Here is a 144,179-nt window from a genome sequence, read left to right on the forward strand (position 1 = left end):
AGAATGGCAGGATACATTTTTGTAGCAAAATACAAAAATGCAGTTTTAACAATACATATTCAGAGATGAGTTATAGTTGACTGTCACAGGATTTTCAGTTAGGCAGGTACATTTCTTGTCATTCTTGAAAACTCCCCCTCATGCCTACATGCCTAGAGCAGCTCTGCTAAGATGGCTTGACATAAATGAGACTGTGAATACAGAATTCCAAGGTGTTTACTTGGAGAGGGACAGCTGGAGAGAAAGGGACTGACAGACTAATGTATCATTTAGAGAGAGCAATCAAAAAAAAAAAAAAAAAAAGAAAGCTTATGATTAAAACACTCAGAATTCATCCTCCAAAACATCTTTGCTGCAAGAGAAAGAATAAGTGGAATAACTCATTTTTTCCAACTGAAGTTGGATTCTGTTTTTCAATACTTGGGAAAATAATATGCCTTGAGAAACAGTGGTAAGCTTGAGCTCAATTTCATATACGTTGAATGACACACCTTAGAAGCATCATTAGTGCACACAGCAGACACAATTTTGTTATTTTGGTAATTATTTAAACAGTGTTTTAAAACTCAAGCAAAAGAAATTTTAATGTGCTTTATAAAAGAGGGAAAAATAATATTTTCTTAGAATATATTCATAGTTTAAAAAGTAATAAATTAGGGGCAGCTGGATGGCTCAGTGGGTTAGAGTGCAAGCTCTCAACAATAGGGTTGCTGGTTGGATACCCACATGGGCCAGTGAGCTGCGCCCTCCACAACTAGATTGAAGACAATGAGCTGTCGCTAAGCTGCCAGAGGGGCGGCTGGATGGCTCAGTCCATGGGGTGTTAGCATTAAATTAGACAGCCACATAAATCACATGTTATCTGTTTAATAAATTATAGTTATTATTACTAATGGGGAATGGTCAACAATTTCAAATGGTGCTAAATTTAAATAAGATAAAGAGTGTAAAATAATCTACAATTGGGTTTCCTAATTAGGAAGTTATTGGTGAACATCTTCCAATGAGTAGGAGCAGCATATGCTGAGAAATGAATGGGGGGTAAGAAGTGAAGAAGAGGAGGCTAGTCCTTTCAGAAAGCTTGAAGTGAATGGCAGAGAGGTGATTCAATTCAACAATTATGAGAGCTCCTTATTAGATTGAGAAGACCTGAATATTTTTGTATTCTAAGGGGAGAAAATGGGTGAAGAAGACCAAAGATAATGAAGAAGGGATGGTTTAGAAGAGGATTCACAGCAAGAGAGACAGAAAGGAAAGCCCCTGAAGACACAGAATAGTTAATACACGAAGGAAATGGAGCGGAGGAAAATGTAAAGTCCATGTTGGTCTACTTCTAATTAGAGCAGGTCTGATGTGGAAGGAGTTGGAGGAGAAGGGAAAGGTGGATGTACATTTCACATCCCAGAAAGTCCGACACCCACCCCGCAAAAAAAAAAAAGAAAAAAAAAGTCCACAGCAGATTCTTTTAGTCTAAATGGACCACGAATAGACAATTCCAAAGTACAGCAGGAACTTCCAAACCTTTATCTTAATGGGGAAGGAGAGGAGGGGCCTAGAGAAGAAGAGATGTCAAAGTAGAGTCTTGGGAACATAAGCATTGGATCACAAAGGCTTGAACAACTGCCAAAATCAAGGACAAATTCTATGGTACTTAAGCGTGGGTTAACTTGCATTTTAGACACAGATTTAAGAGAACCAAAACAATTGTAAACCCCACCCCAAGCCCTGACAATCTCAGTCTCCTGATTGGTCAGTGCCGTGCAAATGCTCTGGATTAACATGCTAATTTTATCATTGACTGGCACGTTAAAGAATCCATCTGTGCCCGGTGATTGGCTGACCTGTCTAGGCTCTGGCCAATCCTGAAAGGGGCGGGCAGGTTAAGCGTCAGGTTTCTCCGAGCTGCCTTCCTTGGATGTACTTACTGGCCGTTCACTAAGCGGCTCCTTTTCTCCCTTGTCTCCGGTCCTAACCGTATCTGATGGAGCTTTCTTACCAGGCCCTCAAAGTCACGCATCAGGCGCGGGAAGCGGTAAGGAAAGCATATTCAAAAAAAGATCTGTACCCGGAACTCCTCTCCCCTTCTTGCTGCAGGCCGATTTGTGTGTCTTCGGTTGCTATGGCGACAGAGTCCGCCGCCCGAGTGGCGCACGCGTGCTGAGGGCCCGTAGGACCCACTGGTAAAGTCCGGGGGCTGGGCTTGAGGTTGTGATGCTGATAGGATGGGTCTGGGGCAGAGGCGGGTTTGATAAAAGGAACTGCAGAGTCGGTTTGTGACCGAGGAAATGGGATGTCGAGAGGTATTACGTATTAGACAGGCTAGTCTTGATAGGTCAGTGGGTTTGGGAGTGGTCAAAATAAAGATTACTGAAAGGCAGGACCTGGGAGTTGGGATACTGGGTTCGGGTTCTGATCCGCCACTAGAAGGTCCCCATTTGAAAGTAAGGTAATTGGACTGTAGTCTTTTTCACACGAAGATTACATGAATTTTACAAGACGTACAGTGGTTTCCTGTTGTCTGTATCGTATTGCCAGCAATACCTTCCACAATGAACATGAATTGAGGACATGCTGTATGCCAGGCACCGAGGAAATAAAAACAATTTGGGGGGGAGGGGGTAGGATAAATAAAATTAAAGAGAAAAAACACTGCTATCTGGCCCCACCTCCAGAAATTCTGATTTACTCGTTTGGGATGGCTCCTGTGCATCAATATTTTTTGAAAACTCAACAGGCGGTTATAATGTGCAGCCAAGGTTATGAACCACTGCTCTAGTGTCTCCCACCTTAAAAACAAAACAAAACAAAACAAAAAAACTAATTATACAAAAAAATATAACTCTGTTTGGCCTCCTATCTTCCCCCCTCCCCCCCAAACAACTTTATTTCTCTTTATTTCTCTCCAACGTTGGGAAAGGGCTGCCCACACTTTCTGTTGCTACTTCCTCATCTTTGGATTGTGCTTAAGTCCATTCCAATCTGAGCTTGAACCACCTGCATCGGAACATTCTGGGTTGGCTTTTAATAAAGCAGATTCCTGGACCTCGGCAACACTTACTGAATCAGAAACACTGTAGGATGGGGTCTTGAAAATTGCACTGTAAACACACAATGAAAGTTTGAAAATCACGGCCCTAAATGGTCTCATACATTTTCATGACTGCCAATGCCATCTCTATGTCGACAACCTCCCAAAGTGACTCTAGACTGGACTTCATCACTGAGCCCCAAATCCATGTGGTGTCCTAGAAGACAGAAGACAGAAAGGACAATGAATCAACAAATTACTCAACACATTTCGTGGGGTGTCTCATGTATCTGCATGATAATTTGTTCAATACCTTTTAACCTTCCTCTCTACAACTTGTACCTTTCTTTCCCCGTCTTCCTCCACCATATACCTAATTGCTCAAATCAGAATTCTGGGAATCATCCTTAACTGATTCTTCTTCCTAGACATTCCCTTTGTCCTCTACGTAAAAAGCCGTCAGCAAATCTTATTGATTCTACTTCTATAATGGGTCTTTAGTCATCCATATCTCCACAGCCACGATCCTGATCCAAGCCACCATAGTCTCTTACTGGAACCACTTTAACAGTTTCTTAATTATTCCCCCCTCTTGGTTTTTGCCTCTGTCCAGCCCATTCTTCATCCAGTGATCCAAATGATCTTAAAATGATGTCATTGCTTGGCTGGGGTCCTTTTACTGGTTTCCATTACATTTGGGATAAAACCCCCAAACCTTGCCATGACCCACAGAGCACTGCAATGATGTGGCCCAACTTCCGCATGCAGCCTCTTCCTCACCACTTTCTGCTTTGCCTCCCATTGCTCCAGGCACATTCTCTCTGATCTGACATATCTCTGAACTCCACACACTGTACCATACAAGGTAGAACTTAATTGTGACTAATTTATATTATCATCTGTTTTCTGCCTGTAACATAGCCTCTCAAACAGAATTTACGTAATTTGAAGGCAGAGACCCGGTTTTACTTCTTGTTTTATTCCCTAGATGGTGCTGATAGCAATATCTAGGCATGCTCATTGATGGCTTCATCTCTTGGGATCTAAGTGCAAGGAACTGCGCTGATTACGGGTCTGGAGAAGGAAATAAGGTGGAGGTGGGTGTGGCGATCTGGTGAACGGGACAGAAAGAGAAGTGCTTGTGCACAGGAGTTTTGATCGTCTATGTTATCTACTATATTAGGATTTCCAGAATACTTCCTTTTTATTTGGTTGATGTTTATTGTTGTTTCAAATTATTTATATGTGTGTTTTTTCAATTTTAATTTTAATTTTTAACAAAGTAATATCACCACGTAGTTAAAATTGTAATAGTTCTACAAAGTTAAAAAAAAAAGTCTCCTGCTTCATTTCATCCTGCCCTCAAGTTTTGCTCCCCAGAGCAACCATTCTCACCTTTTTTAGAAGCTTCTTCAGAACAACAAGTTTACACTTCTGAATTCTGACTTTTCATTCTCATGTGCTCACTTTTATTGGTAGATGAGCATTTGGCTTTCTTCTACCTACCTCACTTTTCCCCCTTCTTCTACCATCAGCCCTGTAGTTCCCTTCCTACATTCTCCCAAGATCGTTCTATCACAATTTTTTGCTCTATTGAATAAATGTTCAGTAGTTATATTAATCAGACCATGTAAATATTATTCAGAGATGAGCCATATGGTACACTATGATTATATTTTATTATTTTTATTTAACTTCTGGGGCAGGACTCAATCATATCTTAACTAATGCCTTATTCTTTGGCTTCATTTTCTATATATTTGATACCACTTCCTCCCTACCTAAAGTTTCTCACAGAACTCTAAAACTCCTCTATATGGTGAAGCTCACCAGACATTTCTCAGTTCAATTTTTTTTTTCCTTAGTGACATCCTTTCTGGACCTCCTGAATGCTCCTGCTCTGTGGACTGGTTGCTCTCTGGGCTTGCCATGCATTTTTTTTGCCCTAGGAAACCCCTTCCCCTCTTCCATGTGTCAGAAACCCTGTTTTCTGGATCCCATATCTGCCTCTTTCTTGCCCTATAGCCCCATTTTAATGAAACACATCAACCAATAGCTACCTGAGAAAAAGTACAAGGGAGGTAAAGTTTTCAAAACAAGGTTTGTGTGAAACTCTCTATTCTCTTCTCAAAGGTGATACCTTGGCTGGGGTTAATAGTCTAGGTTGGAACTGATTTCATCTCAATTGAGAAGGTATTGCTCCATTATCTTTTAATTTCTAGTAATGTGGCTGTGATGAGTCTGATGCTATTTTTCTTTTTCCCTAAAAGCTTTTAGAGTCTTCTAATATCCCTGGGTTCTGAATTTTCATGAAGATACTGCTTGTTGAGAATCCTTTCTCATTCACAGTGCTGGTAGGCAGTTAGGGACCGTTTAGACCAGGGAATTTGTGCTCTTAATTATGTAAAATATTATTTTTTTCTTTCTTTAAATATTCTTGCATTATTTCTTCAGATAATTTTCTCCCTTCTTTTTCTTTCTCTCTCTCTCTCTCTCTCTCTCTCTCTCTCTCTCTCTCTCTTCTTTCTTCTTTCCCTCCCTTCCTTCCTTCCTCTCTCTCTCTCTCTCTCTCTCTCTCTCTCTCTCTCTCTCTCTCGTTTTTGCTATTTTTTTCCACTTTTTTCCTCTGGAAGTCCTATTCATTGAATGTTTGACTTCCAAACGGAGCCTCTAATTATGTTGTTTCCTATTTTATTTTACATTGCTTAATCTTCTTGTTTTTCTTATCAAGAGATCGTCTCAACTTTTTATCCCATTGTATTGCATTTTTAATTTCTGCTATCATATTTTTATTTCCAGGTACTTTCTTTTTGTCTCAGGGATCTGTTTTTCATGCGGGAGGTTTTCCTCTAAAGTCTGGTGAATCTTGGCTGAGGTGAGACACCTAAAAGCTAATTAGATTCTGTGTGTTTTAGAAGAAACTTTTCTAATAAAGATGGATTTCTCTGTAGGATGATCAGGTAATCAGGGGCCTTTTCATCGGAGTATCCCTAAAGGTCAGAATCTGTAGGTCCTTGCTCCGAGGTCTTCAATTTCTCCGAGGAGAAATCCCCGATGCCCCCCTATTGGGAATGAGGGCAAAATAAGCATGGTTGCCACCATTGTTGGAGTTAAACAGGGAAAGAGTTGTGTGTGGGGTGGGAGGCTTGTCCTCACTGTTCAGTTTAGAGATTATAATAATACTTAATTACTCCTTCCTTAATAACTTAAGGAAGTGAGTAAGTAATAATTGAGTACTTAATTACTATTTCTTTCAGCCAGGCCCGGTGTCCTAAAGTCCGAAGTTTCTCTAGTGAGTTTCTTCTGAGAGTAATGTCCAGTCTTTTGCCAAGGGAGGGGAGGGGTTGTCACCTGATTGGAGTGGGGGAGGGGATCTGTTATACCGTGTTCAGCCAGTAGCTCACTCCTTACATCAGCCCTTAGAGGTTTCTGGTGACTTAGGAGTACCTCGTTCTCAGTGTCTGTAACATTCTAGGGCTCTGTCATACACGTCTGCTTCTTTTTGACTACTTTCTCTACAGGTGTTGGTTTTCTTTGATTTTGGTTGTCTTTGCTTTTGGCTTTCTTTGCTTTTTTTAGGTCAGTTGGCATTTATCCATTTGCTTTCCTTCTGTCGATTTTATTGTCATATCTGTTGTCACCTCTTCTTCTAGAGTCTTTGTCCTTGATGAATCATAGCATTTTTATTCCTTTACCATCATTTTCATGTGGTTTCATGGGAGAGAATAGAAATAAATAGTCTTTAGAACACTTTTTATTTTACAAATATTTATTTCAGAGAAGTGAATATTAAAAAAACCCACTAATATGTGATTCATAGCTAAAAGATAAGTTAATTTTCTGTGGGTTTCAAGTTAGGCATTTATCATACACCTATTTATATATTCAAATTTAGTTTTAAATATGGTTACTTGTTTGGATACGATAGGGGCTAGTGGCTGAGGATAAAAATGGGAGTTAGACATTTTTTAATTCATATCCTGGTTTTTACTTAACACTGAGATAAATATACATTTATTCATCAACTCGTGCCTACTATATCTAAAACATTGTACTTTTGTTTTGAGATATTCACAAATGGGAGCACTGACAGTGTTGGTTTCCTTAGGAAATGCCTCTTCGTTTGGTTTTCATGATACTACGGTCTCCTAGTGTTCTACTTCCCTTTTTGGCTTCCTTGATGAGCTTCTCTCTCTCTCCCTCGAACGGCTGTTCTTTAGGATCTGAATTTGCCTTTCTTGGTCAGCCTGCTTCCTAAACTTGATAAAGTGCCCCTCCTTGATGCCCTGAGTAGAGATCACCATAACACCTTCATCCTGGGAAATTAGAATGGATTTTTTTCCTTGTTTGTTCCTTCTCCCAACCCCAGTAGACTAGAGGCTCCTTGAGGGCAAGGACCATAGCAATTTCCTTTTTTGACAAGTAAACTGATCATGCTTTTTCAGTGCTTCTCAGTCTTTAATGTGCACAGTAAACACCAGGATGTTTTGAACATTCAGATTCTGACCCAGTCGTCCTGCGGTGGGGTGGGCATCACAAGCTCCCGTGTAATACTGAAGCTACTGCTCAGCTTTGGGTAGCAAAGACCTGGGAATGGAGAATTTTCTCCTATTCCATCTTGAATGTAGTGGTTCATTAAAATAAGATGATATGCAATCTGTAAACCTCTGCCTCGTTCTTTTTTCCAACTTGCATGTAAGATCCTGTGGAATGTGCTAAGTGCAAGGAAGCTGTAAGGAGGAATTGCTTCTGTGTTTTTAATTTGACCACACAATTAAAACAAACAGTAATTGGTCTCAATGCTTAAGAATGGTTTTGGGAAGGCCATCATTGATCGACACGTTCATGGATACACACCAAATTGTCCTGAAACTAAGTTTGACTTATTCTCATGCGTCTTTATATGTACTTTTCAAAAAGTTGTGGCTTTGCCTGTGTGAGACTTTTATATTAAAAATATCTATTGTAAGCATTAGCTAATTAATGAGGTGGTTGACTAGGTTTTTCAACGAGTGTTGTTAAATGCCTTAGGTTTTATTAATTGCATGGGCCCCTGAAAAAAATAAAACAGAGTGATTGAAAATTTAATTACATCAATGTTTTTCTTCAAAGAACTAAGGCTTATTAAACTTTAAATGTTCAAACATTTAAGCATCTATTGAAATACCAACAGCTATAAACAATGTGCAGTTCTAAATACTAATTAAACAAATGCTAAATCACCATAAAGCTAAGTTGAATTCTAAGTAACTCTTCTGTTTCTAAGTGCCCTGCTCTTACATAAGGAAGATTAACCACTTCGCTACTGACCACGGCTGCATCTTGTAAAATGCTGTGGCTGCGGTGGAACCACATTCTTCCTGTACCTGGACCAAGACTGATCAGACCACCTGGAACACTTTGCAAATGTCACATTGCTACCCTTGGACACTAGTTCTTTTTTTTAACCACTAACTGCGAATATGAGAGTATACAGATATGAATTTGTATATTTGATGTTTTAGGTTAAAAATATCATTTTGTTCTTTTGTAAAAATAATAGTTATTAGGTTTTATTTTTAAACACAAAGAGTATATATTTCACCACCCTGATAAATCTTGTTAACATTAAAAAAAAGGATATAGCCTTCTGCTTTCGAATGTGATGGAGTAGCTGGTGCCAGACAAGCCTTCCTACTGTATGCAGCTAGACAACTGAACTAAATATATGAGCCATGTCTTTACAGACATTGGACAATGTGGTCATGAGACAAGGCCTTCTGCCTGGAAGCAGTTACTGGGTTCTGGCACACGAGGGAGTAGCTAAGCAGAGCACAGCAAATGACAGAGAGAGTAGAGTTTGGGGAGACTAGGGTTAGAATTATGAGGGAAAAAGACCAGAGAGGAGGGAACTATGCAAACAAATTGCTCCATTATTTTGAGTTTTTGACTAAATGCTAAGCTGTGCATATATAGAGTGAAAATGTATGAAACTTATGGAAAGACCAATTACCAGGACACTATAAGCTAAACAACTACAGGTGCTATATAATTTGAATTCCAAACAACCTCAGTAGAAAAATCTTGTGGAACAGCATTTAGAGATTCCGGGAAGGCTATGCATGAAGAGTAAGCTAAACTAGCCCTGAAATAAAGGCTACTTTAGATATTTCTTCCCTAACAAAAACAAGCCTTGATAGGATTAGAGCTACCTACAAATAACTAAACTATCTGCCAAAATAAAACTCAGCACACTTAAAAAAAGACAATAAAATCCAGACTTTTACAAAGACTAGCATCCAATGAAAAATCATGAGTGGTCATAAGAAGGAAAATGACAAAACCAGCTCAAAAAATTAGTCAACAGATTCAAGTTCATTGCAATCAAACTATTGATACTTTAAAATTTTCTTGTTGGTGTCAGTTTAGTATATTGTGTTCTCTTGGAATCTGTCCGTCTCATCTAAAATTTTAAATTTATTGGCGTAATTGTTCATAATATCTTGTTATTTTTATATAAATATATACAGGAACTGTAACCATCTTCCCTTTTTATTCTTGACATTGGTTATTTGTGACCTCTCTTTTTTTTAATTAAAAAAAACATTTTTATAATTGGGTAATATTGGGGAACAGTGTGTTTCTCCAGAGCCCATCAGCTCCAAGTCGTTGTCCTTCAATCTAGTTGTGGAGGGCGCAGTTCGGCTCCAAGATCAGTCGCTGTTTTCAATCTTTAGTCGCTGTTTTCAATCTTTAGTCGCAGGGGGTACAGCCCACCATCCCATGCGGGAATTGAACTGGCAACCTTGTTGTTAAGAGCTCGCACTCTAATCAACTGAGCCATCCGGACACCCCTCCGGAAGCTCAGCGGCAGTTCGTTGTCTTCAATCTAGTTATGGAAGGTGCAGCTCACTGGCCCATGTGGGAATCGAACTGGCAACCCTGTTGTTGAGAGCTCTCGCTCTAACCAAGTGAGCCATCGACCACCGTGACTTCTCTTTTTTTCATCTGTCTTGGCAACAGTTTATCAATTTTGTTACTCTTTTCAAAGAACCAACTTTTGTTTTGTTGATCCTGTCTATTATAAGTTTGATAACTGTTTCACTTTTACATCCTTAAAATTATTATTTCCTTTTTTCTACTTTCTTTGGGTTTATTTTATTATACTTTTTCTAATTTCTTAAGATGGTTGCTTAACTCATATTTACTTTTCTTCTAACAGATATATTTAAGGATTTAAATTTCCCTCTAATCACTATTTTGCCTGCTTCCCATGTTTCAATATGCAACATTTTAATTTTTTGAATTTTCATTCAATTCCAAATATTTTGTCATTTCTATTAGGATTTTTCTCTGACTCATAAGTATTTAGAAGTGTATTACTTGCATATGGGAAGTCTATTGATACCTTTTTGACATTGTTCTCTAGTTTAATTGCATTGTATTCATACAACAATAGTCTAAGTAATTTCAGTCATTTGACATTTGTTGAGAATTGTTTTATGGCTCAATGCATGGTTAAGTTTATTAATTGTGTTGTTCAAATCTTTTATATGCCAGATTTTTTTCTTGTTCTATCAATTACTGAGGAAGGCATATAAGAATCTCTTACTCTGTATTTTTTGCATATTTCTCCTTTTGATTTTGTCAATTTTTGCTTTATTTATTTTGATTTCATGTTATTGTACATAGAAATTTAGGATTATGTTCAATTAATTTGTGTGTTTGATGGGAGATACAGGTTAAGCTTCTTTTTCTTTTGTTTTTTGGTAATCTAGCTGTAGTAGCACCTTTTCAAAAAATTTGAATTACATAGGCCACTTTGTAAAAAATCAAATTGCCACATATTTGTAGGCCTATTTCTGAATTCTCTGTTCTGTTCTACTGAGAACATGCAGTACTTATGTCCTACTCCATGCCAATATCAAACCATCGTAACTATTGTGGCTTTATGTTAAGCCTTGAAAACTGATAGAGTAAATCCTGACTTAGCCCTTTTTCAGTGCTGTCTTGGTTATTCTAAATTTCCACATAAATTTTAGAATCAGATTTTCAGTTTATAGAGAAAGGCCTGCTGAGCTTTTGATGAGATTGCATTGAATCTATAGATCAATTTGCAGAATTAGCATCATAACAATATTGATTTTCCCAATCCATAAACATTGTATCTTCTTTAATTTCTCTTAGCTGTATTTTGTCATTCTTCAACATAGAGGTTGTATTTAGCTTGCTACGGCTGCCATAACAAAATACCACAGACTGGGTGGCTAAACAATAGAAATTTATTTTCTCACAGTTCTGGAAACTAGAAGTCCAAGATCAAGGTGTCAGCAGGTTTCGTTTCTCTTGGGGTCTCTTTCCTTGGTTTGCAAATGGCCACCTTCTTGCTTTGTCATCTGTCAAATGGTCTTTCCTGTGTTGGAGACCACTCCTCATGTCTCTTTGTGTGTCAAATTTCCTCTTCTTATAAGGACATCAGTCAGATTGGATTAGAGCCCACCCTAACAGCCTCATTTTAACTTAGTCACCTCTTAAAGGTCCTATCTCCAAATATCGTCATATTTTGAAGTATTCAGGGTTAGGGCTTCAATGCATGAATTTGGGAAGGGGGACACAATTCAACCCACAAAGAAGTCTTAAACATTTTCTGTTATATTTGTTCCTATTGAATTTTTATATGCTATTGTAAATGGTATTGGTTTAAATAGTTTTTCTAAAGTCTGTATCTTAGTTCCAATATCTTGAGTCACATGTGGATCTGTTTCAATTGTCATTATTCCTGATGTTTCTTATTTATGTTGTTCTTATCTTAGACTGTGCAGGGTGGTGTAGTTGACAATTTGTTTTTAGAAATAATTTGAGATGAAGGATGACGTTATCTTCTTGTAGAGGTGATTTAGGTTTGTTTCTGCTTTATGCCAGCGAGGGGTTGAAGTGTGGGATAGGGGATGCTGGCAATCCAGAAACATCTCAATCCAACTTCAGAAACAGATTTTTCTGGGCCACATAGAGAATGGGAAACTGAGCTTGGCAACTTCACTTCTCTTCTGCTTTTATTCCTAGGACTGAGCCCTTCACAGGTTTTACCAGGGTCTCCTACCTTGCTGGGTCCTGGACTCCAATTTTTGCTTCTGTAGCACCTTGAGATTGTCAAACACACTACTCAGCATCTTAGCTTCTTAGAGGCAGGCACATGTCCTTGGGAGAAAGTGACTTCAAATGCCATGGTCACATGTGTGCATTAATAACTACACACACACACACACACACACACACACACACACAAGCATACATGGAGGATAAAATCCTATAATTGAAATTGCTATATCAAAGAGTTTGTATATTTGACATATGTGCATACACAACTGAACCATAGTACATATGTACATAGTACATGGTACATATATATCCTTCCAGATCCTTTTCTATGTGTGTATACACACACACATGCACACACACTCTCCAGGCAAGGAGGCAGTGGCTATAGCACATGGACTCACAGGGGCAAACCTTGGAAACTCCAGGAGTCAGTTGTTTTAACATTTTTATTTTATTTTATCGAGCAGTCTATATTTCCACCCTTGTTCTGGGTTATAAAGATATCCCAAGTCTTGGAATTTATTAGGTCTAGAAATTCCTGACAGTTACGACTGTCAATATTTTCAGTAGTGTGCATTGACAGTTCTTATAACACATGATTAGTTACAGAATCATAAATCAAGTTTAAAAAAACGATAGGTAACAAAACACAATACGGGCAATCAGCACACCCCACATTCCCACCACCCGATACACTAAGGATGAACCTTCGCGTCTTCCTTCCCATCCTTTTCTATGCATGTGCACACACACTCCAGACAGGGAGGCCGTCGAAGGTTCACAGGTACGACACTTGAGAAGTACAGGTGTCAGAGTCCAAACGTTTCCACGAAACCCAAGATTCAAGTTTCCTGTGGAAGTGCCATTCCCTCACCCCCACGGTCCTTGTATTCCTCCTCCCAAATTTCATCTCCAAAGGCAGGCACTCCATTCATCGTCGGAAGGATCTGTCCTTGAAATCTTTAATGGTCTTGGCCATCATTGGAGCAATCGGCTTTGCAGGCGTCCCGCTGCTGCTGACCACCCCGCTGCTGCTGACCACCCCGCTGCTGGTGCGTGGGCAGGCATTCGCCAGCTTCGCAGGGGTGGGGTGAAAGCCGTGGCCACCGGCACCACTGGAGCGAGCGCGGCTGCTTGCTGTGGGGGAGGGGCCTGGCTTGATCTTGACTTTTTCCTGGAGAGCTGCTCCTCCTCTTTCAAAGTTGAAAACGATCATCTTTGTCTGTCGGCCTTTGGGCCTACTGGCCTGTGCGGATCGGATCTTCAGTGTCAGTGCTCGCAGCCGCTGCTGTCGGGCATCCTGAAGCCGCAGGTACATCTCCCGCCAGGACTCAAGCTCTTCTGGCTTTTCTTCCTTAAAGTACCGGTGACAATGCAGTTTCCATAATGGATCGGTTTCTTTAACTAGCACACAATTGTATTTCTCTAGGCGATATAGCTGATCAGGCGTACAACTCTCCAAAATGGGTTGGAGAACAGAATACGGGACGCCTCCCACTCGGAAGAGTGAATTGAGGTTGTTTCTGAGGACCAGGATACACTGCTGGCGCAAGGTCATCGTTTTGCGGAGACAGGCCCACTTGGAACCAGAGGACACGTGCATCTTAGCGTTCATTCTGGGCGTGGCAAACCCAGCTTCTTCCTCGTCTGCTCTTTGCTTCAGCTGCGAGGAGGACATCAATGCAAAGGCAGGAAGTGGACGGTATCCCGGCTGGACCCTGGGCAGCCAGGGGTCTGGCAACACGGCTGACGCATCAGCGGGGACCTTTTTCCGCTTGGCCCCATCCGCTCCAGACAGCTGCGGCTTCTCTGACTTGTTTGCATTCACCTTAGGTAATTCCTGCACCGCGTCCAAGTTTTCACTCGCGCTCTTAGAATCCTTTTTCCTAAGTCCTTTTCCTTCAAGTGCAGTGGATGAAATCTTCACACTCTTTTTCTTTGTCTTCCGGAGAGGCTGGTCGTAGGTGAGATATGCCTCAAAAGGCATGGTGGGCGGCTCGAATCCCTCCTCCATCTCTGCCTCCTCCACGTCAGGGAGGGAGCCCGCCGGCTTCCTATCCCGATGCGAAGTTCTGACTTTCCCTTCTTGGGTCTGGAAGTTGTCGGCAACTTTCTCTTGGACTTCCGGCAGCAGGGCCCCTGCCCCCTTTCCAGCGTCTAAGCTGTCTAGGCGCTGTTGCTTGTCTTTGTCCGATTGGGTTTTCTCTGAGTGGTTGTTCTTTCGCTTTTGGGGGAGCTTGTCTGAGGCCACCTCCGAGGGAGGCGACAACTGGAAGCCGGGGCCCTCTCCCTCCTTCTCCTTGACACTACGAGAGGACAGTTTGCCCCCAGCGCCCTCCCAGGAGAGAGGTCTTGGGCTTTGCTCTCTGGAGAAGGCCTGGGGTGATCTCTGGCTGATCAAAGCAGAGGATTTCTCACGCCCCTTGGCACCCACCGGGCGTTTGTCCTTGTGGGAAGGTGGGCGCTCCTCGCTTTGACTCACGGCCCCTCTCCCCTGGGTTGTCCCCAGGCGTCGTTTGTCACTGGGTCCCCGTCGGTCCCGAGAGGCATTGGCTTGGCCTTCTCCAGGCCTCTGGCATGTCATGTGGGCGTTGGCCGGGCGTCTGTGATGGTCACCGCGCATCTGATGAGGACCCGTGGATGATGGAGGGGACCAGCCGTCGCCTGAAGATTCCCACTTTGAAGAGTCAGCTGGCGAAACTCGATGGCTGGTCCTTCCCTCTCTCCTTTCATGACGGTGGGGCCTCTCGAGCTCTGAGGATTCTCTGTGTTTCTTCTGTCTGCGCTCAGAGCTGTGCGATGGACGGCTGACCGCTTCTTTGCAGGGTGCTGGCTGGTCTCCTCCATCTCCTTCTCCTTCCGAAGAGAATCCCTGGGGCACTTTGAGGACTCGCTCTCCTCCGAGTCCCTTCTGTCAGCGTCAGTGTTTCCTTCCACAGGAACCAACTTCTTGCAATGGGCCACCGAGTCCCTGGCAAGACTTCCAATGTGCTCGCGTTTGAGCAGGCGACTGTCTCACCGACCACGGTCTCCACCAGAATGGCTACTGAGAATGGCCAGGTGGAGTCTCTTTAAATCTTCCCCAGCTTCTAAGGGTGGGGCTTGGGGCCCGCCCTAGCCCCGCCCCCCGCCCTGCCTGCCGCCCCCCCTTCCCCCTTCCCCCCCCCCCACCCTGGGCTGTGCTGGGGTCATGGCGCCCTCCGTGCATCTCTTTAGAGAACCAGGCACCACTGGCCCCTTGAGGGCCTGCCCCAGCTTCCTGGATGGGCGGGAGCCGGCCCACGCTGTCCATTATGTTATCCCTACTTTTCGGATGAGGAGACAGGAGTAGGGCGATCAAATTAATTTGCATATTTGGATCACATCAGTGAAACAGAGGACGATAGAATTTGAACTTAAGAAGTTTCGGTCCAGTGTGAGCATATCCTCCGAAGAGGGTGAGGAGTGGAGGCCTGGAGAGAGAAAAGGATTTTTCTGCAGTTCAACAGCTTAGTCCTGTGAGGGCGGGTAAGAGTCGCTGCATGGGGTTTGCCTGCAGAGCAGCGTCCCACGTAGGCGTTCAATCAACTCTTGTGGAACGAATGACTGAATGGCCGTTTGCTCTGACCCCCTAAACCTCAGCGGGAGGGCCTGACTCAGGTCAGCCTGAGACACTCCAAGTGTCCTCGAGGGCACCTACCCTCACCCCAGCAGGGTTTAGCCTCCTTATTAGTATGATCGCTGCCCCAAAGAAGAACTTCATAGACTTAACTGACAACGTCAGCACTGATTCATCACGTTGATTAAATCAAATCTGATTAGATCGTAGCCAGATCTCCAGGAATGTACCCGGACTGGCCCCTGATCCAGTCAGGAAAGCCCAGTGCTTGTTCTTCCTTGATTTTTTTTTTTTTTATGTGTAAATTTTTTGATCTCTTAAACAATTCTATAGGTATATACCTTGTGAGTTTTTGTTCAACTTTTGCCTCACATTTTTCCAGTTGTCTTAACATATTTATTGAATGGTCTATATGTCGACCATCATTCTGGGTTTTAAAGTTATCCTGAGTCTTAGAATTTATAAAATCTGAGAATTCCTGACAGTTATCATTGTTTTCAATATTCTCAGTAGTATCAATTGGCGGTTCTAATATTGTACGATTACTCACAGAGTCATAAAACAATTTTAAGGACATGTAACAAACCCAATAAATTTTAAAAACCCACCAGATTCCCACCACGCAGATACACTAAGGTGTCAACCAGCGTGAGCCTTAGTGTATATCCACATATCCTTCCAGATCCTATTCTGTGTGTGGATATACATAACATGCACACACACTTGCATTTTTTATCCAAATGAAATCATACCGTAAACACTGTTCTTTAACCAACTAGTTCTCTAACCTGGTTCCAATCCAGGATCATGCATTATGTCTGGTTTTTGTATCCCTTAAGTTTCTTTGAATTAGCACAGTTTTTTTCAGCCCCTACCATCTCTATTTTTATTTTGTTTTTATTTTTAACGACACTGACTTTCCCAAGAACTCATGACAGTTGTTCTGTAGAACCTCTTCCTTTCTTGACTCGACTGACTGCTTCCTCGAGGTTTCATCTGTTGCCCATCCCTGGTGAACTGAAAGTTGGTTCTGAAGGCTTGATGGATTTCAGTTAATCCCTTTAGGTGGTACTGAGGACTTCACATTGCACACAGCTGGAGTCTGTGATAGTATTGCCTTACTGTGACGCAGTCTGATCTCTCTATCGTGCAGCTCTGCTGCAACTAGAAAGTAGCCTGTGTGAGCACAAGTTTTATGGAAAGAACGTAAATATAGTTCCATAATCCAGTTCAGTGTTGAATAATGGCACGGCATGGAAAGTCCCCTGTGTTTCAGTGGACTTTATGGTTCTCTGACATGTCAATTTCTATAACCAGTTCACACTGAGGATGAACAACAAATGCCCCTCTTCGAGGAACACTGTTCCTGAGCATAGTTGACCAGATGTGACTTTGTATTAAATACAATGAATGACTTCCTGGATTTCTAGACAGTCCTTTTGGTAATTCTTGTGCTTTTTCAAGTTATGCAGCATTGGAAACTTAGGAAGTTTCCTAGTATAAACAGGAGGTAATCAGGAAACAAACAAAAAACAAATTAGAACTTATGGGTATATATATTCAAGCTTTTAAGTGAATATTAGATGCAGGGACTGTAAAATAGAACTATAATAAAAACATTTGAAAGAAGAAATGTGTCCTTTTTAACTGTTTGCTTCTGAGATGGAAAGCTTAATGCAAAATTTGGATCTTATTACAGAAATTGAAACGAGCTCATGCAAATTAATCTCCATTGCACCCGTAAAAAAGAAATTAAAAGCACTAATGTTGCATGTGGTGTATATACAGTAACATTTCCTAAATATCTTCTGGGTCTAAAACTAGGAATGATATTCAATGCTTCCTTTTCCTCAGGCTACAGTATCAACGGATTCAATTTTGAATCTGATAATGGAGGCATTTTTGTTGCACAATAGCCCACAAAGGAAATGAAGGAAGGAGAAAACAGACAGATTATTGAAGCAGAGACAAATGAGACACTTTGGTTAGATGTTCACTTCTGGGCCTCCTTTCTTTGGTAGACAGAAGTTAATTGAGCATCTAATTGTGTCCATTTTAAGGGCACACCATCTTTTACAGTTTAAATTGACCATTTATGTCACAGTACTTTGTGTAAAAAATAAGTGTCAATCAATCAATCAATCAATCAATCAATCAATCAATCGACCATTTGTTGGTGGCTCATTCTTAGGATTTTTTAATCAGAAGATAATTTTCTATGCTAATTTGAATGGCAAGAGTAGAAAGATGTTATAGAGCTGGGAAACTTTACACTTTTAATTAACAAATTTATGAGACCACATTCTATATTTCAAGTAACAGCACATCTTCAATATTTAACTGTAGGCATTTGAATAGTGTTTGTTACCTTGTCTGTCTTTTATTACTAAATTCTGAATTTCTATCAAACTTGTCTCAAAGAAAAAGTCGCATTATTTCAAGGCCTAGAGACCCCAAGTAAAAGTTGTTTCCCAATCTTCATAGTAAGAACGCCATTTTTGAAGCAGCCTCATTACCAAACAGAATTCTAAATCACTGAGCCAAAGGGGGTCCCTCAGTACTCATCATCTGCCATAGATATCAGGACTATTTGCCAAACTTTGTGATTCCAGCCGAAAAACCCTGGAAGATTCTTGACTGGAGTTGGGACAGCTACCATTTTCCAGGAATGTAATCAAAATCCTGCACAAGCCTCTCTGATAGGTTATTTATACCCTTTGAAGAATATGGTCAACATTGCTCAGATTGGCTTAGGATTCAGAGATCCCTCCATCCCAAGAAGTCTATAGAATTCTGCCTTTCTATCCTGATCTTCCGTGAGTTCACTAGGTCAGTGGTTCACTGTTTAAACAACTCTCTAAGAATTCTAGAAGGAGATGATTCTGACAAGTGTGTTAGCTCAAGTTTTGTTAGGGCTGCAGTGAAATCTAAGGCTCTCCCTTTGGGTAGTGGACAACAAGACTCCTAGCTTTCTCTGCCTCTGTGTATACGTGAAGGCAGGAGGTGGGCTCAGGGGAACGTGGGGGTGGGAAGTGTGGTACAGAGGAGGAGGTGCCTTTGGGTGACTTTTGTATGGCTTCTCTCCCTCCTAGTGAATGAGAACACCTGAAGCCAGCATCAGTGCCAGGACCATTTCCCTGACCCCCACCCGTACCTGCTGAGCCTGGGGCAGGGAACCCCAATGGTAGAGTGGCTCGTCTGCCATGGTGATGATGTAATTCCTTGGCCTAGAAATTTTCTGGTCTGTCAACAGTAGAACCCAAGCCGATGTGTTTGTTTGCTTTTCACTTGCCATAGTATTAAATTCAGAAAATTAAGACGTATATGGATTAAAACTTAAATTGCTGTGCTCCCAGCCCTTTGCTCTACCCAGAGGCAACTATATACTTAGGTTTTTATTCCTTTCTTTTTCTATGAGTGAAAGAGAGTGAATGTGTATTTCTGCGATTTTTTACTTTACAGTATGTCTTAGAATTAGGTAGATCAGCATATGCTCATATGGAAAGATATTTAAGACATTATTAAGTGGGAGGGGGGAGAGGGAGGAAGATGCCCATAAGCATATACACAATGATTCCATTTTTAAAAATTTTTTAAAGTTTGTGCACACGAGGTCTGACAATTACGTTCATGAACTTGCCCCCGTGCGCTTACACTGGCAGCGCTGTACACACAGCTCAGTAGGGTCTCATAACCTCGGTATATCAGTGTCTCACAGCTGTGTTTGTGTCAACATGTGGCGGTGTCTTGCGAGTGGCATTCATTATTGTTGTGGCGTGTTTTTGTGTGCTGTCACGAGAATGTGTGAGCGTGAATTAGAGCACCGAACAAACATGAAATTTCTTGTTAAACTTGGCAAAAGTGGAAGTGAAATCAGGGACATGTTAGTCCAAGTTAATGGGGATAATGCCATGAAGAAAACAGCAGTGTACAAATGGATTAAACATTTTCCTGAGGGGAGAGAACGCATCACCGATGAAGAGAGGCCAGGGCAGCCAGTAACGAGCAGAACTGACGAAAACATTGCAAAAGTTCATCGAATCATGGGTCAAAATCGTCGGCTGACTGTGGGAAGCATAGCAGACCAAGTAAACATTGATAGAGAAACAGTTAGGAAAATCTTAACTGAAAATCTTGGCATGAGAAAGGGACGTTCAAAAATGGTCCCGAAGGAGCTCACCAATGAACAAAGGAGAGTCAAAGTTTGCCAAGACCTTTTGGAGCGGCAAGATGATGTTTTGGGCCGTGTTATCACTGGTGATGAAACATGGATTTACCAATATGACTCTGAAACAAAGCGTCAAAGTGCACAATGGAAGTTAGTCAATTCTCCATGACCAAAAATGTTCCGTCAGTCCAAAGCAAGAGTCAAAATGATGTCGCTAACCTTTTTTGAAATAGGAGGGATTAATTATGAATTTGTACCAACTGGACAAACAGTTACAGGTTTACTATTTGGAAGTGCTGAAAAGGCTGCATGAAAAAGTTAGACGACCTGAACTTTTTGCCAACAATTCATGACTCTTGCATCACAACAATGCACCAGCTCCCAGGGCACTGTCTTTGAGGGAGTTTTTAGCTAGTAAACAAATAACTGTATTGGAACACCCTCCATACTCACTTGATCTGGCCCCCAATGACTTCTTTCTTTACCCAAAGATAAAGGAAATATTGAAAGGAAGACATTTTGATGACATTCAGGACATCAAGGGTAATACGACGACAGCTCTGATGGCCATGCCAGAAAGAGTTCCAAAATTGCTTTGAAGGGTGGACTAGGTGCTGGCATCGGTGCATAGCTTCCCAAGGGGAGTACTTCCAAGGTGACTATAGTGATATTCAGCAATGAGGTATGTAGCACTTTTTCTAGGATGAGTTCGCAAACGTAATTGTCAGACCTCATATATACATTGATATAGTCATAAACCCCTTTCAGAACTACTACATGAGATATTAATTAATAATTAATGGTGGACAGAGTGAAGAGAGAAAATTTTCTTTAAAAATGTTTGTATTAATTGAAGTTTTCTTTGTCAAATCTAAGCGCTACTTTTAATTTAAACTTTTTCTGAGTGACACAGTGTTTGGAAGTAGGTGGAGAGAAAACATGATGTCTTCAAAATCTTTCCTCGTCACTATATCTAGACCCACCTCATTCTTTTTATTGTTGCATAATATTCCACAGTAAGGCTGCACCATGATTTATTTAAGCACTAATGGACATTTGGGCTATTTCTAATATTTTTGGAAATACAAATAATGCTATATCAAACATCCTTGAACATTAATCATTGTGCATACATGGAGTATTTCTATAACACGGTATATAATTGGTCTCCTATAGTGGAATTGCTGGGTCAACAGGTATATGTGTTTTATCATTTTGATAGATTTTTGTCAATTTGTTTTTGATAAAAGGGTTGTACTAGTTTACACTGAAGCTTTAATGAAAGACTCTTGCATGCATTGAAAAATGAGCTCGGACAATTTGTTCTGTGGATGAGTGTCTGAGCTGATGGGCTTAATTAATGTCACTATCATTTTTCCCCAAACTCATTTATGTTCTGTGTATACATTATACAATTCATGTTCTGAAAAAAAATTGTTTTTGAGGTTAGACCAGATATTTTCAGGTCTTTGAAATAAGGTACCTTAATGGCTCAGCTCACTATCTTTAGTAGGTATCAACCACCCTTATTTCATACGCTTACCATCAACCCTACATTGATACTTTTGAGTTCTTTTAGTAAGTGACCCAACTTTAAAAGAGAACAATTGACCCATTCTGGACAATGTTAGGAATAAAGGAAAACATTGCAAATAGTTTTGTTTATTCTTTTCTTGCAACTTTAGAGGAGGGTTATTTAGAGTAGGATCATTTAACAAACCCACTTTTTTTGCAGTTATTTTTGTTCATATTATACATATTGTTACTGATTTTTAGCTCAGTGTTTAGCTCATTCAATGCTGCCTGATTAAAAAACCTTTATTTCGCTTCATTTTGCTGTTATGATATTAAAAATAAACAAAAACAAAAACTGGTAACCACAGTTATTTGGCAAATTTCATACAAACTCTTTGCAGGCTTTTGAGCAAATGTCTTTACCTTTCTAGATGTCAGGTTCCTGAGACTCAATGATCTCCAGGTACCTGCTAGTCTCCTAAAATTGTGAATCAAAACCCCAAGCATGAGTTTGAGAATTTGTACATTTAAAAACATATCCCATCAATCTTATTACTGATTGCTTATTATGCAGTTATATTTTTATTTTGCAAACTTGATTTGGACTGAATTTTGTAATGATTGTCATCTTTATTATGCAAATAATAATTTGGAACTACCTAAATTTCATGACTTGCTTCCCGTCCTAATACACTAGATGGCACTATAGGCGAGGCAAATCAAATGACCAAAAAAAAAAAAAAAAAAAGGGAGAGACTGACTACCAATGCTAGTTTTGGTAAATTAGAAAGGCTTCATCCTTCACCAACAGTTGTTGCGTCAACATCTTCAGAAAGATGAATGAAAACTGCCAGTGGTGGAGACCTTAATATTAGGATTTTGTACAGTGGCTTTCCAATTTTTGTGTTGTGATCAATTGAAGACAGCTTCGATTGAGATCCAGGACACCTACTCATACATACAGGCAAACACAACGAAAGTTTCACAAAGCAACAGTAAGCCTTCTGACCTGTTCTGTGTTCTGTGATAATTCATTTGCATTAGACTATGCTGCTTGTAACCCATTATGTTGATTTCATGACCTGTAGTTTGAAAAAAAAATTATCTATTGACCCTATCGACAAATATCAGTCTCTACTTAGCACTTGGCACTATGCCAGGTACTATGGGCGACAAAGAAATATTTAATGATACTTCTGTTTTCTGGAAAAGAGAATTAGTTACCTTGAGAGACATTAGAGAGCAACCTTATATGACACAGGGAATTTATGGCCACAAACTGAAAAACAGTGGAAGCAGATAACTTATGGAAAGTTTTTTGGAATAGCTGGATCATATCCAAACCTTTCCTTTGATATGAACTTTTGTTGGGGAAATTACATACTGTGGAACAAAAGTAGTCACATAAAATAAATGCACATTCCATTCATATAAAGTTTAAAAATGTGAATGCTAAACAATGTTTTTTAAGGACGTATACATATCTGCTAAAACCATAAAAAAGGGAACGATTAACATAAAAGTCGGGATGGCAGGTATCTCTGGTGGGAGGGAGGGTGAAGCATCTGTAAGGAGCCTTGAGAGGGGGTCTCTAAGATACCAAAAGTGCTCTGGGGCCAAACTAGAGTGAGTTTTATTATTATTATTATTACTATTAAAAATAAATGGATGTTTCCTGCACTCTTCTGTATGAATTATATATTTCATAATAACAAATAAAAATAGCAAAGGAGATTACTGTAATTACCTTCTTGATTCTTTATCTCGTCTTGGTAATTTGCTTTTTGGTTTGTTAAACCTCCCTGACTAAAGGGGTCTTTGCAAAGACAGAGCTAGAAATGTACCCACTGTCAATTTTTTAGAATAGCCTATTATACACTTTTTTTTTTTTTTAAAGATTTTATTGGGGAAGGGGAACAGGACTTTATTGGGGAACAATGGTCAAATTGTTGTCCTTTCAATCTTAGTTGTGGAGGGTTCTGTTTGGCTTCAAGTTGTTGTTCTTTCAGTCTTAGTTGTGGAGGGCGCAGCTCAGCTCCAGGTCCAGTTGCTGTTGCTAGTTGCAGGGGGCACAGCCCACCATCCCTTGCGGGAGTCGAACCGGCAACCTTGTGGTTGAGAGGACGCGCTCCAACCAACTGAGCCATCCGGGAGCTCAGCTCAAGGTGCCATGTTCAATTTTAGTTGCAGGGGGCAGAGCCCATCATCCCTTGCGGGACTCGAGGAATTGAACTGGCAGCCTTGTGGTTGAGAGCCCCGCGCTCCAACCAACAACTGAGCCATCCGGGAGGCAGCTCAGCTCAAGGTGCCGTGTTCAATCTTAGTTGCAGGGGGCAGAGCCCACCATCCCTTGCGGGACTCGAGGAATTGAACTGGCAACCTTGTGGTTGAGAGCCCACTGGCCCATGTGGGAATCGAACCGGCAGCCTTCGGAGTTAGGAGCACGGAGCTCTAACCGCCTGAGCCACCGGGCCGGCCCCCTATTATACACTTTTAAAGCTCTTCTAATGTTATCTGATCTGTCCTTGAGGATGAATTTGGATTTTTAGAAATAGTCACATCTGCTAATAAAGCCTATTTTGTAAGAAGACTGAAAGAATGTGACCAAAATATTTCATTTTTTTCTTCTGCCTTGATGTATTGTCCCAGTTCTCTACAGTGGCCACATACTATTTTTTGTAAATGTGGCCTGTGGTCATTTATCTACATTGAAGACAATTTAAATAGAAGAGTTTCAGAAATGTGTTGAGCAATGGAATGGAAAGCATGATGTGCTGAGTTGACTGTTCTGATAGGTGACTCTATTTAAATATATTAGGCCTGATAAATTTGTTTAAAAATCAATTACTACTTTAAAAAATAGACATAATTTTTTAGAGCAGTTTTACGTTCACAACAAAATTGAGCAGAAAACACAGAGAATTCCCCTATGCTCCCCGCCCCCATACATGCACAAGCTTCCTGTACCAGATGAACCTACACTGACACATCATTGTCACCCAAAGTCCATAGTTTACATTAGAGTTCACGCTTGGTGTTGTGTATTCTGTAAGTTTTGACAAACGTATAATGATGTGTATCCATCATTATAGTATCATATAGAATAGTATCACCTAAAATCCTCTGTGCTTTGCCTCCCTCCATCTCTCCTAACCCCTGGCCACCACTGATCTTTTTACTGGCTTCATAGTTTTGCCTTTTCCAGAATGTCATAGTTGGAATCAAATAGTATGTAGCCTTTTCAGATTGGCTTCCTTTATTTAGTGATATGCATCTAAGTTGCCTCCACGTCGTTTCATAGCTTGCTAGCTCATTTCTTTTTAGCACTGATTAATCGTCCATTGTGTGGATGGACCAGTTTTATCCATTCACCCACAGAAGGAGATCTTGGTTGCTTTTGGCAACTGTGAATAAAGGTGCTATGAACATCGGTGTGCTGGTTTTTCTGTAGACATACAAATTCTTTTGGATTAGTACCATGGGGTGTGATTGCTGGATCGTGTGATAAGAGGATGTTTAGTTTTGTAATACACCTCCAAACTGTGTCCCAACGTGGCTGCACCATTTTGCATTCCCACCAGCAATGAATGCTCCACATCTTCGCCAGCATTGGGTGTTGTTAGTGTTTTGGATTCTCACCATTCCAATGGGTGTACAGTGGGATCTTGTTGTTTTAATTTGCATTTCCCTGATGACAAATGTGATGTTGAGCTTCTTTTCAGGTATTTATTTGCCATCTGTATATCGTCTTCTGTGAGGTGTCTGTTCATGTCCTTTGCCCATTTTTAATTGGGTTGGTTGTTTTCTTATTGTTGAGTTTTAAGAACTCTCTGGATAACAGTCCTTTTTCAGATGTTTTTTCTTCTCCCAGCCTAAGTCATCACTTTTTATGCTTATATATTTTATTAGTTCAAGAATTATTTTAATTTTCCTTTAATCTCCGTTGCTTTTGGACTTCTGAGAATGCTGATTTTATTTATTTTAGACTAAATTTAAAGCAAAACATTTAACTAGCAGGAAAAAAATGTGTGTAAAGCTGTGTGATAAATAAAATGGAAGTTCATTTTTTAAAAAAAACAATAACCCTCATTAGGGAAACCACCTCAGGGATGATGTAGATGCCTGATCACTGCACTGTACACCTGAAGCTGAAGCTGAACAACAATGAATGTCAACTACAAGTTTATATATATATATGTATGTGTGTGTGTGTGTGTGTGAATTTACAAGAAGCGGAGTACAGCATTAGTAATAGAGACAGTGGAAATGTAATGGCTCTGTGCGATGTCAGAGGGGTAGTGGATGGGGGAGGGGAGTTCACACAGTGTGAGGGATATAAATGATAAATGTCTAAGTATTACTTTGTCTTGTGCACCTGAAACTAATTAAAAAAAAACTAAAAAAAAACAAACAATAACCACCTTTTGAATGGCAGAAAACAAAATAAATTTTGGTTGAATAAATGGTACTTACTACGCTCCTTTACAAGCTCTTTAAAACACAAATTACTTTATTTGCTATGTTTTCTAGCAATCTGAATAAAGTTTTATCACTTAAGCAACAACACTTTATTTGAATCATTTTGGATGGATTTCTTTATAAAATAGGTTCATATTTTACCCACCCACTTAAACAGCAAATATTGAACATAACTGAACCTGTTCATTATGACTTCGAATTATAAGGGAATAGTGCATTCAAAAAACAAGAACAAGATGTTGTGGAAAAGGAATGATCAGGGGGCAGCTGGATGGCTCGGTTGGTTGGAGCGCGAGCTCTGAATGGCAGAGTTGCCGGTTTCATGCCCACATGGGCCAGTGTGCTGCACGCTCCATGGTTGGATTGAGAACAATGAGCTGCCGCTGAGCTTCCAGAAGGGCGGCCAGATGGCTCAGTTGGTTGGAACGCGAGCTCTCAACAACAAGGTTGCCTGGTTCAGTTCCTGCATGTGATGGTGGGCTGCGCCCCCTGCACCTAAAAGTTGAGGGTGGCGACTGGACTTGGAGCTGAGCTGTACCCTCCACAACTAGATTGAAGGACAATGACTTGGAGCTGATGGGCCCTGGAGAAACACACTGTTCCCCAACATTCCCCAGTAAAATAAAATAAAATAAAAAAATCTTAAGAATAAATCTTTAAAAAAAAAAAGGAATAATCAGAGAATAAGAAGAAACTCTTGAAAATTAAAAATGTTATTGTCTAAATAAATTCTGTAGAATGGTTCTAAGACAAGGCCAAAATATTGCCCAGGAAAATAGAAAAAAGAAACAAATGGAATACTATAGGAAAAAAAGAATCTTAAAAATATCAATCTGGAATATCCTCCATTCAATTATTACAAATTCTTAAGAATAAACCAGAGAAAAAGGGAGAATTTATTAAGAAATAATCCAAGAAATAATCCCAGAATGGAAGCATGGGAACGTCCATCTTGACAATGGCCAGCACAGGGAATGGAAAAAGACTTGCACCAAGGAAGTTGTGAAATTTCAGAACACCAGGGTTAAAAACAAGATCCTAAAAGCTTCCTGGGAAGAAAAGACATATTGCAGGCGAAGGATTGGGACTAAGAATGGCAATGTTATGCCCTTTCAAACTATCAAGTTGAAAGTAGAATAAAGACACTTTCAGGCATGCAAATTCTCAACCACATTTATCTCCAAGTACTTTTACTCAAGAGGATGTGTGTGCTACTAAACCAAACACGTGACCAGGGAAGGAGAAGATTCCATTTTCTAGGGGATGGAATGGAGGGAAGTTTCAAAGGGAAATCCCGGATGAGCGCCCACAGCTGCCTAAGGGTCAGCAATCTGGAGTGGAGTGGGAGGGGGCGGGAGGAGCACAAATGAGATGTTATCTGATGTATCTGAGGATGTGGAAAGTGATGTGAGGGGCCTTTAGAGGTGAGTTGGCGTTTGAAAATTAGCAATAGGTACATAGAAAAATAACCAGCTTTTTAAAATGAGGCAATTATTCATCCACAAAAAAAAATGTACAGAAATGGAAACGTAACCATAGTACTTTTTGACTCAGCGGAGGACGTTATTTACATGGTTATGATAATCTGATCACCGAATACTGATGTGCCTATAAGGAGAGAGGAGGGTGAGAAGCGTCTGAAACAGCTTCACCCTCCTCTACCCTAACAGAAAGTGAATAGTTAATGTCTCATGTTCATGTATCATGAAACAGTGTTGGATTTAGAAACATGGAGGTAAATATCGGAACAAACAGCAAATGTAATTAAGGTTGTTGCCTCTAGGGAGTGAGGGGTGGGGTGGGGTAGTGGAGTGGAAGACTATTGTTTTTCTTTAAAAATTTCCAGTATGATATTTTCAGCCTTAAAAAGGACCATTTTTTGACACATACTACAACATGGATGAACCCTGATGACATTATGCTGTCACAAAAGGACAAATACTATGAGTATTTGAGTCTACTTATGTGAGGTAGCTAGACTCATAGGCAAATCCACAGAGACAAAAAGTGGAAGGGTGGTTGCCAGGGGCTGGGGAAATGCGGTTGGGAGTTATTGTTTAATGAATACAGAGTTTTAGTTGTGGAAGACAAAAAAGTCCTGAAGATGGATGTAGTGATGGTTGCAAAGAATTTGAATGTATTTAACGCTCCCTAAACTGTACACGTAAAAATGGTTAAAATGGCAAATTTTATGTTATGTATATTTTACTATTATTCAATAAAAAAGCAACATAAAAAAATTATCGTATTATTTGATTTTTAAATAATTGTAGGCATGTTTTAATTTTATTACATTAATTTTTAGAAAGCTTTGGAATGCATGCCTGAAGAATTTTTATATGTGTCACAAGTGTGATGTCTGCGCATAGATTTTTATGACATAATTTGGGCCACTCAGGGGCCCTTTTTGCTTTTATCCAGTTCTCACCTGTGTTCTCCTTAGATAAAGATATTAAGTAAGTTATTTTCAAATAAAGATTATTGAAAGTAAGTATTTTATGAATACATTTTAGGGGACTTTGAAATACCAGATAACTAAATGTAACACATTAACACTGTGAATAAATGTACAAATCATCCAGTTTGAATAAGTTCATTATTATGCAGGAATTTCCCTTTTACGGCCTCTGCTACTCTATTCTAAACGCTTGGCTGTGTCGTCACCCCTGAGTGGTTTATTGGCACTCATCTTTGCATTTGTGCAAGGACTGGGTGGTACTGAGTGAACTTAAGATGTAACAGCAGGTGAGCACCTGTGACGTCAGAGCTGATGTCTGGCTCATGAGTTTATTTTTATCATCACTTTCCTTAACCTGGTCCAAATAGGAGTGTATATTTGTTTCTTCATGGTTATAAGCAATAAAAAGCCAATTAGTTTGGCAGTAAGAAGTTAACTAGTAAAGTGTAATCCTAATTTAAATCATGGTTTAAAAACCTTGAGTTTCCAATGGAGAAGGCAGCTCTAAGAAGAAAACAACAGTGGAAAACAACTTTATATATCCTGAGAGATGTCAAACTGCCTTCCAACCTTTTAAATCACGCTTCTTGGTTTTGACAGGTTACCTTTACCTTCAAGGTTGTATTGCTATAAAAAGAGTGTTATATCTCATTGTTGTCTCATCTAAATCTTCCTTTTTGTTCACAGTGCGAGATGAGGACAGAAGCACGAAGAAAAAATCTCCTTATTTTGATTTTGCATTATTTAACACAAGAAGGGTATGTTACATGACAAATCTTTACAGAAGTGATTCCTCTCTTTCTCTGACCTCTACTTTTCCAGATATGCCCTTTTGAAAACAATTAATAGACTTTATTTTTTAGAGCAGTTTTATATTTACAGAAAAATTGAGCAGAAAGTACAGAGTATTCCTATATGCCGGCAATCACCCCGCTCAGCCTAGCCTCCCCTAAAATTAAACATCCTACATTTGTGAAAATTGTTGAACTAATATTGGTATGTCGTTATTAGCTAAAGTCCACAGTTTATATCAGGGTTCAGTCTTGTGTTGTCCAGTCCTGGGAGTTTTGACAAATGCATGTCACATATCTGTCACTGTAGCATCACACACAATAGGGTCACTGCCCTAAAAACCCCTGGTGCTGTACCTGTCCTTGCCCTGCCCCCACCAACCTAGATACACAATTTTACGGCCCCGTATAGCTAGATATTTTTCACATTATGCACGCGAAAGCTTTAGTAACAAAGCTACCCAGTTCATGGGATACCCTCCTTTTCCCGTTCAGGTTTGAAGATAGCATAGGCCTTTCAAATGAGGTTCCCAAAGTCCCACAGCTGGCTGTATACAGAGATAATGTTTTTCATCCTCAATTTTTCTCCTTTCAAAATAAAGGTATTGCATTTTCCTGGACAACCTATGCTCAATTCTCTTTTCTGTGCAATGCTTATTCTGTAACTGGCAGGTGAGGAAATGTGGCATGTAAGGAAAGAGTTTACTATTAACAAAGCATGCATTTCCCCCTTTCTGCCACGAGATGGCCCCTTGCCTCTCAAATCAATGAAAATTCTACATAAGAGTTGATAGTTTCCCTGAGACCTGCTGGGAAAGGGTCTTATGGGTGGATTATCAAGATGAAAAGTGAACTGTAGCATAGGTATTTTTAAGGACATATCATTGTCAGAAAAATAGACCTGCCTGTAACAAAATCTTACGAATTCCGTAAAGAGGATTACTGTGGACTAGAATAAACAATCAGAGAAAGCTTTGTAGGGAAGGCACTGTGAGCCGGTCTTGAAAGATGTATAGAACACGGATAGACAGATGTGATGGCTGAGGATATTCTAGGCAGGGGCACAGAGAGAGAAGGGGCCTGGCATAATTGGAACAATTAGGGAAACAGACCAGAGTTCGAATGCGTGAGGGAGAATTGGTGAGATCAGGCAGTGGAGGGTCATGGACGCGGTTCTTACAGCACAGCCATGCAGCTCCTTGAGCCTGAGTGCCCATTAAGCGGCTCCCCACCTCTCCTGCTGCGTCGTGCTCCTTACTGTTCAGTCCTCTTCCTGAAGTCCTGCCTGTCACTCTGTTGGCTAAGAACGTCTGGAGGCTTGTCCTGCCAACCCTATTAAGTTCAGACCTCATTCAAGTTCAAACAGTGTAACAGGAATACACGGAAGCAGTTTTGTTCCCCTGACCAATTAATTTAGGAAATATGGGACCTGCCATCATCTATTATAAGTTTTTTTAAGTCAAAATTCTATGATCCTGGAAAGAGTTCACCATAATGCGATATCAGTGAAAACTACAAGCAACCCATAGTGTATGTTCCCATCTTCCACTTTTGTCTTGCTTCACAAGTGCACATATGTAAGTATATGTGTATTTAGTGATTAAAAATGTTTGGAAAGAAGAGAAAATGTTAACAGTCATTATCTCTGAGAGGTGTAATTTTCTTATGACTATATTTTCTAGTTTTTTTCTTCAATTGGCTTGTGTCATTTCATGCTAAACAAAAGTTATTAATAAAAAATGGATTTAGTTTTTCTCTCAGGAAAATGGGGATTAAAACATAGTGTAGGAGCCTGGTAGCCATCAATAAGTATAGAAGCTGACTGACTATAGTCAATTGACATTTGCAAGTACTTTAAAATTAGCAAGATCATTGGAAATAATCACGGCAAACTCCTTTAAGAAAGTTCAGTCTTCCAACTGGCCTGAATCTGAGGTAGAGAAGAGAGCATACTAAAAAGAGAAAATTTTCTCCTTCTACCTTTCCAGATTTGAGCCAAATGGAAAGAGTTCCTGCAGCAGGAACTCTTTATCTGAGCTCCTGGGATGAGCCCCTGAAATTGTATGCTAATTTGTGCCTATTTACACATATGGACATTTTCTAGGAGAGAGTCCTTGCTTTTAAAAAAGAAGTACAGAACTTAGAATTAAGAGCTGGAAAATCTTCCTACATTCAAAGGATTGGGAGGCAAGGCCCTTGTTTTTATTGCTAAAACCACTTAAGTCAGATAGTTTTACAAATGAGCAAGTTAAAAATGACAGTGAAAAATCTATGAAGAAGATGCTATTTACATACAGAAGTAATGTAATATGTGACAGGTGAAAAAATTACCAGAAATAATACACCCAATTAGATGACGTCTTTTTTATTTTTTTATTTTTTATTGGGGAACAGTGTGTTTTTCCAGGGCCCCTCAGCTCCAAGTCAAGTTGTTGTTCTTTCAATCTAGTTGTGGAGGGCACAGCTCACTGTCCCATGTGGGAATCGAACTAGCAACCTTGTTGTTAAGAGCTCACACTCTAACCATGTGAGCCATCTGGCCACCCCAGATGACATCTTCTTACACTAAATTTCCTCAATGATATTGACTAAAATATTGCAATTTCCTTCAGAGCTCCTGACATATTCTTTTGAATTGCCTCAATGAGGGTAAATCTTGCCTGTTGGAGCTGAACTTAGGTTTTATCAACTGCCAAATGTTACCTAAAATGAATACTGGTAAATAAAAAAGTAATCATGTTGGGCAAATACCTATTTTTGGCTAACAATGAGACATTTTCTTTGATGACTTATTTGACTTTTAAGCACTTCCAAAAATGCTTTGAACACTGATGACATCATTAGAATGAGTATGTAGCTTCCAGAGGCAATCGCTTTGAAAGATAGTATTTGTCTATATTTAACGTATATGAGGCTCTATACTTTCTAGGAAGATCGCATATATTCTGGTTTTCAGTGTACTATTTGATAAAAGCTTATTCGTTGTATTGAGTCTCTTGGAGTTTTCATACCTGTTTGCTTTTATTCCTTTTTCCCAGAGTTAATTTTTTTTTTTCTTCTGTGAAATGGCCAGATACATCGATGCAGCCCATGCTTTGGAGCAAGAAACTCAACTGGGGTTACGACGCTTTGAAGTTTGTGACAACGTTGATCTTGAAACTATTTTGATGGAATATGAGAGCTATTATTTTATAAAATTTCAGAAATACCCCAAAATTGTCAAAAAGGCATCAGACACAGGTACATAGCTATTTTCTAGAAATAAAACTTTATCTCATCTTTAAGATGAGTGTTTCTTCCTCATTATATTCCCAGATTGATGGTACCCCTTACGCTGTACTGAAAGAATAGGCCAGAAAGATCATGTAGCTTCTCTTAGATCCAAGGCAGACAATTTAAACATGATTCTCTGGACATGGGCGTCCTTTTAGTCATGTTGGCATTTGTTTGAGGAATGTCTGTTTTAGGACAACGAAAGACAAACCCCAGTGTATCCCAGGTACTTTTTAGAAGACCTGCATTACTTTCATTGCTTTAGAGATGGAAAGAGCTGTTAGAAGAGGATAAATGACAGAAGACTCTTTCTTGTTAGGAAGACCTATTATCTATCTTGAAAATAACATGAAAATGAGTATTGGTGAAGCTAATAGCTCATGTATAGATAATGAAATGCTTTTGAAAGCCATCAATCCAGATAATGATCAATATAATGCAAAGACCCAGGATAGGTTAGCAGTCAAGGAGGCTGGCTGGAGGAAAGCTCTGAAGCGAGGGCCCTATGTTTTGTAGTAACATTGACTTAGAACTCTGTAAGTGGGGGAAGTAATTATAAACCAAGGGAGATCATTGTCCTGTTTATAAGGCACTTGTTAAGCCACAGGCTTTAACATTTCATGTGGGGACCAGGAAACCAAGAGGAACGTCAACTAAAAATAGCCAGGGCCGAATCTCAGAGCTGAAAGGGGTCCGAGAGAGGGGTGTTTCATCTGAGCTCCCTTCCAATGCAAGGTTCAGAGCTGAGGGTCCTTGGCTGGTTGTCGGATCTGGGTCTTGGCAGAGAAAGCACTGACTCCTACCTGCTGGGCCACCAGGACTATTATTGATGTGATCTGATGTCCAGATTGCTAGCGCCAATCTAGCATGGAATCACATTCTTCTGGGATATTGGATACAACGTCTTTATTTGAAGGTAAACTGGCAGAGTACAACCGGTATAAGTTCCCTGCCAGACTCATACACTCATAGTTTCTCACAGACCACAGCAAAATGGTGTCAAGTGCATGAAAACCTAATAAAGCTAGCCCATATTGGAGTTGCCACTAGGTACATGGTCTTCCACAGGTTTAATGTCTGAAGCCTTTGGGGTCTTTCTCTACATGGAAATGTTTGGGAAGCCTGGGGTTCTTCATTTTCGCTGGTAATCTCACTTCTCTCTAGATGAGAGTTTAGAATCTTTGGATTCCAAAAGGCTGTAGCACAAATTTTAAGAACAATGTAAAAGGATAAACATACCTGAACAATCACTTTCTCTTAAAAATTATACTCTTTCTTTTTCCTCCCATTATCTGTCTTACCACAGCAGAAAATAATTTACCACCAAGAAGTGGAGGGAAGACCAGAAGGTAAAGTGAATGGTAATTCATCTTGATCAACTCAACTCTAGGAGTTTGTGGGACCCTTTCCAGAAGATTCTCCAGTGTGGCTCCATGACTATCTACCAGCAATACCAAACTGTGGTTATGGAACCTTGGTGGGCCCAGCCATGCATTCCCCTCTTGTTACAGATATCTAAAATGTGAGCCAATGTCTGTCAGTTTTTCTGGTTTTACTGCAGATAATGGCACCCATGGGTGATCTATCTTTCTAGGCTACATGGTATGAAAAGTATGGCCCTCAGAGATTAAAAGACCCAGGTTCAATTCCAGGCTCTGCTACTTACAAGCTTGGAGCAAATTTCGGACACATAGTGAGTTCCCAGCCCATAGTGAGCACCCAAGGAATATTTTCCCTCTTTGAATCATACCTCAGTTTCTCTGTGCACTCCCCGATCCCATGTCCTGACCTGCCTGAAGATAATCAGGTTTTTCTTTTCTCCTTTTCTCACACTCATCTTATATTCCTTTCTCTAGCTTCTCAAATCCAAATCTCATGTGGGACTCATAGCATCTGATTGGAGCCCGGCTGTCCCTTGGCCATTCTGGGCAGACACAGGCCCTCCACTCTTGCCTCAGTGTCCTCCCATTCCTCTCTTCCCACTCCTGGCCCATACCCCTATTGTCAGAGTCTGTTCAGAAACGGCCAGGAGAACAAGGGCGCAGCTCCCCAGCATGGCATAGCTTTGGGGAATCAAGGCCTGTATATTCTTACTATTATAATAAAGCCCAAGTCTCAGGGGAAGGTTGAAGGAGGGCTCCAGCAGGGGCCACACAAACATTGAGTCATTGAACACAATTTCTTCAAGTCTTAGAATGCACTTGAAAAGAGGAAAACTTAGATTGTGATCATAAGCAACTCATTAGGCCCTCGGGAGGTGTGAGTTCCACGTGCCCCACTACGTTCCCTGCACTTGTGACTCCAGTCCTTTGTCTGCAGCCTAAGAAGGAAAGGACAGACACCTCACAGGGCTGTTTGGCTCACATTGCTTATAAAATGGCCATAGAGCCCATGAATGCTTCATGCTAATACTAACAATAATACTCTGCCTGAGGATATCTTTGCTTTGCGCTCTTCTTTAGGAACAGATTTATTGTTTTGACCAAAGTGTTATTCATTTATTTATAGCTTCCATAAAGCTAGTCAGACTCTGGTAATGAATAACTGCTTGCGAATAGAAACAGTGAAGAGCATTGTAAGAGGCCACCTTCTAATGCATTTGGATTCTGATGATTTTTCAGCCACACATTCATGCTTGGAATTTCCTCAGCATTCCTTACCTGGCAGAACATTCTGTGAGCGAATGTTGGTGGAGTGCTTTGCTTCCCTCAGACAGAGCTTGACAGCTTAGGGTTTCTTCAGTTCCTCTCTGAGTAGATGTTTGGACCCGGCAAGCACAAAGGATGGGCAGCAAATGGCAGCAGTCAGGAAGCATAACTAGGAAAGTAATGAATGGTGTTTGTTTACAATTTTATATTCAAAGACAGATACTGAAATGAGAGGTTGGGTCATGAGACTGGCTATTAGCAGATGAAAGTGCCTTTTCTACTTCTTTGCGTCTCACACCAGAGAGCAAGCTCCCAGTTTAGAGATCTGCAACTGACCCAAAGGAGGAAAGGTTCTTTAATGTGATGGATGACAGAATTAGGATGCCTAAAGATCTCGACAATTTGGGAAATGTGCCCAAAGTAACAAGATGAAACTTAATGAAATAAGGTTTCAGCTCTATCCAAAAGTTCACAACAAACAGCTTCCCTGATTACAAAGTCAGAGACCTAGAAATCAGAGGGAAATGCAGATGCAGTAGTGAGTCAACACGTGCCGTGATTCCTAATGTGGCCATGGGTCCCATCAATAGAAACAGTGTCCAGAAAGTAGGAGGCGACTCTATTCTGGTCAGAAGACAGTGAAGAAAGAAAAGGTGGCCAGGACACGTCAGACTCTTGGAGCCAGATAATCTGAGCAATGACTGGAGCGACTGGGGATATGAGCTTGAAACACAGAAGACGGGGTGGGGATGATCCCAGAACAGCACAATAGCAGTCTTCACTCTCCAAAGAGGGACTGGACCTTCTCTTCAGAATTACACGGGGCACCCCTAGGACTGGTAACTCAAGTGAGAGGGGGGTGAATTTGGTTTCGTATTAGGATGAATTTTACAATCGTTAGAGCCAATTAGAAATGAATTGCATTGATTTGCACATTTGGTGTACTTGTCTTTGGTCCTGTTGAAGCAAATCTGTGAGTCAGTTCCCTCCACTGAGGAGCTGAAATAGACTCCCAGTTAGTTCCCTGACAGTCCCGCAAGGATGTTGAGGCAGATATAGCTATACATCTATCTATCTATCTATCTATCTATCTATCTATCTATCTATCTATCTATCTATCTATCTATCTCCATTTAAATCAATGCTGTTCAAAAGGGTCCACACTTGTAAAATGCAAGGTATTCATTTCACGGCTATTTCATTGTTGTGCCAGCAAAAGGCCTGAGGGACAGATAGTCTTCTTTCGAATTTACTGATGAAAAACAGATGCCCTGAGAAACTGGCAGTTGTCCACCTCTCATGACATTCATCCCAATGGGCCCAACGCTGGGGTCACCATGTGTGGACGTTGGTGTATTGTTGGTGCGGTGGGTGCTGGCCAAATAGCTACGCATTTATACTAGACATGAACACCTTTTTCTTCCCACAAAGAAATTGAGTTGAAATGGCAGTTCTCTGAGACCCCTTAGAACATGGGGAGAAAAGCTTCTAAAAATACCCCCTGCAAATGTATCTCACATGTAAGGACAAGAGAACAGAGAGAAGCAAACAGCTGAGGTGGGCATTTGTGTTCCGCCCCCAAACATGTCCTGCCTCTCTCTGGATTTCATCCCCTATCTAAAAATATTCCAATACTGAATTTTATGTCTAATTATGAGAATGCAAGGAACAAATTTATTTTACCTTTGTATTGATGTGTAATATACAAGGTCGATCAATTAAGTTCATGAACTCATCCTAGAAAAAGTGCTACACACCTCATTGCTGAATATCACTACAGTCACCTTCAAAGCACTCCGCTTAGAAAGCTATGCGCCAACACCCGCGCCTAGTGCACCCTTCAAAGCAATTTTGCAACTCTTTTTCTGGAATGGCCATCAGAGCTGTCGTTGTATTCCCCTTTATGTCCTAAATGTCATCACAATGTCTTCCTTTCAATATTTCCCTTATCTTTGGGTAAAGAAAGACGTCATTGGGGCCAGATCAGGTGAGTAGGGAGGATGTTCCAATACAGTTATTTGTTTACTGGCTAAAAACTCCCTCACAGACAGTGCCGTGTGAGCTGGTGCATTGTCATGATGCAAGAGCCATGAAATGTTGGTGAAAAGTTCAGGTCATTTTCATCTAACTTTTTCGTGCAGCCTTTTCAGCACTTCCAAATAGTAAACCTGGTTAACTGTTTGTCCAGTTGGTACAAATTCATAATGAATAATCCCTCTGATATCAAAAAAGGTTAGCAACATCACTGCACCAAGTTCACGAACTTAATTGTCACACCTCGTACATACAGTCAAATGCGTATTTACTCATAATTCCCCCCCTTGCCCACCATCAGGCTCCCTTCTTAGTCAGATCCCCCATCTCCTCCAGAGTTAGCCACTATTCTGACTTCCAGCCCTTTCAATTTGTTTTGCCTGAAGTACATAATATTTGATGCAAATTTGTTTTACAAATATGAATGATCTGTGACAACAGATGAGGTAAGCTTGCTTTTCTTTCATAAGCCCTTTTTGACGTTTCTTGTACACAGCACAATGGGAAGTTTGTTTAAGTAGGCAGGGTACACCCAACACACTGGATTAAAACTATGGAAAAAATCCCTAGACGTCCTAAGGCTCATTAATTTGAACAGAGGACTCCTTCCTTCCCCTTTCCCCCAACCCCATACCTTTCCCCTGGTCGGACTGCTGCTCTTTAAAAAAGGTGGGAAGAAACAATGGAAGGATGGTTGTAAAGCAATGTGTTCTTGGGAAAAATAAAGCGATTTGCAGAAGGGCTGAAGCCAAGGGGTGTGAAGGGAAAATGCAGAGCGTGAGTTGGGGCCTGCAGGTGGAGGTGGGCTCTCTAGCCGGGTCTTGGAGGAACCCAAGGGTAGACGGGATGGAGGATGGTGAGGATAGAAGGGCTCTATTCTGGAGCACCCGCCTGCCTGTCAAGCACTCTCGTGCTCCACGAGTTGTTTCGTTACCTCAAACTAAGTGGTTAGAATAATTTCCTTCAAAAGTCTTTGTTTCCTCCCCTAGGGTGATGAGCCACAGTTATCAAAACCTTCCCAAGATCAGTCATCAGAGGCCACAGTCCAAAACCACGGCGGGGAAACCAGGGGAAGCCAAACACCTCCACAAGGAGCATCCCAAACAGGTCAGACAGCTTTGCTTCACGTGGGTAAAATCGCAAGTGGCTGAGAAACAGCCCCAAGAAAACAGTCACATTTACTTATTTTATTTTTGAGGACCTATGTTTTTTAAATTGCTGTGCGATTTTGTTAAACTATAGATTTTCTTCCAGTTCACTGGATTAAAAAACACAGGCAAATCCTTAGTCTCGCTAACATTTCTTAATTGGAGCAGCAGGGCTCCTTCCTCCCGCAGCCTTTCCCCTGATCTGAGCGCTGGGCTACGGGCATCGACAGGTGAGCCCTAGGCCCAGTCAGAGCAGGAGGCCCTGGTTGCTGCAGAGTCAATCCTCCCGTTTGAGGCAACTACAGGCAGCAGGTCTTCCTGTCCTGAAGCACATCCCTGGGTTCCTAAATGAAGGCCCGGGATAGTGTCAGGTGTGGCTGGGCCTCAGTCTCCCGTGGGGTTTCTCCAAAGTGCGTGCAGTCCGTCCCCTCCCCAGACCTCCACACTGGACTTTCTGGGGGAGGAGATGGGCAGCAGAAGAGAGAGTCCAGGAGGCAGGTGCAACCGACAGCTCCTGACTCAGGAGATCTGTGCGTCACACCTCCTGGTTTAGGATAAAACATACCAGGCTTCACAGAAAAGAGAATCAAGAGAAAGTGTGGAAAAGAATGGAAAGAATTAACATGAAAGATGTCTGGCGGGATAGAAAAAAAAATCAGGAAACTCAGTTGGTCAAAAGGCATCTCTCACCGTCAAGGAGGTTGGATGGTCTGGCCATTGCAGTCTGACCCGGGTGGAAGGGAGGTGTTGATGCAGCAGGATAAATCCCACAGCAGCTGCTTGACTCTGCTGCCTTTCCAAATTCAGCCACCCTGGCGCCAAACACCTCTGGTCACAAGAGGAAAGGCAAGCCAGGGAGACCGGATGGGTTGAGGCACAACTATTTCCTCCACTGGAAAAGCTGCTTCAAGCCCATGGCTTCCAGGGCCAGCCCCTTCCACATGGCACAGGCAGTGGTTAATTCTTCTTGTTGGAACTGCATAGAAGTGGCCGGATTACACTTGGGGTTTCCCATTTACAGAACTGACCTCCAGCCTTTGATGTGGGATGATGGAATAGACAGTTGCAACCAGCATCTCTTAAGTCGCTTTCCACAGCTGACTCCTCGGCTTCCTCTTTTTCCAGGAGGTCGTCGATAACACCAGCCTGGACAGCGCTGACTATGGCTTAAGCATCTCAGGAATCAACAAAGGCAGCAGAGAAGAAAGTGTCCGTCCACATAGAGTAGGTGGAACTCATGAACCTAATCCTGAAAGGGGAAAATCCTTTCTCTTTTTAAAAACGAAAATGGAAAAATGTTATTTTTGTCAAACAGGGGAAGTTCCCACTGGCGATCAAAGGCTGGCTGTGAGGTGAAGAGCTGCTTGAATACGGATTAGGACCCTGGCGCTCTGTTCTGAATCTTCTTTCTGTATGAATGGCCTTGCTGCTGCCCCATCTCTAAGGAGCTCTTTCCTCATTTGTAAATTGAGGGGTTTGGAGGAGATGGCTCCTAATGTTCTTTTCCTTAAACATCTGTGATTCAAATGATAGGCATGACTGTTCTGCATTATTTAAGGAGTTGTGGCCTCATACTTATTCTTTCCCCCCTCTTAGTGGTCGTTGATTAGTGGTGTCACCCTTCTCCTTGGAATTATGGCTCCAGCTTGAACGTAATTTCCTGTAAAGCATGAAACCTCAGTTGATAGAGAGTTGATCTTGTCCTTGGTAGATATTTCTACCCCTTTCATAATGAACCTCATGCCCTGATTCGTAAATAAGTTTCTTAAACAGAAAAGACCCGGATTGGGTGGATATGGGTAAAAAAGAGAGTTAAACCCTTCCTTGGACATGAAAACCAGCATCAACACCAACATGTTTCTCTTGAAACGTCAGGGTTATATTTCTGTAAAAGTCGTCTTTCTTTGATCAAGTTCTCAAACTCCAGAACTGCTGCCTGTCCTCCAGCCAGCTCTTCTCAGCCAGACAGAACTCTGGATTGTGTGTGTTTGGAAGGGAAGCTAGAAACATCTCCTTGGAAATCAAGGGAGCTGTCTCATTGTCCTGAACTGGCTCGTTTTGAGGGCCTCCATTATATGAAAAATTGCGGGAGATGATACCATTCAAATCAGTGCCTCCCTTGGAGAAATATTTCCCTGTTCATCTTCCCTGCTTTCGTCATGGTTTCAGTCACTTTTGTGCCTGAAATTCTGTGGCATTAGTTTCTCTCATGAACATGAATGTCTCAAGTTCATATGAATGGATGTTTCTGATCAGGTCACAAGGAAGGGACTATTTAACCCAGCACCCAATCTTTGAAAGAGTCTGGTTATAAATTCTTTTTCTAGCAGAAATGTCCTCAGGGTAAAACGTAGATGGTTTTCTCCCTAGCCTTTAAAAGGTTCCTAAATTGAACGAGGGTGTATGGCCAGGGGCTGATCTCCAAAATGTGTCTTCAGGATCCCCACCTTCAGGATCCCCAAGCCCCACGGGCAAGTTGTTTAATCTCTCCAAGCCTCTTTTGTCTCATCTATAAACCGGAAATAATCAAGGCAGTCTTTGTGACATCGAGTCCACTGTCTTCCCTTAATGCTGGCATTTTAAAATAAACCTGCTTTTCTTTCCACCAAAATAATTAATTAATTAATTAATTTAAAAATGGAAGTAATCATAGGGCTGCTTTAATGGAGGGTCTTAGTATTGTACCAGCACATAATAAACACTCACTAATGCTGGCTACAGTTATTGTTATTTTTTTGCATGCATCCTTATCTTTCCCTTCTGTTTATTGGGGAGGCAAGGTGGCATTGGAAGGACGATGGGGGAAAGCTATCTAGGTGTGAATCCTGGCCTGACATCACTTGTGGGCTGTGTGGACCTGGACCGATCACATAACTCCTCTGGCTTTACTTCTACATCTGTGAAGCCAGGACACCACTCCTGACTAGCGGAAGGGGCATAAGAATTGGAAAGAATCCTTACAAGCTACCTTGCACACCTGTTTCATGCCAGGCACTCTACTGAGTGGTGAAAATCCACGAGAGTCAGTGAATAGGGACTACCATTCCTCCTGTGGCAATGAGTTCTTCCTGCGTGTGGAATGTGTCAAGGGGAAGAGACAATACAGCTGAACTAGACAGGTAACGAAGCAGATGGTATGTGTCAGTTCTTGAAAAATGCTTGTGAATTTTTATTTGAACCGACTTCACGCTGAAGAATTTGACAACTTCTTTCTGGAGCGCCTCAACTTGAGGAAATGACCTTATTCATTATTAGTGCAGGTTCTTTTTAAAGCTTCCCTTTATGTTTGCTCTACACACCAAGGTACATAAATGTGTCTTGGTTTAATGAAGCTGAGCTCTGAAGGAGAGCCTTCCCTCACGTTTTCATGGTGTAAATAACTATTACTCCCTTCCAGGGCCCAATCATCGACTTCCGAGGGCTGCTTACAGATGCTATCAAAGGAGCCACCAGCGAACTTGGCTTGAACAGCTTCGACTGTAACCCAGACCCCTCAGTAAGTGGCTAAGATGTGACATTCATCTTGCGAACTGCCAAAGTCCAGAGGAATTTTAGAAACGTAATTTTGAGTCCAGGGAAAGCTTGAGATGAGGTCGAAGGTCATAGCCACTGCTATGGTTTATGTCACCGAGATCTGTGCCCTGTTTTTCTTCCTAAGTTACGAAGCAATATTATATAACGTGAGGCTTTCTGTTCCCATCATCAGGAACGACTGCTGAAACCTTTGAGTGCACTTATTGGCATGAACAGTGAGATGCGAGAACTGGCAGCCGTGGTGAGCCGGGTAAGATCTGATGTTGAATTCACAAATTTACGGAGGCGGATTGGGGCTGCTGAAGCATTGCGGGCTGCTTCTTTTATTAATAACAATAAATGTGATCATTTATTTATAACGGGCCCCCACTTGCAAAGGCACTCATATTGTGTAGAGGCATAATAATGCATGATAAATAAATTATAGAATCATAACATTACAATATAAAAAGCCCACCATCTCACTATAGAGGCCAAGAGAACCAAAAGAGAAAAAGACTTAGAAAGAAAAGGACAGGTGAAAGGTTTTAGAGCAGAGCCAAGAGTTAAGGAAAGAAAGCCTCTTAGAGAAGGAAAGAGCACGTCTGCCTCTTGTTTAAATAGTCAAAGCATAGCAATAGAGATGTGGGGAGTCTGATGATTTCATAAGTGGAAATTTCCATGCAAAACAAGATGAGCAGGAAAACGCTTCCCATCCAGACTACTGATTTTTAAAGATTGCCCCCTAGAATCTAAAGGCAGGGGAGTCTTTTGGCTAACGACATAGGCTCTGGAATCCTTTGACCTGGATTTGATGCTTACATCCTCCTCTTTGTAGCTGTGTGACTTTGGGCAAGCTCCTTGGGAATAGGAGAGATGCCTGAGTATAGGAGACTTTTCCAATTTCCAGGGATCTCTTATTTCCTGAAGGACTGAAACTGAGGCAGACTCAGGCAGATATTTAAAATGATGCAAAAAAAAAGTGCTCACTTCGGCAGCACATATACTAAAACGGGAACGATACAGAGATTAGCATGGCCCCTGTGCAAGGAGGACATGCAAATTCGTGAGGCAAGTGTTCCACAATAAAAAAAAGATGCCAAAAAAATGCGCAGTGACTGAGGTAGCTCAGGGTTCCCCAGCTGTCTCTGTTCAGTGCAGTAGTTGTTCACTGCATGTCTATTATGTGTCAGGTGGGTTCTGGGGGCAGGAAACACTAAGGTGAACGAATCGACCCAGCCATTGCCCACGAGGGTCTCATCCCACAGATGAGGTGCACTTTGAGAGCAGGAAAGAGAGGTGTTTTGTGTCACAGAGTGGGGAAAGTGCTAGGGAAGAAGATACATAGGAAATAGATACATGAAAAAGAGTAGAAGACTGAGACTGGGGGGCATTGTGGGCTAAGGTACATATCTGTGAAATTGTATCGCTTGTGCAGTGTTTCTAGTCAGCCATGTAGAACGCAAGGAGTGCTAGAAAACAGAGTGAGAAAGGGAGGCCAGCGTGAGGGTGCTGTGAACAGGATCCAGGGCAGGGAACCTGTCTGTAAGAGGTGGGGAATCTTTCACCGGTGTCCATCGAGAATGGGATAATCAAATGTGCTTTTATTTCTTTATTTAAAAATTTTTTTTTCAAATGTACTTTTAGATAGTTTGTTTTAATGACACCATAGTGGATGGCTATCAAAGAAATGGAGGTAGGGAGACCCGCTGTGAAGTGATTGCCAGTGAGAGGATGATGGATTGAGCCAGGCTATGGTAACTGGGATGTGAAAGAGAGCAGAGAAAACTACTTATGACCACAGAAAGCTATAGTCTCATTACTGTTTTTGCAAGAGAATAACATGATTAGTGATGACAGAGTTGTCGAGTGGAAGTGGCCTGGAATGGTTCCATCCGGAATCCTTTCTGCAGTACCATGGAAGGTAGTCATCCGGCCTCTGCTTGAATGCTTACAGTGACGGGGAGCTCACCACCTCATGAGGCAGCCTTATTGAGTGCTGACTGAAGTCTTTTGACTGCTATCAAGAGAAACTTCCTATTGGGAAATTAGACACTACCATGTGGAACTCAATGTCAGCTTTAGAAGAGGGCAAGAAATACTGCTATTATCTGTGGATGTTCTGAATTCCAAGGTAGATGAACACCCACTGTGTGTGAAGCATTTCCAAAGAAAGGGGGGTAATAAGTACATGAATGGCTGGTGGGCATGCAGATCCAGGCTTTAAAGAGATGGTGGGTTCTCCCAAGATCTTGGCAGGCTGAGTCCTTTCTCTGTCATCCCATCCAGGACTGGATCAATGCATATTAGGCACGACCAAAATCACTGGTGTACATAGTGTCTCTTGTAAAAGTCGTCACCTGTGGTGAAGTGAACTGGAAGGATGAAGGACAGGAGTGGGAGCATAACATTTCCCCAGCGCTGTTAAAATATATTTTTATATTTTTGAACTCATGCATGCATTACTTATTTAAAAATTAAATAACTATAAAAATAGACTCCAGATTGTTCTGTAGTCATCAGAATGATTTTGCAAAAGAGGTGGGGTTTTTGTTTCATTTGTTGATGTAACACTCTAGATATTCTAGATATTCAGTTGGCCCAAAACAGCTCCTACTGAGAAAAGCCCCTGAGTGACTGTTCTGAGGCGTCTGGTGAAATTGAAGTTTGGAAACTGTAAATGAGTTATCAGCAAAAGCTATCTTAATTGATTGGCCTAGACGGTTGCTACAGGGCTCTACTATGAGAGGGGAAAACTCACTTTTGCTTGGTTGTTGGCTTCCTTGAATTTTGTAGAAGCAATTGCTCTTGATGGAAGTAGGGAGCGATCACTAGGGAAAAAGAGAAATTGGTTTTAGAGGAGCATTATCTCTTTTATGTAACAAATTAAGAAAGTGTTTGTGAGATCAAGGAGCAAGACAGAGGCCGGCCAGGCACCGACTACGAAGTATGTTTCACAGTAAAAGCTAATGTAATTTGAAGGCATATGCTGTAGCTTCTTTAATTACGGTTGTAAATCAGCCTGGTTTGCTATTGACTGAAGACAGGTATAGTCCATCGTCAGGATCTTCTCCCCCCCCCCCTAAAAATATCATGTTATATTATCAATATCTTCTTCAGGGAGAATCACTGACTATTCTAACGACATTCCTTTGGTGAACCAACCCGAAATTACAACGTGCATATATACATATATCTAACATGAAAAATTTTTATCACCAGCACTTTATGTCCTAGTGTAAGTCAAGTATTCTGCAGCTTCTGTGTTTATTACAGCTGTGGAGGAAAACATTAGTTTTAACAAAATGATCAAATGTGCATTGCAGGACATTTATCTCCATAATCCAAACATAAAGTGGAATGACATTATTGGACTCGATACAGCCAAGCAGTTAGTCAAAGAAGCTGTTGTGTATCCTATAAGGGTAAGGATGGGAAGCCTCATGGGGGTTATTTCTGTTCATTATCCATTGGACAAGCTGTATGTCATACGCCGGTGCATCAGGGAGAGAAGCCCAGGAAAATTTTCTGCCCACAAGTTAACTTTTTGCCCGTGTTGCAATACTTCCTCAGTACTGGAGTACGTACCAAGGCCCAGTCCATTCTAGGCAGTTTGAAATCATGTTACAGGTAGGTTCAAGGCAGGTGTCTGCTCTCAGTGGTAATTTAAGATCAAAGACTCTGTAGGATATATGATTTGTCAGTTCCTATAGATTGATGCAAATTAGCCTGTCTCTGTAAAAATATAGTCTCAATAGCTCCTGTAGGAGATGGCCACTCACTTCGTTTTCATATATACCATCCCCCCAAAAAAACATCCATCATCTAGGGCTTTGCTTTTGGCTGGTTGTAAAGACTAGACAGCCCCTTCCAGGGCACTGGCTAGTAAGGCCAGCATGTTGCACTCATCGCTGACTCCTGACAAGTCTTTGTGCAAAGTGGCTCCCTAAACTGGAAGAAAAACAGAAAAATAAGACTCTCTCCGTGGTCGGTTTACAAATGTGGTGATGAGAAGGTCAGTGTATCACATAGCTTTTGCTGTATAACAGAACACCCCACAAATGTAGTGGCTTTGAAACAACCAAGATTTATTTGTTGGCAATTCCGTGGGCAGGCAGTTAGGGTTGGGCTCGGCGGGGCCGGCTCATCTCTTTTTTTATATGATATTGGCCGGCCTCATTCACACGTCTGGGGCATCAGCCAGGGTCGCTGTAAAAGATGGAGAGGCTGGGAAAGTTGGGAGAAGCAGGACAGCTGAGGCCTCTCTCCACGTGCCCCTCATCCTCCAGCAGGTAAGCCCAGTCTCGTTCACATAGGGGTAGAGAGTTCCCAGACAGAAGCAAGAAAGGGCAGGTCCCCATCTGTGAGCATCTCCCACATCTTTCCTTAGATTCCTCATATTTGCTAGTCTGATATTTTCAAGCCTTTTCTTCTATTTGCTAATGTCCCATTGGCCAAAATCACAAGGCCAAGTTCAGATTCAAGTGGTGGAGAAATACACTCTGCCTCGTGGTGGAAGGAGCTGCAAATAATTTGTGGTCGTTTTCTGTAATCTCCTGAAGTCAGGATAACAAATTTATTTTTATTGAATAACCTATTTAATTTTACCACCGAGCCCAGGCAGCCCCTGATTTTTGGATGCTTGTATTCTAATGAGACAAAATGAATAACTTTAGATTTTGTTTTCCCCTTATTGTTTCCTGTGTTCAGACATGGGAATAAGAAATATATTAATTGTGTACTCAGAATGAGTAGAAGTTTACTCACCATTTCTTCTGAGTGGCTCGATAGTCTAAGACGTCTGGAAAGGATAGAACATCTCACGGCAACTCTCTGGATGTGTTATCTCCATGGTCGTATAAGCTCTATATGGGGTGACATAGAAGTTTTGTCATTAGCGTCAGCGAGAAACTAATAGCTAGATACAGTTTTATCTTCCCTCTGGCTGTTCTCTACCAATCCCACCCACCCTCCAGACTGCTTGAGTTTGAACTAAAGGGAGAGATTCACTGAGGTTCATGCATATCCCATTTGGAGCCAGTGTCTCATGACGCATTCAGCATTCAACGTTCCCACCCTCTGGGACGTTCCCAGGCTTCACTAAAGCTTTGTGCTTGATTTGCTAGTTCTAGTGTTTCTCTTCAAGTTTGCACCTGTTTTACAACCTTCAATAGATTGCCACATGCCCTGCATCTAGAACTCGGGGAGTGGGGGAGGTGGAAATGAGGTTATGCATGTAAGAAATAACTATTGCGATAGAGAGAAAAGCACCTACCTATGCCTTTCTTTTCCTTAAAAAAAGTTGCTCTTTTCAAAAGCCATACAAATTAAGCTGTGCATTCCTATCAAGTGTGAGAGTCAAGTCGGGATCAAGACGATACCTATAGACGCAGCCAGGCTTAACAACAGGGAGACCTGCCTCTTTGGTTGTGCTGTGTTGCACTCCAGCTTCACTAGCTTACCTGTGCTGAGGGTGAGTGACATACTGACACCAACGCTCATCACTGTTCCTTGTTCCCATAGTACCCACAGCTGTTTACCGGAATTCTTTCCCCCTGGAAAGGACTACTGCTCTACGGCCCTCCAGGTAAACTACCCCTTCTGGTTTGGTCTTGGTGTTAAGTGTGTTTGCAGAGGATGAGTTGCCTCATCTGTTCTCACTTCGGGACTGGGGTAAACGAGAGCTGAGGAACCGCCTCCTGTTTTGCTTGGGAAACTGCTTTCTGTAAGCAGAGAAATGAAGTTCAAGTGCAGCTCATGCTTAATCCACGTGTGTCTCTAGGTACAGGAAAGACCTTACTGGCCAAAGCTGTGGCCACGGAATGCAAAACAACCTTCTTTAACATTTCTGCGTCTACCATTGTCAGCAAGTGGAGAGGGGATTCAGAAAAGCTTGTTCGGGTAGGAATTCTTTTTCTCTTCTTCTCGTGTATAATTGACATACAATATCCTAATTAGTTTCAGGTGTACGTCAGAGGGATTCGATATTTATATACCTGATGAAATGATCCCATGAAAAGTCTAGTTACAATTTGTCACCATACAAAGTTATTACACTATTATTGACTATATTCCCTACACTGTACATTACATCCCCATGACTCATTTATTTTATAACTGGAAGTTTATACCTCTTAATCCCCTTTCCTTATTTTGCCCGCCCTCCATCCCCTCTCTGCTCTGGTAATCACCAATTTGTTTCATAGATACAGGAATTCTTGATTCTGGTGTTTTTAGAATAAGTGCCAGTGATACAAAATGATGTTACCATTTATTTGTTTTCAGGTGATTTATATGTTAGAATTTACCCTGGATCTTGATTACCAAAACCCTGGGAGATGGACTGACTACTATATGTGGATATTAATTATGCCCCCATCAGCAAAACGTGATCTCCCTTCCTTTGGGAATTTGACCAACAGCCCTTTTGTGATTCATGCAACTTAGGAATGAAAGCTGGAAAAAAAATTGTCTCTGAAGTGGCCTATTTTGTCCTTCACTCGAGAAGCATTTATTATTAAGTATGTGCCGTATATTCAGTTAACATTTATTGAGAGGCTACTACTGTATGCTAGTCGCTGTACTACCCAGGTACTCATGGGAAGAAGCAAGAAACTTAATTATTCTTTCAGATGCCCTGAGCAATTTTCCTCCACAATGCCCATAGCCTGCAGGGTGTTTTTCGTTCCTTAAGAGATTGTTTCCATCTTTATAATATCTCATTCGTAGTCTATGTCACATTTTATATTATAAATTTTTACCTTTTGAGAACAACTGTTAATGATTTATGCCTCAACGTTAAGGTGGATCCTTCTCAGAAATCCTGTTAAACTACTGCACTCTGTGGAATGACTGATAGGTAATCACTCCTAAGAGAATATAAATATTATATATTTTATGAAAAGAAATTACTCTAAAGTATCATTCTTAAATTACATTCTCTTAGATGATTCATTTTCAAAGTATTGTGGCTTAATTGGAAGGCAGAATAGAATATTTTTAAAGGATTTATTTACCTAAAATAACCTTATTTATTACTTTGGTATTGTTCTTAAGTTGTTTCAAATGCATATGTTTTTATAAATTCTTATCACCCCTTTAAGAGTGTAATTTGTGGAAATCATATGTTGACAACCTACATTTCTTTGTTCTTCATCTTGAGTCTAACTCAGTACCAGATCCAAAGATGGGAACTGAATTTAACTGCTCCTAAATTTGTGGGTTCCAGCTGAAACTAAAATCATTATCAGCCTGAAGACTTTACATTTTTAATATTCCATTTCTGTGTGCTGAGAAACAAGACTCTTACCAAATGCCCCAAGAATCAGTTTAGATTCATCCTCTGTCATGAAAAAGGGTGGGTAGAACTATGAGCACAATACACTACAAGGCGTTCAAGGGAAGATTACATGATATTCCCTGGACAGAACTTCCCTGGACAGAATACACTCAGATATTTTGTGATTATTCTTAACAAAGATGTACACTAAAAAGATTTTCTTGTTTAATGCTGAATAGCCAGAAAAGTCATTTAACCTGAACTCTCCCTTCTGTGTGAGCATTGTATTTAACTGAAGTTTTCCTTTGCTTCAGTATTATCTTGTTAGAATTCTAAGAGGAAATGATTCCTCTCTCAATTTCTCCCCTTATTTTACAATATATTTAAAAAGTAACTAGTCTTAAAAAAAAATAGTACAAAAGGGTACATAGACCCCTGAGCCTTCTTCCCAGACGCAACAAACTACGACAGCTGCTGTGCGGTCTTGTGGAACATTCTATACCTTAACATCAACAACTCTTTGAATACAAGTAGGAACACGTTTTTCTGTACCTTGCATTTTTTTCTTTTACTTAACACTATAACTTGGATACTGTTTCACACTGCTATAGCTAGAGCATGTTCTTTTATATGTCTCAATGGTATTTCATTGCATGGGTGTGTCCCAAAACACATTTTAATCAGTGTTTGCTTGATGGACATTTAGGTTGTTGCCAGTCTCTTGCTTTTATGAACAAAGCTACCATGAACAGTCTTACTACACACACACGACTTTGCATATACAATCATGTAGGGCAATTTCTTTGAGTCGAATTGCTGGGCCAGAGGGAATGAATGACTGCCAACAGGGTTATGCCAGCTTACACTCCCATCAGTGGTGAGTGTGTCTGCTTCCCTACACGCTGGGCAACACTGCGTAGGACCCAAATTTTAAAATCTTTGCCAAACTGACAGTGAAAGTAATATTTTGGTGTTCAAATATGCATTTCTTTCATTCTGAATGAATTTGAGCATCTTTTTATAGGTTTAGAAGAATTTGTATTTCTTCTGTGAAATGCATTTTTATTTTGGATATTTAAAAAAATAATTCAAGAGGGATACAGATAACCTCTGCTAACCTTGAAGGATCTTGTCTTCTATCCTTTCAGAAACTACTTTATTTTCTGAGCTCTTGTAAAGGTCTTCACCTGCAAAATCTTGGTCAATGCTGTTAAGCTCCTTACCGTGAAGCTTTCAAGTAAAGAAAGCCCTTCAGGACCTTCCCCTAAATCAAAGAAGCTTTCCTACCATTTGCTTCCCTTTCTATTCCAATTAAGAGTTATTTATAGGGAACCCTTGGGTTCTGTTCCTCCCTCCCCTCCTAATGTTCGTGCCTCTTAGGAGTTGATGCTATTGAATAGTTGAGTGGTCTCTTTAGTAAATGCACACACCTGTTCGTGCTTACATCTTTCAACACCCCCCCCCCCGACCCCCAATTATGTGATTTAACTTCCTCCAAGTACTTTTGAAAATTTTAGACTGATGCTTGCAGAGCACTTACCCAGGATTATATCATCTGGCAGTGGAAAGAGCAGTGGTGTGGTCAATATGGAGACATAGACTACACATGTGTTTCTCCTTCCAACTGGATGTTTGGTCTTGTCTTGCCCTTTGGTCTCTCTGCACCTTAAGGAGCTCCTTAAAAAATGTGTATGAATCTAATAAGGAGTCCTAATAGTCTATTTTTCATTGGGTAGGTTGCCGCTGTTGTAATCATCCTTAATATCGTGTGTGTGTGTGTGTGTGTGTGTGTGTGTGTGTGTGTGTGTGTGTGACAGAGACAAGGAAGGCAAGTACTTGCTTCTAATGAGGTAGTCTCTATTCTATCTAAAAGGCATTTGTGATGAGTGTCCCAGAATTGACACTGTTCTCTCAGTTCATTAGCCTGGGCCAATCGTCTTGGCTGAACTAAACAAGATTCCGTAAAGGGAAATACTTGAGCATGAGCTTGGATGTACCACAAAGTGAGTCGTGGTAAAGGCAAGGAATTTCCCATTTGGTGACAGGGAGAGCTATGAGGGACAACCTGCGACTACGCAAGAAAACCACAATTTGGCTTTTTCTGAGCCATTCCCCCCTTATTTGTTCTGTGATGCTTTGCTAGCGCTATGTGACATGGAGAATAAATCCCCGCTGCCTATTAAAGAACCTCTATTCTTTTCTAAATCTCAGCTGCTTTCTCCAATCAACCAGTGAAGAATTTGTATATGGTGCTCAAGAGATCAGTTTCAGGGTTAAAAAAAAAAAAGGTTTAGTTTTTTATACTCTTTTCATCACCGCCACATCTCCCTTTAGAGCTCTTTATTTTGTTTTTAATATGTCTGTTCTTTGGATGCTTGCTTTCCTGTTCTTGTTTAGTCCATAACATTTTATTCTGGAATGGAACATTTTATTCAATCGGGAATTGCCTTCAAGTACCTGAGCCAAACAGCAGTGTTGGGGTGCTTTGGGGACCCCGAGGAGTAATCTGGGGATCAGAAAGGGGCAAAATTCTTTGGTATTGTTATCCATGACTTGGACTCGATCCTTTTCCTGTCAGTCTTCCTTCTGAGAATAGCCATCTCACTGTCCCTAAAGGGCTAGGGAAAATCATCAAAGGATGTTACACATTCCAAGGTTCTTGCGTCCCTATGGAACACGTTATTGACTGGGGGTCGCAGGGGTTAGCTAACGGACTGGAAATTCGGGAGCTGAGTTTTATCTTAAGCTCTCCCATTTATGGTTAGTAACTCTGGGCTAACCACTTCCTCTCTCTGTCTCTAATTTTATTAAGTGATAAATGGAAATAATTGGACCATCGGACCCCATGGGGTGTGCTAGGGAGAAATAATTGTAATGATTATGAAGTTATTAGTGAAATAGCAGAGTGTAGCATAAAATGCTTTATAGCGACTCTAAGCTTTTAATCTCTGGAAGCATCTCAGAACTTTAAATACATGAATTTGAACCTGTGGCTGCTTCTCTCCCACCCAGGTGCTATTTGAGCTTGCTCGTTATCACGCCCCCTCCACCATCTTCCTGGACGAGCTGGAATCGGTGATGAGTCAGAGAGGCACGGCTCCTGGGTAACAGCTAGAGTTGATCTTTTTTTTTTTTTTTTTGGTCATCACTTCTCCCCTCTTGTAAGTGTGTTTGATGGTCGGAAGCCTATCGACATTTACCAGCAGAATGAGCCTATTAATAAGCCCACAAATTTTCTGCAGACACACGGAAAGGTCTTTAAATTAGATCCTGTTAACTGAATAGCCAATTTAAGTAGTTTTTATCACCGGAGGAAATGTCATCCTCCCTTCCCCCCTTCCCCACAGAGTGGTTTTCGGGCCTGAAGATCACGCAGCCCCCCGAGTCCCAGGCTGCCATAACCGTCCTGCTGGCTCAAAATAGCCGCCTGTGACTGCCTCCTCTGGAGCCAGGGGGGCTGCCTGTGGGGAACGGGGCTGCAAAGGGCCAAGTCCCAAGAGGGACAGTCCTTGACAAGGTGTGCAAGGCCAGGGAAGCCACCACTTCTCTGTGACATCAGGTTGTGGCTCGGCGTGTCCGATTTTAAATACGTCACATGTGTCACCTCTAAAGAGGAAGTGTTTGCTAATGTCCTCAGCAGGGAAGACTGTCCACTTCTAGTTCACATCTCAGACTGTAATGAGCCTTCGGGGTGTGTGGGGCGCGGGGGGGGGGGGGGGGGGGAGGGTGGTTAAGAATGTCTTTCTGTCTTCATTAGGGGTATTTTTCTCTGAACCTTTTTACTAAACTTGGCTCCTCTGGCTTGAAAAAAACCCCAGCTCTCTGGGAATTCTCAACACGGTGCATTTATTCCTGGCCTCTAAGGATCTATCATCAATGTAGAACTAATAGCAATAAAAAGCAAATAATTAGCTTGTTGGAAGTATAACTGGAATATAATTTATGAAATTTTACTTATTGAAAACCATTTTCCCAGTGGGGAGAAACCACCCTTAATGTCCATGGGATATTAAGACTCCTGTTGTCCACGGATTGAAACAGGAAGATTCCATGGCATAACGGGTGCTGTCAGCCCCAGGGACCTGACTGGAGCAGGGAACTGCACAGGCCCCTCTGCTGGGCATTCCTCATACAAAGCCCTGGATGCCTGGCCTGTCTTCCCCTGTGACCTGTGCACTCGCTCTTCCATTCCCTTTGTCCATCTCCATCCCCAGATTCCCCACAGCTCTCTGACTGAGCTCATTGGAAAACTTCCTCCCCTACCCTGCAGTGTGCTCCAGGTTTGGCGTTGAATCTCAGTTTCCTTGTCTGGACTTTAATTCTAAAACTAGAATTTTCAGGAAATTGGTCAGGGAATTGGGGCAGGTGTTCAGAAGACTTCTTGGCTCATATTATGTTAAAAGAATAATAATTAGGGGTAAATGCTGAATAAATACATACCTATACCGAGAGACTGCTCTCTCAGGAAAAGGCAGTTAGATAGTAAGGGGCACAGTCCCTAACACCCACAGCCCTGGTTGGGTTGCCAGCGCACACATATGGAGAGGAGGCGCTGCCTATTGTGTTGTCCCAGGCATTTTTTGTTTTGTTTTGTCCTTTGACTTCCATCTATACAAGTGAAGAGGAAGGGGAGGTGTGGGATGTGGCGTTTAGACCAGTTTGCATTGTGCAGGTCCTGTACTGAGCTCTCTCTTGGTGGGAGGGTCTTTGGCAGTGGGGGGGGGGGGCTTAGAGGATGAACGTGCACAGGAGACTGCCTCCCACCTGCTGTGCAAGGAAAGCATAGTTCCCACGTCCTTATCTTGCCTTATGAGGAGAGTGAAACAGATTTAGTCTAGTAATTCATCTCTCTTTTTGGACAGTTTGTATCCATAAATTATATTAACAGAAATACTGCCTGTGAAACTTCTTTCGTGCCTGCTCCATAAATGAAAAGAACTATTCTCAACTATGCCACTTTTTTTTAAAAAAAGGTAAATAATACTGCAGGTAGCCACAGCGGGTTGCATTTAATCTACCAGTGGCACTGTCTACCCTTCAGTTATTTTCTAGTTCACCGCCAACCTTCGGTTTTCTTTTCAATATCATCGTTATATTCACTGACTTCCTCTTTCTTCCTCTGTATGGGAAAGTCGTACCCAGTGGCTTGTTTCCTCCAACTCTAGTACGAGTGGCTCCTGAGAATGAGGCAAGGAAGGGGTCAGCCGCCAGAAAGGGACCCTTTCCACAGTCAGTGAGTCATGACGGTGAGAGACGCTCTGTTCGTAGAAGCGGAGCTCTGCCCCGGGGAGAACCTCACCTGCCTGTCCTTCTCAGGGGGGAGCACGAAGGAAGCCTTAGGATGAAGACAGAGCTGCTGGTGCAGATGGACGGGCTGGCTCGCTCCGAAGATCTCGTGTTTGTCTTAGCAGCTTCTAACCTGCCCTGGTAAGAGACGTAGAGAGCACATTTGGAATACATTTTCACTGAATATACATGAAGATATTACAGGGGCCACTTGGGGCAAAGCCTCGGTGTTCAGTTCTAGCCCTGGAAGGATTAATCTGAAGCTTTCCTGTTCAAGTCCTGAAACCCTGCTCTCTGTACCGTGCAAGCATCTGCCTTCATAGAAGGAACGTAAGCCAGGGCTACCACTGACCGTATTGAAAATGGACATTTTGAGTCGAAAGACAATTTATTTGCTATATTTAAACAGGACTTGGGCAGAGAACTATAAAATCCTGAAATCTCCAGGACTCAAGGAATATTCCAGAAATAGTATGTTTGGATTTTAACAGTATTCAACATTTGGTAAGTTAGGAAGAAAATATTTTCTTTAATGTTGTGTAGTAAATAGGAAGCTAAATAATCTCTAATTGAAAATATAATCTATTCTCAGAGTCTTTTATTCAAACTGTATCCCGGAGTAGTTGAAGAACAATTCTAGAAGTGGAATTGGGAAATAAGAGGTGTTGACTAGGGAAAAGCAGTATCTACTTGGAGCGTATACTTACAAAATCACTAGAATCCCTTTATAGTTCCAAGAATATCTGCATGTACATTATTTCTTTTGAGGTACAGGTGAGACAGGAGACAGATAAGGAAATGCTGCTTTCCCCTTGGCAGAGAGGACCAAGGTCAAGGAAGGTCAACTCACCCAAAGTCAGCAGCAAATTTGCAGCAGAGCTCAGACGGGTGACACCCTTACCTCAACACCCCCCATTCATTTCTGTTTCCACATTTCAAAATGAGACAAGAAACTCATCTGTAGCACATGCTGATCAGCTGAGCTCCCAAAGCAGAAGTCACTGAAAAGAGATCATGAGATGTACGCGTAGTCTGTTATTTTAAATATATTCAAACTTAAACCTGGTTCCACCTTCCCGCCAGTTTATAAGATGCTCTCTAATGTGCTAAGGTGATCAGCATTTTGAAGATACAAGTTATTTATAGACAAATTAAAGTGGGGTCCAAACAGAGACATGTCATGTAACTGTGGTTGTGGAATCCTTTCAACAAAGCATTTCTGTTCCTTCATCCATTTGAAACGGGGTTGATCATAGGACTTTACTTATGTCCCAGGAGAGCGTGTGGGGAAACAGTGAAGCTTTGCGCATGGTGCTGGGAAGGTCTATACGCCCAGGGAGACCTACACATTTTCTGGAGGAATAGAGAACCCTCTGCGCCCAGTGACAGCTAGGACTTTGTTTAGGAAGATACGGTGCTGCCACAATTTCCCTAAGGTAACCAGTTATTGGTAAGCCCCAAATAAAATGGTTCAGAGAGAAAAAACAAACAAACAAAAAACCAGAAGCTAGCAAACAAAAAATTAAATCAAGGAAGCTTAGAAGGGCTTTCCTGAAAGAATTCTTCTCAACATGTCAAATGGCAAATACGCACGTGCTTTTGAGCTTGGATTCTTTCATATGACAGATTGCTTTGTTACAATGCAACCTGGAACCAATATGTTCTAACCTATACATCCTTGAGCATTGCCGGGATTTGAAAAATTCCAAACAAACACTAAAAAAGAGATAAAAGCACAATATCCCCACCATTTCACAGGTTTAATAATTAACCATCTTGCCCAGTTGATCTCATCCATTCCTGCTTCTCCCCCTTTTTGCTGAACATCTTAAATTATATCCCAGATTATTGTTATTTCTCACATATATGCTTCAGCGTACATCGTTTAAAAACAAGGACATTTTCTTGCATCACCACAATGCCATTATCACCCCCCCCCCCAACAACATTAATACTAATTCCTTAACATCATCTAATACTCAGTTGACATTCAGATTTCCCATATTGTTTCAAAAATGACTTTTCACAATGGATTTACTGCACTGGTATCCAAGCAAGGCTTGCATTCTGTAACTGCTTGTTCTCTTGAGTCTCTTTTAATCTAGAACAGACAAAGCCCCTTCTCTTTTCTCCCCACTAGCCACTGATGTGATTGTCCTGTGGTGTGTCCAGATTTTCTGGATTTGGTCATTGTCTCCTCATGGTAGTACTCAGCTTGTTTCTCTTACCCCGACAAATACTAAATGTTAGATGATTGACTAGATTCAGTATCAATATAATTTTCTGGCAAACATACTTCATAGGCGATGCTGCGTATATCACACTGCATTGCATTCAGAGGTAGGTAATGTTCCCTTGTCCAGCTTTGGGTGGAGCCAGGAGGGATCAGTGTGTTCAGGAGTACAGGTCCCATCACTGGTTTCAGTATCCATTGATGACCTTTGCCTGAAGCTCTTATTTCACTAGGGTGTGATGCTATCATTCCTTCTTGCTGATAGTTGGAATTATTCTCTATAATTGAACTTTCTCTCATCCAGTAGGGTTATTTGGTTACCCTGAAATGTAGCTTACACTAGATAATCAGGCTTCTTTCTCTCTGATTTTTAGAGTCATGATTTGGTACCCTAGCAACTTCCAGTGGTAACCAATAAGCCAGGCTCACGCTCTCTCTCTCTCTCTCTCTCTCTCTCTCTCTGTCTCTCTCTCTCTGTCTCTCTCTCTGTCTCTCTCTCTGTCTCTCTCTCTCTCTCTCTCTCTCTGATCTATTAATGACTTGTCAGGAATAACCTCATTAGTTTCTTTTTTTAACTTTTGTTGAGATATAACTCATATACCATACAATTCACTCATTTAAAGTGTATAATTCAAATATAGTTTTAACTATATTTATAGAATTGTACAACCATCACCACAATCAATTTTAGAACATTTTTTTTTACCTTCAAAAGAAATTTTATACCCATTTGCAATCACCCCCCACCCTCAGCACTAGGCAACCAGCAATCTATTTTCTGTTTATGTAGATTTGCCTATTCTCCTAAATGGAATTATTATGGTAACTCTATGTTTAATCATTAAAGGAACTGCCAAACTGTTTTCCAAAGTGCTGCACCATTTTACATTCCTACTAGCAATGGATGAAGGTTCCAATTTCTCCACATTCTCATTAACTCTTGTTATTATCTTTTTGATTATCGCCACCCTAGTGCGTGAGAAGTGGCATCTCAGTTTTGATTTGCCTTTTCTTGATGACTAATGATATTGAGCATCTTTTCATGTACTTATTGGTCAGTTGCATGTCTTCTTTGGATAAATGTCTTTTCAAATCCTTTGTCCATTTTCAAATGTGTCTTTTCACTATTGAGTGATAGATTTGTCTTACATATTCTTACACACACACTCACACACACACACACACACACACACACACACACACACACACTCCAGTCCTCTATCAGATACATAATTTGTAGATATTTTCTCCCATTCTGTGGCCATTAATCAGGCCGGCCTGCCTTCCTCCTTCCCTCCCGCCCTCTTTTTTCTCCCCTCCCTTCCTCTCTTCCTTCCTTCCTTTCTGAACTTTTTTGTTCCGCTTTCTTTCTTTTTGCCCTTGCTAAATGCTAAATTCCTATGTCTGTCGTTCCTAGGCTTGGAGCCTTTTAAAAGACCCTGTAATTGATTATTCTACAGCAATGCTGTCCAATAGAAATATAATGTGAGGCACACATATACTTGAGAAGTTTCTAGTAGCCACATTAAAAAATATAAAAAGAAACATAAAATTAATTTTAATAACATATATTTAACCCAATATATCCAAAACATTACCATTTCAATATGTAATCAATATAAAAATATTGCAGTATTTTACTTTATTTTTTCACACTACATCTTTGAAATCCAGTGTATAATTTACACTTATGGCACATCTCAACCGTACATGTGGTTGACAGGTACCATATTGGACAGTGCAGCCTGAGACATATTTGTCTAAACCCATGTTGCTGCGACAGAGATTGATAGCTGCCTTCCAATATTCACTTCATCCAAGAAAGAATTTTAGGTTCTATTTCTTAGTCAATCTGCTGTTAGGTGTGGCCAAGATCAAGCTTCTTTGTTATTTGCACAAGACGACCCACGTTTCATTTGTACATTCTGTTCCAGACTTGGAATCGGCTATTGATTCAGAGCCCTGTGGTTCATTTCCCTTTAATGGGAAATGACCTGTAGAGAATCACAGTCTCACCAGTAGGGATGCACCTTGCTACCAGATTGCCATTACTTTTTTGCCTTTTGATTGGGCAGAGCTAGGAAATTGTTGTAACAAGAGGCAAACAATGAGTTTGTACCAGTATTTCCCACTCAAATGTAAGAGTACAAGGTTTTTAGTTCTTGGATTTTATATATGTATAACTGTGAAAATCCTAGTTCCTAACAATGTTAATATAATGCATATTCATTTTATCCTAATATGTAAATCTAGTTTGTATTTGTGTGTATAACAGAGTTTCTCAGTAATAATACCAGTACTATCATGTCCGAGAGTTTGGTGAGGAAATGGTACAGCCCTGGCCTAAGCTGAAAGCGCTAATTCAGGGTTTCTCAACCTCAGCACTACTGACATTTTGGGGGAGACAGCCTGTGCCGTGGGGGCCGTCCTGTGCATGTATGATGCCGAGCGGCATCCCTGGCTCTGCCCACGAGACGCCAGTAGCACCCCCCCCCAGCTGTGACAACCAAAACATGTCTCCAGATGTTGCCTGCCAGATGTTCCCTGGGGGGCAATATCACCCTTGTTGAGACTTCTGGACCATTAAAAGGAATTGACAGATATTATACAGAGATAAGCTACCACATGCGCCACTAAACTCTCGTTTTTTGTGGGGTTTTTTGTTTTTTTTTAAAAAACGCCATAAAATAACTGAACTTGGTTTACTTACACAAAAGGAGACACATTATATAAATTGTTCTGTATCTTGATTCTTCTTAACAAAATATTCTGGAGATCTTTCCAAATAAATACAGAAAATTCTTCCTTATTCCCTGGATAGCTGCGTATAGTAATCTATCCCAATCACCTAATGATGGGATATGGGTTACTCCTACTCTTCTACTTTTAAAAACAATGCTGCGATGAGTAACAGCATGCACATATCACTCTATGTATTGGCCAGTGTAGCTTTGGGGTAGGTTCCTGGAAATAGAATTGCTGGATCAAAGGCTTAATGTGTCTGAAATTATAGTGGAGATCGCCAATTTCCCTCCATAGAGGTTGTACATTTGGTATTCCCACTAGTGTCCCGCTTTTAATACTCAACATTATATTAAGAATATTTGCAGTGTCATTAAATAATCCCTAAAAATCGGATTTTGTAACGGCTGCCCAAAATTCCCACATGGGAACATACCCCAATTTAGTTCATCATTCCTATCCTGTTGAACATATATGATGCTCCCAACTTTTCTCTATTATAAATAACACTGAAAGGAACTTCCTTGCAAAAAAATCATGGACCAAAGTCTGGTTACTTCTTTAGGACAGATTTCTAGAAGTAGGATTACTGTATCAAAGGGTATAGATGTTTTTTTAAGCTACTTGCTACATTTTGCCCAAGTCCTCGTCTGAGGAAATAGTATATTTTTTGTCAAGAATATTGGGACAGATCTTTATCTTGGCTTCAGAGACTTAGGTGAAGGAATAAACTTATCTGACTCAAGCAATCCGTCCTTCTGGGGAAATAATTAAATCCTATCAAACTACGTAAAAGCCCAGTCCTAAAATCCCGAAAGAAATTCTCTACGGTTGGGTAATGGTAGTTCTCTTCTGTGGCATCTTTCAGGGCACTAAGCTATCCTTTACTGCTTGTTAACTTACCATTTTCCCTAGGCAACTCCATCTGTCTCGAGGGGCAGTCATTTTCCCCCTTCTCAGAGCAAGACGGCATGCAGCATCTTTGTTTAGTCAGGGCTTCTCCTCAAGGAGCACCTTCCCTGAACTATAGCATCACAGAAAGGACAAGAAGGAAGCAAGAAATAACAGCTCACCTGTGTCATTTGATGTGTAAATAAGTCATGGGAAGAATACAAATGTTGCATCTTTAATACGACCACTTAAAGTAACAGCCATGTAAGAAATGCTCAGCAAGCACAACTAGGGCTAATCTGACCCACCTCGATTGTTGAATAGTCACAGATTCAGGCCCAGGAGTCTGGAGGGAAACGAAATACTGAAAAGGGCCATTAAGGCAAATGCCACCTTTAGATGTCTATTTAACCTGATGGTCGTTTGTACAAATAAGGTGTGAAAACTGTATGTGGGAAATATGTTGAAACTCACCTTTTCCTTGCTCTATTTGCAAAAGGGCTAGAAATTTCACTATTCCTCTTTAAAAATCAGATGCTTGGTATGACCAAATTCTATTAAAAACAAAACAAAACCCCAAGTCCTAATATTTAGAAGAAAGCATATGATCTAAGAGATTACTGCATGGGAATGGGTAGGAATGTACCTATGCAAACCGACTTCTTCCCCTATGAATTCTCTCCTGTTGGGTACGATATTTCTATTGAAGCATATGCATGTCACTGCAGAGATCAGCAGACATGACCCAGGCGCTTTCCACAGTAACCCCATGCATCCCCTGGGTTCCAGGGAGAAGCTGTTCCAAGTGGACAGTGTAGATAGGCGTCAGCCTATGCAGGGCTCACTGTAGGAGACAGGTAATCTGTAATGTTTTATTCATTGGCTCCCCACCATCTACTAAAGACTACAGCAATTCCTGAACCAGCTCTTCAAGGATGGCCACGACCCATCACTGCATGTTGGTTATGGACGTACTGCAAAGACTGCTTACAACTTTGCTTTTCTCCAATCCCGCTGAGATAGTTTGCACTGAATATGTGTGACCTATTGAATGAACAAACTAGAATTATATTTGGTGTCCAAATTTTACAGAATGATCTCCGTCCCAGGAACCAGACAGTTTAACAAGGGAAGACAGGCCAAGGGGCCGGAAGGGCCAGGGAGGTTTGGCACAGGAGCCCAGGTGCTCAGATACAAGGCCTTGTAGCCCATGTAAACTGTCCAGGTGGCCAGGCTCTGAGGTCTGTGCTCCTTCTCAGTGTCTCACATGTCACTCTCACTGGTTACCTTTGACCTTTGCGGTAAAGAAAGTATCAGATAGGGTGATGAACACACAATGGGATTTATAGATGATGTAATACAGAATTGTACACCTGAAATCTATGTAATTATACTAACAATTGTCACCCCAATAAATTTAATAAAATGAAATTTAAAAAAAAAAAAAAAGAAAGAAAGTATCAGATAACCCAAATAAAGAAAGACAGGAGAACAGGCTAACTAGTCAAAAATCAAAGTGTAAGAGGTAAAGAGAATGTCTTCTGGTTGCCACAGGTTAAACTTTTTCATATAAATATATTGACATAAAGAATAATTCCTGGGTACATTCCATTTGTCCTTTGTTTCCTCCATTGTATGATTATATTATTATTGATGTCATTAAAAGTGCATTTGTCAGGACTTGCTGTCAGACAGTTGCACTTATTTTGTGCCCACAGGCAGTTTTGAGGTAAATCTCTTGCTTTAGGGCATTAGCTGATCAATATGGACATCTATAGTGAGAGATTGTTTTCCCACCTCCCCCTGCATGAAGTCACTTTGGATGGAATGGGGACACCGAGAAGAAGGTACCCCTACACAAGAACCTTCCTTTTGCAGTCTGCTACATTTTCAGGAGTGGGCAGCTGGTCCAAGGAAAGGCCATGGAAGAAAGAAGGCAACTGCTGATCACCCCTAGCTCTGCCATTTTTTCAGCTTATTCATTTTTCCTTCCTGGTTTTCAGTATGATCTCCAGTCTTATTTTATCATTGATGCTTGCATCCCATGGCCAAAACCTCTCTGTTATAAGTAGGAGTTTGTTTAATTCATTTATGTATACCGGAGACTTAGCAGTGACAGAATACTTGGCAAGTGGTCAGTATTGCTGAACTAAATTCCTAAAATGTGAGTTTAATGCTTTCTTTTCTGTATTAACAGATTGCCCCCTGCCCTCTCTCCTTTCCTTTTCCCCCCTCACCTCACCCTCCCAACTGCCTGCTAACTATCTAAATCGCCTCTGGATTAATTCAGACACACTCATATATTCCATCAATTTTATCTTCTTTGAGACATGTCTTCTAGATACTTCTTACCAACTCCAAACTGAACTGACTTCACCCAGGATATACAGGAGACCTTGGGACCTCACCTTGTCATCTTGGGAAGTTCCTTCTCTTTCTGTGTCAAACCATCTGTTTCTTAGATTCCACGTGGCCCTTTGGTTTCGTTTACTCTCTCCCTTTGGTACTTTCCTGATAAAGAGTATATAAGAGATAACTGTTTTTAGGCTTCACATGTTGAAAATATCTTTATTCTGTCTACCAATGTAATTAACTGTTTGACCAAGATACATAGATTTCTACATTGGAAATGATTTTTCCTTGGAATTTTGAAGGCATTGTTCTGTTTTCTTCTAATATCTCACATTGCTAATGAGAAGTCATTCTTGCTCCTTGGTACTAACCAGTCTTTTATTTCCGGATGCTGTTAGGACCCTCCCTTCATTCTCAGGATTCTGATACTGACCATGTGACTTGGGAGTTTGCCTGCAGTAACTGTGCTGGCAGCAGACCGGTGACAGAGGCAGGCTCTGGAGTCTCACTCCTTGGTGTGGGACCTCAACAAGCTACTTCACCTCTGTGCCTCAGTTTCTTCATCTTAAAATGGAGATAATAGTACCTACCTCATAGGGTTGCTGTGAGAAATGAATTAATACCTGTAAAATGCTTAAAATAGTCCTTACCACTTAGTGAGTGCTATTTAAACCTTACCTTTTATTAACATTTCAAATAGGAAAGATAATCTCCTAAGAGTTGTTCTCCCCAAAGTTTCATTGACCCTCTGCTTTAAATATGAATGTTGGCCTTGAGAGGGGGAATGGTTGTGGGGGTGGGGGAGAAGTGGTTGAGTCTCCGATGTGAATTTCAACAGGGTGAAGCTGATAAAGAAAGAGGCAACTTATTTCTGGTAAGGCTCCCCCAGACTACGGTTCTCAGCTCAGGATTGGAGGAACAATAGGTAAAGAAAAGACACCATCTTTAAGGAACTCTTGCCACTCCAATTCAGGATTCAGATACGCTCCCTGAAAGGGTGTTTTCATTTTTCAATTTAAAAGGAAATAGCATGACATAGATTCAGAATGAGAGTAAGAAAAACGGGAGCATGATTTGGAAATTCTCATATCTTTGTGAATGAGAAATGTCTGGTGAGGATGTTTTCAGTGTTACTCGTCATTAATGGTTAAGCCAGACCAACACACAGGCATTTGCTAATTTCTATACTCGAAAATCAAGTTCCCTCCCTGCTAGGAACTTGAAATTTTAACATATAAAGATTTCACAGACTCACATTCAAAATGATCTGTTGATAACAAGAATTCAGTGTAACTAGAGATCCCCAGTTAGTGAAGGAAAACTCTACATAATAATTCCAAATAACACATAGAATTAAAAAAAAAACTTCTAAATCACCATTTTGCACTCTCATGAAAACTGACTCAAAGATCATTAACAAATGCTAAAAGCATTAGTTGAAAGGGGAGGGAGAAAGGGGCATTCACATGGTGCCTAAGCATTGTACGTAGAATACCTGCTACCTGCAAAGAGATGTTTCCCTTACAGTGGAGAGACCCGCAGTCACTAGAGGATCCCAATAATTAGACACCACATCACTAACAGCGAGACAAACCAACGTGTGGATCCCAGGATAATAAAGATGAAAACATATCGATATATTTCATCCATGAAATATACTGGACAAAATTTTTACCCTGATTCGAATTAAGCTTTTAGATCTAATGTCCATCTTAGAGAGCAGGGGGTAGAGGAACCAGTTATATAATACCATGAGGAAAACATCAGGCGAGTCCAGAATGTGGGACATTCTACAACCAGCCTTCTCTCTTCAAAAAGGGGCCAGGGCAAGGAGACTGGTCTAGATTGTGAGATTTAAGAGACGTAACCATATGTAATGCATGATTCTTGATGGACTTTGGTTGGAAAAACTGCATTTTTGGTATGATTGGAGAGATTTTAATATGGAATGAACATTAGACATATGATGCTAACAGTGTTAATTCTATTAGGTGTCATAACAGTATTGTAGCTGTGTAAGAAAATGCCATTTTGGGGTAGAGGGGAGAATGCACGCAGAAGCATGTAGGGGTGAAATTCCATGATATAACTTACTTTGAAGTAATTTAGTTAAAGAGATATGAAGCAGATATGGCAAATGTTAACTGTTGTTGAATCAAGATGGCAGGTATATGGATTGTCATTGTTTTATTCTACTTTTCTACTTGTTTGAAAATTGTACATTAAGAAATTTAGGGAAATGGCATGCAGATGTGAAGTTGCATAAACCTGGCTTGATAATGTTTTGGAAGGAGCACGAGTGAGTGTCTCAAAGGGCCACATGTGCACTGGGGACCCTGGAGGGAGCATTCGCTCTGAGATCACCAGAGCAACAGTGTGAGGTAGTCATTCGCTCCAGAATGTCAGAATCTTGGAAGAATGAATGTACTTCCCAGAGTGCCCAAGTTATTGTCAGGATAATTTACTCACTGACAGGGTCAGACTGAATAATTCATGTTACGACTGCAATGGGAATTGTTTGGTTGTTGTCAGTTAGATTATTTCCCCCTAAATTAAGTCACCTGAAACTACCCACTTTCCATGAGGTATTTCTGGGGATGTATTTTCTTTTCTTTTTTTACCCAATTCTTTCTCCCAAACAACATGAGCTGATTGTCCTATCCACTCAGACATAGACGTAAAGGAACAGTTACAATGCACAATTGCTTCCTGCAGTGCCAAATTGTTCTTCAACTACAGTAGTTGCTTAGGAAGTGAGTTTTCTGCCCCGTTTCTGATGTGATTTCAGGGAGCTGGACCATGCCATGTTACGGCGCCTGGAGAAGAGGATTCTGGTTGACCTCCCCAGCCGGGAGGCCAGGCAGGCCATGATCCACCACTGGCTGCCCCCTGTGAGCAAGAGCAGAGCCCTGGAGCTGCGCACGGAGCTGGAGTACAGTGTGCTGAGCCAGGTATGCTGCCTGGACGGAGGCGTCTGCAGGCCAAGCAGCCCCCACAAGGCGTCTTCTAGGAAGGGTCTGCCTGGAGCCTCTTCCTTGAATCACTTAGAAAAGATCCAAACTCCCCAGCAATGCAACGGGCCTCTTCTTCATGAGAGAATGAACTCTTTCATGAGAAATATTCAAGCAGAGAGAAACAATGTGATGTAGTGGAAACAGCACAGGGTTTAGACTGGGAGAGCCTATTGTTAAATGCTGGCCTTGTAGGCAGTTTACTAGCTGTGTGACCACTTGCTGAGCCTCAGTTTCTTCCCCTGTCAGATGGGTAACAGATACACCACAAAGGATTACTGTGATGATTTAATGACTCACAAATGTACTTGTTACCCCCATTGTCACTGTATCATTGCTTCCTGAGTGGACGCTTAAACTTGCTGTTCCCTGAGGTTCCTCAATGGCAGGTATGATCTTATTTACAAGGACGAAAGTATTGACTAAATCCGATCCTCCTTAGGTTTGGACACAAGGGCCCGTTAGGCTAACTTAGGTGGTCCAAACCTTCACTAGCATCTTCCAACATGTATTTGTATAGATTTAGGAAGCTGTTTATTGCCCAGCTTCTTAGCGTATTCAACAAATCAGCGGCCTCTCTTCCCCCAAGCATTATCTATCAGGAATATGTGTACAGCGTGCATGGGGGGGGGGGGGCAGATACAGAATCTATACAGGGGCCCTGATACTGGGTCCTGTCCGTAAGGATGTCATCACCACCAGCGTCCTGCCTGCTGACCAGTGGCTGGTTTGCGGCTATTTCAGGAGACGGAGGGCTACTCGGGCTCAGACATTAAGCTGGTCTGCAGGGAAGCAGCTATGCGGCCTGTGAGGAAGATCTTCCATGCACTTGAAAACCACCAGTCAGGTATGGCTGGGATCACAGCAAAGGTGCTTTGGGAGGGAAATCTGTGTTTAAAACTCCACCGTTCACCAGCAGATGGAGCCTTGCTCCTGTTCTTGGTGGCTCTTGACACTTGCACAGCTTCTTTGGTCAAAGGATCCTTCCCACACTCGACTCTTCTCTCCTGTGGAGTTCCATTTTGGATCAACTTTGCCCCTAGATTATCCACTCCTTAGGGCTCGGGCTTTTATTTCTCTGGCACACTATCAGGTCGGGCTGGATCTACACAGCACTATATAAATATTAAATAATACTTTGATAATGATACATTTAAGTCACGTTTGTTTGTCCGGGCTTCAGGGGCTGAGTTGCACATTAAAGAAAGTTGTTTTCCCCAGCTCTCTTTAGTCTTGCCTTTTCTGCATTAACCATTAAGAATGCTGCATTATGCATTGTCTTGAAAGAAGGTCTATTAGCATTTCAAGAGCATTGATCACCATAAGGTCGATCGCTGTGCTGTTCCTGTTGTGTTTTTATCTAGAGAGCAGCAATTTCCCTGGGATCCAGCTGGATACAGTGACCACTGCTGACTTTTTGGATGTGTTGGCTCACACCAAGCCTTCAGCAAAGAATCTGACTCAGAGATACTCAGCCTGGCAAAGTGAGTTCGAGTCTGTTTGAAATCCCACTTACTGATTTGGCCACAAAGACAGCCACAGGGGCCTCTGGGTTTATTTGTATAAGTGGGAGAAGAACATAAGGATTGAAATAGAAAAAATTATTCTTTTAGACCAATTTGGACAACTGTGTTAAGAAATGTGAGATATTTTCATTAATTTTTCATTATTGATGTCAGCAAAATATTGAAGATTTCAATTACAGGTAATATGTGCTATGAAGTCATGTAATACTTTTCTCACAGACTCCATAAAATTTTGATGAACCATTTCTCGTAGTGTTCCCCGTTTGTGAACTGGTGTTTTCATTTTGAAGAAAAAGATGTAATTAGGGAGGTTGTGTAGGAAAGCACAGGGTGGTTCTGAGTTGGGGGGCCAATCAGAAGCTCAGTTTGACAGGTCATCTGGCCAGCGGACAGTTCAAGGGTGGATAAGGATGGGAGCAGACAAGGAAACGTAGAGTCTATTGTTTTTGACAACATTCTGAATCTCATCAGCTCTCCCTACTTCTGACCTCAACCAGTTTTCTCAGCAGCAAACCCCTATCAGACTAGGTCCCACTCGAACTTGTCACTGACCCATCTCTACAGATGACCGTTTTGCATCTAGAGCTAACAGTGTGACTCGCACGCCACCACCACCAGCTACCAGTCTGAGCATTTTGAGTTCTGGCCCCTAATACCACCTTTGGACTCTTTGCATCTCACATCCCTTGCCATTGCCACAGCACCTCGTTGGATCCAAAGCTTAGGATGGGTGACCTGAGCTTCTAGAAGAGTCCACCTGCGTCTCTCCTGCCCCTAGGCTCCTCCACATCTCCTTGTGGTTTATAAACAGCTGGAAGCATCTCCCTCAGAAGCCCAGTCTGAGAGGCATCTACTTTCATTCAACTCCTCAAGGCTTCCACTAAATAATGCCCCCTCTATCCCCAACTAGAACTTACCTACGGTTAAGTCACCTTCTTTTCTCTTCCTTGCCATTTTCTTCATTCCTGCAAGACAGACTCTTCCTCTGAAGAAAAACTTCCAGGAAAGGGGACATTTTGGATAGCTAAATATTCCAAAGGACTTTACCCTTTTAAACAAAAGACAAAGCATTTTGGGGGTATTGATTATTTTGAGTGAAATATTCTCAAATGCCTCTGAAAATGTCACTTCATGGAAAACGTAGTCAAATTGAAAATACACTCTAGAGAACGAATTTGAAATAAAAAGATTTCATCTTAGGACATACTAAGTGTACACCTCATAATCATTCGGTGTTACACTAAGCTGTACTAGTGATACCTAAGTGACTAGGTCCCTAAGCTAAACGGCCTCCCTCTGTGCTTTTGGGTTATTTCCTCGGTCAGGCTGCCAGCTGACATTTCTTGTAGCCGTTAGTCCATTTCCTTGTGGCTACTACCATCCTTTCTGATTTCATATCATCTCAACTGTTGTTAATTTGCTGAGGTTGGAAAGCAGGGAGTGTACCGAATGTGTACTTCAGAGTGAACAGGTAGAGGGGCAGAGGAGGCATTCCCGCGGATAACGTGCTTTGTGACAACACACTGGAGCCCTTTCGGCTTACTGCCTGCTCGTTCCTGACTCCAGGGTAAGTGTGGCTTTACCACTCGCAGCAAATACATGTCATCTTCTTCCACTTCTAAAACCCCACACACAGCCTAAGGTGTACTTGAAGCATCTCCACATCCTTCCTCCATTCCTTTTAAGGATCTCCGAGTTCATCTTTGTAACACTTCCGCCTACATTTAGTCACATATTCAATCCTCCTCTCCTCTTCCCCTTGGCAAGTTTGTCTCCAAATCATTATGCCTGTACGTGTGTTTTTAGGTCATCCTTTTATTTTGGTGGCTTCTTTAAAAACAAAAAATCAGTTATACATTAAAATGACTTCTGGCTTTGGATGAAATGAAATCTAGCTCCTGCACCCCACTGCCGGACACGGCTTTCCCTGTCATCCCAACAGTTATGTTACGATTTTAGGTTAACTCAGTCATCAGTATTTCTACGAGAACCGGACATTATAGTCACTGCAGAGCCAACCAGTGAATAGGATTACATTTTCTTTTTTTCAGGATTACATTGTGAGTTTTACCTTTCCTGGCATTCATAACTGCTTTTTCATTTGCTTTTTTCTAAGTATCTATTCTTATTTTTTATGTAACACACCTTCACATCTGTCAGCTACCCATCAGTATTATTTTCCAAATCACCAAATATCAGACACATTTTCCATTCTATCCCCATGCCCTCTGGTCCTGGTGTTGCAAGGTAATGGGAACCGAGGACCCCGGTGGTATAGAGATGGACCTAATCCCCATTCTCAGTCCTGCATCTCACCGCGGCCCACTGCCATGCTCATCATCCCCTCGGCCTTAACTTGCATGGTTTCACTTTTTCAGAAAATAAACCTCCATTCTTCTACCTCGGCTGGGGGTGCTCATCTGGCCGCACAGGGTGGGGAGGGTTTCTGGGGTTCCAATCGTTTTGTCTACCAGCTTGGAACCAATTCCTTGCTTCTCAACCCTGTCTCACTCCTCTCTTCCTCTCTACCTAGTGTCTCTCAGCCTTGAGTCTTGAAGTTGTTCTACAGGATGAATTTTTTTTCTTTGCACTGATTATAACTATCAACCCTCGTCCACTTACCATCTTCCAAATTATTGTACCCTCTTGTCCACTTACGTCTCCTTTACCATACTCTTGTGGGTTTCTACCTTCATTATTGCTGTCCTCTTATTTCAGTGGGGCTTTGAGAGCAGTCAACTAACACGTGATTAATCTACTACATCTAGAGTCTCTATGGTTATTTTTTTTCCAAGTAGATTAAAAGCATATCTACGTTCATAAGGATACAGGAGATTGGCCTGTTAGTTGTTGGAGGAAAATTCCACCTAATCCAACATGAGGTATTTTCTTCTAAAGCAGAGGTCACAACTCAAATGCCTATAGGAACTTGGAATGTAAAAATATGTAAGTCAGGTAGGGGTGACACAAGGAAGAGGTGGGGACTGTGGTTAAGTGGGGGAAGGCCGGAACTATCCCAATGACACAACAGTGACTCAGCTCCAACTGAATGTAGAAATTCGAACCTAACACTGCCAGAGCTTCCAGGCGTCCTAGGAAAACCAGTAGTGGATCTGCACTTGAAATCTACTGATATTCAGATGTTGGCAACTAAGTTAACTGCCCCTAGAATTCTGGTTTGTTCTGCACGTCAGTCAGCTCACCACCAGCCGCTTTCGCGGATGGACCGTACTTACCTCCACTCCCTCACTCCTGTTGGCTTTATTCCTCTTCATCACTTATCAGTATCTGTTGTACTAAGTGGTTGTGTGTGTTTCATCTGTTACCCTACCCAAATGTTAGCACCGTGGCTGTGATCCTTTTTTCACTGCTACTGAATGAATTAAAACATTCCTTAAAATACCAGTCTCTGAGCACTGTACCCACTTTACAGGCTACAAGTTCCTAATTAGAGTCCCAAGCACTTAGCTTACTGCACACGACCTCTTCTCTGAGAGGGCAGCTGTCCAGAACTCATCAGGGCCCTTTGCACTGTTAAGATACATTTTCATACACATCAATTTCCCAACTAGAAGATAGCATCTAAGGAGTGGGAGCCATATTCTGCTCTGTCTTCCTTAGTGCTTAGCCACAGTAGGCATTTAATAAATAGTTTGATCTTCTCAGGCACATCAGCCAGTGAAACACACGAGTGTTGAGATGTGACACGACGGGAAGCCCTGAATAGAATTACGGTATTCAAAATTGTTTGATTTTAACAGATACACAGTTTAAACTATGATCATTTCTGGTGCTCGGGCACTTGGCTCTGGTTGCCTCTCAAAGGCAGCAGCCTGCTGTGGGCAGCAGACCTTGATGGCTGGCCTAGTACAAGGTCAGCAAGGGCCTGGGGAATTTACGCTACAGAAGACTTTTGTGACTTGAAACCTGATCATGCAAACATGCCTCTATGTAAACAACTGATTGTGAAAGAGGAATTCTACTACTCGAGGCAGAGTATTCTAGTGAAATAGATTTGTGCAATTTAAGCAAAATTTTCATTATAGGTGCATTATATCACACAACCATTGATCCTATCCAAAACCCACTGGACATAACCCACGCAGTTGTGTTTTCAACTTACCTGTCCAGCATGCTACTGTAACTTTTAAATGTGGAATTAAGGGTGAGGTTACAAGGGAATTTCCGACATCCATAGCTACAGGTGTTTGATGGACCTGTCACTTAGTGAGCCTGCTTTCCTTTCCTAGGTGTTACAATCAGTTGTGACACATGTGGAATGGTAGGTAGGTAGGGCTACCGTAAAACTAGTTGATTCTTGAGGCGTGAGAGTGGGCTGGGAGCAACGACCACGTGTCTCCTCCACTGCACTGGGGCTTCATCCTCCTTCGCACCTCGCACTCACCTGGCTCACAGCAGCTGCTCAGCAGCCATCTCCTGACAGTGGGTGGTCACTAGTACCCTTTCTAGTCCTAAGGTGTCACTTGGACCCTTTCCTGGGCCCAGGACAAGATGACAGTAAACCAGATGCAAACATTGTGCTTGAGGTTAGTATCACAAGAGGCTGGAAAATGAAGTGCTTTGGATACTTCAGTTATTAAATCTCCATGACGCCCAAAGCAGACCAACCAGCTGAGCTGGGAATATTTATACTAACCTGGATCTAAACCAAGCTTTTTGTTTATCCTCATGAAACTCAACGTGGACAGGCCAGGGAGCAAGCCCTATATGTTTGTTAAATCAATAAAATATCAAAGTAAGATTTTAATGGTCCACAGGGCCAAACCAGAATGGAGGAAAGTAGAGAAGCTGTTTTTCTTGGCTGGAAACGTTATGCTCAAGTGATCTCACCCATTCCTGTCATTCTACTTAATTCCTGACCATCAGTGATGCCTACTTCTTTGCTTTAGCTCTAACCTGTCTGCAGAGCATCAGACCCATTATTTCCAAGTGTCTAAGCTGGCATCCCCTATGGCAACAAGTCTAAAATGAATCTTGTTTTCTCCTCCCTTCCCACAGCTATGCCTTCTGGCGTTCAATTCCTATAATATTTACAGCTAGTTTTTACTGCTTCAGTAACCATCTGAGAGCCTATCTGCATTGCAGCAGATATTTTAAAAAAATGAGACACAGTCCTGTCTGGTGGGGAAAAGATACACGTGAAGACCTAAGTGGAGTCTAGCAAGTGTTACGTGGGCTTGAGGGAGGGAACGCCTCACTCCATCCTGCAGTGAGGCTCACGTCACAGAGGAGGGAAAGGGTACTCAACTCAACTAGTAAGGGTCCTCAAGGCAAAATCCTTTTCTTACAAGTTCCATTATTTCCTAGCCCGACACTTAGCACAGAGCAATTAGCAAGCAAAGAATCACTGACCGAGGCACACAGGTCACAAGCTGATGTTGAATGAGGCCCACACATTAGGCCCCAGCAGCGCTCCATACCTGTGTGCTGAGCTCCTCTCTCTGTGCAGCCTTGCCCGGAGGGAGTTTAAACGCAGTAGAATGTGCCCCCCCTTTTTTAATCCTCAGGAAGGCTTTCCTCATCGAACTGACTGTACAGATGGATTCTACCAACCTTTTCAGAGTGTTAAATGCTGACACTCCTGCTACACCTGCACCATCGTCGCTGCAAACGCACAGTACATAGCATGTGCCTGATGCTATGCTAAGACTCAATATATGCATCATGCATTTAACTCTCACAACAAGCCTATGGGGTGGGCACTATGTTATCTCCACTTTATAGATAAGGGAAAGGAGGCATGAAAAGCCAGGTGCCATTCCCGGAGTCACAGACCTAGTCAAGTGCTGGCCCGGCTCCCAAATCTGTGCTCTCTGCCACTCCACTCATCTTCTCATCTGGGGTGCTGGTCCTGAGACATCTATCTTTTGCGAGCTAGGATGCTGAAGTACTAAGTTGGGGCATCTGCAAAAACAAGAACAGAGTGCTCACCAAATGACCAGAAGGAGAGAAGCGACTATGTGTTAGCTTTGCTCCCTCCCATCCCAGACCACGCTGATCTCTAAACAAGCATCAGAACCCAGGCTCATTAACGTCAGCAAGTGCTTCAATCAGGTGAACACTACAATGAGGTACAATTACACGCTAATAATTCAATGCCCAGGAGCCCTGGAACACAACTGCAAAGGCCCAGGATGATCACGGGATGCAAATGCACGAGGAAAATCATTACCTACTTAGGCCCCTTCATTTGGGTGGGTTTAACACGAGAAGAATAATCCATGCTACCAGACGAGATTTCATTTCACAGCTGTAGTAACCAAGTACATAAAAGCCTGAATCTGTCCCAATAGCTTCTAAAAGATTTTTCCCATAGTGTCAGAGGCAAAAATAATGAAATCTTGCAAATGTACAGTTAATAGGACCCTGGTGGACACTAACTTCAAAAACGCATGGACTATAAGACATTAAAGGCTTGATTTTAGTTTCTGCACTGTTCCTGTTAATAACAATGTCTAATTAAAACATCTGTAAAATACTGATAGTTTTAATTTTACATAAAATTTCCAAAACAACTGTTACACAGTATAATAAGTATCTGCAATGAATAGGTTATTAATGGAAATATTAAATTAAAATCAGTTTCTAAATTTAAATTAGTCGTCTCTGGCTAATGAAGAGAAAAAGAAGTCACCCGTGCTGGGAGTAACACAGCAGATAATCTAGTTTTCCACATCCGTTAGAGCAGATTCACTCCATCACTTGGGCTGAAGGACAATGTATTTTGCTTCTTCTGACATGGACTCCCCTTGGCACTTCTGACGGGTCTCACAGTTGAACTCCATATTAATACTACAGCCTAATGCATCTTTCAATGTATTCCTTGATAATTTAAAAAACACCCTTCAACTTTATTCATAACCTGAATCCCCCGGCCCCCAATTGACCAGTGAGGAGACAGCAGAGAACATGAACCCTGGAAGGACAGTCTCCCTCCTAGCCCTGCCTCGCCTGATGAATATTTTAAAAGGAATGGCGTAAAATCTAGCTTTCCCTTTCTTTGGGTCTCATTTTCTTTTACAAAATAAAACAAAAGAGATAAGCCCGGTTTAGTGGCTGGCTGCAATTCAATCCCTTTCCTTCTAACTACCGCACAATAAAAGAGGGTTGACGGTGATGGCGCTGAGGGGTGTGTCTGCCTGTGCTGGCGCTGGGTTGGTGAGGGATTCATTCCAGACGACAAAAAGCTGCGTTTCGAGTTGCTTCTCTTCACATAATGGTTCACAGTAGATGCTGCACAATGTGCTCCACAGCATGAGGGAAACTCTCACAAGTTAAGTAAGGAGGGGGATTAATTTTGTCTTCATCTGCTGCACGGTATTTCCCTGAAATGAAAGTAAAGCCAGTGAACACAAGCTACTGCTAGAACGCCAGTCATCACACCCTGGAGCACCGGGGCCAGCACAGAACCACCCTTACAACTGCTAGAGAATCGGAGCTGCACGTCTCCCAAAGCCCCTCTGACTGAGGCTTCAGGATGCAAGGAGACATTCAGAGACACAGCGCACCGAGCATTTCCCCAGGCCCTCTGGCCTTTCACAATGGACAATCAGGGGTACTGGGTCACCTGACAGCTCAGGTTGCCTTCCAATCTCCACAGCTGATGGAATTCCTTTCTTCCCCCACTAGCCCTCAAGATAGGAATGGTGATTAAATCAATGCTTTGAAATGGAAGCCCAGAAGCCACAGGGGAGAGGCCTTGTGTCTCCTGATGGTACTGCTGCCAAGCAGGGACCCTGTAAGTCTGGCCAATCAGAATGCTTGGGGGTGGGGACGGAGAGAGTGATGGCTGCTCACAGGCCCGGGCCAGGCCGCATGCACAGCAGGGCACCAGGGGCAAGATACGCCCAACTCTCCCCAGACTCTGGAATTCAAGACACACAACAGAACACCCCAACACAGAGGAACCATTCCACAAGGTGGGTGGTCAGAGAGCTTTTATGCAAATGGAAATCAGATGGTGCACAGCCCCTATTTAAACATCCTTACTGGGCCCCAGTGCCCTTCAGAAAGAACCACAAATCTCTATTGTTGCCTACAAGGCCCTTTGACATTGGGCCCCAGCAGCCCTCATCCTAGCATGGGCTCCTTTCACCAGGCCACAGTCCTAGGCTGGACCTGGCTCTTCTGAAGACCTTCACACCTGCTATTCCCCTTGGCCTGGAACATTCTTCTCACCTGACTGCCTCCCTCATGCTTCAGCTCAGACTCCACGTTCCCATCCAAATGAGACCCCCTCTATTGTAATCTCTCTTAGCACCCTGTTCTTTGCCTCTATAACATTTATAACAAGTTGTAATTATATATTTATTTGTTTAATGTCTGTCTCACACCTGAGACTGTAAGTTCCCTGAGAGTATGGAGTAGGCCTGTCATATTCCTCACTGTACTCCCAGCGCGCTGCACAGTTTATTTTAAGAATGGGAGGGAGGAACCGAGGGAGGAAAGCAGAAGCTGCTCAGCTGAGGGCTTGGAGAACAAGGCCACCCGCCCTGTAGCCACCCAGGCTGCCCCTGCACTTCCTTCTTTCTCCCTGCTCTCTCATCTCTTTTTCTGTGATCTCTGCTATTTAGTCTTCTGCATTTTCCAGTATTCTTTGCCTACATGCAGCTCCCCCAACAAAAGACCCACCGGTTTCTACCACTCCTTCCGTTTGCTACAACTACCACTTTAAGAGGTTTTGCCCAGCAAACAACAAGCCTGCCAACCCTGTTCCACACCTTTGCACTGTGGTGGTAAAGAAGCTTCCTGTCTTGTCTTACTAGGCGGAATTCCCTCCAGCATCAAATAAGCAAAAGTAATGAATGTGTCTTCAAGGCAACTACCCAGTTAGGTCCACATGGCAAACTGTCAGTGTTTTCTCAAACCCCATTAAGTATAAACTCCTTTGCAAGAAGGTAAGCTAACGGCTAACTATTGCTCTACCACCTACTCCCTGGATCCAGTGGTCTAAGGGCAAATATGTGAAAGTCAAGTTTCTTAGCCATGTTGATAAAGGGCTTGCAGAATGCTTTTGCTTAATCTGGCCCAGCAAGTGGGGTCCCCACAAGGTACAAATGAACACAGTGGCTTCCATTATGTGATAGTATAGTATGACAGTTCTAGCACCGCGCGTTGTGTCTGGCATACAGCAGGTGCTCAATAATGTTGGCTGAATGAATGAAGCAGGCCACCATTACTCATGCCTGGCTCACTCGCTGTGGTGATCTGTGCTTTCCTGCATGGATGAACGATGAATGGAGGGAGGATACAGGAGACCCACATTGATGACATTACATAAAGAGAGAGCCTATCTTCTCTGGGTGACTGTTTTACATGCTGAACAGAAATACATTCTGGTTAGGACTAGTCAAAAATCTTCATTAACGAGTCATCAAGCAAATGTATTCGGTTGGTGCAAAAGTAATTGCGGTTTTTGCAATTATTTTTAACCTTTAAACCACAACTACTTTTGCACCAACCTTGTGTCACTCCTTGAGAAACAAAGTGGCTCAAGACTGTCCACCAGAAACACTTCTTACTGAATAAGTTAAAATCGTTACGGTAATTTTCAACACTGGGAAACCTAGCAAATAGTTCAAATGTACTGAATTCAAATTCATAGTGCTGCAGCCCTTCTGGTGCTTTCAGAACAGTGGGCTTACTTGGGATTCTTTCTGACCAGAGATGAATAGTACAAATGGGCCTGTTTTCATAAGTTGGGCTTAGCTGCTTTATAAGTTCTACATTGTAGATCTGGTTGTGTTATGCTGCTGGCTTCTCTAAGACTACCGGGATGCTTCTGTGATAGGCTGGTCACAACCACCTGCCAGTCAGGAAAGAAGGCAGAGCCAGTGGAGACCAGCCAGGGGAGCTGGGCCTACAAGACACTGGCATAAATAAATACATAATTACAAACTTATAAATGTTATAGAGGCAAAGAACAGGGTGCTAAGAACAGGGTGCTACCAACAGGGTGAAACTTAAATCCTTAACATGGGAGCCAAAGGAAGGAAATATTCGTGAGCATAATACACAAGAGGAAAAATAGTTAACTGAGGATTTATTTCCTCAATGATGAAAATAAAATGGTGAATGGCAGGAATCTGAAAATTAAGATACAGGGAAGGATAAGGAGGGTGGCTTGTTTTTCTGACTTTTGCTTCTAGTTCCTCTGTTTTGTTTACCTCAAAGAGCAGTAATGCTCCCGGAAGGTGTCCATTGTTTTGGCAGAGTGTGAAAAATGACACTGTTAATTCTAGAGTGACTGGTGTCACCATCTGCAAGGCTCCAATGGTTCCCCCCAAGCCCCAGGCTCGAGGAGACTGTTGCCACTCTTTGTTCACACAGGGCCTTGCCAGACACTTATTCAATTGTAGCTGCAGCCACGTTTTCTTATTTCTATTTATTTTTAAATTCCAAAGTCTTTATGCAACCACACTTTCTTGAACAAATGTCACAGTCATGAGTAAATGTACTTTTTCTAAAAAATTGCCAAGTGGCAGCTTTTCTGTGACTTTACGTTTCAATCTTTTATGAGCAGCCTATTAGTTTCATTACCATTATATGAAACCAGGCAAATGAGCTCACAGAAACATCTGTGGCGCCATTTATCTGCCATTTGATTTATAAGAGCCCGTGACAGTCCTTGGAAAAGACTTGTAAGTTCAACAGGTGCCATCTGAGGGCAGGGCGTGGTGGGGGGCTTGCCATTGTATCTGAAAAGGCTCATTAAGTTCCCAATGCAAAACGATTCAACCCTACACATAGCTCTCATGCCTGTTCTTTTCTTATCCTGCAATGACCGTATAAACCATACTCCATATAAGAAAACCATACGAAGTCATGCACTGTGAGAGCTAGAGGGGACCAGTCCAACCCCACACTCTTAAAGGGTCCCAAGAGGGGAAGGGCCTTGGCCAGAGTCTTGCACAGCTGGTCAGCGCAGAGTGAGGCCAGGGACGAGGACACTGAAATCAGTCCACTGGAGCCAAGTACTGTGTTAGCTGAGTGCTTCCCGATAAGCTCCTTGCTTTTCCTTAAATGCACCCGAGGAACTATGCAGAGTTTACCTAATTTGGGTACAGGAAATATCAAGAAAAAGAAAGTGGAAAGATAAGAAAGAAGTTTTTTGTGTGTGTGTTTTTTAAAAAAATGCAAACATTAACACACAGCATTAGGTCACTTAGCTGGCCAGTTCCTAAAGAGTCGGGACTTCATCATCTTCTAGCTGGCACGAAAACAAAAGCTCCTTTTATAGAGCACTACGATCACTGGTCTTTGGTCCCCTTCAATGTGGTAATCTGTACATCCCGCAAATCACACAAATGATAACTGTCCACTGTGTACGGTCATCTCTGGGGAAGCATGAAAACACCTCTGAACTCTGATCTTCCTAGTATGGCACAGCATGTGCCCGCCCACGCTGTCCTTTCCCCTGTCATCTTAAGACCATTTTATTTTTATTTGGTGACAGAAAGAGAATGAAAGTGTGCAGGAGGCTTTGCCATTCCCACAAAGACTTTCTTTAAGTAACTGTGTATCCTACCGTCCCGTTTTAGAGAAGGCTCATCCAGAAGGTACGCACCAGTTTTTACTAAGATGCCCAGCATGCCGACCTTCTGAGCTCCTGCAACGTCATCCCTGCAATCCTAGAAAAGCAAACGAGAGCATTCAGGCCAGAGTCTTCCGTTAACTTGCCAACAAAACCTTACCAACTGATCTGACTTATTAGGCTGGGATGGCCAACGGCAACCCCACGTTTTTTTTCTTAAAATGAAAGAGAGGAAGGTGTACAAAGGGGAAATCCACAGGTACTAGTTTAACAAAGCATAGCACCTGAAAGGGGAGTGTCGCAGAGGTGGAGGGTGGACCACCGAGTAGTAATCTAATAACCAAGCATAAAGAGCAGTCTTCATTTTTGCCCCATGTACACTGATCTCCTCTTCAAACAGATCATGGGGGGTGGGGGGAAGCATCCTATTCATTTGGCAGCTTTTAAGGTGAAGGACCCAACTGCAGACAGTGAATGAACTATATTCAGATGACAGCGCTCCTGCCGCCCGTGTAGGGTATTATCCTTCCTTTCCATCCATTCGTCCCGAACAGGTGGAATCAAGTCAAATCACGAGGCTTCAACGGATTCTGGGACTGACTTTCGCTTCCCACTTGGGAATAACAGATCAGTTAGGAAAGGAAGCTCCTCTTTCCGGTTCTTACTCAGGATAGGGATGCATGTGCTTGGTTGATTGTGATAAGAAACGCAAGGTAAAACAAACCCAAGGACTGGGGGAAACATAAAAAAGAAAGTCAACCCTGCTATCTCATGTCTACGGGCAGGATTCATTCAGACCATGCCTGAACAAAAAATTTTTTTCCATTAAAATCTTTAATATTATTCAACAGCAGCCCTAGGAAACGAGTTTACTTTGTCAAAGTCTTCATTCGAAGTCTTAAAAACTTTTCTGTTGCACCTAAAACTTGCCCTGTTGAAGCAGTGGAGATGAGGAAGAGGAAGAGAAGGAAGGAGGGAGGTGGGGACAAGTGGACAAGGAGAGGGAGAGAAGAAAACTGCCAATGTCTTGAATAACAGCCCTGCACAAAGCTGCTCTCGCATGTCCACCCTGTCCCAACACCAGTATCTCCATGATAAAGAACTCGGAAGTCTCCAGGCTCAGATAACCACTTCTTCAAACATACACTTGCCTAGGAAAGTTAGCTAAAGGCTTTCCCAGAGGAATAGATATGACTGAAAAGATGGTTTCTCAAAACAGTATCAAGTTCAATGATTATCCTATTTGGTTTTATGTGAACAAATAGAGATGTGAAAGAAAATCAGGCAGACTGTGATATATCTGCATCCTCACACATTAAGAAAGCAAGAGATTTATAGTTTGTTTTGGAGGGAGTCCAGAGCCTCAAGTTCTACTTCCAGCTGTACCACTAACTAGCTAAGGGAATTCAGGCATGGAGACTTACCTCTGGACTTCAATTTCTCAGTCATAAAACGAGGCGGTTTGGACCAGACAATTTCGATGGTCCCTTCCAGCCTAACATGCTATCATTTAAAATTGAAATATAATCCTTGCCACCTACTTCCCACCTACAAGGCAGTGTGCTTTGTAGCTCTTCCTCCCTCACAGCACACGTAGACAATGGTTTCCCGGTACACTAGGGTGAATTAACAAGGTGCTCATGGCCAGAGGACACCAGCTAGAGCCTCCAATCGTCCAGGTTCAGCTCTGCCATTCAACGGGCCGAGGCAATCGGTATGTTTAGGTATTTGTGGCATACTGATTGGGGAGTTCTTCCATAAAGCATATACTAAGAAACAAAATCAACAATGGTAGAATTCTTTAGGTATAGGTTGTTCCTGCATAATATTCAAAAAACCTAAATTTGTGTAGAGGTTTTCTTCAAAAAGACATAATATATATATAAAGCATTTAACTGACTTGCATTTAATGGCCTTTTGAATTATATATATATATCTCATCACACTATGAAGAATGTCAGAAATAATAAAAATTTCGGTTCTTTAGAAGAATATCACTAAACATCTACTGGAAAGCCTGTTTTATAGGCGGCCACTTAGTACCATCTGATATCAATAGCAGAGTCTGCTTGTATTTCCAAGCTGTGCTTCAAAGCTGGATCTTCCCAGCATGACAGGTGAACTCAGGGCATTTTCTGGGCTCTTCTACTTACGTCTCCTATCATGATGGCCTCCTCAGGTTCACAACCAACGCCCCGCAGTGCTTCCAAAAAGAATGTTTTCTCTGGTTTGCCCACTACTGTGGCTTTGGTGTCTGTGGCGTACTCCAGGGCAGTCACAAATGGGCCAGGCCCCAGGGCTAAGCCATCTTTCCTCTTGTAATACCTGGCTTTGTGGATTGCTATCAGAGGCGCCCCATCCAGGAGTAACCTAGAGAGACAGAGAAAATGGAAACAGGCTAAACGCAAGGCTTTTATGACTAGGAAAGAATGTCAGACTTACAAAGTGGTTTTCTTCACACCCACAGAAACAAATAGTTTCTTATTAACTTTTAATGACTTGCTGTCTTCTAATGAATTCACTAAGAACTGCTGGGAATTACACTCAGATACACTAAAGAAAGGTGATAGATTATTAAATTTGGGATTGCTTCAACCTTTTACCTTTAGTGGTTTCAGACACTTTGCCCAAATCACCAGGGAACGAGAATTAAGAGAAGTAAAGCTAAATAAGATACTCAAGGGAAGAAGCTTAACTTAATGAGATAAGTTGTTTCAAGCTTCCCTAATGGAAGCAGGAGGCTCCTGAGCCCTTTACAATATGACACAACTGTTGCTGCAGTGACATATTCAGCTAACTCCTAAAATACCTGATTTCCTGTTTCCTCTATGCCAAAACGTATGTGTCTTTCTAATTCAGAAATTTAAGAGAGCATTTCACAAATACCTTCTGCTTGTATCTTTACCTCATCATTCTACGTTTTGACTGCTTGATATTACTTGCAAGTGAGGCCATCTTCCCTGAATCAGAGCACACCAACAAGCTTTAGGGAAGAGCCTTTACTGCCAAATCTCTCTTTGTCCTGATACAGGACAACTATTCTCATACCACACAAAAGGGCCCAAAGTGTATCTCCATTCATTTGATAACCAAATTCTACATGTAGCTAAGGATCCTCATTAGGGACTCAGGAGAAACCTAACAAACGAATCCAAAAAACCCCACCAACTTTTTAATACTCGCCTCCCAACCCCCCACCCAAAAAAACAATCTGCCATCCATCCCAACAGTGCAGCCTGTAGTCACACAGCAGAAACAGTCACACACATTTTACCATCTAATGGAATGTGGGACATGATAAGATTTCTTAAACTGCTTTTAACCAAGGTAATAAATGATCTCACTAGCTTAATTTACTTTAAGCCATCTACTTAGTTAAAATATTTAGTATATCCATCGAGGAAGAATTCATCACATCTTACCCTTCACAATTATGAGTAATTAAGCGCTCAACTATGAAACTGCTAAATTATTCTTGTCGGTGGGCATGGAAATGCCTTCCTGTGGGAGATGCAGAATTCAGACATTTATGATTAAATATTTTATTAAGTAAAAACCAATACTGGACTATTACAGGGCCTTACTGTTAGTTACTACACATTGCTCACAGCACAGGACAGATCTTTCAAATTTATTCCCTAATATTAACACAAATTTATTTCTTAAAGCAGAGCTTAAAATCCAACTGTTAGGAAACCTGGTAAAGCCACTATGCCGGCCTTAAAGAACCACAGCTGATAGCAATGAGATAATAATGGGTGATTTATCTATCCCCCCCTTGTCACCCGCCCCCAATCCCATTTATTTGCTACTCTACCACGGAACTGGAATTCTTTATGCAACAGACCTCAAAATTGCTTTCCACTTATACAGCTAAACTAAAAACTCATTTGATTTGGCTTTGTTAATATTTTATTATGTATTAACTGGGGATAAGACTTATCAGTTTGATTGATGGGTGTACTTAATTCCCAGGCAGTACTTTAGTGCCTTCCCTGGAAGGGCTGAAACTGTGGGTTCCTCTACATTTCTCTAAATGGGAACTAGTGCTACATGAGGCTGGAAAAGATAGGCATGTCTCAGGAAGGTGGTTCCTGCTTCTATCCTTCTCTGCACAGCGTAAGCTTTACTGAGTCTTTGAAGAGCCATGGCATAGTGAGGATGGACTGAAAGCTAAACGTTTTCTAGGGCACAGGTTAAAAGATCTTTCATAGTTAAACATTTTAGAAATATCAAAAACAGACACCCCATTACTTGGGAGTGTTTTTACACTTATAAGACAGAGGAACAAAGGATTGGTTGTTTTTGTCACCAGAAATTATGTATCAGAAAGAAATCTGAAAATTTTCGGTCTATATCGAACGATAAGCCCATTGAGGTGCAAGAAGCCAGGAAGAAAGGTGCAAAGAAGGCCCAATGCAAAAATCTCTGGCCGCAAACTCCATGGAGGCAAAGGAAAAAACTGAAAAATCCTAGTGAGGGACCCGGGCCATAATATAAACATCTTAGGCAGACATCTAGTTCAGTGGTTCTCAACTGGGGACAGCTCTGCTCCCCAGGGGACATTTGGCAATGTCTGAAGACCTTTTTGGCTGTCACAACTGGGGGAAGATGGGTTCTACTGGCATCCAGTGGGTGGCAGTCAGGGATGCTGCTAAACATCCTACAAAGTATATACTAGATTGCATTGCCCATCCTATCTTCCAAGCATTTCTGGTCCAAAATGTAGTATCTACACTACTTAGAATAGGTGACAGCAAATCACATTTTGTGGGCATAGGTTTCTTATCTACGAAGGGGTTGAACTAGATCAGGGCTTTTCAATCCTAGCATAACTGACATTTTGACAAACTGGACTCCATCAAAATTAAAAACTTCATGTTCTCATATTATTAAGAGAGTGAAAAGGCAAACCACAGAGGATAAGATAGTGCAGAGAACATATTTCCAACCAAAAACTTGTATACATAACACAAAACAAGTTCCTACAAATCAATTAAGAAAAATACAACCCAATCAGAAAAGGTCAAAGATTTGAATAGGCACATGGCAAAAGAAGTTACGCAATGGCCAACGGGTATATGAAAAGGTTTCAACACATTACTCATCAGGGAAATACCAACTGAAACTCACTAAGAAATCATTATCCACACCAAATCAGACTGGCCAGAGACTGGAGGAGTGTGGAGCAACTGAAACTCATGCATAGCCAGTGGGAATGTACGACTTGCTATTATACAATTACTTTAGAAAATTGTTTAGCAATATTTACTAAAGCTAAACAAGTACTTATCCTATTATCCAGTAATTTCACTTCCAGATACAGACCCAAGAGAAATGAGCACATACTCGTATGTCCCCCAAAAGACATGAAAAAGAATGTTCATAGCAGCATTATTCCTAAGAGCCAAAACTGGAAACAATCCAAATGCCCATTACCAGTAGAATAAACAAGTAAATTGTGGAATATTCATACAATAGACTATTACACAACAACAAAGATAAAGAAAACAAAACTAAAGTACTGTGACATGTAACAACTCAGATAAATCTCAAGAACAGACAAAAAACACTACAATCGTATGATTTCATTCATATGAAGACCAAGAACGGGCAGTTCAGGGCAGTGAATGGTAGCCTTCAGGCAGGTGTGGTATTGACTAAGATAGGAAGCCTTCCAGGGTGCTGGAAACGTTCTAGGTCTTGATTAGAGTGTGTGTTACACAGGTGTATCTATGTGTAAAATTTCATTGAATTGTACATTAACAAATTGTACCTTACTGTGCATGTTATGCTTCAATTTAAAAAAATAATAATTAGTAACATATTTATGTGACTCTTCACCTGAAATTTTTGTTTAGAGTAGCAAATGTTGCCTTGATCATATAAGAATCTCCCCAAATTAAAAAGTTAGAGCAGTTAATGACTGATATTAAACTCAACTCTGTATTCCGTGATTTTCAAATTGGCATATAAAGTTGTTCTCTTGCATATACTTATAGAATGCTTTAAATAACTCAAGTTCTTAAGTCTTAAACAATTTCTTATAGTCTGCACTTTAATTAAAAAGACGACAGCAGTCAGCCCTTTCAAACTAAAGCCCACAGAAGTATTTCTAGTTTGAGCCCTGCTGCCATGCTGTTCTGGAATTCCTCAGGCCCAGGGCTCTAAATACGAGTACTTAGAAAGGATTCAAGAGTTACTGTACAAATGCAGTAGTAACTGAGGCCATTATTGTTGATTTTTTTTCCTCCCTTTCTCTTCTTCCCTTTCTAAGGAGTCGAATATATTGGAGCAATTAACTTTTAATGTTTTCTTAAGGAGATGGAGAAAAAAAAGCAATCCAACATTCAACAGGAACCATTTATGGTGATAAGAATCTCCTCCCAAAAAACAAAATTTCTGCACATCTCTAAGACTTTTGGAGGATTCTCGTACCTGGTAACAATTATAGGAAATAAGTCATTAACTTCAAAATTAAGTTGTTCTGAAGCTTCAAAACATTATTAAGTAGCCTTTCACCTCTGCATTTAAATGCAAAAATTGTGAGATAATGACATTTTAATCTCTAGAAGCTGGAGAGCAGTTGCTCTTAATTTATAGAAAAAACTGGAACTTTTCCTAGGTTAGGCAATTCCGTGCAGTTTTTCCCCCCAAATTCCTTTGGTTTAACAATTATAATTCTGAAAAAAATCCTAAAGAACAAATACAATTACTACTTAACAAACATTCTCAGATTTTTTTTTTTAAACTAACTTCAAAAACCTAGAAATAACCAACAATAGGAAACACATGGCTATACAACTTACTGCATTTCTTACAGTGGTATATATGCTGTGGGAATCAAACATATTTTAGAAGAATATTTATGAATATGGAAAACCATGCACAATATATTGTTGGCTTTTTAAAAAGCACATTATCACATAGTATATATATACAGTATATATACAGTCTCACTTTTGTCTAAATATATGTGTGTGTGGAAACAAAATAACTAGGTAGAAGGATTATAGGTAATTTTGTTTATTCTTTTTCTTTTTTGAGCATGTAAAATTTTCCACAATGAAGACATATTACTTTTGTGCTTAGATTTTCTTTTTTTAGTCTTGTTAATGCTAAGTTCAAATTATTAAGTGATAATTTGATGCTTGCCCAGGTAGCCTTCCTTCTTATAAAAATCATTAAATTTAATTATAATTGGTCCATTATTAAAATGCTCAAGCTTTGGGTTTCTAACTCAGGTCAGAAGAGGAAAAAAGACCTTGCTACAAGCTAGTACTACAGCTGTGAAAATGAATGAACTGGAGCTATGGATATTCATATTGATGAATCATACAGTATTACTAGAGAAGCAGCAAATTGAGAGATAAAGTATAAAACATGCAAAAAAAACCCCAAAAACCATGCAAAATAATACCATAGACTGTCTAGAGATATCTACAGATGTGTTACAGTATAAAGATATGCATGAAAATAATGAACACAAAATTCAGAATCTTGATTACTTTTGGGTCTTGGGTGATAAAATTGGGGAGGGATATGCAAGGGACATCAAATGTGTGATAATTTGTATTTCTTAAATTGCTTGACAGGCATAGGAATGATTTGTGTTGTGTTGTGTTGTATCTTTCAGTAGTAGGTAAAAGGAAAAAAGCCATGAATGGCTCTCAGGATTTAAATGTTTTTTAGAATCCACCCCCCCAAATCATGTCTAATCTTCTCTAAAATCAACTCTTTAAAATTCGGTGTTCTCAATTTCATTCAGACATTTAAGACATATTCGTAGCCAGATTGTACTATGCATTTTGGGGGACCCACTCAGTTGAAACACAGTAAATAAGAGGCAGTGTAATGCGGAAGGCTAATGCATCTGCCTGAGGGCAGTCTGCCCCCGAAGCTGGTATTCAAGGCAGCTATGCAACGGGTTTAAAATCCAATGTTTATTCGCATTATCAACCCGAAGAGTAATTTCACTAATCAGTGGTTCATTTGAGATGTCTGTATTTGCCACTTACAATCTAAACAGCTGTAGTCACTGGTTGGAAGGCAGAGTCTCTGTGGAGACATCAATATGCAAAGAAGGACAGGACCTAAAATCCTTCTGTTAACTCTCCACCCAGCTGTTAAGTGCATTTGTGAAATTAGAGTTGACCTATAAGTGCACTGTAATGCTTTAAAACGTAGTGTTTAAAAAAATCAATATGGTTAGGGAAGTGTACTAATTAGGCAGCATCCGAGCAATTACAAAGTCAGTATTATGTCAACATACATTTTTATTACCCTGAGTCTAGTATACATCTAAGACAGAGCCCTATTAGATATGTCCTTCCCAAGTTACCAGCTAAAATCAATCAATACCTTCTCCTTGAATTCTGTGGTTAAAGAAATGGACAAAAGGTAGCAGAGGTAAATTCGGAAGTAAAAAATTATAGCAGGTTCTCTATTTCAAATGAAAAATGATGCTGGTGTAGTTGTAAGCCTTACTTAAGGAGCAGGTGAGATAATGTACCCCCCACCCCAACCCCCAAGAAGTTACAGTAGAATAATTGAAGTAGGTGAAGCAAAACAAATTTTAATACCATATACCCCCAAGTACATCTTCATGCAATGTGGCAGAGCAGTGAACGTCCAGGAAATAACTACAGTAAATGGATACTTAGCAACTATAAAAAGTGACTTTGTTCCTTTTAAACAAAGGCCTAACTCTCACAATGACTAAGTACATTAAGTAGCCACAGTTCCCATTAACCAAGGATCTAAAATTTATGTGCGTATAGGGAAAAAAGGTGCTATTTCTTCTTCTTCTTCTGGCCATGTAGATTGTACATGAGGACAGCCCATTTTCAAGATCAACAGCAAATACTGTGCCTGGATGTGTGAGCGTTGTAGTGGGTTTTAGTTTCCCACAAGTATTCTGATTCTAGGACATATACATCAAGAAACGAAATCTACATCAAGCATAAGTAAGTTAGAATGATTCTTGCAGATCTTTGTATTGGTAAGAAAATGATGTTTTCATAGCATCTTGCAGTTAAACACCTAAAATTTATCAAGCTATTTTTAAAAAATGTTTAAAGCTAGTTCAATATATCCCTATATTTTGAACTGCTTTAACTTGTCATAAATTGAAAGATAAATTATACTGTTTAGTGATCTGACAAGAAGTAAAAGATGAAAAATGAAAAATCTATGAAAAATGAAAAGTCCAAGGGAAAAAGTCACATTTACTGGCAGACTTGCAGGTAAATTGCGATCCAATTTATCTCAGGGAATATGAGAACCAGTACACACTCTTCCTTTTGGAAGTAGCAGCAAAAAATTCATAAAAGTAAAATGCACACACAACTGAAGATTTGTAACATTTTATGTGTTATTTGTGTTTCCCCCAAATTTCCACCAACAGCCACTGGAATATCTCCACTTAGATATTCCACAAGCCAAAGAGCCCCAACCTAAACTTACCACCTCCTGAACCCCACACAAGGAGTGTTCTCTGTCACACGTGCCCGGGTGAGAAATCTGACGTCCTCCTTGACTCCCTGTCCTTCTTCACCTCCCAAACTCAGTCATCCATCGAGCCATGGATGGATGGTTTCCTTCATCCCGACTGCCACTATCCCCGCTAAGACGACCAGTCTCACTCACTGAATTCCTCTGAAAAGCTGGTCAAATGTGTCAACTTCTTTCCACAGCCCCAGTTCTCAACAGGAGGGAGAATCACATTTACTCCTTTTGGCATTAGCCTGGATGGTGTTTTCTGTCAGAGATTAGCATAATCGATGGAGAATCATGGGAGTGACAATAAAAGATAAAGCTGTTGGCTTTCAGAGTTGGAATTTTATTATGAATTTCTGCTCCAGAATATTGATTTTTATAAACCAGAAAAACCCCAATGATCATATTTGAACATATTGATCATTTTTAAAAAACTAAGCAAGACAGTAATAAATATTTGATGTTGATCTGAGAGTGGTCTTAAAAATGTCTGTCTTCACAAACAATATAGGTGGCCAGAAACTACAATGTATGTAACATTACATGACAAAGACTCAAGAAGGGAAGTAGGGGAGTGTATGACCAGAAGAAAAATAAATAGCTACAGACTTACCGGAATGCTTGATTCAGAATTTGATAATGAAAGTGTTCTGGTGCCAATCCTATGACCACAGCATTAGGATCGCTTGTTTGTATTCCTGGGAATAAAAAAAAAATATATATATACACACACATATATATGTATATATACACACACACACACACACACACACACACACACACACATATATATATTGAAAATACAAGTAAAAGTAATGTCACATTTATAATAAACTAGTTTTCATCGCTCAAGTACAAATATTTGCTGTAGCCATAATCTGAAGTTTAAGAGAACACCCTGCCCAGTGTACTTTGGAAATAGTGTTAAGAGACACTTAAAAGAAAAAGGTCTCCTAGTATTTTCGCATATTTCTTTTGCATGGTTTTATAGCTACTTAGTAACGGGAATACCTGAATTGAACCTCATGTTCTCAAACAAGTAATTTCTAACTTCAAAAAGCTTTACTGATTACCAACAAGAATAGCCATGAGTTCCCTATGAGCTGTCAGATCAATAGCAACTGATGAGAGAATGAAAATCTAAGAGGCAAAGGAAATTAGACTCTCTATTTGACACAGTTGAGGTTAACACATTCATGATAAATATGTAATGCACTATAGATGCCTACAATTTTCTACATAATGCCTCATCTACTTTTAGTGTCACAAATATTACCGTAAAATTTAAGCATATTATAAGGCCTTGGTAACTGATAACTGGACTTCAGATACGACAACCAGACAAGTACATTCACATAGCAGTTATTAAAAGTCTGACTGAAGGTTCTGTAGATCCTCTGTATGCCAGTTTCTCTTTGCCTCTCTTACTGCCTGCCTTTAAGCATGTTTCATTTCGATTCTACCAAAATGTGAAGGGATGAAACAGGAAGAGGAGGTAAGGTACCCAAGAATTCCAATTTCCTCCTTATCAACAGCCATGAATATGGAGGAATTGGTTAAAGTTTGTTGAAGGAAGAAAATAAAATTGTTGGCTACAGTCAAAGTTGGAGTTTTTGTGCTCTTTTGTGTTCCATTTACCACCAGCAAAGATATTCAACACTAGCAAAGATATTTCTATTCCTTTCAAAAATCCATCTACTTTGGGTAGTTTCATGTGTATAAGATATTAGAAGTACTGTCCTGGACTGAATGACAAAGATTTCTTCCATACCATGGACTCTGCTTATATATCCCAACTACAGCTCACTGCTGATACAATTAGAATCTTAACCGTCTTCAAATAAAATCAAAAGAGAAAAACCTGATTAAAACATTGTTTTGCAATACTTCAGCTCACTCAGAGACACAAACACATTGATCATAGAGTACATTTGTCATTATTTTTGCTTGTGTTTCTGAATACCATTCTGATAATTAGGAAATTCACTAGCTTATAAGATATGGTGAGAGGCAGAGCTATCCCTCTTATCAGAGGCTGAACACACCAGATACTTCCTTTTCCAGCCTCTCTTGCAGCTATGGGTGCTGGCACGAGACAGCGGCTCTGCCAATTAGAAGCACCCACCAGGCTTTGAACTGTCAGCTCGTCACACAAAGAAGCAGGAAGAAGCTCCTCTGAAAGAGGTGACTACTGCAGCCTCAGATTCTGAGGCAGAAGTCTAGCTGGAGCATCCAATCTCCAGTTTCATTGAGGTCAAGCTGCAGAGGTTCAATGTTCAGCAGGGACGTCAGTGGCACCTGGTCGGTTCTGCGGCATGACTGCACACTGTCCCTGGCTGCATAGCCCCTAAGACTAACACTGCAGCTCTCCTCGGCAGTTCTGTGGGCTACCCAAACACATGTTTTTTTTTGTCATGGAAATTTTCAGACATATGTAAAAGTAGAAAGACCAGTATAATGAGCCCTGATGTACCCATTACCCAGCTTTGGCAACCATCAACATTTCACCAACCTAATCTACCATCTTCTACATTTTTTTGAAGTCTTTTTTAAAGCAAATCCCAGATACTGTGCCATTTCACCCCTTCATATTTCAATATGTATCTTTAACTGAAAAAAAATAACCACTTTAACATTATTGTACCAATAAAGTTAATAATTCTTAAATATCACTCAATATTTAGTCCACAACTTAATTTCCCCAAATGTCTCAAAATCTTTTCACTTCTGATATATAACTGGCACCCAACAAGGTCCATTACAGTACATTTGACTGTTACCTCTTATGTCTCATTCTATAACAGCACACTCCTCTCCACTTATTGGAGCAACTAGCTCATTAACCCTGGAAAAGGCCTGAATTTGGCTGATTGCTTATAATATTATTTGTTCCTTTACTTTTATTTTCCCTGTAAGCTGGTAATTAGATCTATAGGCTTCTTAGATTCACATTCAATTTTAGGCAAGATTATTTCATAGGCAATGCTATAAATCTCCTATTATATCACACCACAGAAGCACACAAATTCTGATTGTTCTACTTCCAGTGATGTTAAGATTGATTCATGGGTTTAAGTGGTGTCGGCCTGATTCCTCCATTGGGAAGTTCTTCATCAGCCCTTCACCTAATGTGCTTAAAACCTACTAATGTTGTGCCTATTTCGTTAGGGCTTCCTAAGGGAGTTTTTCTAATTCTGCCATTCTTTTTTCATTTACTAGCTGGAATTCCATAAAGAATTCACCCTCGTCAAATATTTGGTTACTCTAAAATATAGATCAAATAGGAAAGGCAAGATACTTATTTTACTCCTTTAATTTATCCATTTTCAACTTCCAATAGTGATCAATGAGTTTTGTGGGGCTGAGTTTTTAGACTCATGGCTTTCTATATATATGATGTGTTACAATCCATTGCAATCATTATTCCTTTCGATGCTAAAATTATCCCTTCCAATTGGCCCCACTGTCCTTTAGACATGATCTCATTAGTCTTCAATCGTTTCCGTGCTAACACAGTTAGCTATCCCAGACTCATCTTGTACTACGCTTGCCGCATTTGGAATCAGCCATTTCTCCAAGGAACTCAAGTAGGGAACAGTAGTAGACCCCACAGTCTAACCATCGGTCGTCATTATTTCTTTCAATAGACCTTTCCAATGGAAGATCTAGAAAATATGTATTTTTTAAGAAAACAAGGAAGCTGATAATGATATTTGCAATTCAAAATTAATAGTACACAGCTTTTAATTAACTAATTTGATTTTTATATTTGTATGTCTTTTCACTTACACTTAAAATCTTGGATCTTAACAAATACTAGCATGACTACTACTTTGTATTGGCCAATAATCTACGTATAGTTTCAAAATAACAACGCCAACATCACTAATAACACTAAACTACTGAATGTTAAGATTTCTTTGCAGTTCTTTTATCCTTAGAATTTATCCCATTATGAACAAATAGTCAAAATACTGTATTTTAAAGTCATCAATTGAAATAATTATTTTCTCTGAGTAGTTATGTCACTAACATGATATAAAGTTAAGTTCATTTATTTCAATCTCTTTTTAGTTTTCAGGGACTGTTTTATTTTTTACTCTATGATTGTCTTTTAAATACTAAAGTATTTACAAGGTTCCAAAGAGAAAACTATGTAATAAGGTACTTTTAGAGAAATCTCCTTACTTGACCCTCCCCTCCTCTTCTCTTCCTCCCATTAGATAACCACTTTTATTCATTTTTCCATTTACCTTTTTTTAGCTTTCTTTTACAAATATAAGGAATATATAAATGGATATGTGTGTATATATACCATATATGGATATATATGGATCTGTATATACACTTCCCTCTCATTTTCTTACACAGAAAACATGTTAAGTTTTTCTGAACCTTACTTTTTTCACTTACTATATCCCATGAAGATCATTCCTTATAGGGAATGGAATTTTTTGTCACGACTTATTTTCCAGCTACAAAGCATTCCAGTTTTTGGATATATTGATATATCATAGTTTAGTCAGTCAGTCCCTTCCAGTGGTCATTGAAGTTGTTTCCAATCTTTTGTTATTAGCAATAAGACCATAATGAATAACCTTGCTCATATGTTATTATGTATTTTTATAACTATATCTTGGGGACACATTCCTACAAGTGACAGTACTGCTTCATATGCAATTTTGCTAGCTATTACCAAATTCCTCTCCATAGGAAGTGTATCATTTTATATTGCTGTCAGCACTCAGAGCTTAATAGACTTATTTTCTGTTTAACACAGCCAAAATTGGTTTGTTTCTTACAAATAATAATTCTGATTGATACAGTGCTATATTTCCTGATAGGACACGTTTTAAGGTTCTGCCCAACAGTATATCCATGCCGAATTTCCCTAATCATTATTTGTAAAACCATCACATGATTTTTAATGATGTATTTATACCCATTTTTCTTTACTGTGTCATTTCACTCTGAATCATTTATAAAACAAAGCAATGTGACAAAGCTTCACAAAACTAGGATATTTTTCCAGAGTCTGTGAATTTTTCCAAAGAGAAACATTTTCTTCTGATTGATAATATTTCAGTCATTGCAAAAATTTCATATTGTACAGAATGACATCTATTTTTAAACACGGGAACTCTTGGTGTAGCTCATTTAATCAAATTAACACAGTAGCTCTTGGATTGAATATTATAATACTCGAAGCAATTTTGACTTTTCAAACTGTGGGCCATGATCCATTAGTAAATTGTAAAACTAATTTGGAGGGCTCTAAGCAGCAGCATCGTCAAACACACTATTAAGTAAAACAAACAGGAAATAGAGTACTTCTCATACAGTAAGAGTATTGTTTAGCATATATAAACACATAATATATGTACTAGCTTACTATGCAATGTGTTTCACTGATTGTGGAATGCAGTCACAACAGGTTTGAGAAACACCAATTTAGATTCAAACTATCTGTTGATCATTTCAATACTACGAGGAGGAAATCTGAATAAATACTTCTAAACATCCAGTTTGAAGAATGATTTATAAGCAGATATGAAGAACCAATTTTTAAATCTTTCCAAATTTCCCCTACCTTTGAAATCAGGTAGTGCCCGATCATCAACTAGCAGCAGGGGCCGGACTGCTTTCTGCTCTACTAAATTTCTGGCTGCAGTCAGAGAAGTGAATATTTCATCTTCAGAGATATCAAACTCCAATTTTTTCAGCCTTTCCAATAAGTCTTGCTTACTCTCTTTGGTTGTATTGGTCACAAACCTAACCATTACAGAAGTACCACGTAACCTGGAAAAGTAAAAATCAGATGTCAACAAACAGCTTTTATGTTCTAGCCCCATAAAACTTCATAGTTTGGGAGCATTTGTCAAAGATCAGAAAATGAAGTCACTGAGTAAATGTTTTTATGGCCAATAATCCTTTTTGTAATCTACCCAGAATTGCTTCCATATTATCCACTCCCCATGCGCTGCTTCCTCTCCAAAGGCTACAAAGTCAAATTGTAAAAGTTATGCCTACCTTTCTGGGGACCTTCCATACTTTACCAGAATTTTAGTAAAGTGACAAAACAAAGCTTGGTAACCACTGTATTTACTTATCGAATATGAGAAGTGGAAGTTACCATCGAGATTATCTACTAGTGTAACCCTTTCTTCTTAAGGATGAGAAAACTGAGGACTAGCAGAGTTAAAGTGACTTGCTCAGAGGGCGGCCGGATGGCTCAGTTGGTTAGAGCGCGAGCTCTCAACAGCAAGGTTGCTGGTTTAATTCCCATATGGGATGGTGGGCTGCGCCCCCTGCAACTAAAGACTGAAAAACGACAACTGGACTTGGAGCTGAGCTGCACCCTCCACAACTAAAATGAAGGACTACAACTTGGAGCTAATGGGCCCTGGAAAAAACACACTGTTCCCCAATTAAAAATAAATAAAGTGACTTGCTCAGCAGTAGGGCTAAAACAAGAACTCCAATCTACGTTGGTACAGGACTTGATCTCCTATACTAAGAAAACAAACGATACCTCAGGATGCCTTCTTCTCAGCCAGTTAGAGACTGGCTAAGCCCTAATATGTTACAGAATCTACCAGGACATCTCAAAGAAACGTTCCTTTTTTTTTGAAAGAAATGTTTTCCCATTGAACTGCTTACATATAGGATTGTTTTGATTTTATGATCTCTGCTTTTGGAGCCTAAACTAGCAATCAGGTATGAGAGAAAGAATTCATGATAGTGTAGCTTTCTTTAAAAATGAAAATAATTTTCTTGGTCCTACAGTGTTTTACTCCAAAAGTCTAAAAATAATTTTAATTTAGTTACAATTAAAAATTTTATATTAATACCCTGTTGCTTTTTATTTTATGCCTGTCCTAAATAGATACAAAGTATAAAAGCACTAACCACATTTAAAACAAGTAAGCAAATAAAACAGAAGAGATTTTTAAGTGTTCACCCAAAGAACATTAATTAAATTTGTGTGATTAAATAGTTCACTGTTATCATGATTACCTCTATGTTATGTGTGGCAGTTTTTCTGAGAAACACATTAAATTTGGTGGTTTATCCCTCAAAAGAAATTGATTATTTCAACATAACTATTACCCTAAAAATGAACAAGTGAAGTGTAAGTACTGAAACAACCACATCGTTTTTAATGAAGATTTTTTTTTTTTAACTTTTATTTTTACAAACTTCCCTTAGTCTGTTTGTTTCTATAGAAACCAAAATGGCAGTGACACTATAGTGATTTCTCTGGGATGGAAACCCATCAGTGCAAATTGTCGGCTCCTGCCCTTGTAGAATGGCAGGCTCACAGGTCCAGAGCTACTTAGATATGTCATTCATTGTTTACCAGAAACAAAGATATTTTTCTTTTGCTCCAAAGTAGAAAGCTCATCTTTAGAGCAGTAAAAGCTTCTGTCCAATAGAAGTGTGACTGATCAACAGACATCCTTTCCCTGAGAAAGCCTGAGAGAGAGACAGTGTCAAGGAATCAAGAGAAAGTCAAACAGTGGAACTGATTTTCTTTTGGCTTTTAAAAACATGCTGTCCACCTATAAAAGAAACATCACGACTCCTAACTAAATTGATAGCTTCCAACTGGTCCTACCAGATATACAAGTCTCTTTATATGTATTTGTTAATTTCCCAAATGGAAAAGAAGCTCCCTGAAAGAAAGCAAAATATGTCCATCTTTGGCCTAACCCCTGTCACTGTGACGCTAGTCACTGGATTTTCTGAAGAACAGCATACAACGAATATTTTAAGGTTGGAAAATGATAAGCACCCCATGCTAAGTATTGCTGACTTTGAAAACGTCTCTAAATTATTTTAGGATGAAGATGCTTAAAAGCGATAATAGTTCTGCTGTACGGATGAGGACTCCTTCAGGACACTCAGAAGCACACATTCACATTCAGTTTACTTTACCAAGCTTTTACTGTATATCCTGGTTTGCTTCCAGACATGTTAAGTACTACAGTTGATACATCAGAAATATAAGACAGTCTCTAATCTTCAAAAGCATTAAATTTAGTTGATGGAAATAATTCCAAAATTTCAAGTCCCTTAATTTTATTTGAGCTGTACACTCAGTGCCAACTCTTAGGTGAAGGGGGAGTGGGCAGCACTATACCTTTGCATGTGTTGTGTTTCATTTTGTGATTCCAGGATTCATTTGTGATTTTTCCAATACTATTTACTCTGCATTTTAGAATCCTGAGTTTTCATTCCCAAATTTACATTACTGACTTAGAAAAAGACATACACACGAACACAAAAAACTAGATCAAAAGGCCAAACCTAATAAAGGCTTAGTGAACAATGTCTGGAGGATAGTACAACGCATTCATCTTCTAGCTAAGCCCAAAGCAGTCCCTATCTACCAGGGGTGCCAAAAAAGTGTATACACATTTTCAGCGATGTTATCTATGCTCACGCAGTAATTCGCCATCATCAGAAGTGTCTGGACACTGATGGTATCCACTTTGAGCACCTCTTGTAATCGCAGAAGTCACACGTGACTTGTATTCATCTTTCATTATCAGCATATATTAAGTATTACAATACAGTTTTTTCCGTTCTTAAAATGTGCATACATTTTTTTGGGCGTTCTCTGTATGTATGGTAAGCTGGTGAAATGTCATCTTAAGGCCGTGCACTTGGCTAATCACCTGCCTGGGTAAAATGGCACTCACAAACACATTTGTCAGCTGAACCGAAGGACAGCTTGCCTTTTGAGAGCTTCCTGGGCGCCTGGCACAGCTGCATCTTCAATGTGAAGTGTGCCATTGAGATCCACCAAAACAGCTTTTAACGCACGGCGCGCTGCCATCCTTCATTCCCTAGGAGAGAGCAAATGAAATTCAAAATACAATTTAGGAAACAATGGACAATTAAAAACCGGTAGGTCCCCAAAAATATCATTTATACCAGAAAGATATGGCTTAGTGTTAAGCTGCTTCTTTTGGAACAAAAACAACAACAAAATGTGTTTTTAAAAATCCAAATCCAAAATTTGACTCATAAAACTTTCATAATGTTTAATTCTAAAAAAAAATCTTGAATTAAAACTATAGGAAGGGGAAAAGAAGAGTTAATAAAGAGAAATTATGGGGCGGCCGGATAGCTCAGTTGGTTAGAGCGCGGGCTCGCAACAAGGCTGCCAGTTCAATTCCCACATGAGATGGTGGGCTGCGCCCCCTGCAACTAAAGATTGAAAATGGTGACTGGACTTGGAGCTGAGCTGCGCCTTCCACAACTAGATTGAAGGACAATGACTTGGAGCTGATGGGACCTGGAGAAACACACTGTTCCCCAATATTCCCAATAAAATTTATTTAAAAATAAAAGAAATTGTTTACTTTCAGATTTCTTAAACTAACCCTTTGGTGTAACAATTTATTCGTTTAATTTTTTAAAAATATGAGTAATGTACTCTCAAGAATGGGTGGATAAAAGCACTAAATCACTGGCAAAATCTTTTTCTTTGGTTATAGATGATGAAAATGTTCTAATCACCCATCTCTACTGTTATATCCTGAAATGGCATATATGGCCATATTGCTAACAGTATTTACAGTTCACTGAGGAGGGTATTTCAAGTCATACAGTAATTTCAAGTTAGGAAATATTAAAAAATAAAGTCAGGAAAGATTGTCCTTTCTTTACAATGTACAACTTCCTTTTTGCAGATTTTCCTTTTAAAATTTATTATGAGTTATATCCTACATATAGTGGAGTATAAAGTATGGTTTAAAGATAAAGGAATGAGTAAGAACATTGTAAAAGCTAAAGAAGAGGGGACTTCATTTTTAGTTTTTTTTTTTAAATTATTCCCTTTCCAGTTTTTTGTTTTTATAATGAACTATTTCAGACATATAAAAAGGTATCAAGCATAATACAACCTCCTTTACCCATTCTTCAGCTTTAGAAATAAAACATCACAGATGGAGTTGGGGCCCTCTGTGTACCCTCGGATCCCATTCTCCTTCTTCCTCTCCCCAAGGTAGCTACTCTCCTGATTTTGACGTGTTGAAAACATTGTATTAATGTTATTCTTTCTACATTTAGCGACTTGCTTTATCACGGCACATGCTTGTGAGATGTGCTCATGTTAACACGTGTCGCCACTGTTCATTCATTTTCTCTGCTGGATGGTATTCCATTGTATGGATATGCAATGAATCTGTTCTCCTGACCACAAACACTTAAGTTGTTTTGCACGTTTTAATGAAAAGTGCCTCTTTGAACATCTCTGCACGTCTCCCAGCAGACATGGGTGCAAACATTTCTCTAGGGTCCTGCTGAGTCTGAGGGTGTGTGCTCGTTTGCACCCTTACAGGATGTTGCCAAGTTGCCCTATTCATTTGTATCTTCATAGGGCAAGTGTTTACTGAACACTTATAATGTGTCAAGCCCTGATGTGACAACAGAGCTGGAGGAGCCATCTCTTTTCAAGTGAGAAGTAGAGGGAAAGGGGAAAGAACCTGGGGAGATGTAACTAGGCAGTTACCAAGAATCTGTGGAGACTATGGGTAGAGCTTTCCATTGGTTTATGGCATCTCACCTTGGGACCCTCCCAGCTGGCTCCCTATGAGATGCAATCGTGAGAGCCTGGGACTGGCATTCACAGGCCCAGGTGGTGGGCCTGGTTCTGCCTCCAATTCCTTGTGTGACCTTGGCCAAGTACCTTCCCCTCTCTGGTCCTAAGTCACTCCTCAATATGTGGGACAGGGAAGCAAGGTGAAGCCTCAATCTTTTTCAATTGCCTACAGGCGGGAGATCGGGGCTGAAAACAATCAATGTATCATGTTACCCCCAGAGCCTTGATTTTCCCCTCTTCAATGTGGGCCGGCTAATCCCTGCTGATCTACCTCGCAGAGCTGCCAGGAATACTCTAGATTGTCCAATGTTATCCTTTTACATGTTGTTCTCTCTTAGGCGCATTCCTTTTAGGAGGCAAAGATGACCCCTGAATTCCCTTCCAGCTTCCAGTTTTTAGCTCCTCCCATTTCCCAGACCCTGCTTCCACTTCAAATCAGCCATCTCTGCAACAAGGTATAAATATAAAAATAAATAAACCCACAGCGAGCCCCAGAGATGAAGTCAATCGCTGGCAAGTGCTGGCCGCTGCTCAGCATGCACTGTGGACATGCAACAGGGCACACTGGAGAGCACGGCATTTCCCACAGGACAGCACTGACAGCACGGCCTGGGCTAGGGAGGAAGCGAGAGGAAGGGACACAGACAGAACGCTCCTGCTGGACCCAGGGAGCCCTGCAGCCAGGAGGGCCCCAGGCCTGCTCTTTCCTATACATGCTCCCCAGACCCAACCAGGGGCTTCCCCGCCTAAGTGACGGAGCTGCAGAAGGTGGGGGAACTGGAGCCACGTGGTAAAGGTCAGATAGGTCCAGGGTCAGTTGAGTGACCTTGGGCAAGTGCATTCATCCTCCTAAGCCTCCATTTCCTCATCTGTAAAAGGGGAAGAATAATAGTCACTACCTTGCCGGGCTGTGAGGGTTCAGTGAGTTAAGGAGAATGCCTAGCAGCAATAAGCACATAGGGGGAACACAGAAGGTGAGTCCTCTTCCTTCCCACTCATCAGACAGCTACCCGTCTGCTCCTCACAATGTACGGCCTGGGATCACAGACCAGGAAAAGCAAGGAGCAAGAGAAGCAACTGGGAGGCATCCATTGAGGAAGGAGACAAGTCAGAACAGCTCACATATATTGGCCGCTGTGTGTGTTTTCTACCTCACTAAGTGCTGTGTGTGTCTTGTACCTCACTACGGGCTCTGTGGTCTTTAACACTTGATTGAAACTTCTAAGAAATCCTTCCCAGATGAGGAAATTCAGGCACTGAGAAGTTATTTATTTGCCCATGCTTTTAGTTTTGACTGTGAAACATGTTAATGATTTATATATTCAAATTTAAATTAAGCCAGCCCTAAAATGAAATATAAACAGAAACAAACTAACCCAGCTAAGACAACTTTTGCACAGTGTACTCTGACTCGCCCTCCAGTAAGTTATATTCAAAGGACAAAAAGAACTGCGCTGCTAAGAAATGTATATATTTTTTAAATCATGAATTCATAATAACATCTCCGATTCCAACAGATGTTCTTCCTCTCTTCTCATTCCACATTCATTGCTTTCTCCCATTTGAGAACTATGGTTTTTTAAACACCAACACTATATGTTATAGTTACTCATGTGCTCAATACTAGAATACACACAGAGTAAGTCTGGAACTCACACCACCACCATTCCCAAACGCCCTGAACCTGTTGATGTGGGTAATTTTCCATCAAAACAAAAAAACCCACCTTTTGGGATTCTGACTAGAATTGCATTGAATCTAAAGAGCAATATTAGGAGAACTGAGGTAATTATTATACTGCATCTCCCTATTCAGCAATATGGCACATCTCTCCATTGATTTAAGTTTTCTTATATAGTTTTATAAATATCTACTTAAAAATATCTCCCATATATTTGTAGACATATCCTTATCATTGCTACAGTAAATGGTCTTTTATTTTAAATTACTTTTCCTAACAGTTTTGTGTTGGTGTGCTAAAATAGAACAGGTGTTTTGTCTTATATCCTTAACCATTCTAAACTTTCTTACTTATTCTAATAATTAGCCTGTAGATTCTCTTGGGTTTTCTATGTAGACAATAATTATCAACTGTAAATGACAATTTGTTTCTTTCTTTCCAAGCTTTCTCTCTCTTATTTTCTTTTCCTGTTTTAGTACTCTGGTTACAAATTCCATTGTAATTAAATAGAAGTAGTGATAGCATGCATCCTTATTTTGTTCCTGATTTTAAAGGGAATGCTTTTAATATTTAACCATTATGTGTGTTTGCTGTAGGATTCTTTGTAGATATTTTAGCCTGTTAAGGAAGTTCTCTTCTAGTACTAGTTTGCTAAGAATTTTTGCCATAAATGGCTATTGGATTTCACCTACTATTCTTTCCGTATCCAATAAGATGGTCCTATTTTCCCCCTTTAAGTTGTTAATGTGGTCAATTAATGTTGAACCAACCCTGCCCAAATCCAACTTGGTTCTGTTGCATTTTTTTTTTCAACTTATTGCTAGATTCAAATAGAAAAAAGATTAGTACAATCTAAATGAGCATCGACAGAGGCTAGTTAAATAAATTATGGTGTTGGTCAGGTTTCTCCACAGTTATTATTTTTCCCTTTCCATATTTTATTCTTTGGAAGTGAGTCACTACAGAAGGCAGAGAGAAACTAAGCTGTACCTCCTTGTCAGGGGAGTACCTTCATATTATTTGGAATTCCTCCGTAAGGAAGATTTGTCTCTTCTCCATTTATTTATTCAGTCACTTATATAATGAGCGTGGGCTCACAGATATTTTATCTATTGTTTGGACTATAAACCAATACGACGCTCTTTTGTTGCTCAAATTATTCTAGCTTTGGTCACTGGGTGGTCTTTCAGACTGGTTCCCATGACTCCATCCTTTTGTTTTTGTGAGTATCTCCTTGCCTTCTGGAGGAACTACAAGATGCTCCAGACTCCTCTTGCATTTTCCCTGCCCCAGCACTGGAATCAGCCATTTCTCTGAGGAAACTTTATTCCAGAACTTAGAAACCAAGACCTGGGCGCTGGGAGTGCTCGATGCTCCTGGGATATCATTAGCCCCAGGTCCTCTCAGCAGACAGAGCGAAGTACTATAGTACGTATCCTAACGCATGCATCCCCACATACGTCTGCATCTCTCCATGGTGTATATATTAAGCTACACATGAGTTTCACACGGATGTCTCCAATTCTAATGCAGTACCACAGGGTTCATTCTAGCCTTCTCTGCTTTGTTTATTTGTCATTTCTCTCTCAGAGAAATCAGAAATCCGACTCACACCATCCACTTACTTATTTGTTCCTGTCTGGTATACTACACATTAAGCAGTCTCAGGACTGTTCATTCTTACTGTCATGAGAAACAAATTACTAACTAGAGTACTTATGTACAGTTTATTTTGTGTTTATCCTTCAGAGTTTTCAGACAAAACGTTAATTTCCAAAGTTACTTAGGGCAGCTTCGCCCCATTCCCCAGTCTTCAGTGTGGTTATATCACACATTTGTACTTAAGTTACATTCGTTTGTCACAGTCTGTTTTCCACCCTGGGATCTCCCAATATCCTGGTTGATTTTTTTAAAAGTTTGCATACATTGAAGTTCATTCTTTGTGATGTATTCTATGGGTTTTGACAAGTGCATAGTTAAGAATCTACAGAATAGTTCCATCTGAATAAAAGCAAGAAGCTGGAAGATGAGCACAACACTGCAGCCTGTTTTCACCCCAAGAGCGTCTGCCACACTAGGTAACCTGTACTTCGCCCCTTCAGGGAATAAAAGCTAAAACTCAGGACCCACCTGAAGAGATAGATCCTCCCAACCTAAAAGTTGACACTTTACGTTTTTTTCTTTATTTCACACACCACTTCTGTTTAACACTGTAAATGATACCCTAACTAGTGCAGTAAGGCAAGAAAAAGAACGTATAAGAATTGGAAAGGAGAAACAAAACTATCATTTTTCATAAACGATATGATTATATATACAAAAATTCAAGAATGTAAAGCAGTTAACAAACCAGGAGAGTACAGCAATTAATATAATCTTTTAAAAAAATGCATTACTTGCAATAGTATCATAAAATATAAAGTTACCAGGAAACGTCTAATAAAAGATGTCAACACTTTATGGCAAAATTATAAAACTTGAATGAAAGATATAAAGAAGACTTAAATATACAGAGATACTATTTTCATGGATTAAAATACCTAATATTTTAAAGATGTCAGTTTTCCCTGTAATGATCTACATAATCGATACAATTCCAATCACTATCCCAAAAAGTGTTTTGTGGAACGTGATAAATTGATTCTTGACCAGTGCAAACGGCCAACGATAGCCAGGATATTTCAGTTAAGACTGAAGAAGAAAAACAAAGTGGGGCCTTGCTTTACCTAACATCTAGATTTGATTAATGAGGACTTGTAATTTATTAAGATGTTGTGGTATTAGCATATAAAGAGACAAACGGATCAATGGAACAAAAGAGAGAAGCCAGGAAAAGACGCTCCGGCCCCAACATGTAGAACCTTGATACCTGACAGGTAGTGTTTCAGATCACTGAAGAAAGAATCAAGTGGTCAATAAAATAATGCTATAGAACGAGTGAATGTCCATAGGAGAAAAAAATGCAGTTGGACTCCCATATCACACCATACACGTGTTTTTTTTTTTTCAGGTAGATTAAACAACCACGTTTAAGGCAAAGCAGTAAAACTTTTAGATGGGAGAATATCTTCCTGACTGGAAGATAGGAATAACTCTCTTAAACAAGATATAAAAAGCACAAACCAAAAAGGAAAAGACAGATAAATTAAACTGTATTTTAAAAGTACTAGAAAGACAGAGAGTAAAAATATATAGAATGAAAAAGAAATTTCCAACACTTGTGAGAAAGGACCAGAATCCAGGAAATATAAACTATAAGTATTAAGACAAACCATCCAGTAGAAAAATGGCATAGACTCTCAACATATCCTTTACAACAGAGCAAATCTGAATAACAAACAAACAAAAGAAGCTGTTCAAAACTCACTGGTAATCAGGAAAATGCAAATTTAAAGCACAATGAGATCACTGCAATAACTAACACACTGGGAAAATTTAAGTCTGAAAATATCAAAGGCTTTTCAACAGGAACGCGGAAGTGCTAGTGAGAGAATAAACCAGTATGATCACTATGGAAACCAGTTTGGAATCACCATGCTCTACAACCCAGAAATTCCACTCGTAGGTATTATACCCAAGAGATTCTTTCACACTATAGCATTAGCCATGAACAAAAATGTCCACAGCAGAACTGTTTGGAGTAGCCAGAAACTGGAAACAATACAAATGTCCCTCAATAGCAGGATGGGTATATAAATTATGGTATATTTATGCATAGAACACAAAAGGCAGTGGAAATGAATGAACTAGTTATACACACCATCTAGATAACTCTCAGGAATCTACTATAGAGTGAAAGAAGCAAGTCACAAGAGCCCACAGACAGTATGGTTTCATATTACAGCATTCAGACATAGGGATGCATGCATAGGTAATAAATCGTCAAAGAGAAGCAAGAGAATGATTCCCAAGGGTCGGAATAGTGATTCTTCAAGAGGACAGGAATGAGATGCAAACTGGGAGAACACAAAGGGAGACTCTAAAATCCTCTTGACCTAGACAATGAGTATATGTTTTTTTATTTTATTAAAATTATTAAAAACATATATATGTGCTTTCTATACTGTTTGTGTAGATGACATATTTCATAATAAAAATTAGTCTTGTTATATTTTAGACAGTCGTTTCTTGTGAAACAAACTCCATCCCCCAAATACTTTGATTTTTAAATAAATCCCTGGTTCTGTTTGTCTTTTTTTTTTTTCAGTTATAAAATATTTATTCTATTTTTCTTTTTTAAATTAGTTTCTGGTGTACAAAACAATGTACTAGTTAGAAATTTACACCCCTCACAAAGTGATAACTCCCCTCCCCGTTTGTCTTTTATAATATACCTGCTGGAGGTGGGGGGAACAGTGCAGAGGCAAAAAAAACAGTATTAAAAGTTTTGGTTAATCAAAGTTAAATTGCAAAAGCCTCTCATTTGTAACAGTTCCCATGTTATTCTATTTCTGAACTTTATTGTGACCTTGAAATGGAGGATTACAACAACAGCATCAACTCTTACCTGCCTGAGAGGGGAAATGATTTGTTAACAGACCAAATTCTTCCTAGAGACTATATTTGGATGTGTAACAGGTAAAGGATTCTTGAACTAAAATACGTACACTTCACAAAAAATAAGGCTACACAAAATGAAGACAAAGCATTCTATTTTTACATAGAGAAACCTACCATTGCTTCTCTCAAAACCTTACTTTTGTGAGAGACATCTAATATTCAATAAAAAACACTAACTCTGAAGGCTTAACGAAATACAAACAAGACTCGAAAAACAACAAAAGGAATGTACTGTTTTAAAAACAAGTGTCCAACTAAAGCCAGTAAATGGTCATAAGAAACACTGATAATTTTAATTCTTATTGAAGCATTCACAAAAGCTTAATGTTACCCAAGCATTTAAAAAGCCTGTGTTGCTGCTTTCATTTAAACTCTAAGATGCTCTGCTGGAGCATTACATACCTGAGAGTGACAGACTGAGGCCTAGAACAAAATGAAGGTGCCCCACTCACATCTCAAATATACTTCTTCAGTTAGCCCCCCATGACAGGTCCTGACCACTTCTGTCATGCTCTCTTTTCTTGTCTAACACGTTATGGTATGTGAACTACAAGTTAGTATTTGATCAAATGTAACTGTATCATATTTATGAACTCTCTTATATGTGGAAGCTAAAAAAAACCCTAAGTTCTTAGATACAGGGAACAGATTGGTAGTCAGAGAAGGGGGATGGTTGGTGGGAGAAATGGGTAAAGGGGACCAAAAGCATGTTGACTAAGTTAATATACTGTATTGCATATTTGGAAGTTGCTAAGAATAGCTTTTCAAAGTTCTCATCATAAGAAAAAAATTTTTTGTAACTATGTATGGTGACGTGTTAATTACACCTATCATGGTGATCATTTCCCAATGTACACAAATATCAGATCATTATGTTGTATACCTGAAACTAGTATATGTCAATTATATCTCAATCAAAAAGAAAAAAAAAAGCTATTCAAAATTACAAAACATATTTTTTTCCAAAAAAAACCTGTAATTGTAAAATATTAATATCACCCCCCAAAAAAACTGTAAAAGCTTCAAAGGCAGTCCGTTTTTTGTTTACCTTGGGTTGACGCCCCACCATCTCCCACAGTTTGAACAAGTTATGTGGGATATAGCTTAGATGAGTCATAAACAATGGATACTGGTAGACAGTCAATACAAAGTAAATTCTCTCTCATCCTAAAATGAACTCTTGAAAAATACTTTAGAGAACATCTCCCCTTGCCTATTCCAGGGGCATCTCAATCCAACAAGTCCTTGCTGCCCTCAGAACTTTTTCCTGAGAGCGTTACCAGTGCATGGCAGCACCATCAATCCAGAGGTACCCACCAGGCTCTCCCACTCCTACCCCCATCTGGCCAACTGCCAAATCACGTCAGTTCTCCGTCCTTTACAGTCTTGAATCCAGTCTCCTCTCTTGTTACTAAAATGTAGTTAGTTTTGGAATCATCACCTCTCATCTAGCCTAGTTCAACAACTTCTTAAATGTCCTCTCTGCTTTGAATCTTCTATTTCCAGCCCCAAACCCACTCCCTGAAATGCAGTGACGAAGGACAGGAACTAAGGCGTTACATACATGCCTGCATTTGAACCTCGACTCACTAGCTGTGTGAACTTGGGCAATTTTCGTAACCTCTCACCCCAGTTTCTTCACTACTAGAGAGAGTAACACCCACCTCTAATGGTTGATAGGAGTGAAGAAAATAATACATGTATTGTGAACAGTGTTCCACACACAGAAAGGCTGGATTATGTATGTGGGGGGGGGCGGGGGGAAGGAGGGGAGAGGACACGACGGATGTGCAAGGGCTGCAAAAATCACAGGATACACATGATGCAATGTCCTAAAGCATTGGTATAACTTGAGGACTTGAGAAAACAGTTTACACCAAAATAAGGATCTATTGTGGCCTACTTCGAAAACTTGCATAAGTATTTAAGACAAAACAAGAGATTTCAATAAAAACCTTCTCCTGGGAGGTGGGGGCTGTTCAGAATATGCCTCCTGGACTTCCTGGGAAGGAAAAATTCTCCGTTCTTCCCTACATGCTTCCAGTGGAAACGTCTGGAACTCCTATATGCACTCAATAAATTGTTATTATTCAGTTACTCCTCAGTTAAAGCCGTTTCAGTGGCTCCCCACTGCCCTCAGGATAGTCTGAACGACGCACACTGCTATAGAGCCCTGGTTTACCCTCCAACTCACTTGTCTACACTCCCGCACCAAAGGTCCAGGGCACTGCAGTCGGCCAAGCCTGCCGTTCTTTATCTCCCTCATCGCTGGACTTCTGTCGGGCATCATTTGTGCTCCCTGCATTCTATACCCCTGGCCCCTAGATCCCCCTTTCCCCTGTATCCCTGGGTCTCGGACGCGCATCATCTCTGGCATTCCTGAGTCCAACTCCTTACTCCCAGGGCTGGGCCAGGCCCGCCCGCAAGCTCCCCTTATTACACGTATCCCTGTCCCAGCTGTGAAGCACTGTGAGGAAAGGGGCTGTGTTGCCTTTTCCACTGTGCTGTTTAGCGCTCAATGAACTTCCGACTTCAGTAAGCTCACGGATCCAGGTCTCCATCACTAGAGGGATCCGAGAACAAGAATCCGTCCGCACTAACTCAATAGCGATCCCCGCCATCCCCCGGGTGGGAAGGGGCCTTAGGACGGGTCCCAGCCCAAGTTCCAGGGCCTGGCAAACGCCAGACGGGCCGGAAGGGACACCAGCTTCGAAATACAGTCCAAGGGCACGTCCCGAAGAACCACCAATACCTCGGAGTCGCGACCCACCTCGGGCAACCAATACCCGAGCGCGCCCAGCGCCCGGCCGAAGCCGAAGCGCCGAGCGCCGCGCTCCGCGCACGCGTGGTAGCGCCGCGGCCTAGAGGGCGGTGTCGGTAGGAGGGGTGGGACAGTCCTCACGGAGCAGGCGCACGGGTTGGTCCTTGTCCCAGGAGGGGGGGGGTGGCCCGCGGACGGAAACAGTCAGTGCCCGAGCCCTCGCACAAAGAACTGCAGCCTCCAGACAGGCGGGCGGTCGCCAGTGCCAGGACGGCTCCTCACCCCGCTCCGCACGCCGTCCTCAGCCGAGGCCGCGCTAACAGGAGAGTCGGCGCCGTTGCGCGGTCAGCACCGTGCTCGCAGCGGCTCCGGAACGTCCGGGCAGCTGCCAGGCTGACGCCGGAAGCTGAGCCCGGGACCGCACCGGAAGGGCCGCCTCTCCCCGTGCATCTCCGCCCCATCCGCCCAGGGTTCCTTCCCAGTCTCGGACGTACTTTAGAGGGTCAAGTATTGTCTTTTACCACGATCGAGGAGAACGAGTTCTTGAGACCTACTTCATCAAGGGGGCGGCCTGCTAGGCGCAGATGCAAGACGAAAAACAAAAACCTCTGCCTTTGCTCTGTAGCTGTGTCACATTCCACGGCACCATGGTTGAACCAATTTTTATTAACTTTCTTTGCTGCAACCCTCCCTCTCTCCACTTCTTCCCCATTCTCGAGAGGTAACTCAGAAGTCATCTCCTACTTACTTTCCTTGAAACACCCAATCTCTGAGGTCATTTCCTGCTTTGCTTCTTGAATAGCATCTGGCACTTACTATTAATAAATCACCACCTCTGGTGGCGTGCCTCTTTTCCTGCAGCAGCTATCCCAAAACCTTCCCCACCGACCCTGCCTCTCATTAGAGTGCTACCACAGGCTTTGCCTGTCATCTAAAGGGAAGCAGTAATTTGGGATACAGAGAACCCCCTCCTCACTGCTTCCCTCCCACACACGTTGGGAGTCTCGTCTTCACTTGTCTCCCAAATTAAACTACTTGAGTACAGAGATGGTCATCTTAAGCACTGCCTATGAAAATGACTGAACGAAAACACTTTTCGGAGCAATCTGACATGAGGATACACACCCTGGTTTACACATATGGAAACCTTTGACAAAACTGCTGCTCTGCCCTTGACAGGAGACTCATGCTGCTTGAACACTATCCAGTGTCCCCTCTGTCCAGTGCTGGTCAGCCATGTTGCAAGCTATAACCTGTTCCCTGGACTAAGGACCCTCTGCTTTTCCTTTCCACTGGGCCTGGAGGTTGTTTTTGTCTTATTCATATTTAAGTCTAAGTTCTCTGTGAGGGTCACTTGGCTGAAGGAAAAGGAACCTATGCCAAGTTTCCCCTTCAGAGCCAGGAGCCTGTTTTTGACCAGATTAAACCACGGAAGGGTTTTAAGCAAGTGGGTACTATTAAGACATGCATTTTTTCTAAATGTTTACTCTGGCTGCACTGTGGAGAGTGGATGGGAGAGGTGCCAAAATGTATGTGAGACAAGCAGCTACTGCAGGGTTACAAGAGAGATGATGCTTGAACAGTGTGGCAACAAAGAAAAAAAAAAATTCAAGCACTTTTAAGGTGAAATAGCCAGAACTTGGTGAGATTACATTGAGGGTAAGGAAGAGGAAGGCATCAAGATAATTACTAGGTTACAGGTTTGGGCAACTGGGTAGTATAATAGATAGTGCTGTGTCATTCACTACGGTGTGGAATAATGCAAGAGGACAGATGTCTTCCTCCTCATCAAAAGACTCAAAAGGCTTTACTTGCCAAGCAGCAAAATGAGTACATTAGGGATGGAACCTCAAAAGGGAGGGGCTGATTTGGGAAAGAAAAGAGCGCAGTATCAGAACTGAAAAAAAGCAGGATTCCAAAACTTATCTTGATCATTTAATACCCTTGGGCATTGCCCACTACGTGTCCCAGGTCCTTGCACAGAATGTTTTCACAATATCTGACATCTCGTGACCAATCAGGGGCCAAGGAAAATTTTAGCAAAAAACAATTCCATTTTGCTTGGTATCAAAATTTTATTATTGGTAATAACTTTGTAAGTCAATGAGAAAGTGATTTATCAAAAACATTTTACTTTAGAACATCTCTTTGGTTCAGGTACATATAGAATCTGGAAAAGATATATATCACCTGGAACAGACTTCTGAAAGTTACCAACCAATTTTACAGATGAAGCAACCAAAAACAACTGAGGTCTTAGGAAGTTTATTCATTTGATAAAAAGGTTCTGCTTGGCATATTAGACATATCATTCCTACTTTTTACTCAAATACATTGCTTTCTCTCATTTCACGAGTACATACATATACATGCATAAATGATAACATATACCTATAGAGCACAGATCTTGCCTTACTCTATCTAAAGCTAGGATTTTTAAGACATACCTTTTAACTGTTTTTGAAAACAGGGTTTTGTGGTAGTGTCTTAGGAAGCTGGACAAGAAGAGTAAGGTGGAGGCTGACTAGTGGGCCTTTGGGCCCCATCATTGCTTCAACCGAAAATAAATGGAACTGCTCTTACCTGTTTTAGATACTGCAGCATTATAGTGCTGTTATTACTCCTTTGAGAAATAACTATTTTATTATAACTATAACAGAGGTTCTGCTGTTAACAAAGTTTGAAAACCACTGTACTTAGGGATTAGAGTATGAGTTTGTTTAATATTTATAGACTAGAGCCAAGATCCTTCACAACAGGTCCTAGGCATATAGATGCAGGGTCAGTATACATAGGACAACTATCATGGATACTTGTTGTCCAGAAGGATCACAAATTGTTAATCCTGTGAATGGCTAACGGGAAGGATGTGTGCAGGCAACTGGGACGTAAGGTACTGTCTACTAAGATACTACAGTCACCAAACCACAACTGCTCTGGGGACACCAGGGTTAACCTGTGAGCTTGCAGACCTCCTTTCAGGCACATTAAAGCCAGAAATGTGTAAGTGGCCTCCAGAGATGAACTACTTTGATGTTCAGTGCTTCACTTTTCTCAGAATTGTTCAGCCACAAACTACTCTGATGCTGCCCTGTTGTGCTGCTCCCCAATGGACTGAGCTTGGACAGTGTCCTGACACTAAATGAGCATGAAGCTGTGCTGTAATGTCTTATAAGAAAATGGCATCAAGACAAGGTCTCTCTTTTTTTAAAAGTTCTGTATGGCTCAGAGCCTATGGAGAAATGGGAGTGCCCTCAATTAACTGCTTCTTTTGAATCTGCTCAGTGGCTGAAACTCAAGACTCATGTATCAGCGCTTTGTTAAGAGCACTGCCTCTAAGTGCCAAATATATTACCCACATGATTACCGTGTTTCCCTGAAAATAAGACCTAGCTGGACAACTAGCTCTAATGAGTCTTTTGGAGCAAAAATTAGTATTTTTAAAAATTTATTTTATTTATTAATATTTTTTAAATTATTTTACTATAAGACCGGGTCTTATATTAATTTTTGCTCCAAAAGACGCATTAGAGCTGATTGTCCGGCTAGGTCTTATTTTGGGGGAAACAGGGTAACTACAAATCCCTGGTCCATTTCTTTGGTTCAAGTTGCAAGTCGCCACCCAGAGATAATCCATTTCTAACTCAGGGATGGTCAACAGCCATTCAATACCTGCTCCAAAGTTTTAGAAGTAACTTAAGTCATAGAATAAAAGTTGCTTATGAGTTTTCTTGATGTATGTCAGCAATTCAATTCATTGAAGAAAAAATGGATTGTGAATGTTTACTTTTGTTAAATCTGTGCTCAGTGATTTTATAGCAAAGAACATATATAAGAAGTATTACACACAAAATGAGAATTTCATTAACACTGACAGGTATATACCAAGGTACAAAAACAAGTGATTTGACTTGGAAAATTAACTTTATTTACAAATGTTCTCCTATAAACAAAGATGCCATTCCACCCCCCCTTTACAATATAACTGATAATTGCCAGAAAAAACATTTACACAGTTTTAATCTTTCTGCAAAATAACTGCATTATGGGATAAGCAAATATGGGATGGTCTAAGACATAAAAACAAAACAAAAATCAACTTATCCAGCATGAATGCCCTATTGAAAGACAGAATGAGGAATTCAGAATCACACCCCTTAACGTGTTACTCCAAGAAACTGAAACATGTGATAATTTTGGGAGAGGTAAATGCTTCACAATAAAGTCGTCTTACATAGCACAGTTTAATTGTGATTGTTTAGGATTGATCTTGCAGGTCAATATTTATGCTCATTTTTAAAAATAAGTCATCATTGTAAAAAGGGCTTATCTACACAGATTTTTCTACTAATGAAAATATGTAGATACTGATCTGGACTCATCATTCAGGCCAATTACTAAAATAACAAATGCATGAAAACAAACTTAAAACAAAAACGTAATCATCATGTGATTATCTGACTTACAAATTTAGAATTCTCCCTGAAATCAGAGAGTATTACTCCTCCATAGTTACTGTAAATTTGAATTTTTCATAGCCAAGACAATATAGACAAAATATTTATCCAAAGAGTTCAAAATAAAATTATCCAAATTACCTACTTCTCATTTAATATGTAGGTACTTTTTAAAAACCCTTTAAATTTTATCTAGGAGGATAATCACTCACATCATAGTTAAGTTACAAGGAATTTCAAAACTTTGAAAAAAAAAATTCATCCCTGAGACGTGAGAGAGAAAAAGCTCTAAAAACACAGAAGTGACAGTCTTGTACCCTTTGAACAATCTTTACCATACCATGAACTTTTATTAACAGTCAGCAATCAAATGTATTCCAGTCCTGGATCGTTACTGCCTCTGATGATCTGATCTTTTTGTAATGAAACTGTAAGTTCAACATTTAAAAAAATCAGATAAATAGGGACTCTGGTTTTATTGTCAGGTCTACATTTTTGTTAAGTCCAATGACAGCCAGCTAGGATACACATATTCCAATAAAGATCGAAGTAATAACTTCTGCTGGCATCTCTTCTTCTGAGTCTCCATTTCCGCAATGATCTTTACCCAAATAGTAAAAGTAATACAATTACAATTGAGTTTACTATTATCAATGGCACTGCAAAGAAAAAAAAACAGTTTGTTACCAGAAAGAAAATATCAGGAAAAAACTAAGTCAGTCACTAGCATCCCGGAAGGATGGAAATACCCAACAATCTATCATCAAGATCATGTTGCAAATACTTGTAACAGGAGCATTCAAACATGCACTGCATCACACAGCCCAAAACTTATTTTACAGAGGGCTTGTGTGATGGGGGAAAGGATCACATTGGTACAACTAGATCAATACAAAAACATCTGTGGGTAGTGCCAGTGTTACTCTGGGAACACAGAAACACAATGGACTCAGGCAGAAGTAGATCCTAATGGCTGCCAGGGACACTTGACATTAGAAATACAGTGCAAAGATTCCGTAGCTTCATCATTAAATTAAGAATGAACTTATTCTATCCAAAGTTGTGATTAAAGCAGCTAAAGAGAGGCAGAGAGACAGAGAGAGAGAGAGAGACCCTAGCTTTAATGGTTTTAAATAAAAGGTTTGAACTCTTCTTTCTTGAGTTGCTCTAAAATATTTTCTAATACAATAGCAGATACGGGACATTTATTCTTCTCTTGAAAGACTTATAGGACTCTAACGGGCTGTACTAGTACATGGAAGCAACAGCGTTGCCAAAAGGCAAGAACGTCATTGTTTTTCAACTCTGAGGCAACATACACACAGATTATACCACCAAGCATTCCATTTGCATCAACTGGCTTAGATAGAAACAAGAGGCAAACTATGAAAAAAACCAATAACGTTTAAGCAATAAAGCCCTGTTAAAGAGAAAAAAGAAATCCCACTACAAAGATGGTATTTGATAGTACTCACATTTGAAAGCTTTGCTACTTAAATCAAACCACACAACTTACGAGTGCTCTACTAGTTTTTCTTCTTACCTCTCATCACAGTTCTTACAGATCGGATAAGGTTCATTAGCTGAGATTTAATTCCTGGCTCCTCTCCGAATCCGCCAATTCCCTGGTCTGTTCCCCAACCAACTGCATAATATAAAGATGATTAGCTGTGTTAAAATTTATTATGCATTCACCTTGCTCCCTCATTAGTCATGTCCTAAAAGATTATCTTGAGCCTTTGTTAAAGACATAAAATATAAAGTCATCTGACCTAAAAGTAGAAACAATACTAAGTTAAATACATTAGAGTATATTTTTTACTTTTGATAAGCAGCAAAAATTCATTTCATTTCCACTTTGATTTTATAAAATCAACTACAGTCTAATAAATTATGTCATGGCATTTAACTCAGTAAAGGTGACCGTTGTGACACCCTAATTGATTTTTTTCTTCTTTAAACTAACAAAACATTTTTCAAGTCCGAACTAAAAAAACAGACAACCAAGGCACAGTGTCAAGTTGAATAATGAATTGGCTCAATTCAGAATTTTAAAACCTAATGCAATTTTCAGTATAAAGACATTGTGACTGAGATTCACTATCTGTATCACACGGGGGAAATTTTTAACCTAAACCTGGTCAGCTCGGTTAGGTTTAGAACATGCTTGATCCTGCCAACAGGGGCACACCTTTTTTATCCTTGATCATTATTCTTCATTTCTCAGTTCTGAGGTGAGGATTTAGCCAACTATCCCACTTATTTTCTGTAAATGAGTCTTTTACCTCCTTCTATATCATTTTCCTGATAGTATAAATCATTATTTCTTTACCTTTAACTGTTAGTTCTTTTCTTATTACCTTACACATTCTTCTAAAGACTTACATGTCCTCATTTCTACAATTTGTCCTTCTCTTGTCCTCATTTCAGGTCCACCTGTCATATCTCATATGACTATATTATTTTTTTTTATCTCATATGACTACAGGGCTTAATTAATTCCTGACATGTTAACCCTTAAACTTGAAGACAGAGAACAAGTCTTTATTTTATACATGACAGAACCAAGTATCAGGAAACAAGATTGCACTTTGCTTACTGATATTTTGCTTTGGCAGCCTGAGCTGACTATTAATAATAATACGCTGTTTCATGTTTTTTTTGTACCACTCATAATTAGCACGGAATATAATAGTACTCTGTGTGATTTTTTCTTTAAATGTGTGGTTTTTAAAAAAGTTGTATTAAGATACAATTCACCTAATACAGAATTCACACACTTAAACGTATACAATGGTTTAACATTATGTTCACAGAGTTGTGCGACCATCACCACACTCAATTTTAGAACATTTTTATCACCCCCAAAAGAAACCCTGAACCCATTAACAACCACTTCCCATCCCCCTCAGACCCCGCTAGCACAAAGCAACTGCGAATCTGCTGTTTCTATATGATTGTCGATCCTGGACATTTCCTATGAATGGAATCATATGATATGTGGTCTTTTATGACTAGAGCTTCTTCACTTAGCATCGTGATACCCAAGTCATCTACGGTATTCATCAGTTAGTTGATGGACATTTGGGTTGTTTCCACTTTTTAGCTATTATAAATAATGCAGTTATGAATATTCATGTTCTTATATGTGGATGTTTGTTTTCATTACTCTGGCTACACCTAAGAGTGGAATCACTGGGTCACATGGTAACTTTAATATTTTTCCTCATCTACTGTGATGAGCACGTGATTTTCTTTATTTTACTAATATGATTTCTTACATTAATTGATTTTCGAGTGTTAAATCAACCGTGCATTCCCAGGGTAAATCTCACTTCGTTTAGTTTGCCAGTATTTTGTTAAGAATTTGTCTATATTCATAAGAGATACTGATCTATAGTTTCTTTTTTCATAATGTCTCTGTCTGGTTTTCGTATCAGGTTAATAGTGGTCTCATGGCGTGAGTTGGGAAGTACTCCCTCCTATTTTTGGAGAGAGTTTATAAAGAATTGGTATGAAGCAAGCCTTCTTTACATGTTTGGTAGAATCCAGCATTGAAGCCTGAGCTTTTCTTTGTTGGAAGTTCTAAAATTATTAACTCAGTTTTTTCACACGTTATAGGTCTAATCAGATTTCCTAATTCTTTGTGCAATAATCTGCATCTTCCCAGGAATCTGTCCATTTCATCTAAGTCATCTACTATGTTGGCATATAGTTGTTGATAGTATTCAAAAGAAAAATAGAATCCTCTTCATTTCTCTAAGGTCAGCAGTAATTCTTTTTTTTAACTTTTAATTATGAAAATTTTAAAACATACTCGTACCTAACACTCAGTTTTAATAATTGTTATATGTGCTTCATCTTTTTTCTGAATACTTCCTAACTATAATACCTTTATTACACTAACAAAATTTACAGTGATTCCTTAATATTAACCAGTATGCAGTCCATATTCAAATTTCATCAAATGTTCTCCATGTCTTTTCAAGTTGATATATTTGAACCAGGAGTCAATCAAGGTATACACACTGCATATGTATATCTCCCTTACATTTCCCTCTCTCCTTTTTTTGTCTTTCTTACATTTTGTATGTTTGCCTTGTGGTCACTCCCTCCCCCTTTTCCCCACAGCACTGACTTGTTGAAGAGACCTGTCTAGTTCTCATTGTCATTGCTGAGACAAGTCTCTCCTATTTACCACAAAACACATCCCAGCTTCCCCTTCCGGCTACCTTTTCTTCATTTCCTCCAATTTAGTGGTAACGCTGGATAATCCTGCTGTCTCGTTTTATCACTTTCCACTTACTTCTCAACCCATTCCAATCTGGATTTTACCCACTGCTTTGACTGCTCTTGTAACATCACCAATGACCTCTACTACCGTGAATCCTTAGGACACTTTTCAGTCCTTCTCTTACTTGGCTTCTCAGAACATTCCACCATTGTACTATCTCTTCTTTAAACACTCCTTGGCTTCTGTGAAACCCCACCGTCTACATTTTCCCATCTCTGTTTTGCTCGCTCATCAATTTCTCCTGTCAGCTCTTCCATCTCTACCTAAACATTAAATACTGGAAGAGATTCTAGGACTGTCCTGGTGACCAATTCTCTTTGTACTCTTCTTTCCCTGAGCAATTTCATCTCTTCACATGGTTTCATTTATCATCTGTGGTTGACAAACTCAAAGTTCATTCTCCACTCTGGCTCTTGCTTTGTTCTACAGATTTAAGTCCAACGGACTAGTCCACAGTTCTACTTGCCTATCTCACAGATATAATCTCAAACGCTAATGTCCAAAACTTATTTCATTATCTCTTCACCTTCTTATCCAACCACCCATCTCCCAATTTCCCTCCAGTACTCTGTAACTCAATAAAGGTACTACCGCTCACTCAGTTGTTTAAGCTAGAGAACCAATACCGTGTTTCCCTGAAAATAAGACCTAGCTGGATAATCAGCTCTAATGCGTCTTTTGGAGCAAAAATTAATATAAGACACGGTCTTATTTTACTATGAGACTGGGTCTTACATAATGTAACATAATGTAAGACTGGGTCGTATATTAATTTTTGCTCCAAAAGACTCATTAGAGCTGATTGTCCGGCTAGGTCTTATTTTCGGGAAACACGGTAGAGATCTTTGACTTTTTCCTTTCGTTCTCATTCCCAATGTCCAAACAGTAAAAATTTGCCTTTTCTACCTTTAAAATATCTTGATTTGTAACAGTTTCGTAGGCCTCGCGTAACAAAGCAGCACAAATTGGGTGGCTTAACACAATGGAAATTACTCTTCTCACAGTTCTGGAGTCCAGAACTCCGAAAGCAAGCTATTGGCAGAACTAGTTCCTTCTGGGGCCTCTAAGGGATAATCTTGTCTATGCCTGTCTCCTAGCTTCTCCTAGTTACTGGCAATCCTTGGCACTGTTTGGCTTGTAGCTGCGTCACTCCAATCTCTGCCTCTTGTCACATAGCCTTCTTCCCCATGTGTCTGTGTATCTCTTGTCACACAGCCTTCTTCCCCATGTGTCTCTGTATCTGTCTCCTTATATAGACACCTCATTGGATCTAGGGCCCATCCCTCTCCAGTGTGACCTCATCTTAATTTGCTTACATCTACAGAGACCCTATTTCAAAATAAGGTCACATTCACTGGTACCAAGGGTTAGGACCTCAATATACCTTTTTGGGAAGGACACACTTCAACCCCCATGATCTCGTCTACTTTCTGAATGTATAGTGGTGAAGACATGGACTCTTGAGGAAGAGTCTAAGTTCCAATTCTAGGTCTGCCACTTTCTAGCTGTGTGATCTTGGAAGTTACCTACTCTCTTTTGTGCTTCAGGTTCCCCATCTGTAAAATAGGGGTGAAAACAGTATCTATTTCACAGGGTTGTTGTGTCAGGGTTACACACGTTAATATACGTAAAGCACTTGATGCAGATCCTGGCACACAGTGTTAAGTATTAATTATTATTATTATTATTAATTATTATGCTCACTCAACTAATAGTATACCCACCCCACTACTTGCCCTATTTGGAATGGTGCTTCCCACATCCACTCTTGTCCCCATGCAATCTGTTCCATACTGTAGCCAGAAGGATCTTGCAAATAACACAAATCTGGTCATGTCACTGCCCTGCCACTGCCCTGCTTAAGACCTTGTTTTCACCTGCCCCAGTCTACACACCAGCTCTTATTCCTTACCCGCCCAACTTCTCCCAACCCTTCACCTTCACCTAGTTAATATTTACTCGCTTATCAGATTTCAGGTGAGACACACTTTCTCCAAGAAGCTTTCACAGATTCGCGGTTTAGTATCTCCCTGCCCTTCTCTTTCATAATCTTCTGCATGCTGTTCTTGTTACTTGTTCAGTTTTACTTAGGTTAATTTCCATTGGGAGGGCAGGGTAACTTCTGTAACCGCAGCTCTTATTTCATGGGCCTGGCACATCATTTGTGCTCAATAAATCTCTTCTGAAGGCACAAATGAATCCACCTTGCTCGTGGGGTTGAGTTTCAGTGACTCACAGATACACGGGGTATACTGTAACAAGCGATGCACATCACGCAGTGTCCTGCCTCAGTTTTGCCTCGTGTAGCAAGAAGCGGCCCGCCCAAGAGGCCATGGAAATTGCTGGATTGTGAGGTCCTGCTTGGCATAACTTGTGTCTTCATCTTTGTATCCTTCGATTCTAACACAGATCCCGGCACATCGTAGACACCCACAAACCTGTGCTGAATAAACTTTTCTTGGGACGTGGGTGGCGGAATGTCGCGAGAATCCCAACACTTTCCCCTTCCTATTAGCCCCAGAGCCCAGGAACCCCTATGGCCCTCCATCAGTTCGTTCTCCTAATTACCTGTGCTCCAAATGAGCTACGCCCCTCCCTCTTTAACTGAAAACCCAGACCCAGGTATTTTGACCATTGAAAGTGGTCACAGAGACGTGCACTACATCACTAACCTACACCGGCTGCAGACGGGCTTCGCGGGCACCTCTCCGTATCCCCCACCCACCCGTACCCACCCCAGGGCCCCTCACAGTGGGCGGCCGTTGAACAATCTTCACCCCGCTGCTGAATTCAAACCTGGTGAGACCAAAGTGGCTCGGCTTCCTCCCGCAGGGAAAGGCCCCAAGAGCCACGCCCTCGGCGGCTCGTCGGTCCCCGCCCGGGTTGTCCCCTCTCGCAGCCGGCTCGCGTCGCGGCCCAGGGGCGCTGCCGCCGCCACCTCGGCCCCGCCCCACGGCCCCACTCACTGTTCTTGAGGAAGCGCTCCTCGTGCAGCACGGCGATGGCATTGACGCACAGCAAGGCTGCCTGCAGCAGCGAGTACAAGGTAAAGGCCATCGTGGCTGGGCGTCGGCCGGAGACCCAACTGATTCTTCTGCCGCCGCCGCAAGGGACGTGGCGCCGCCACGGCCGGCGCTCTCCTACGGGAGCCGGTGAGGCCCAGAAAGCTTTCCAAGAAGCTCCGCCCCCTGTCTGGCTAAGACCCGCCTCCCGCCTACATCAGCAAGGCTTGTGTGCTGAGCTTCTCTGGACCTGTGCTGTCCAATGCAGGAGCCACGTGTGGCTATTGAACGCTTGAAATGTGGCTGGTCCGAAATGAGGTGCTTTAAGTGTAAAATACACCGGATATCAAAGACTTAGCACGAAAACAAGAACGTCAAAGATCCCAATAATTAAAAAATGTTGATTACATGTGAAAATGTTTTGAATATATTAGGTAAATAAATTAAATTAAGATTAATTTTTCCTGTTTCTACTTCTTAAAAATGTGGCTATGAGGATATTGATAATGACATGAAGCTTGCGTTATATTTCTACTGGACAGATGCTCCCAAGAGCTGTATGAGATGTTAATATTCCTATTTTACAGATAAAGAAATGCAGGCTTTGGCAAATAACTTAAAACATTAAAATAAAATAACACATCTTAAAATTAGTGAGAAACATTCTCTCCTTGATCAAACTCTAACTAGGCTCCTCTGGGCCTAGGCCTCAACCTTAGCCTATAAAAACTATAGATGCTCAACACAAATGATTTCATCACTCCCCTATACCCACATTAAAAGACTTAAACAAACACTAACAGTTTCTAACAGCTCAAAGCCACGTCCCTACAATGACCCTTTAAAGTGCCTGCCTGAGAAAGCTTAAGGCTGCGGGGAAAGAATTGACTTTGTTCTAGCCACACCTGAAAATAGGTCCTGACCTCCCTTTCTTAGAGCATTTACTAAGAAAGGCAAACAATTGTGAATCCTTCCTTTGTCCTTTTGAGATGCATATGTATCTCCTACAATTCAGGCGTGTCTTTCTTAAGGACCTGAAGGCCATAACTTTAAAATGTATTCATTGGGAAGGAGAGGAACTCTGTCTCCCAGTCTCTGCATGGGAGGCGGGTGGTAGATGAGGGTAAAAGGGGTCAAATATATGGTAATGGAAGGAGAACTGACTCTGGGTGGTGAACACACAATGTGATATATAGATGATGTATTACAGTATTGTACACCTGAAACCTACGTAACTTTACTAACAATTGTCACCCCAATAAACATTAATTTAAAATTAATTAATTAATTTAAAAAAGTAAATGCCCAGTCACCTCTCTATAAATCAAAGTTGAGTTCAGTTCACACTTGACCCTCTTCCCTATTGCAAAAGTATATAACTGATTAAAATCTGTCTTTACCAGTATAATTGGTGTACAGCTTTGTTTATCTTTGCCAGTAAAAGGCTGTATCTAATCATGTTAAATTTTAGCTATTGTTTGAGGGTAAGGACAGTATGCAAAGTAATCACCTCCTGAACTTCTCAGGGTCCCCTAAAATAGAAAATGGAAACGCAGCACATTAATCCCATAAAGAAAGGACCTTGGAAGCCCATGTGTTGCTGCTGCTGGAAGAGACACTAGACAAAATAATAATAATAATAATAATAATAATAATTAGTTAAACTCCCAAGAATAAATTAAGCTTAAATAGGCCAACTAGGGAAGAAAAATGTATCATTTCCCACAGATATACATAAACACTATCTCCAAAATTGGACACGGGAAGATTTAAGAGAGTAAACGTCGGGACAGGATGCCAACAAATCCTCCAGTTTTTCAAGGCCCACAAATCTCTAGACACTGGTGTAGAGGAAGGTTGTTCCTGTAAGTGGAAAGTGAGCATTCCAGGATTCCTGTACTGGGCTGGGTGAGGGCAGGGGCACCTTGTTTAGAAGTTTGGTTGAGCAGTTAATCTCAATTTCTACTGCTAGATTATATGTCTAATGAGGAGGGGGGGAAGGCGGATGAGTGGAGATTATGGCGATGGAGTGGACATGGGAGTAAAGCCTCCTGATGTAGGTGATGTTGGATCTGCTGGCAGTTTCTGAGTGTGGGCTGGGATCATGTCTCGTGAAGCCGAAGAATGGAAACACAGACCAGGGAGAGGCAAAACGTTTTAAAAACAGGATAGTTTATTAGAAGCAGGAGAAGAGGTTGCAGCTCCCGAGCAGGAGGGGGTCCCGAATGGGGGTGCCCCGTGACTGAGGCAAAAGCTCTCGCTTTTCTACCTTCCCTTGCCTGCTTGGGGAAGGGGAGCTGTTTGAAGAAGGGAACTGGTGCCTTCTAATGAAATTTGTCTACCAGGTTTGTTCTGCTTGCCCATCCTAAAGGAATTAGCAAAGTAACCCACTCTTATCTATCAGATCTGCTCCATTTGTCAGGCCAAAAGGAATTTTATGATTCACCTCAAGGCCTTGTTACATTATGTCCTGGAGCAAAGGAGTGATTTCAAAACCTGAAGTTTTAGGATATGGCTGTCTTTGTTTATTCCACCAGGGACCTCCCTGTCTACCTAGGGACATGCTAACTCTCCTGTATCAATCCCTCCTCTGAAGACGAAACCCTAACTACTGTTAGGGGACAGGGGCGAGGACCGCTCTGGCTACATCAGGCTCAGGAGGGACGTAGAGAGAGACCAGCAGCTAGGGCTTGCCCAGAGGTCTATCTAAGGGTCCCTGGTAGATGAGCATATCCAGATGAGGAGTTTGTTGCTTTGGAGGCCATGTAGCCAGATAGTGAGTGGTCCCCAAGCAGAGATACACTGTAGGCGGCAGCAAGAGATAATTCCTATAATGATGAATAACAGGAATATGAGAAAGGCATCATTAAGTCCTGTTAAGCTAGGAAGCCAGGAAGTAAGGAAGGATAAATCTAAACCAAAGAATCTTGTTTTTAGTTTAATATTGGAAACCTTTAATTAACTGTGAACTATCAGAGAGACTGAAACAGCATAACCCTTTAAACTTTTTATATTTTTGTTTGTGTTTGAGAAGTAGATAATCTATGGCAGCTTTGTTTGAGAACTGTTGTTCTGACCTGTCCTAACTTTTGTCTTATAGCGTGGATAGCCTGTGAGGTGGCGTTTTAGGGTTTTTGTTATTGAGTAAGCTATTTGACTATTGAGCCTTTTGTATGTTATTTTTTATAAAAGAACTCTCATCAGTGAAGAGCCTCCTACCAGGGTTGTCTAGGGGTATTTTTGGAAAACATCTGTTTTAGCAGTATAGGTTTGTATTAAAACTTATTGGCAGTTAATTTTTCCTCTGTCTCTGGGAGGAAGGTGGTAAGATTAAGGTGGAGCAGGTCCATATTTGAATTACAGGACCTTTTAAGAGGGCCTGATGCTGTAGGAGGCGGCTATCTGTGAGCCAGTGACTATTGTCAGTATGTAAAAGTCCTTGAATGTGATGGGGGGCAAAGACAGTTAAGTCTTGTCCCGTCGTGAGTTTGGTGGCTTCAGGAACCAGAAGGGCAGCCACAGTATTGCCCGGAGACAAGCTGGCCAACCACGTGCTACAAGGTCTAGTTCTTTACTTAAATATCCTACTGGTTGCTGTGAGGGTCCCCAGGGTTGTGTTAGGACTCCTAAAGCTATTCCCTTCCTTTCTGTTATATATAAATGAAAGGATTTTTGTGTAGGAAGGCTTAAGGCTGGGGAACTTAACAGTGCATGTTTTAAAAGGTTAAAAGCTTGTTCAGCCTCTGAGTTCCAAAGTAGTAGATGAGTATTTGCATTTTGAGTATCTTTAATTAGTTGATAAAGGGGGTGGGCCATTTCTGCTTCTGCATATCCTGGGATCCATAGAAGGCAGTAGCCAGTGATGCCCAGGAAGCCCCTTAATTGTTTTAGAGTCTTAAGTAGGGAGTAAGTGGAGATGGGACGAATTCTGTCCTCCCCTAGGACCCTAGTTCCTTCAGAGATAATTAGCCCAAGATATTTGACAGAAGTCTGACACATCTGGGCCTTGGCCTTGGAAACTTTGTAACCCTTAGAGGCTAGAAAATTTAAAAGGGCAATGGTGCCTTGGCTGATGAGGTCTTCAGATGGAGCACACGATAAAAGAGCATCAACATATTGTAAAAGAGTACAGCTGTTATAGGCAAAATCTGCTAAGTCCTTAGAGAGGACCTGCCCAAAGAGGTGTGGACTATCTCTAAACCCCTGAGGGAGGACGGTCCAGGCGATCTGTGAAATCTGGCTTTCAGGGTCCTCAAAGGCAAAGAGATATTGTGAGTCAGGGTGCACCGGTATACAGAAAAAGGTGTCTTTTAAATCTAATACCATGAGCCATCTGGCACTTTCAGGTATTTGGGCTAGGAGAGTGTGAGGATTTGAAACTAATGGGTATATAGAAATAACTGCCTCGTTGATGACCTTGAACTAATCTCCATTCTCCATTGGGTTTGGGAACCCCTAAGATGGGGGTGTTGCAAGGGCTGTTGCATTCTCTGAGGAGCTCTTGTCGTTTGAGACTATTAATGATAGGGATTAGTCCTTTCTGTGCCTCAGGTTTCAGAGGGTATTGTTTCTGGCAAGGAAATAAAGTGGGGTCCTTAAGATGGATGTGGACTGGAGCTGCCGTTAAGGTGTGACCAATTGTCCCTTGTGATGCCCAGACATCAGAGTTGATGTTGGTTTCTACTACTGGGAGACAGCTGGGAATACTTCCAGGGGCTAGGAGAACAATAGTTCCCATTTCTGCCATAATGTCTATTCCTAATAGAGGAGTAGGGCTTTCTGGCATGATTAGGAATGAGTAGGAGAACATTAGGTCACCCCATAAGCAGCCTAAGAGCTGGGAAAAATATTTAGTAATTGGCTTGTCCGTGACTCCACAGACGGTAACATGTCGATTGGAGAGGGTCCCTGGATTGGAGAGTAGGACAGAGAAAATGGCTCCTGTATCTAGAAGGAAATCAGTAGGCTTTCCTTCCACTTCTAGGGTTACCCGGGGACCTCCCTGTCTACCTAGGGACATGCTAACTCTCCTGTATCACTCCTACAGTTACCCCTTTGTGTTACCCCTCTGGATTACAACTCACATGATCCAATTACTTTATTGTCAAAAGAATCAGGTTAACCTCTCTGGACCTCTGTTACTTCATCTATAAAATTAGGTGATGGTAATCTCTAAGACTTCTTCAGCCCCTGAAATCTCTAGATCTAGTAAAAGCAGCTTAAAATATAAGATAGTGTACAAGTACTAGTACCGTGTTATGATTTGTTACTTTTCAAAAACCCAAACTTGCATCCTAAACTAACAGCAGATTATATCCTTAAAAAGAATTATTCCTCCAATATTCTCACTTTCAAGATACTGGAAAGCTTGGAAAAAAATTTTAAATATATTTTTAAAATAGTTTCCTCAGTTTAAACAAATATCTGCCCCCAAACAAAGAACAGGGTAAAATGCATATTCTGCATCTTAGCAGATTATTAAAAAAACAAAAACAAAAACAAAAGCCTTGGCTATGGCCTATTTAAAATTAGAACTTGCTGCTTGGTGCCAAGCTTCTGATGTCTGCATGATACATTTTCATTCATTCACGTTAGATATTCCATCAGACACTACTGTTGAGGATGAAAGTTTCTTCAATTTCAAACACAGATGTCTCCTTATCATTTGCTTCATTAAATTTTGTTTTGCTTTTTTCTTTTCAGACAGTTAGATGGTACACTTTGGCATCTTGGAGCATCTTGCTGCAGTCTTTTATTGAAACTAATTCTATAGAGTCAATGTTTTCATTCCTGTCATGCAGGGTCTCAGCTCCCGCTCCCCGCACAAGAACGCAGGACATGGTTAGGCCAAAAAGGAACACCCATGGAGTCATAAGTGGGGGAGGTCATACCGTTATATTCTCACTGGAGGCTGGGTTGGAGACACAGGAAGCAGGAGCCACACGATCCGCAACCTGTCATCCGGTTCTCTGCCTGCCAACCAACAAACCAACCAACCTAGCCACGGCAGTTATATTAGTGGCTAATGGCTAACTGGTCACAGCTGATGACCATCTACTACCTGAGCCAGCAACCCTCCACGTGAGGCTGAGAGCCTAAAAACGGCTCTCTGGGACTCTGTCTCCACAATTCCTTTGAAAGAATCAAAGTATGAGTGCCTTCAATAAAGTTCCTTTAGGCAAGGGGGAGCAGTGGTTAAGATTATGTCTGGGGTAATCTTGTGTGGTCTCTGATTAGATATCGGGCCCCTTTAAAGTTAAAATGCCCTAGGATAGACCCAGTATTTGGATGTGCGAGATTGCAGTCCGAACTCAAATTGTTACCCTTCCCTGTATCAATGCCTTTACCTCATTATTTTATTACTTTACTGATCCTTGACTTTGGGTTCAGTCATATGACTCGCTTTGTCCAATAGACTAAGGAAGAGGTGATGCTGTGCCAGCTCTGAGCCTAGACCTCAAAAGGTCTTATATGCTTCTGCTTTCTTTCCTGTGCCTCTGACAATGCCATTAAAAAAAAAAAATAAATAAATAAATAAATAAATAAATAAATAAATAAATAAATAAATAATGCCTGGGCTAGTTCTTGGGTTCTAGGAGAAGGATGAGAGGTACTTGGAGCAGAGTCAAATGACCCCAGTCAAGCCCAGCCTAGATTAGCAAATCCTCATCCAATCACAGATCTATAAGAATAAATGATTGTTGTTTTAAATCACTACATTTGGGGGTTGTTCGTTCCACAGTATTTTGAAGCAACAGATCTCTACCTACAGTCACCCTCTTGGTGATCTAATTTATTCTAATGCATTAAAAGCGTTTATATACCCTGAAGACTCCTGAATTTGTATGTCCTACCCAGAACCCACCCATGAACTCTTGGCTGATATTTCCAACAGGCAACCATTTGGGTGTCTAATAAATATCTCAAACTTACCTTGCCCCAAACGAAATTCCTAATTTCCCTCTGAAATCTACTTCTGCAGTCATCACATTTCAGTTAATGGCAACTGCATCCTTCCAGGGGTTCAAGAAAAAAATCCTTGGATTGTTCTTGTCTCTAGCTCTTTCTCTCACACCCTGTATACAATCCATCAGCAAATTCTTTTGACTTGAACTTCAATGTATACCCAAATCTGACCACTTGTCACCTTCTCTACCACTGAAGCCCTGGTCCAACCCCCCCATAATCTCTTACATAGATTAGTGCAGTAGCTCCTAACAGATCTCTATGGTTTCACCTTCGTCTCTATATAGGTTATACACCCCAGAGTAGCCCAAGTACTTCTTTCAAAGCCAAGTGAGGAAAGCAATTCATTTATTGAGAGAACTGGGTCATTTGTCCTCTAGAACTTCCTACATTCCGGATTTACTAATTGCATCTCCATGGTCCTTTCTGACTTAAATGCTATGCACAATACCTGCATCATCCATGATGAAAAGTGAAAACACTTGCTGCTTGAAGAAAATAGTCACTATTTAAACTGACTAAAACCTTTCAGTAAGTCGATGAAAAGTTATCAGGTACGTGGTAAAGAAAAACTTTTCACAAGTTAGAGCCTAGAATAATTCTTCGATAAATGTGTTGTCTGCCCTCTTTCCATTCATATTTTTAAATGTCAGCATTTTTATTCCTGTATGCATTGAACATAGTTCATTAAGGTAAGGCTTTTTCATGTTATTTATTAAATATTTAGGCTTACCCTGAAGGATGACAAAAATGGATTATTGGTTTTAAACATTTTTATCCTAATATATTTTAATAGATATATTTATCTTATTGTCTGTGTCTGAGATATGAATCAATGGTGACTGAGGTATGTTTGCTTTTAATCCTGCTATTTACAATGGCAACTTTGAGTTTAAATGGGTTTATGGCAGCAGAATTCACCCAAATGGGTTCTATTTGAGGTAGGCATTGGACTAAAATAGGAAAATCCCACAAAAAGAGCCTCATTCATGTTTATAGATTCACACAAGCTATTCCTGGTATGAAACTCAAATGAAACCATTTGCAAGCTGAAAGCTTGTGCATTATGAAGTGTTTCTGGAAATAGGGCTATTAGAAATGGAAAGTTTCTTTAAAAAATAAAAATGAGTCACTGTATCTATTTTTAAACGGGATTGATCCTGAATGTCTACATATAGCTGACTAGTTTTATTAAAAAAAAAAAAAAAAATCCGGAGTAAATTATAGCAGAATGAAAAACTAGAGAAACTACCTACCCAAATACATATCATACCTTCACTCATGCATTCATTTGTTCATTCTTTTGCTCAAGGAGAATTTATTGAACTTCTAAGATGTGCCTTACTTACACTGTGTAAGGGGTTAGGTGAGCTGCAGTGGGCTAAACACAAATAATAATCAGACATGCTCCTACTCTGATGAAAATGATCAACTATTAAGAAGCATGAGTCACAGAATGCAAGGAGTTACAAAGAAGTAAATGTCAGTGCTTAAAATAAAGGGAAAGTACGATAGTTTAGAACAGGGTCTCCCAAGCTTGCTGATCCTCAGAAGCGCGTGGGAGCTTTTAAAAATATGTGGTTTTCTTCCAGTTCCCGATGGTGCACATGTATTCCTCTTCAACACTTCCTGGGACTCCATTAAATTATAAAGGAATAAGAAAGGACAATACATCTCTAATAGTAAAGAGATAGAGGAACACAAGAAATTTCAACAATCTCTGGAAGACAACAAATGGAAGGAAGCATGTGGATGGCTAACACTCAGTGGATAAAGCTGTAACCCACAACGAACCATGAAAGGGTCCCAGGGGAGGTGGAAATCATTGTCCTGAAGAATTTCACAAAGGTTCCTGATTCAGAGTCGGAAGTACATGGGAGATCTGGAAGGAGAAGCCGGGCTGAAAACAGGCAGGTAAATTGATAATCTGTATATGAAATAGTCAGCCTTCCCAGCCCTGACTCCCAAAGTGCTTGGACCATATAGCAAAGTCTGCATTTGCCTCTGGGCAAGGCTGAAAGGACTCCCCTGTTGGGAGATTAAACTATCTGAAGAGAGCTACTGTGTGCATTGCTGCTCTTATTCTGTCATTCATTCGGGAGGCTGTTAGCTTGATGACTGATTCTCTGCTAGTTCAATCTACAGCTATGCTGCTGATGTCATACTTTTCCAAGTACACAGAGCTTCTAGTTAGACATCTCGCCCCACATCAATTGTATAAACATCCACTCAAGTTCATTATTATTAAATATAAACAGGCAACAGGGCACATGGTGAAAACCAGCAACATGAAAAGGAAAGACTAAGATAAAAAGTCAGTAAAACTGACCTCAGAAGAGGACAGAGATTAATTTGGGGGGGGGGGGGGCTAATTAGTGCTAATAAAAGTAATTTGAGAGGCATTTAAACAGAGCTTCCCCTTGCCAAATTTTTTGTACAAAAGTAACTATCAGATAAAAGAACGAATTCTTAAAATTAAAACTTTATAGCCCTCCAAGAACATTCATGGAAAGATAAAATTGAAGGACTATCCAAGAATAAAGAAAAAACCATAGAGATGGAGAATATAAGACAGAAAGTGAACAGGAAATATGGGAGTTTCATAAGGACAGAAGTGTAGGACAGGAAGAAAAATAATAAAACATAAAAATTTCCAGAGATGACAAGTGTATGAGTGTTCAACCTGAAAAGACATACGGGGTTCCGAGCAGGTTAATTGGTTAAAAAAAATTCCATTACCTGGACTGATCATCATGAAATTTCAAAACTTATTAAATCTTATATCTTAAATTTCAAATCCTATTAAAGAGAAGATTCAAAAAGCTTCAAGGGAGGGAAAATGTTATCTATAAAGAAATAAGAAACCAATTAACACTAAATGTAGAAGACAATGGTGAGCTTTTTTTCAAAGTTTTGAGAGAAAATAATTTTGGATCTAAAATTCTACAGCCAATCAAACTATTAATGGTGCGGGTAAAATTAAGATTTTTTTAAAAGAAAGGTAAAACTAACATTTTCTGAACAAAAGTTATTTTCCAAAAAAATTTTTAAATATGCAGATTCAAAGTTTGCCTAGTCAATTAACAAATATTTATTGAGTACTTATTCATTGAGTACCTGGCATTATTTTAGACACTAGAAATATAACAATTAACATGACAGAGGTCCTGCCCTCAAGAAATTTATATTCTAATAGAGATAAGCTTCATGCATTCTTTTTGAGAAACTTATTTGAAGATATACTCCAGCAATACATGGGTTTAAAAAAAAAAAAGAAGTTATAAGAAATGGCAGAATTAAACTAAGCAGTCAATGAAAAGAATCTAACATGAGGGAGGTCTGTCACAGTCCTAAAAAGCATTGGTTCAAATTAGAACAAGTCAGTGTGCTCCATAAAGAATTTCTTCTAGCAAAAAGAAATCAAAATAGATTTAACGTAATAGATAAAATGAGAATCAACTAGAAGGTAGAAGTAATATGGTATGGTAGCAATTATTAATGTTCAGCAATATCCAGTTCAACCCTTCCCGGATACATGAGATGTCTGCATTTCTCTGTGTTCCCTACAATTAGGTGGGACTGTATAATTGAGTTCTGGCCAATGAAATGTGAATTTCATTTTCAGGCCAAGACTGTTAAGAAACAGTGGATTTTCTGTTTGATCTTTTCCCTCTTTGTTAGCTGGCTGGCTGGACTGGATTCAGTGGAGAGCTCTGAAGATCTCAGGGTTGTCAGAGCCACAGCACGGAAACAAACATTCTCCTGATCCACAGTGGATGGTGATATAATCAAGAAATAAGCTTTTATAATGTTAAGCAACTGACTCAGATTTCAGGGTTTTATTTGTTACTGCATCATTTCTTAATCTACCTTAACTACAAATATGGTAAAAAAAAAAAAAAAAGAATGAAAGAAAGAAAGAAAGAAGGAAAAAGGAAGGCAGGAAGGAAGGGGAGGGGAAAAGAAGGAAAAGAAAGAAAGAAGCGCCTTTCAAAGGACTCAACAAAATAAAATGTAGAACAACAAACTAACGATCAAATATAAAGTTAAATGTGGCCATCGGTGAAGGCAGAAGCCAAGTTCCAAGGAACAAATAGATCTGTGAAGAATTAAGAAAAAGGAACTGGCAATGACAGGAAGGAGAAAAGGAGCAGCAGCTTAAGGAGAAGGCAGAGTTCAAGAACGACCTTGGCAGGTTCATTTATTCATAAATCCAGTGGCACTGTACAAACTACCACCAGAGTCATTTGCTGGTGTTAGTGGAATTAACCCACTTTGGATCTGGAGCAATGCTACACAATATGTGGAAGTTTGAAAGTCAAGAATGATCTGTGTGTACAAGCAGAGGACAGAGACTCTGAATGGAAGGAGTAGTGATAATGAATAAAGCCTGTCTCAGAAAGAAGATCAGCTTGGTTGGCCACCTTTCCCCATGTTCAGATAGTTCTTTGCAAACCTGTACACAAGTTTAGAGCATTTAAGACATCCAAGTCTTGGTCATTAGAAAACACTTATGGAGCAGCTGCATTTATCCAGTGGAGAGCACTGCAATCAATGTAAGACTGGGGCTGTGTTCCTGCCCTAAAGGAGTTTACAGTCTCATTGGGCACACATAAGGTAGAGAGAGCAATAAGAAACCCAAGACAGCATGTAACAAGAGCCAAGTGACTGGTGCAGAAAATCAAGTATCCTTACAGGATTTAGAGGAGGGAGAAAATCTGAGGGTTTGGAGAGCCAGGACCAGGGTGGACTTGAGCTGCTGATTATTGAAGGTTGGACAGAGCTTAGGCAAGAAGAGAGGAAGAAGGAGGGCCTTCCAAGTGGAGAAATGCTGTCAGCAAAGGCAAGAAGGTAGGTACTGGGGGCCAAGAAAGGAAACGAGTCCTGGTATGAGATGGCAAAGTAGGTTGGCTCCAGATTGTATAGACCTTGAACAGTATGTAAGGGTTTGGGATGCATTGTGTAGACAATAGGCAACATCAAAAATATTCAAGCTGTAAATGGTGGTACAAAACCTTGTACTATATTTACTTTTCTAGTATTAGTTTTTAAGTCTCTGGATATGTGAGAATACTATCCCAACTCAGTCCTGGAGTAGCTAGCTCCAAGGGTCAATGAGCCTTGGCTTATTGAGAGTTAAGAATAAAAAAGTTCTGTTCTAGAAGATGGAACACCCATCTGCTGTTGCCAAAAGTTTTCTTTCCTTGTTACTTGATGTTAAAAGAAGGACAGTTCTTAGGATTTCTGAGAATTAATTACTATCTCCCAAGGGAATTTCTTGTGTCTATTGTTATTTATGTAGCTTAGTAAAGAAAAGCTCTTTCTTTACAAATATTACCTTATTAATTTTTGTTGAATCAACCTCATACACTCAGGAAAGACAGCGGAGGTGGGTGGGGAGTTAAACCAAAGTGTATTAGGAAGCACCCCTATAGACATTAAAGAATTTGGGGACTGTGAGGGCTCTGAAAACCTGTTATATTATGGAACAGCGTACCTTTTTCTAAGTAACAGGGAAACTACATGGGTTTCTTGCCACATAGTTTTCCTTGATCAGGAAACTCAGAAAACTGTCTTTTCTCTTTAGACATAGACATAAGTAAAAGTGGGGCTATTATAAAGCAAGACAGATAGTAGATGAAACTTTCGTTTTTAGCTTTTGTTTCTAGAGGCCTATTCAAGTTACTTCAGGCAATAGGAGTTGACTGAAGAATATATATGGCCATAATAAAAAACAGGAACTTTGTGCAATGAGCAGTGGGGTTTTGAAGGTAAGAGCAAAGGTGTTGAAGTCACAAGAGCCGAAGGTTCAAATTCCTGGTTTTCCACTTGCGAGTTAAATGACTTAACTCCTTCAAGTTTCAAATAAATAGTTAAGTAGTTCCTGCCTCATTGGGTTGCTGAGAGGATTAAATGAAATAATGCATTAAGACACTTAGCACAATGTTTCGCCTTATTGTAACCACTCAATGAAAGTTGGCTACTAAGTAATTGGATGATAATGGCATATAAGTAGAGGAATGAGAAAGCAACTACATATAAAATCTGTTTCACCAATGATGGCTTAGTACTGAATTCAAACAGTATTTAACCATGTTTTAAAAGCACACAATTTGGGGAAAATGTGGATTCCTTAAAAAGTCAATCTCTTAGGGGCCATAAAATCTATTTTAATCACAACTAATTACAAGGAAGTATAAATCAATACACTTTGCTAAATGGTCTAAAATATAATAAAGAAAACCATCATTAACAATCATCCAGGAAGCCACTGCCCTTAATAGTGAGATGATATAAAAATTGGATGTGAAGAATGAATTTTATTATTTGGAAACTTCAAATGTTAACAATGTTTTCAGGGAAATTCTTAATTTAATACAGAGTCATGACTTTTCACAATGATTGCTTACTTTACGTAACTTGAGTTTATTACTTCTAAATTGTATGTATAATATGTTAGACCTGGTATAGAAATAAGTGGCCATTTGCAGAAAGGTATTCTGTGCTCTTAGTGTTTTTTGGATCCTTTCTTAGTTCAAAACCAGCCCTCTTTCCATTCTTCCTCTTAAAGCTGCAACACTGTTTCAGAGCCCAAATCAAGACTGGAGTCAAGCTGTCTTCTCCCTGCCATTGGTGATGGTTACTGGCCCAAGTCTGAAAGTCCCAGGGCTATCACCTGACCACCCGAGCTTACCTTGCTGCTCTCTGACTAGGACAGCCAATGCCTGTATGGGTTCCTAAGCCATATTGCTCTCACCCTGGCACATCCCTGAGTCAAGAACTGGGCTTGCTTCTTGCCACTCTATTTATTCTCAGTGCTGTGTTTTCCCAAGGTTGGAACCTGCCCATAAATGCAAAGTGTGCAGCAGGGTCCTGTTCTCATGGATGACGATGAATGACAACCTCCTGCTCCTGAGCTGGTCTCTACTGCTGAGCTCTATTTCCTTGTGGGGTCTTGGCTCCACACCTGGTTGTAGCTTTGCGAGAACCTTTGAGGCCTCTTCCAACCTAATTCCTGCCCTACCCTAGGGAGCAGATCAAGTTCAGGTCCAGTCCCATCTTCAACTGTCTATATTGCAATGGAGGATACCAGAGATATTATAGCTGGCTCAGCTGTGATGGTGAGACCAACAGATTGAGCAGGAAAAGTTTGCCATGACAGTGAGAAGAAATGAATTTGAGGCTTGACTCTGCAACTAACTAGCCTTCGTACCCACTGGTCTCCCTTAGCTAAATCAAAGGGTTAATGAGAACATAAAATGACATAAACAGAATAACTATGCATTGGAAAGTTATCACACAAATTGTTACACTGTTGGCTGATCAGAGCCCCCAAATAGAGAAAAGGGTTTTGTAATCAGTCAGAGTTAACAGAAAATCTAAAATAACAAAACAGAACCTCATTTCTCTTCAATGTAAGAATTTAGAAGTGGGCAGTCCAGAGTTGGAATGGTGGCTCAGTAGAAGTCAGGGTGTCGGGCCGGGCGGCCTGCGGGGTCTCTGCTCCCGCTCCCCACACAAGAACACAGGACATGGTGAGGCCAAAAAGGAACACCCACGGAGCCATAGGTAGGGGAGTCATACCACTACATTCTCGCTGGCGGCATCCGCCTCTCTGCAATCCGCGCTTGCTAGCTCATCCACCATCTTGCTAGCCCCCATTTGCTGCTAGCATAGCCACAGCAGTTATATTAGTGGCCAATGGCTCACTGGTTACAGCTGACGGCCAACTAGCCACAGCTGATGGCCATGCAATCACAGTTGATGGCCATTTACTACCTGAGCCAGCACCTGTCTATGTGAGGTCGAGAGCCTGGAAACTGCTTTTTGGGGTTCTGTCCCCACACAGGGACACAGGCTTCCATCATCTTTCTGTGCCATATTAGCATTTGGCTCCTATCTTCAGTTACCTCATGGCCCAAGATGGCTTCTGGGTTTCCATGCACGTTACAGACATCCAGTAAGAGGGAAGAGGCAGGGAAAAGAGAAACACTGCCCAACAAAGTCAAGCTCTTTTCATGTGACCTTCCTGAAAATTCCACATATTTCCACCCACATCTTATTAACCAGAATATAGTCACATGGCCACATGTAACTACAAGCAAGCCTAGGAAATGTAGTCTTTTATTTAGGTGTCTTGCCACCTGAGAATGGATACTGTTGGACATCAACTAGCAATTTGCCACATATGGTCATCTAAAACCAAATGACATGTCAATATTCTTGGAGAGTGTTTAAAGTGATAACAGTGAAATGATCTTCTCTTGTGATTGGCTCAAATAAAACAAATGAGTCCACTCACTCAATCAACTAAGATTGTTTTGTGTAGCTACTACATGCCAGGGACGGTGCTCAGCTCTAGGGAGATGGTAGTGAGCTGAAACAAACATCCCCTGCCCCCATAAAGTTTATAGTGTGTACCTTCCCACAAAAGGAAGAGTGTATAATTACAAACCGTGGTGTGTGTTATCAATAGGGAGCCTTGTAAGATGGTCAGACTTGAACCTAGTGTGTTCAACTCTGTAGAGAGAGACAAAGGAGCTCTCGTCATCAGGCCTGGAGTCAGCTGACAGTGCCCCATTAAACGATGCGATTATGCGATTATGCATCCTTAGCTTGCCATTGGTGTTCCTCTTCTCTGACCTTCCTCACTGCTGACCAAGGTTATCTTATCTCTTAGCCTTAAATGAAAGAGATCCTATCTGCTTGATCATATTCCCCTGTAGCTAGGAGAGAGTTCTCCCTCTGTGTTTTGCGACCTGAGGCTACACTCGTTGCTCAAACTAAGGATATTGGGATGTTTGTCCCACTCTCCTTGCCTGTGGCAAATAAATGAGCAATTACTCAAGGCATTCTGAGGATCAAAAGCATCAGTCTGAAATGTCGTTCTGTCCCTACAGGAAATGCTTTTATTGGTTAGGCTGGGATTTCTATTTTGATTTGCTATGGCCCTTTTTGATCTCATAATCTCATTTGGAATTAGATAATTTTATTTGCATCGCTCATATTCTTCATTAGCTAATATTTGGGTTGACCTTGGAATTTTGACATGATAAAATAGTCAAAGGAAAGAGCACAACGTTTTTCAGCTGTCATTTTTGTGGAGCCAAGAATTATTCGTCCTTCTGAACAGTGGCTTTATTTTTAGCCCCAATGCAGTGCTTTAGATGGATGTTCTGTCTGTTTCCACAGGGCAGCTCAGATAACCCAATCCAATCCAGCTTTAGGGACAAATTCTTTTTGTTACAACTTAGAAGCATCAAGCATTGCAATAGGCAAGAGATATTCACTCTCCTTAATGAGAAAATATATGGGTTAACGACGTTTCCATACCATATGTTGGATTTCCTTGACTCTTTTTCTCTGAAGTTTTTGAGTTTTGGTGTATCACTTCATGGGTGCATGGAGGACTGTTAAGTTCTAGTGTTTGCAAGGAATATACTCAGTCTGGAAAAAAAAACAACTCGAATTGTAGGGAAACTCTAAGACTGTCAGATTAAGGATAATAGGAGTCTTCCAGAGCTCAGGGAAAGGTGGATAGCTGGGCTCTTAAGGAGCCTGGATTTCAGGTGGAGAACCGGAAAGAACAAATGTAGTTTCAGCATCCTCAGTAATGGAGACCCGATGTCCTTCACACTGAGCTTGGCTGTTAACTCAGTTCAGAGCTATGCTATGGTTAATAACTCCAGGCTCTCAGACGTACTTGTCAAGTTATCTGGTTCTTATTTCCCTTTCGCTACAAGATCATTTCCTGATTTTAGCACTATTAATTCTGAGCCATTTAAAGTTGCAATTGGGAAGAATGACATTTCAGGCTTGTTTACACTGCCAGTTGAAGCAGCTCCAGGATAAAGACCTTAAATTCACCTGCAAATCTGTTCGTTCTCCTTCAGGAATCCCTGGCCTAACTGCTGCTCCTGCTGTTTGCACTGGGTTCTGCAGAAAATGACCTCTGCTGTCCCCTGGTGGCTGGTCACGAAGCCAGGTTTGTGTCCTTCTCCCAGATAATTTTCTTTCACCTCTGGTATTATTGGCTTAAAGTACGAAACTAAGAATGCTGGGTTTCCATCCCTATGTGAAATTTAAAGTGTACATTGGAGAAAATGCTCCATGAACTTGACTGCCCCGTTACCCCCTAAGCACAGCTGTCAGTTTCAGAAACGTATGCCATATCTGAAGGGCTATGTCAGCCCCATGCCCAGAGCCAGGTCCCTCTTGGAAGAACACTTCAAAGAGAACATCCTGCCCTCCATGGTCAGTTGCAGCCTTTTCAGATTATTTTCTGCTAGTGGCCACTGGGAGCCTGGCCGCAGACACCAGAACTTGGTTTATATCCCTTCTCTGACCCGGCTTCCCATCCTTCCTGGGCTAGGGAGGAAATCACAGTGAGTTCTTCCTTTGATTTCTTAATGTGGTGCTAAGGATAAGAAAATTTATCTCAAGGGGAAGTTGTGAGCTTTCTTGGATAGGTCATAATAATGAAGAAGGTGCAGACAAGTATCAAATATCATGGTGATACATTCAAACCTCTTAAAATCTGGCCAGGGGTGCCATTAGTGAGATGCGTCTTCGATGAGGATGGTCTTTGGCAACCTCAGAAGGAGGGCATTCACAGGAGACTGTGCAACCTAGCACTACCTTCGGAATCCTGGCCCCAAAGGGGCCACAATTTGGGCCCTTCTATCTATCTGAGCAGAGATTCTGAAAGGCAGAATTTTTGGCATAAAATGATCTCATGGCCTTTGATGCAATATTATAGTAATAGTAAGGAGGAAGGCACAATATGAACTTCATCGCCAACACCGTCAGAAGACCTAGCAGAAATTTAGAAGACTTCCTTACCCATATGAAGATCCTACCGCGATGGGAGGACACCAGCTGCTGCCAATGGCCAAAGGCTAATCTAGGCTTTAATAATCATTTTGGAAGGAATTCTGGTTTCAAAAAATAATTTATTCAAATATTTTATGCCAAAATAATTCTATAAAGTATTAGTGTCTATTAGTTGACCCCAAGCAAATATGAGTTTAACTACATGAACACAACTGTTACTTCATAGTTTTTTTATTATAGACTTTTTTTTATCCACATGAATGTTAAAGAAACTACAACAGAGTTAAATACCATTTTTGATAACATGATTATATTCTTAATTACACTCAATATTAAACTGTAAAATATTTCCAGAGGAATACAATCTTCATTCATACAGCAGGCAAAGTACAACCAGAGAGGAAGGGGCCACGTGTACGTCTGTCCAGTTTGCTATGAAAAGCAGGTATGTGTACGGCTGATGCCATCCTGGCTGTTGCAACGTGACCCCCACTCCTAGGACAGGTCTTGTGTTTGCTTTCCACCAATAATCACGTCTTCAAAAGTAAAAGGCAGTCTTTAGAGCTGCCCTCTCCAAGGGTGCAGCACTTGGGACCGTCCATAGATTTCCCATCCCGGTTGGCCAACACCACTCCCAACACGCTGGGTTTAGTTGGCCTTTAAAAACACAAAGACTCAAACTTTGGTTCCACCAAAAGATGTGACAAGTATTGGCTGCTCTGGTTGGCTCCCCCCTCCCCCCACGAAGGAATGGCCGCTACAATTTATTTTACATGGTTGTCCATGCGGCTTTGAGGTCACTTGTCCTTGGGTTCTCCTGAACCTGATTTTGTTTTTGATTCCCAAGCCCTTTCAATTGCAGTCTTTATGTGGGTCAGAAGTGCTCAGTGGCAGGCTGTATCTTACAAGAGAACAAGAGTAAGTGGTTCTGTGCACCTGGGATAAGACAAAAAAAAGCACAGAATGACAACCTCAGTGTGATGCAATCAGAGAATTTAAATACATGTAAAGTAATATTTACATAACCTTTAGAGAAGACATTTTTAGTACAGTTTGGACAAAAACTTTTAAACAGTGGCCATATCATCATGTTCCTTTTTATACACATTTGCTTACCTTAGGTTATGCATCTCCAATGACATTGAGCCAAACTAGGACTAAATCAGAGTGTGATGGTTTGTTATGCCTTCTATACAGTGAAGCCATTTTGTGGGGAGGGGTTCTAGAAACTCTGATTTGTTGTTGTACAAACATTAAGATAGCCTGTGATGGTGAAAGGTGCAGACAGAATTTCATGCTCCAGTATCCTGCTGGCTTTAGCTGGATGGCCCAAGTTACAACTATTTCTCCTATCCTGGGGTGTTAGGGCAACTGTAGCAGTAGCACTGAAAGTTCTGTGATTCAACATCAATAAAACCACTGGATTGGTCATTAACTGCATCTAGTAACTGATATTAGAAAATGTAAATTAGGCCACATTTTCAGGCTATAAATCAGAGGAAAGCTGACAAAGTGTGGGCTGCACTGCCGGGCAGTCTGGCTCAAATCCTGCCACTTACTAGCAGTGGGACCACAGACAGCTTACTCATCTCTCTGCATTTCAGTTTTCTCAGTAGTAGAATGATAAAAGTAGCAGTACTTCTCTCCAGGGGTTGTTTTGAAGATTAAATAAGATAATCGACATAAAGTGCTTAGAACAGCGGTGCACACATTGTCATTCTCAATGGAGACACTTGAAAGAACCTGATCCTCTTATGTCTGACTATAGAAGAGAGAAATGGATATGACCTTCCCCATCTTTATCTTTGATCTGTACAAAAAGAAGTCACAGAATGTTCAACTGCAATCTCTCTACATTCTTTTAAGACCTTTTCTTTGTTGTTATTTTTGTACAAATTATTCTACAAGTAAAATAAAAATAACAAGAGTTTACCAAAAAAGTAGATATTGTTAGCATAGGGGAGGAAAGTCATATTTTCAAACTCTCCAGAAGGATGCAAAGTAGCAATTAATGATGAAGAAAATTCAGACATAAGGCAAATGGAGGTGGGTTTGCCCTTGAGTGGTATATATGATCTTGAGCAGACTTGAATAAAAGCAGCCCCTTTGTGGGAAAAGAGAGGGAATATGGCAGAAGATTGGCATGCAAGAGTCAAAATTTTAAAGCTGGTAGAGATTTTGATCACGTTTGGCTACCCAGTTTTACAGATAAGCATAAGACTCAGAGATTAAATGATAACATTGGGAGGCAATATCAGATTTAGAAGCCAGACTTCCTCAAAACCAGCCAGCCTAATGATTCTAGTAGGACAGAGAAGAGGCTTTAGAGTCAAATAGACCTGTATTGAATCCTGGCCTCGGTGTTGTCTTGTATGAAACAGGGATAATAATAGGATCCACTTTGTAGAATTCTAAGGATCAAAGGAGATGATGTGGCAAAGAATTGAGTCTACTATGTGGCATAGTTAGTACTCAGTTAATGATTGTTATTATTTCCAGCTTGGTCAATGAGTTTCTGTGTGACTATGAATGAGCTATTTCCTATGATTCACTCTCCATGGATATAAAATGATTGAGTTCTCTGTGAAAGACATGGCTGTTTCTACCAGGTAAAGGGATGACATTTGCGTAATGTTAAATGGTGCTTGTTAGAAAAAGAACGTAATAATTAAAATAAAATAATAAAGTAAAAGAATGAAAAGAAAGTAATTATTAAGCCAGTGGTAACATCATGGCATTTTTATTTGGGGTGCAGATTTCACACGGATTGCACTGGGGTGTCTGCGTAGGACACAGAAACAACCAAGGTAAGGAAGTCCGTCAGGAACAATTCCGGTGTTAAAAGTGGTCCCAGATGAAAGAATAATACAAAATTTTAAACTATTTTTCAAATGATTTCTATTGTACGTGTGAGCTCACAATGAAGCAAATACACAAGAGCAGTAGAAAGTCTAATCTACTAGGACTTGTTTTAGGAGGTAGTTTGGGGATAAATAAAATAAACTACACTTTACACAGCTGGTAGCTAAACAAACAGAATTCATTGCCCCAGAGGGAACTATGCCTAGGTTGAAGAAAGGTTTAGATAAATCCATGGGTAATGGATCTTTAAGGAGTTATCAAGGGAAAGTTAAGAGTATTCAGTGTATATGCTTCAATTTTGAGGTTGGTATCGTTAACAACAACAATTTGGCTTTTCTAATGGAATTACACAGTTAGTAATCTGGTCCGAGTGGACCTTTATTTTGACTCAACATGGAATTTCTTATGTCTTAATGTAGGGCAAAAAAGATTTGTCGAGCAGTGATATGTGGCGGTACTTGCTCAGCTTATTAAGTGGATTGCCTGTGGTTTTGAAAAGCTTCCTCCTCTTAATAGTCATATTGGAATCCACTGGGTGGCAAGAACACAGCACACTACCTTAAGGGTCACTCTTGCATAAGACATTAATGCATCAGTCCCTAATTTGGAAACCTGTGGTCACTCAGCAAGACAGAATTTGTCTCTCTCCCTTGGTGTAATGATTTTTATTTTGTAATCTCTCTTGGGGTAATTCCTTGCAGGCTTGGCATGTGGAGAATCAAATACTGCCTCTAACAATATGGTCGTGATTCTCTGCTTGGCTGATTTAGCTCAGCATTTAAGTAACCACTAATCTTCTGAAAGCACCAGGGTCTACTTAGAGAAATCCCTGTTGTCTGCAAGGATGGAAACAAAATCAGCATGGAGGAAGCATTAGTTACTAAACACAAATCAATCTTTTTTTTTCCACCTCGCTGTATGCTATGTCACCACCAGAGGCGTGGTTTCTGGGCAGTGAATCTTCATTTTGTAGGTGTAAGAGCCGCTCGTGTCTGACAAGCAAGGAAGATCAGTTGGGGAAGTGGAAGGAGTGAGAAGAGAGTTTACTGAAGTTCCTAAGTGTAAATCAAACTATATTCTAATGGATGAATCTCACAAACGTGGAGTAAAAGAAGCCAGATAAAAGAGAAGATTCTATACAATGTCCTTTACTAAAGTTTAGAAGCAGGCAAAGCTCATCTTTATTGGGGGCGGGGGAGTAACTGGGCAGGGATACAAGGTGGCTATCTGGGTGCTGGAAACCTGAGTTCATCTGGTGAAAATCCACTGAGTTTTAATTTGTACACTTCATGATTTGTATGACTTATATGACTATCATTTGTAGACTTTGCTGAATTTGTTATACTTCAATAAAAGGTTATTCACAAAAACCGCCGAATATAGTCTCTTTGATTTGAAAGAAAATCAGTTTGACACTTTGGGTTTATTAGCATTAATTTGGATGTGGCTTGCTTTGATTACCTTGATTTTTCTGAGTTAAAATTTACTGGAGTGTGAATGTTCTACAATTATTCATTTCACACTGCTGGTACAAAACTCTCTACTATAATGAGAAACTACCCAAAGTCAACTTCAGACTTAAGAAAAACACTTGAATCTATAGAATGAAGCCAAACTCACAGGCCTATTTGCATATGGCTTCATGGCGATGGAAACAAAATAATTTATTATTTGACCATCTCTGCTGCAGAGACATCTGCTCACAGAAGACAGGAAGTGCATTCATTAGGAATAAGTAGGCACTGGATCTAAAGTCAGGAGTTCTAGAATCTCTTCTTGGCTTTGCAACACAGACATAAAACATTCTATCTCCCTTCTCTGTATCTCAGCTCCCTGTGCATAAAATTAAGAGACAGCATATGAGTAAGAGTCTGTCTTGGAAAGAGTTTTAAGCTCCTGATGAAATGTGACATAATTATCATGATTTAAGACAAATACTGAAAATTATCACTAATAAAGATGATGGCAAGAAATAGTCTTGTCATTTGCACATGGTAGAGGAGGCTTTTGATATACATAAGAAAGGCATGACGGAAAGAAAAGGAACTAAGAGCCTGTATTGTATGGAATTCTTTTTGCCAACAAATTCTGTGGAGTTGAAAATATGTTCCAGAGGGAAGAATCATTCTAATGGGAATGGATCCAACTGATAAATGATCACATCCTAGTTGGCTGTGAATACTTACAAATACTACCTCTGACATCTGAGTTTTTTCCTGACTTAGCAATTCCAATTGTTAGGTCATCCTAACGTATTGTTACAGAAACTACAAAGTCCTAGTATTTGCATTCCTTCAATTCTAATAATTGTATATGTCTTCTTCCAAATAATCAAAAAGTTGCGTTTGAAATGTTTCGTTATGTTCTGAATAGAGTCATTGAATTTTGACTGTCTTCTTTTCTTTAGGAGTCCAGAATACTTTTTTCTTTTCTTTTTTTTTTACCGGGGAACCTTACTTTTTTTTTTTTTTTTTTAAGTTGTGGCCATGGATGTGAACTTGAACCTGGCTTTAGCTATAGAGAAACTGTTATTGGCTTAGGGAAACAATAAATCACAATTCCTAGAGCAGAAGTTCTCAAAGGTCTGTATTGCCCCTAATTGTTCATATCTCCATCTGTCAGCAATTCACTCAAAGTCAGATTTTGGGAAGACTTTTTGGAAGCAAAAGAGAGACTGAGAAGATGAAACACAATTAGCATGACTGCTGACAGTTTCCTTCAGAGGGGCAGTAATTGGGGTGTCAGGTAGAACCAGAAAGAGCAGAAAACCTCAAAACAGAATGAAGATCACTTCTGCAGACTGAATAGAGAATTTCCTTAGTTTTCGAAATTTTCCATGGAATTTATAAGACCCACTTAGCTATTCATTTAGGAAGTCCCATGCCTAGATATAACAAAGTTCATCAAAGTGTATACTGGCTTAAACACAGAATACAACTTTACCAATCCGTCAGGCAGTTTCAAATACATCAATAAAGAACACAGCCATGCAACAGCAATGCAGAGAGTTAAGGAAAAATCTCTTTCCTCTGGTGAACTCACCTTTTAGCTTTTGCTGAGATGGGCACCAAGCTTTTCTTTCCTGATCAAGCTTGCTGCATAGGGGATCTGTAAGATAAAAAGAAGCAAAACTCTCCAGGTAAGCTAAATTTGGAAACAGATGTGTAATGGAGAGCTTTCATCATGCCTAACAATTTGATGCCAATGGATCCTCCCTGAGGAGAAAAGGTCTCCATCTGCTCAGCAGTATGGAACTTCTGCGATATACCAATTCCTAAGGCCTGTTAAAAAGCATGTCAAGGACAGAACAGGTGGTCACACCGGATTGTCGCTACAGCTAGTCTCAGAGATTATTATGCGACATTTTCCTTTAAAAACTTTTTTTATATTTGCATTTAATAATATGGTATCCTTATTTTTTATTTAGGTACAAAAACTAATTTGTGATGTTATCATGTATATCTAAGGTTACAAAACTAGAATGTGATTACAAACTAATTCAATGTAGTCTTTCTTTTAATTAGAGTGATAAAATATGCTATCATTACAAATCACAAATAAGAGTAACTAAACACAAACTATTACTCTGGGTAATTTCCCAATAACTACCAAGAAGCATCAGAAATAATTGCACTGAATGGAAAATATGACCCTGGATAAAAAGAATGCTCCCTGGATAAACTTGAAAAGTACTTTTCACTACTGGGGCGTTGAATGAAAGCCTATCACATTTGATATGTGCAAATGGTTGAAATTGGACAACATGTATTATTTAGATTTGCCTCTGCACTAACCCCAGTTAAAGTACTCTATCATTATGTTACTTATCATTATCATTACAAGGCTAAACTCAGAACTCTAAAGATTCAAATCATTTTACACTTAAGTATTCAGCCTTCTAGAATGTAACACGAAATTCAGCTGTCATGTAAAAGCAATGAGGGAAATAAAATTACTGTCATTCAACGAGCCAACATTTTTGAACACTGTTATATGCATCTCCCTTACTCCCAGAATATTTGCTTTGCTCTCCTGATCTACCAGTCCA

General features: G+C 40.6%; 5 protein-coding genes, 1 long non-coding RNA gene and 1 other non-coding gene across 13 annotated transcripts in view; 2 read left to right on the plus strand and 5 right to left on the minus strand.

Annotated features, from left to right (window-relative positions):
• Positions 1–1,572: 1,572 nt before the first annotated feature.
• KATNAL2 (katanin catalytic subunit A1 like 2) lies at positions 1,573–67,061 on the plus strand. Of its 2 annotated transcripts, XM_019739666.3 has the most exons (16): positions 1,573–2,032; positions 29,012–29,082; positions 32,189–32,355; positions 33,695–33,737; positions 38,060–38,177; positions 39,344–39,442; positions 41,616–41,714; positions 41,925–42,002; positions 45,058–45,156; positions 47,255–47,318; positions 47,514–47,632; positions 52,023–52,114; positions 54,327–54,437; positions 65,303–65,465; positions 66,270–66,372; positions 66,890–67,061. In XM_019739666.3, exons 1-16 carry the CDS (start codon positions 1,982–1,984, stop codon positions 67,027–67,029), a joined length of 1,617 nt encoding a protein of 538 aa, XP_019595225.3. In that variant the 5' UTR covers positions 1,573–1,981; the 3' UTR covers positions 67,030–67,061. The 2 variants fall into 2 exon arrangements, with proteins under 2 accessions (XP_019595225.3, XP_074196121.2); XM_074340020.2 differs by lacking the exon at positions 45,058–45,156.
• Positions 12,557–15,212, minus strand: LOC109451430 (elongin-A). Its single transcript, XM_074339770.2, has one exon. The coding sequence runs from the start codon at positions 14,727–14,729 to the stop codon at positions 13,038–13,040; it is 1,692 nt and encodes a 563-aa protein (XP_074195871.2). The 5' UTR covers positions 14,730–15,212; the 3' UTR covers positions 12,557–13,037.
• Positions 33,695–46,698, minus strand: LOC141573145 (uncharacterized). Its single transcript, XR_012498755.2, has 3 exons — positions 46,499–46,698; positions 44,493–44,562; positions 33,695–35,205 (listed from the first exon to the last, which is right to left on the minus strand). It is a non-coding gene; the product is annotated as an uncharacterized LOC141573145 (long non-coding RNA).
• LOC141567066 (U6 spliceosomal RNA) lies at positions 42,714–42,821 on the plus strand. The gene has a single exon (XR_012489462.1). It is a non-coding gene; the product is annotated as a U6 spliceosomal RNA (small nuclear RNA).
• Positions 67,062–73,470: 6,409 nt separating the features above from the next.
• Positions 73,471–108,154, minus strand: HDHD2 (haloacid dehalogenase like hydrolase domain containing 2). Of its 5 annotated transcripts, none has more exons than XM_088797977.1 (7): positions 108,000–108,154; positions 96,845–96,955; positions 93,694–93,902; positions 88,717–88,801; positions 80,759–80,975; positions 78,639–78,702; positions 73,471–74,397 (listed from the first exon to the last, which is right to left on the minus strand). In XM_088797977.1, exons 2-7 carry the CDS (start codon positions 96,943–96,945, stop codon positions 74,294–74,296), a joined length of 780 nt encoding a protein of 259 aa, XP_088654103.1. In that variant the 5' UTR covers positions 96,946–96,955; positions 108,000–108,154; the 3' UTR covers positions 73,471–74,293. The 5 variants fall into 5 exon arrangements, with proteins under 5 accessions (XP_088654103.1, XP_088654104.1, XP_088654105.1 ...); XM_088797978.1 differs by having other exon boundaries at positions 107,709–108,120; XM_088797979.1 differs by lacking the exon at positions 108,000–108,154 and adding an exon at positions 107,727–107,866.
• A 1,812-nt stretch (positions 108,155–109,966) lies between these two features.
• On the minus strand, positions 109,967–119,615 carry IER3IP1 (immediate early response 3 interacting protein 1). The gene is made up of 3 exons (XM_019739681.3): positions 119,435–119,615; positions 113,718–113,819; positions 109,967–112,833 (listed from the first exon to the last, which is right to left on the minus strand). The coding sequence occupies exons 1-3, from the start codon at positions 119,523–119,525 to the stop codon at positions 112,778–112,780; spliced, it is 249 nt and encodes an 82-aa protein (XP_019595240.1). The 5' UTR covers positions 119,526–119,615; the 3' UTR covers positions 109,967–112,777.
• Positions 119,616–137,484: 17,869 nt separating this feature from the next.
• Positions 137,485–144,179, minus strand: part of SKOR2 (SKI family transcriptional corepressor 2) — a 49,921-nt gene continuing 43,226 nt past the window's right edge. For both annotated transcript variants that reach the window (XM_074340019.2, XM_019739664.3), the window contains exons 8-9: positions 143,174–143,239; positions 137,485–138,205 (exon numbers count right to left, since the gene is read on the minus strand). In XM_074340019.2, the coding sequence (XP_074196120.2) occupies positions 143,177–143,239 (63 nt within the window). In that variant the 3' untranslated portion in view covers positions 137,485–138,205; positions 143,174–143,176. The remainder of the gene's footprint in view (positions 138,206–143,173; positions 143,240–144,179) is intronic.

The sequence above is a fragment of the Rhinolophus sinicus genome, chromosome 4 (assembly GCF_057876585.1).
Source record: "Rhinolophus sinicus isolate RSI-liver-muscle chromosome 4, RSI-T2T, whole genome shotgun sequence".
NCBI classification, from domain to species: domain Eukaryota; kingdom Metazoa; phylum Chordata; class Mammalia; order Chiroptera; family Rhinolophidae; genus Rhinolophus; species Rhinolophus sinicus.

What these genes read in the sequence shown, in the direction of transcription:
- IER3IP1 (XM_019739681.3), bottom strand. Translation starts at nt 119,525, where the DNA reads ATGGCCTTTACCTTGTACTCGCTGCTGCAGGCAGCCTTGCTGTGCGTC. An exon ending in GGAGCGCTTCCTCAAGAACA is followed by an intron (nt 113,820 to 119,434) that starts GTGAGTGGGGCC and finishes TATATTATGCAG; the next exon opens with TTGGTTGGGGAACAGACCAG. An exon ending in TGTAAGAACTGTGATGAGAG is followed by an intron (nt 112,834 to 113,717) that starts GTAAGAAGAAAA and finishes TTTTCTTTGCAG; the next exon opens with TGCCATTGATAATAGTAAAC.
- HDHD2 (XM_088797977.1), bottom strand. Translation starts at nt 96,945, where the DNA reads ATGGCAGCGCGCCGTGCGTTAAAAGCTGTTTTGGTGGATCTCAATGGC. An exon ending in GCCCAGGAAGCTCTCAAAAG is followed by an intron (nt 93,903 to 96,844) that starts GCAAGCTGTCCT and finishes TTACTTTTCCAG; the next exon opens with GTTACGTGGTACTTCTGTAA. An exon ending in GGCACTACCTGATTTCAAAG is followed by an intron (nt 88,802 to 93,693) that starts GTAGGGGAAATT and finishes TTTTATTCCCAG; the next exon opens with GAATACAAACAAGCGATCCT.
- LOC109451430 (XM_074339770.2), bottom strand. Translation starts at nt 14,729, where the DNA reads ATGCGCGGTGACCATCACAGACGCCCGGCCAACGCCCACATGACATGC.
- KATNAL2 (XM_019739666.3), top strand. Translation starts at nt 1,982, where the DNA reads ATGGAGCTTTCTTACCAGGCCCTCAAAGTCACGCATCAGGCGCGGGAA. An exon ending in CAAAAAGGCATCAGACACAG is followed by an intron (nt 32,356 to 33,694) that starts GTACATAGCTAT and finishes GTCTTACCACAG; the next exon opens with CAGAAAATAATTTACCACCA. An exon ending in ACTGTAACCCAGACCCCTCA is followed by an intron (nt 41,715 to 41,924) that starts GTAAGTGGCTAA and finishes TCCCATCATCAG; the next exon opens with GAACGACTGCTGAAACCTTT.